This window comes from Myxocyprinus asiaticus, chromosome 1 (genome assembly GCF_019703515.2).
Source record: "Myxocyprinus asiaticus isolate MX2 ecotype Aquarium Trade chromosome 1, UBuf_Myxa_2, whole genome shotgun sequence".
Taxonomy (NCBI): domain Eukaryota; kingdom Metazoa; phylum Chordata; class Actinopteri; order Cypriniformes; family Catostomidae; genus Myxocyprinus; species Myxocyprinus asiaticus.
Genome location: NC_059344.1, coordinates 31,302,817 through 31,446,995, shown reverse-complemented (window position 1 = coordinate 31,446,995; position 144,179 = coordinate 31,302,817). Strand labels below are relative to the sequence as shown.

General features: G+C 38.6%; 2 protein-coding genes across 6 annotated transcripts; both read right to left on the bottom strand.

The window, feature by feature from the left end:
• Nucleotides 1-26,574: 26,574 nt before the first annotated feature.
• On the bottom strand, nucleotides 26,575-39,768 carry LOC127443864 (membrane progestin receptor gamma-B-like). 4 transcript variants are annotated; one of them, XM_051702867.1, is made up of 8 exons: nucleotides 39,615-39,768; nucleotides 39,118-39,245; nucleotides 33,695-33,900; nucleotides 33,122-33,248; nucleotides 32,536-32,580; nucleotides 28,658-28,754; nucleotides 28,187-28,331; nucleotides 26,575-27,672 (listed from the first exon to the last, which is right to left on the bottom strand). In XM_051702867.1, the coding sequence occupies exons 1-8, from the start codon at nucleotides 39,666-39,668 to the stop codon at nucleotides 27,401-27,403; spliced, it is 1,074 nt and encodes a 357-aa protein (XP_051558827.1). In that variant the 5' UTR covers nucleotides 39,669-39,768; the 3' UTR covers nucleotides 26,575-27,400. The 4 variants fall into 4 exon arrangements, with proteins under 4 accessions (XP_051558827.1, XP_051558836.1, XP_051558845.1 ...); XM_051702885.1 differs by lacking the exon at nucleotides 32,536-32,580 and having other exon boundaries at nucleotides 26,577-27,672; XM_051702858.1 differs by having other exon boundaries at nucleotides 26,578-27,672; nucleotides 39,118-39,738.
• Nucleotides 39,769-52,722: 12,954 nt separating this feature from the next.
• LOC127443782 (D-glucuronyl C5-epimerase B-like) lies at nucleotides 52,723-142,729 on the bottom strand. 2 transcript variants are annotated; one of them, XM_051702673.1, is made up of 5 exons: nucleotides 142,594-142,729; nucleotides 94,722-94,825; nucleotides 65,360-65,865; nucleotides 58,990-59,229; nucleotides 52,723-56,748 (listed from the first exon to the last, which is right to left on the bottom strand). In XM_051702673.1, the coding sequence occupies exons 3-5, from the start codon at nucleotides 65,853-65,855 to the stop codon at nucleotides 55,724-55,726; spliced, it is 1,761 nt and encodes a 586-aa protein (XP_051558633.1). In that variant the 5' UTR covers nucleotides 65,856-65,865; nucleotides 94,722-94,825; nucleotides 142,594-142,729; the 3' UTR covers nucleotides 52,723-55,723. The 2 variants fall into 2 exon arrangements, with proteins under 2 accessions (XP_051558633.1, XP_051558643.1); XM_051702683.1 differs by lacking the exon at nucleotides 65,360-65,865.
• Between the last annotated feature and the right edge of the window lie 1,450 nt (nucleotides 142,730-144,179).

Here is a 144,179-nt window from a genome sequence, read left to right as displayed (position 1 = left end):
GGATCTGCGGAATCGGGGCCAGGCAGTAAAAGGTGCTTCCCACGACTTCGTCAGCTCCTCGTGCACTTCCAGGAAGAATGGCACTGGAGCGGGGCGTGGCTGCTTTGAGCGGTGCTGCAAACCCAGGAACTAATCATCAACACGCGAGGGTTCAGGGGAAAGAAGAGGGTTCCATTCTAACCCGACGCTCGTGGCCGCCCGGGAAAGCATGTCTGTCGTTTCGGCATCGGCCTGTGACTGGGCAATCGTCCCCGAAGGGGGAAGCCCAGCTGAGGTTTTTGCGTCCGACTGGACAAGCCTGCTCTCCGATGCTGCGCTCGAGAGCTCATCATCTTCACGGGCTCTGAACAAGAAGCCAGACTCGCCGTGAGACTCGAACTCATCCGGAAGCCCGATTGGGGCAGATGAGTGTGCTGGGGAATGGGAGGTCTGCGGGGGGATACCCGGCGGAGACGATCCCATTGGGGTCCCCAAATTATAGACGGACCGAGGCAGGGAGCTGCTGGGGAATTTAATTAATAAGAAATTAATTAATTTCTTACGAAAGCAAGCCACGACCGCAACGTTGCCATGGTCATGTTCTCGCAGTGAGAGCATGAACCATCCACAAACGCTGCCTCCGTGTGGGTCGCGTCCAGACATGAAAGACAGCGATCATGACCATCCGAAGTTGAGAAATAACGACCACAACCAGGAATATCACACAACCGGAAAGGCATCTTTAAAAAGACGCATCTTTAAAAAGACGTTCCGTGTGTGCCGCTCTTTTAGAGAAATATATACTCTTTTAGAGGAGGAAAAGCTCTTTCAGAAAATATACTCTCTTGTTTTTCTGCCGAAGCGCCCAGGGGCGTTCTCTGCAGTGCACCAATGCAGAGGAGGAAGAAGCCGCTGAAATGCGCCGTCAGATCCAGCAGAGGTGAGTGAACAGTAGTATTCAGCTCAATGAGCATGACCGTTCGGCTCCGAAGAGAAAATCTGAATGAGTGGTTGCATACCAGCTCCTTTTATACCCGTATGTCCAGGGGAGTGGAATGCAAATACCACTTGCCAATTTTCATTGGCCTTTTATCAAAGACCAGAGGTGTCTCGGGCTCCCAAGAGTGACCCCTAGCGTCACTACATCGACACAACGTCGAGTGAGTGACAGATAGGGAACATGCTGTTATAGCAATGAATAGTATAATAAATGTTTTTGCTCGACAGCCTTGTATACAAAGAATAAAGCTTAACCAATTAGTCTCATTGCCAAAAAGCCTACCATATGAAATAACAGTCAGAAAATTATTATTTTTAAACCTGTTTAACCCTATTTTTCTATAAATTAAATACATTTTAAGCACATGTTGCTTGAATTCAATAAATACTAATTTTGAAATTTTAGTAACAATATAAACATTATTGTTCATTTTACTTTATCAAAATCAGCAAAGATTTCACATAAAAAAGATGTGTGCATCAAAACATAAAGGTATCTATTTTTGAAATTATATTACAAGGTCTTCTACTTGCAGTACAGCATGAAAACTTTCACCAGGAGACAGTAGACATCTCATACACATCATAATGATGTAGAGGCTTTAGGTAGTCATATCAAATATGATACGCGTGGCATTATAAGGTTAAAGAGTTGCTAAAAATAATTAATTAGAAATAGGAAGGCAAAAGAGTCCTATAAGAGGGCTGGGGGCCCTCATAGACACAGGGACCTGTTGAGGGGGGCTTGTAAGCTCTGGGGCCCACACATTTAAGCATATATAAACATTTGTTTTCAAAGTTGATGGGCTGCCATACCTTGCAGCCCTCGGCCCCTGGTGGTCAAGGGCCCCTGGTGGTCAAGGGCCCCTGGGCACTGGCCCCATTGGCCCGGTCTGTAATTCACCTATGTTTTGGGGTTGTTCATTCTCTTCTGACTGAGTTTAAAAAATGGTTGATTTCGAGGGGCTGCACGATGTTAGCCAATCAGAACAGTGATTCAGAAGTTTAAAGGAGCTCAGGAAAAAACCAAGTGTTTAGAAATAGCCAGAGACAGGGTGGAAAATGATAATATATTACTAAATTATGACTGTTTTGGTGAGAAAAAAAAACCCTCTACTATCATTATCAGTGGACCTCAGGGAAGACGATTTAAAGAGCCCTTTAAAATCAGCAAAAATGAAAAAGGCAGTACTAAAAGAGAACTAATACTTTATAATTTAAATAAAAAAAATTTTCACATTGCTAATATCAATATCATAATGAGTTTATGTGTTACAGTAATGAGAATTGGTGAGTAAAATGTGCATTACTGTCATGAAAATGTTAAAATTCTTAATAGCCCTAAAAATAGGCGTAAAGGAATATTCCAGGTTCAATACAAGTTAAGCTCAATCGACAGCATTTGCGACATTTTGATTAACACAAAAATTATAAAGAGCAAAAATTGAGGTTACAATGAGTCACTTACAATGGAAGTGAACGGGGCCAATTTTTTTTAGGGTTTAAAGGCAGAAATGTGAAGCTTATAATTTTACAAAAGCACTTACATTAATTGTTCTGTTACAACTCATGTATTATTTGAGCTGTAAAGTTGTTTAAATTGTAATTTTTATAGTCATTTTAGAGTTTTAGGGTTTGTTGACATTACATCGGCATGGCGACAAAGTTGTAAAATTGGCTATAACTTTACACAGAAAAGGTTAGTAAGTGATTTTATCACACTAAAATCATGTTAACATGCATATTGTTTATGTCTTGTGGCTATACATTTGAAACAGTATTTTAATATTTATGAATTGGCCCCCATTCACATCCATTGTAAGTGCCTCACTGAAACCTTGATTTTTGCTTTTTGAATCAAAATAAATTTTTGTAGTAATCAACATTATGCAACAAATGCTGTTGATTGAGCTTAACTTGTATTGAACCTGGAACATTCCTTTAATTTCCTCTATGCAAAATATTCTAATTTGGAGTTAAACAGGAGCAGGACATTTTCTAGTCTACTTTTTTGAGAATATCCCAGATGCAGTGACGAGCACAGAATGAGGGCAGCAGGGGCGCGAGTCCCTTTCATTCACAAATCTAAAAGTGCCCTTCTGGTCATCCAGAAAAATGGGATACATTTTAATAATTCAATAAAAATTGTTAAAACAACATTAAACAGTAATAACAGTAATAATGTGTTATTATGAGATTTCTTTGTAAATCACAGGTGTGTTAAAGAAAATTAAGTGAAGATGCCTTTAACAGCGCTAATCAGTCGATTATAATTGCAAGTGATCCTCCCTATGCCCTATTCACTCCGAGGTGCAGAGCCCTTGAAGTGGGTACTCTGAAGGGAACACGGCATTACTGTATGAATGTGCTCTTCGTCTCATAGAAGGGCCCATTCATTTTCTACTTTCGTTTGGAACTAGCTTTTGAGTGGTGTCCCCTCCTGCAGCTGTGCCCTTTAAGGGAGCGAATAGATATATGTTTACAGCCTATAAACTCTAAAAGCTTTTTTTTTTCTGTGCCATTACTTGATATTAATTGAAATGTGAGTGAAATAATTTGTGTTGTTTTCTACTCGTGAACTTTCCGATCGGCATGATAATTTGACTGTATGTTTGACAGTGTGAGTAGAATAATCATATTTCATTAGTTATGGAAATTAATTTGTCAGCAAATTAAAAAGTACCTATATGCCTATATGCATTGTAAAGTCTTTAAAATGACACCTATTTTGTGTTATTCAGGCACGTAGTAATTAATTAATTTTATGATTTCATTTTCAACACACTTTATTATCAAAGCAACTCAAGAACAAGCATACAGTAATTTCCTCATTATCTTTCTGCCTGCAATGCAGGCAACATGAATAATAAATAATATATAAATACATTTCAACATGTTCACTTACTTTGAACTCATTTCATAATACTTTTGAATAAAGAAATTACATTGCTTGCATTGCTTTTGTTTATTTATGAAACATAGTTGGCTGTGTACTCACAGAATGACACAGACAAACCAGTGCAGAACTATAAATGCAAACCAACACAGGTCTCTATTGCTACTGCATTTCTGACATCGCACACCTGCAGTGTAGACAGCTTTATTAATTATAATGGGAGCGGTTGCGTCGTTTTCAGTGATTGAAATGTAATACGTCTTTTATAGAATACTGCCATTAACTGAAGGAGCAGTCAGGTTCAGGCAAAGCCCGTTTGGTTTTTGCTTAATCTAATAGACTAATCACATTCAGAAAAATACCACGGTACTACTATTACCATTTTTGGACATGTAGGCTACCATGATAACCATTCAAAACCATGGTGATGAGGTTAGTGGAAATAGAGAATAGTGAAAAGAGTGATGTGGCAACAAAAAGATTAGAGCCCTAAAAAAAAAAAGACACTGTGCCGTTATCAGGGTAATACCACGGTACTGAATGATTCTATTTGTATTTCATGATACTGTCATGGAACTCCAAGGTACCTCAAAAAAGGCCATGGTTTTACTATGACACGTCAAAAACATGGGATTGTCACAGACCATGTCTGAAAAAAAAAAAGTGTAAAATATGCTTTTTGTTAGAAATATAACAGAATAGAACATTATTTGTCATAAATTATGTTTATAATACAAGAAAAATGCTTACTCAAATAGCAAAGAATTAGTTAAAGGTGAACTCAGTAGTTTTTTCATTCTAAAGAAATGAATAGTAATATTGAAATATATGTATAAAATCATGACCACTCATGAGAGATGAAGAGTTCAGTCATGTCAGTAACCTTATAAAAGCTCTTTTATTCTACATGGGGCGAGGGCGCCCTCATGGTGGCAGCCATGTTAGAATGGCATGACCAGCTGTATACTACTGGCTTAATCTCAGTAACTGCCCTGTCATTGGATACTTTCATTCATGGAGTAAATTAATCCTGGCTCACTGTCATAGTGAATTTCTACAATGGCACTGGTAACTGAAAACTATTGATTATGAATGATGCAGCATCCAGACCACTAGGTGTCTCTGTAAGTCAATGTAAGTCACTTCGACATACTTGAAAAATAACTGAGTGCACCTATAAATATATACAGTATAATAACTTATCTTAAAAAAAAACAAAAAAAAAAACAAAAACAATCTGTGCCCTTTTTTATCCTTTCGCCCCTGTCCATGCTGAGGTCTGTGCACACCACTGCCCAAATGTGTTTAAAATGCTTAGTAAAAAGCCCTGTCATGCTGGTCGAAAAGATGAAAAGGAATTTGGAGAACAATGACAGAATGAAACATTGCTGTTTGTCGATGAATCCATAACTAAATCTTACAAAATCAGAAATAATTTTTTTCCAATGTTAGACTTTACTTTTTTAAAAAGGGGACTTTAAGACATTATAGACATTACATTATAATTTCTGTAAAGCTGCTTTGAAACGATAAAAATAAAAATAATTTGACTTGAAAACATACTACATAAGACTCGCAGTCTTATGTCATTGCATGGTTTATAAGCAATAGCACATAATATAATAACAGATGGGAATTTAATTGTTCACAGTGATGACAGATTGAACCTTTCTTTCATTTACGAATAGGGATTAGTATTTTTTATTTATTATTACACAGTTATTATTATACAGATTATTGAAAATGATGGAAAATATCACTCAGATGGTGCATCACATACACATACTGTATTAGTACAGACAGTGAATCACTTCCATTCCATTTGCATGCAAAACAGATCATGCTGTGCACTGTTTTATTAGAAAACTCTATAGTTAATGTCAGTTTTTCTCTAGGAAAATCCAGTTCCTTCATGTTGCACGGAACCATCCCATAATACTCACTCACCTTCATCATAGATAAAGCAGTAATTCATTTTTTAAAAACCAAGATACTTGCTAATTATCATTGTGAATTCAAGCATAAAGGTGATGTTTCCCCAGCAAGTTTAATTGTATTGTGCACACTGTAATTTAATGGCTCCAAATGAAATGCCCAAATTTGTATGCTACTCAAAGACATGTGTTCATGTATTTAGTTCCGAGGAAGCAGGTTGAGCTTTACCTGAGTTCATTTAATCATTTAATAAGCTTGAATAGCTTTTGCTCCCGAGGCTAATTATGCTGCACAGAAGGCAATTATCTTATGTGTTGATTGCTTACTTTTTGAAATGTCTGCATTTGTCCAATTCAAGGCACCTAAACTGTGCCTTACCACAGAAGTAAGCAGTTACAAATCATGTACTAAATCAGCTGTCTACTACATATGAAAACATGTCAAGGAGGGAACCATAACATGTAAATACAAATATAAAATCTTGATTCACTCAGATTAATTACCGCTTACTTTGTACAAAGACTTGTTTTATTATGTGAGAACATGAGGTAAATACACTCTACTCATTGAGTGCAATGGACTGTACATAACCCACACAGGTGTGACCTTGTTCTGCAAATTTGTGCTCATTGATTTGAGAAAGGAAACTTAATGAGTCAAACACATTTTCCCCACAGTCACATGCATACTTATGCATGCATGTGCACATTCAACATGATCAGATCAGTCTGGCACATTCAGAAAAACAAGTTTAACCGTATGATCTTGGTTCACTAAGGAATAAATCTGAACATAAGCATTATCTTTTTTCAATGTGGTTATAACAAAGAGCAACTGTGTTACCAACAAAGAGACTGTGGTCACACAGAAGCAGAGAGTAGAAAAGGAGAGAGAAAGAAGGCCTGACAATAAGTCTGAAATGTCAGTTTTCAGTTTCTTAACATAATCTTTTTCCAAATTATATGGTCATGGAGAGCATTTCTGAAAATCTCTGTTTTCAAATAGAGGAGAACAGAGTTCCAGTGAGAGTGAGAGGCATAAACATAGCAAAATCAATGCATTTTCAAATGAATATGGATTAGTGTGCACATGGCCTAAGATAATGGTCCAATGTGCTGTTGCCGAAACGGAAGTTGTGAGGGGTTGAACAAAGAAGATCAAATTAGTGGTGTGGCTGAAATTTGAAATAGATGGAAGATGAAAAATATAAAAACATTTAAGTAGTTTTCCACTATACACGTACTATAACTTGCACACATATGCCACTGTATGTACAGTATTCAGGCACTCTCCTAATTTCAGCTATCTTGTCAGTCTTGCAATCTTGAAACTGTGAGAGGGAATTGTGATGGGCTGCACTTCACCTCTGTTGTGTGCATGCCAGAAAACTATTTTGTGTATTGCAAATTATATTAAAGCTGGCTTACTGCACAAGAACTTACGCACCTTATACACAGGACCACAATAATAGTCAGTGCACAAAGATTTTAAAACAAAGAGTGAGAGAGAGAGAATTTTAAGATTCATGAATCTGAAGAATCTTTAATATTGAGAGAGAGACGAATTTGATCAGTATTATTAACACACTGATTAATTGAGTTTTCCTTTTGTATAGTAATCTGTTTTTCAAATGCAACTTATTAGTGTTAATGAGTGAGCATGCAATCATGCACTCATAAAGGGATAGTTCTCCCAAAAAGGAACATTCTGTCATAATTTACCCATATAATAATAATAATAATTATAATAATTTTCTTTATTTATCACACATTATACATTTGCACATATACAGTGAAATTCTTCTTTTTCACATATCCCAGCTAGGCTGGGGTCAGAGTGCAGGGTCAGCCATGATACGGCGCCCCTGGAGCAGATAGGTTCAAGGGCCTTGCTCAAGGGCCCAACAGTGGCATCTTGGCGGTGATGGGGCTTGAACCCCGACCTTCTGATCAGTAACCCAGAGCCTTAACCGCTGAGCTACCACTGCCCATATAGGCTATTGTTTAAATCCTGTATGTCTTACTTAATTCTGTGGATCACAAAATGAGATGTTAGGTAGTTCTCTTAGTCACTGTTCACTTACATTGCATCTTTTTTCCATACAATGCAAGTGAATGATGAATGAGGCTATCATTTTGGCTAACATTTCCTTTTGCTTTTCACAGAACTAAGAAAGTCACGTGGCTTTGGAATTCTGCCTTTAACATCTCTATGATTACATGCATTCCTGAAAAAGGAACTCTGTTACTATATAAAATAAAACAGATCCTATAGTTGTCTGTTCTGTCCCACTGTCTGTAGACTCTATCTTATGTGGTAAAAGGATGCTGATATTATTTGTCATGTACAGAAGCTCAAAGAAAAATAAAAGATGATTGCAATTTAGATTTTCCATTGGCCACATTCACCAGGAAAAAAAGAGCATTAAAAAAAAACCTAAGAAACCATAAGTGCAGTTTTCTCCATTTTAATTCATGCCAACAAATGACTTGAAGTATTGAAGTTTTCTTTATTTAAAATGAGCAAAGAGATGAATTCAGATTTTTAGATTTTTAAAGACAGGCCTTCCCCTCGTTCTGTCTCTCTCTGCCTTGTCTTCTTCCACATGTCTGTAACTGTGGTTGGTCCCTGAGTCATGTGATCTCCTTCTCACTCACGGTGTGTGGTCCGCTTAAATGCCAGCTCCAAACCAGTGATGTGAATAACTGGATTCTGAGAGGGACTTTACTGAGACCTGCTAGAGAAGCTGACACAGTAACACCCACATCTCACCTACAACAACAGTTTTTTTTTTTTATTAAGACTGGATTTTTTTTTTTTTTTTTTGCTATCCAATAACTCTTGACCTAAATATTGGAATTTTTGAAAACACAGTAATGACATAACTGCAGTGCTCCTTGGAAATATATTGTCCAGACCTAGAGTTATACTGAAACTTTCTCATTCTGTTTTTCTCTCTCAGAGGTCCAATAAAGTTTTGACTCTCTGATACATTCTGTCTTGAGAGGAATCTTGTGTGTTCCTCACACTAAAACAGATCTGAAATCATTCTGGCCTTGCAGTTTTGCCAAGATGCAGATGTTAGGATGCTGTGTTGGAACACCACACTGACAAACATATTTTCAGCCTGTTTAAATATAAAACAGATGTAGAATATTTAACCTGGCAAGTTTGTTGTGGATTGTGGTGCTTGACTGTAAGATGTGATCTCCATGTGCTTTAGGAACCCCTGTGAGGTTTGAGTTGCATCAGTAAGATTTTTTTTAACACGTTCAGGTCCACTTTTAAAGAGGAGTGCAATGAGGGACAATATCCCTGTATGCTTTGCTGTTTCTCTACAAATAAACTGCACTTCAGACTGAGGGGGTTTATTTTCCCTGTGGTATTAGAGGTGAGCTCCTCAATCCTGAGGTAAATTTTGCTTGGTGACCAGGAAAAATAATGTATAAATATTTTGAAGAAAGCTGGCCCAGGTTAAAAAAAAAGTGTTAGCTCTCTATACCCCCACCCCAGGGGTAGACATGGAGCACACGTCCTCCACTGCTAAACTGACTGATTGAGCTAAACTGTTGACCCATTGGGGCCTAAAAATCTCACGCTGAATTAAGTGTTTATACTCTTGGCTAAATGAGGCTGAATTCCAGCACTGGATCAGTGAGTTGCAAACCCCAGTAATTGTGTCACTATGTACTTCCACAGCACAGAGCCTTTCTTTCCAGCAGTGCCATCGGTCCTGACCTATGGTGCATTCACGTCATGTAGAAATTACCGTAATTACGGGATTCCGACTTGCAAAATGGGCTCATGTCTTCGTAGAACTCGTAATTACAAGTTATAAACTCTGAATTCTTTGAAAGCTCTGACTTTGACAGTCCTGACGTCATGTAAAAAGAACCAATATGATCTCAACAGTTAAAGGTAGTGAATAAATATTTGTGTTTGATATACCATCGTATTATGCCATTGATGCCTCATTAATTTTTTTTGTTCATAGACAATTTGCAAGAACATATAGAGGTGAATTAATGAATGAATGTAGTGATAAACATATTGCTGTTATCAACAACAAAGTTGTTTTGCCATTATACGTGTTGGCATAGAAACAAAAAACTTACGAGGTGTAAGGACGTGAATAGCTCAGAGTAGAATCTACGAGTCTCCATCTCATAATTGCAGTAATTTCGACATGATGTGAATGTACCATTAGGCCACAGGCCCAGTGCAGGTTGTTTTCAGTCCAGAAAGCCATTTGGATGGCCTCGTCTCAATAGGCAGAACTAGTATGAGATCTCTCTCATTCTGTATGCCTAGTATATACCATTTATAAATTATAAGTGTTACTCCAGGGTCAGTGGCAAGAGAATTCTGTAATTTGAGGGGAAAGCATTTCTGTCTGCAGAGGTATGACCTTTACCATTTATCAGACAACACAAATCCATCACGGCTGCCACATGGCGTGTCAAGGTTTAGATTGATTCCAGTGGACCATCACATTTTGGAGACAATCTATGATTAATTTAGGAAGTAAATAAAATGCATTTCTTGAAACACCTGCCATATGCCCCTGATCTTTGATATGTCTTTATCCCAGACAAGAGTTGAGGTAGGGTCCATTGATAAGGAGGATACTTTTAAACTGTAGGTTCCCTAGCTACAAGCTACTTATATCTTAAAGTCGTTAAACTACTGTGAAGCTACTCTTTTAAGACGTAGTTAGCTATATTATAAGCTGCTAAAAAAAAAAAAAAAAGAATTGCTAGCTATACTGAAGCTATTTAAAGAAGAAAATATTTTTAGATATATACTGCAACAATCAGATGATATTATTTAATAATATCACCTAAAAGTTATATATTTAATGGGACTATCTTTTAACCATGGTATTTGTAGTAAAACCATAGAAAAGAAAAACAGACATCAAAGTCAGCACAGTGTTGCTTCCAATCAATTTAATGAGCTCACCAAGAGATAAATGAATGTGAGGTATCAAGCTACATGCTCTTCAACAGACTTAAATTACACTTACAAAAACACAGCCATATATACCCATGAGCACCAATCAAGGTCACATGACAGCATCACACGTTAGTTCGCATGATGAGACAGATACACCACTAAGAGAAATCTTAGGGTGTGTTCACACTTGTAGTTCGGTTCTCTTGGTTCTCTTGGTCCAGACCAAAAAAGAAAATGATACATTTAGTCCTGGTTTGCTTAGCGTTCACACTGGCATTTTTAACACCGAACCTAAAGATACAACACAAAAGGCATAAGGATAAGGTCACAACCTGATTGGACAGCTTTTATGATGTATATTTTGTGATGGAACTTGCCGAACATCCAAAACAATGCTGGCTGCTGGGCTAAATGCGCTCATTGGACCCACTTTCCCTTAACCTATCACTGAGCATTTTTATGCATTTTTTCCAGTATACTGGAAATATGCTCATCGGACTAAATGTTAATAAGGAACTTTACCTCCTCATTGTTCCATGTTTGCCCTCTGCTCATTTTGTTTTGTGTACACCGCTCTTACCACTCTTTCTATGTTATCAAATCACGTGATTTTTAGGGTCGCATCTTGTGACATCACATCCTGTTATTGGTCTGTTTAGACGTCTTTGGTCCATGCCGCGTTCATACATCAGTCGAACCGCACTGAGACCCACTGTTCAGGGGGTCTTGGTCCGCTTGTTTGGTGTGCAAGTATCACGGCTTGTGCTGTTTCTAACAAGTTATTGGATAAACAAGGATGGATGTGTGTGTGTGTGTGTGTGTGTGAGAAAGAGAGAGAGAGAGAGATGGAGCGTGTGCGATCACCTGTTGCCACTCCCAAGCAGAGATGTTGTTAGCTTTCTGATGATCAGCTTTCTCAGTGGAAAAGTAGCTGTCCAAGCGGGGGTATTTCTCCCTATTTCACGGTAGCCGGTGCACAAAAGTCTTTCACTATAGAAACCGCAATCTCCTCTGCCATTTTAAACAGCACGCCCTCTCCAGTGTGGAAAGTCCGGTAAGAGGTAGGTGCCTTGCGTTGTGTAATTAATCAGTCTGTTGTGTCTCTCAGCTGTGATGAGCCTTAATGCTGAAGTTGTTCATTTAAAGCAGTTTAAAGCTATTTCCTAGCTTTAGTAGTGTAGAAGTAATACAAGCGATTACAGAGTGCTGTTGTATGTAAACACTGGCTGACGCGGATTCACTTCACGTCACCTAACTGGCTCATATCACACACAAAAATGATCTTTTGCCACCACTTGCTGGCTAACATATAAAAAAGGGACATATATCAAAGGACACATTGAGGCCTTTTGTTGATAAATTATCATGAGTATGTATCCAAAATTTCCCTCTTTTGAGTAACTGGACATTCAAATCACCTTCTCTCCGATGATGTTTAATCACTTCAATGCCAATATATTTCAGAGGAGACTGGATGATGTGCTAGGTATAATGTACTGCCACAGAACTCTTTGGATCATGATTTTTAATAGAACTTCTATGTTCTGATATTCTAGTTTTGAGAGACCCACTTGTCTTGCCAATATATGATGAGCCACAGGGGCAATGAAGCATATAATTACATGAGATAACACTCTTAATAGTAAAGGACTTCCCTGTTTGTGGATGGTTAAAAGTTCTGGTGTTGTACATGAAGTTGCAATGTTGGCATCTACCGCAAGGATAGTTGCCAGGAGGCACATCACTGAAAAAATGAGAGGTGGATGGAGGTGGTGGCAGATCAGCCCTAACTAACATATCACTCAAGTTAGGAGGTAAAACCATAATAAGCACAAAATTAACCATGACTACTCCAGTGCTACTAGAATATTACTATAGTAAAACCATGGTAACTGTATGGATACTACAGTTTTACTGTAGTAAAACTATGGTTAATTGTTCCAAAATCATGGTTTCCACCAAAAATACATGGTTGCTAAAGTCATGGTTAATACAATATTAATGACCAAAGTTCAGCCATCCAACTCTGTGTGGCACAAGCTGATCGGTTCTTTGATTTGTTATTCTATTAGCCAATCGCTCGCTCACATGTGACATGTTAAGCCAACTGGCTTGCATGGTGTAAGCTGATTGATCCTTTGACTTGTTATCGGGTAACCAATCAGCTTGAGTCTCTGTCTTTGTCTAACATTTAAATGGCTCAGTTTTGCTGATAAGCTGGTTTTTCTCTGAAACCCACCTCCAACCCAGTTTCCACCTGCCTAGATCTACCACATGGAGGATTGTTTGTAATGTCTATTTGTGCAGCAGCATGTAATACATGCTCGATGCTGCATGTCTTGGGTTTTGTCTATATGTGCAGCAGCAGCATGTCAACATGCTTAACTCAGTATGTATGTGTATTTTCAATTTTTGTGATGTACTGTACATAGACCCTCCATTCATCAGTCAGCAGCTCTGAATGAGCTCTCTTGTGTTCTGCTACTCTGCACACTCATATGTGTTTCTGTAATAACTGTACTGCGCAAGTGCATGTTAGTTGAGAAAGTTTGAGATTTTAAATGAAAGAAATGAATAGAAAGGTTCACTTTCACATGTCACTTGTTTACAATTTATTGCTCCTTAAAAATGACTTGTTTGTGTTCTTAATGATATTGTGCTTATGTATTATAGGGTATAGGGTGTATCCCAAAAGCTGGATCACTGTTTGCATTCTTCTGCATTATTCTACCCCATTTTGTAGTGCAAGAAGTGTGTTCACAATGAAAAAAGCATATAATACACAGAGTACTACAAGTACCTTGATGATGCTCTCCTTCAGCTGAAAAAAACTGAGCATGGAATATTGGACATTTCATGTACTCACTTGTAATTAATGGTGAATGTGGCAACCTCCGAAACTTCTGTTAAGGCAACACCTACAAATGTGAGCTGAATGCGTTTCCATCACCCAACTTGTGTGAATATTTATGTTATTTGAGATATAAGTGTTAAGAGATATAATTGGACTGAGGTTGGCTAATACAATAAAGCTAGTGGCAACAGATTGGGAGCGTTTAACACATAACTACTTAAATAAGTGTTCCATTTGAGACAATAATACCATTTGAAAATTCATACACTAGATGGCCAAAAGCAAAGTGTAAGTGTGCAGTGTACAGTGTACAGTGTGCCATCTGAGACCCATTTAGACCTGGCACAAAAGTACCCTCTTTCCCTTTCAAGTTCATTAAAAAAATGAATCACATATAAGCAGGTTTAATTTTATTGGAACGTAAATGTTCACTTTAATTACAGAAAAATAAAACCAGTTTATTTTTAGATTCTAGGTGACCTTAATAAATCAGCTTAGTGACAGCCTAACAGCTTCATTCACCACAAATCTGACCTCCACAATAACATGCACCACTAAGCACAGATTAATTTAATAACACTTTAATACTCTCCACAAAGAAGAGAACCTCAGAGTCCATTGCATATGCATCCTTTCGATTAATAGAATACTACAGTGACCACGGTTTAAAAATTACATAATGCCATTTGTGTTCTGTTTGGTGGTTCCAGAGCTTAGTTTTATGGACAAAATCATTCCTCTGCCACTGAGATGACTGTTAAAACTTTCTTAGTTTTCAACACTGTCTATGAGCAGTCTCACAGTAACCTCTCAAGAGACATAACTCGCATTAATTTGTCTTCTGACTGTTATATTAGATATCACTGATATGTGTTTTATATTTCAAACATATTTCAGATTAATGTTTGTTTGTTTTTTTAATCTCATTTTGGGTTTCCACTTGAACATCCTGTAATGTTTTGCTTCTCTGTGTGGTCTGTGTCTAGTTTATGTGTCTTTTCTCTCACACCACCCTGTCCCCATGTCAGTCTAACAGTAGCATTGCTGGCTAATTGGTATACTTGGTGGTTTGTCCTACTTAGGTTAGCCTCGAAAACCCTAAAGTTTCCAAGCTTTTCCTTCTTTTTTATGAGCCACTCAAACCAAACCCTTTCAGAGGCAGTTAAAATAAGATTTGTGGTTTGCCTCAAATACAGGATAAATGACTATGGAAAGAAAGAGAGGCCTGTATGATATTACCTCAAGGATATTCAATATCCAGCAATCAGCACAGAGGACAGCACACAACGGGCCTTGGTCAACACATGCCAGCTAATGGGAGAGCCAGCATTGACTCACTCAACAAGAAAATAAAATGAGAACCAGAAGGTATAAATGGAGAATTATCTGCTTTTGGTGGTTTCCTGCCCACTAAATAGTCACAGCTGCCTGTGTTTGGGGTTAGGATACACAGTGGAGTTTAGAACAGGCGGTCAATGCTGCCATCTGTAGCACAGAGATTAACAAGAGTGATGGGGTTTGCTCATGGAGCAGAATTCATTATTAAAAATACTGCAAAAATAAAATCCTCTAAAACATATTCACACTTATTGACACACATACACAGCCTCTGGCATTAAAGGAATGTTCCATGTTCAACACGTTCAAAGTCAAGCTCCAGTGACAGCATTTTTGTGGCATATTGTGAATTACCACAGAAAATAAATTTGACATCCTTTTTTTTTTTTTTTTTTTTTGAAGGGGTAACACTTTAAAATAAGGTTCCATTTGTTAGCATTAGTAAATGCATTAGGTGTAATGAACAAACAATGAACAATATGTCTCTGTGGTAACGTGCTCAACAAGCCATGTGAAAAGATGCGCGGATTGACAGTCTCAGATGCGGAGGCAACTGAGATTCTTCCTCCGCCATCCGGATTTAGGCGAGTCACTACGCCACCACGAAGACTTAAAGCACATTGGGAATTGGGCATTCCAAATTGGGGGAAGAAAAAGGAGAGAAAAAAAAAACTGCTAATGTTGTTAATAAAAATTACATTGTTCATGATTAGTTCATTTTAGTGCACAGTGCATTAATAATAACATATACAACAGTTTAATTAAAACAGTTTATTTGTATATGGTGAAATTAACGTGAACCAAGTTAATAAATGCTGTAAAAGCATTGATCATCGTTTGTTCATGTTAACTAAAGTTGCAATAATAACAAATGGAATCTTATTGTAAAGTGTTACCAAAAAAGGAAAAATTGTGGTTACAGAAACGCACTTACAATTAAAGAAAATGAGTCCAGTCCATGAACATTAAAATACACACAGTTTCTAAAGTATAGCCAATATGCATGTTAACATGATAGTGTGATAAAATCAGCAATTTACTTGCGTTGCTGCATTTACCAGATTACAGGACTTACTAGCGTTATGTCGACATGACAACAAAGTGGTAATATAGGATTTAACAATATATTTATATTACACATAAGGTTAGTAAGCAATTTTATCACACTAAAATGTTAACACATTTAATGTTTACGTTTTGTGGCTATACTTTTAAAAACTGTGCATTTTAATGTTTATGGACTGGCCCTAATTACTTCCATTGCAAGTGCCTCACTGTAAACCTGATTTTTACTTTATTTTAAATCAATTAGGGATTAAGTCAAAATTATTATGATCCTAGAATCTGGAACATTACTTTAACAACCCAACTCTTGGCTGAAATGCCTCACATAACAATTCATGCACAACGTTTCTCTCTATACCTCAAGCATCTCCTTTGTTCTACATATTTATCGATTTACATATAGGCATTTCCTAAATTAATCTTTGCATTTAGAGTTAATTCTCCTTAAAAAACTGGTTCCCCTTCTGTCACTCACTCGACATTGTGTCAATGTAGTGACACTAGGGGTCGCCCTTGGGAGCCCCAGACACCTCAGATCTTTGAGAAAAGGCCAATGAGAATTGGCGAGTGGAATTTGTATGCCACTCCCCCAGACATATGGGTATAAAAGGAGCTGGCTCGCAACCACTCATTCAGATTTTTTCTTCAGAGCCGAGCGGTTGTACTATCAGCGAGCTGAATACTACTGCTGTTCCATTCACCTCTTAAGAAGTGTATGCTGTTGGATATACGGCGCATTTCCAGCGGCTTTCTCTCCTTCTGAACGACGAGTGCAGATTTCACCCCTGGGCGTTTCGACAGCGCTAAAAGTGTGTATATTCCTGCTAAAGAGTATATTTTCTCTATTAGATCACACACATTGACGTTGAACATCTTTTTAAAGACGCGTCTTTATAAAGATGCCTTTCCGTCTTTGTGTGATTCCTGGATGCAGTCGCTATCTCTCCTCTTCCGATGGCCACGGGTGCTGCCTCACATGTCTGGGCAGCGATCACACTGAGGCAGCATTCGCGGAGGGTTCATGTTCTTATTGCAAGAATATGACCATGGCAACGTTGCGGTCGCGGCTATCCTTCTTCCGGGCGAAAGCCACTCTAGTAGCCCCCCGCGCCTCACCTTTTACCTCCGGGTACGGGGCCGGCCCGGCTGGCGCTGGAGGTGATTTGAGGGCTTCAATGGGCGCGGCTCCGCCAGGTAAATCCCCGCAGACCTCTTATTCCCCAGCACGCTCGTTTGCCCCCAGCGAGTTCCGAGAGGAGACCAGCTCGCCCCAGGGCCAGCTTAGTGTCCCTTTCGGAGCTCCGGAGCAGGATGAGTGCTCGATCGCTGCATTGGAGAGCGTACTGGCGATGTCAGACGCCGAGGACTCGACTGGGCTGCCACCTGGCGGGATCGCCCGGCACTCCCTTCCAAGGCCTGTAGGACGACGTCGTCACTGACAGCCAAAGCCTACAGCGTCGCTGGTCAGGCCGCCTCTGCCCTGCATGACATGGCCCTCCTGCAAGTACATCAGGCCAAGGCACTAAAGGAACTGCATGTGGGTAGTCCTGATCCCGATGTGATGAAGGAGCTGCGCTCGGTGACTGACCTCGCCCTCCGGGTGATGAAGGTCACGGCATGAGCACTCGGGCAGACAATGTCCACCCTCGTGGTCCAGGAACGCCACCTGTGGCTGAATCTGGTCAAGATGAGGGACGCGGACAAGGTTCGTTTTCTCAAGCCCCCATCTCCCAGATTGGCCTATTCGGCGACACCGTCAAGGACTTTGCCCAGCAGTTCTCATCGGTGAGGAAGCAGATGAAGGCCCGTATCCCATATCCCGTCTGCTCGCCAAGGGCTTCCCCCTGCAACGGCGAAAGCCCAGGTGGCTCCACCTCAGCCCGAGCACAGTTCTCGGCCCCAGCGTAGAGCCCCCCGCAGGAAGCTGATGCCCCCCACCTCATGGCCCGGCACGAGGACCCGGAAGGCTCCTAAGTGCTCCTGAGATGGATGACCCAGGGAGCGAAATGTCTGCTGAAAACCCAGAGCTGGTATCCAGACCACTCCATCCCTCGGTGAGGGCCGGGAGGTAAATCCTTGGTTTCCTTTTCTTTTATGTTCGCCGCACATCAAACAGGCTGTGGTACCCACATTCTCAAAAGAGCAGTTTCCTCACTCCCTGGGTCACATAGCCAGTGTTTACGACTGCCGTTATCACGGCAACCGGGCACTGAGCACCTACGACTTGGACGCCGTGAACGCGGGCCCCCTGCCTTCGTGCGTCCGGTCGCACCACACTCACACCCATGGCCAGGTGGTTGTGACGGACTACGAGGACAGACAAAAAGTCCCTCCTCCCCCATCACCGACCCCCCCGATGCTGGGAACATGGAGCAAGGTAAGTGCTTCGAGGGTCCCCTCAGCGCAGCCACGAGTTCGAGATGAAGCGAGGCTCCTAGACGTGGCATCCCCTGCTCCCTCCCACCGCGAGGCCCCACCCAAAGGTATGTTAAATGCGATCGTCCCCTTAGTGCCCCTCGCCCGGAGCTTGGATGCGTGGCTATTGCTTTCCAACCCATCACGGTGGTTGGCCAGGACCTCCAACTCGGCTACGTGATTCAGTTTGCCAGGCGTCCGCTTCACTTTGGTGAGGGGCGAGAATGCCACCACCTTGCATGCGGAGATTGCGACCCTTCTGCGCAAGGGCGCGATAGAGCCTGTCCCTCCAGCCGAGATGAAGAAAGGGTTTTACAGCCCTTACTTCATCGTACTGAAGAAAGGTGGTGAGTTGCGGCCAATCTTGAACCTGCGAGTTCTGAACCGGGCCTTGCACAGACTCCCGTTCAAGATGCTGATGCCAAAGCACATTTTGCCATGTGTCCGGCATCAAGATTGGTTCGCAGTGGTAGACCTGAAGGACATGTACTTTCACATCTCGGTTTTCCTCGATACAGACCCTTCCTACAGTTTGCTTTCGACGGCCGGTCGTATCAGTGCAAGGTCCTCCCCTTCGGCCTGTCCTTGTCCCCTCGCATCTTCACAAAAGTTGCAGAGGTAGCTCTTGCCCCGTTAAGAGAAGTGGGTGTCCTCATACTCAACTACCTCGATGACTGACTGATTCTAGCTCACTCTCGAGAGTTACTATGCGCACACAGGGACCTCGTGCTCATGCACCTCAGCCGGCTAGGGCTTCGGGTCAACTGGGAAAAGAGCAAGCTCACCCTGGTTCAAAGCATCTCTTTTCTTGGCATGGAGTTATACTCAGTCTCGATGATAGTGCACCTCACGAGCGAGCGTGCGCGGTCGGTGCTGAACTGCCTAAATTCATTCAAGCAGAGAACAGCGGTTCCACTGAAACACTTTCAGAGGCTCCTGGGGCATATGGCATCCTCGGTGCTGGTCACTCCACTAGGGTTGATGCATATGAGACCGCTTCAGCACTGGCTTCAGACTCGAGTCCCTAGATGGGCATGGTGCCACGGCACACATCACATGGCCATCATGCTGATCTTCCACCACTTGTTCAGCCCTTGGACAGACATTGCATTTCTACGGGCAGGAGTTCCCCGATAGCAAGTGTCCAGGAGCATCGTCATTACAACAGATGCCTCCAAGCGAGGCTGGGGCACTGTGTGCAATGGGCACACAGCCGCTGGCTCCTGGACAGGACCACGACTGTGTTGGCACATCAACTGCCTCGAGTTGCTGGCAGTATTGCTCGCCCTGCGGAGGCTTTTGCCATTGATCCAGGGCAAGCATGTGTTTGTCCAGACGGACAACACAGCAACAGTAGCATATATAAATTGCCAAGGCGGCTTACGCTTACGTCGCATGTCACAACTGGCCCGCCGTCTCCTCCTATGGAGTCAGCAGCAACTGAGGACTCTGTGGGCCACTCACATCCCAGGCAACCTCAATGCCACAGCAGATGCACTGTCATGGCAGGTGATGCTCAGGGGAGAGTGGAGACTCCACCCCCAGGTGGTCCAGCTGATTTGGAGTCGGTTCGGCAAAGCACAAGTAGACCTATTTGCCTCCTGAGAAACCTCCCACTGCCCGCTCTGGTATTCTCCGTTGGGGGCCCCCTTCGGCCCAGATGCACTGGCACACAGCTGGCCCCGGGGGCTGCGCAAGTATGCGTTCCCCCCAGTGAGCCTACTTGCACAGACCCTGTGCAAGGTCAGGGAGGATGAGGAGCAGGTCACCCTTGTGGCCCTGTATTGGCCCACCCAGACTTGGTTCTCAGACCTCACGCTCCTCGTGACTCACCTGAGGAAGGACCTTCTTTCTCAGGGACGGGGTACCATCTGGCACCCACGCCCAGACCTCTGGAACCTCCACGCCTGGCCTTTGGATAGGACATGGAAGACCTAAGTGGCCTACCACCAGCAGAGGTAGACACGATCACTCAGGCCAGAGCTCCCTCCACGAGGCAGCTTTATACCCTGAAGTGGCGTCGGTTCATGAAATGGTGTTCTTCCCGAGCTAAAGACCTTCAGAGATGCGCAGTCGGGGCAGTGCTTTCCTTCCTGCTGGAGAGGCTGGAGGAACGGCTGTCCCCCTCCACCTTGAAGGTGTATGTGGCCTCCACAGTGGCACACCACGTTACAGTGGATGGTAAGTCCTTAGGGAAGCACAACCTGATCATCAGGTTCCTGAGAGGCGCCCGGAGGCTGAATCCTCCTAGGCCACACCTGTTCTCTCCGTGGTCCTCCTGGGCCTTCGTGGAACCCCCTTTGAGCCGCTAGAGTCAGTCGAGTTGAATGCCCTCTCCTTGAAGACAGCCCTCCTGATTGCGCTCACCTCAATCAAGAGGGTTGGGGACCTGCAAGCATTCTATGTCAGCAATACCTGCCTGCAGTTTGGTCCCGGTGGCTCTCACGTAATCCTGAGACCCCGGCCGGGCTATGTGCCCAAGGTTCCCACAACCCCCTTCAGGGATCAGGTGGTGAAACTTCAAGTGCTGCCTCAGGAGGAGGCAGACCCAGCCCTGTCGTTGCTGTGTCCAGTGCGTACTTTGCGCATCTACTTGGATCGCACACAGAGCTTTAGACGCTCTGAGCAGCTCTTTGCCTGCTTTGGCAGACAGTGGAAAGGGAGCACAAACAGAGGCTTGCCCACTGGATCGTGGATGCCATCGCTATCGCATACCAGCCCGCCCCTTCGGGAATACGAACACACTCCACAAGGAGCCTGGCATCCTCGTGGGCACTGGCCCATGGCACCTCTCTAGCAGACATCTGCAGGGCAGCGGGCTGGGCGACACCCAATACCTTCACGAGATTTTACAATCTCTGGGTTGAGCCGGTTTCGTCCCATGTTCTGTCAGGTATGAACAGGTAAGTTCGGGAATACGGACAGCTGGCCAGGTGTATCGCTTGCGTATAGTGCCTTTCCCCTCCAAGAGGCGAAGATGTGCGCTTCTTTTCCCATGCGAGTTCGCGAACCCATGAACCCTGGATGTCCTTCCTCCCTAGTCCTGTGGCTCGCAAATTCAGTGAAGAAATTCACAGCCGGGACCAGTACATGTGCTAAAATGCCCTTACTGAGGTAGGTGCTCCACAGGTGCCAGTTACTCCGGTAACCCCCTGTGATGTATTTTCCGCAGTATGGTCTCCCTGTTGGCAGACTTGTGTCTCCCTTCGACAGAGCCCTTTCTGTCCCGGTCACCATGTTTGTAGAGCTCCTCCATTTTCAGACAGGACCTACCACCGCGCCTCTTCCATGTACGGCTCTGAGCCCACATGACGTGTTTGCCACATGTTACCTCCCCTCAGGGCAGGATGTGGTCTCTGCAGGGTCTTTTCCCCCTGAAAGAATAGGATAGGAAAAGAACACCTTCCCCGGCGCATATATTGAGCGATAAAATGGCCCCAGCTGAATAACTGAATACTCTGTGGAGAGAAAACATTGAGAGAAAAGGCCAGCTGGCACAGCCTGCTTCCATACTAGATACGTCTCCACCAACACGCGGGATGTGGGGAACTATATGACGTTTTTTGGGGCGTTGGGGGAGGCTACGTGCAGACCGGTGCACCTGCTACTACGCACGCAGCAGCTTGCTTGCACCTGCACCGGCAGTCCACGTAACACAGTTCAGCTAGTTGTGGTGTTTCGTATAGGGACCCCTAGTGTCACTACATCGACACAACGTCGAGTGTGTGACAGAAGGGGAACGTCGTGACCTCTGTTCCCTGATGGAGAGAACGAGACATTGTGTCCCCCCTGCCACAATGCTGTACTACCTGCTGAAATGGCCGGGACCCTGTCTCGGCTCCTCAGAACAAAACCTGAATGAGTGGTTGCGACCCAGCTCCTTTTATACCCGTATGTCCGGGGGAGTGGCATGCAAATTCCACTCGCCAATTCTCATTGGCCTTTTCTCATAGATCTGAGGTGTTTGGGGCTCCCAAGTGTGACCCCTAGTGTCGCTACATCGACACAACGTCTCGTTCCCTCCATCAGGGAATGGAGGTTACGACAGTAACCAATACGTTTATTATGCTGAACAAGCTACATTATGGCAACACTGTCATAACTGTGGTTTACTCACACACATACACACACCTGTTCTCTTTCTTGTGCTGGCCCACAGCTGTGACAGTTTTTGTGATGCAGTCTGAGATTGAATCATTGTACTAATTACTCATGGGATGTGTTCCATTTAACAGGTGAATGCAGTCTGTGAGTGGGGAGACAGGAAACAAAGCAGGCCTACAAAAGCTTCAGAACCTGCTTGTGTACTTTGAAAACATCATGCCGGCTGTACAAACACACAGTGTTTAATTAGGAGAAACAGAAAGAGGGAAGTGATGGGGGTCCAGATAGGGCTCATGTATTTTCTATCATCGCTGAGTTGTAGGCTTTCATATGAGTAGTGAGCTAAGGGCTGAGCAAACATTTCCAAACTGAATCTATCAACGCTCACAAACACAGAGTGTCAGGACTAACAGCACAGTTCTGGAGAGCTTCCAGCATATAGTCTACTGGAATGCAAATGGGCCAAGGAACTCAGATTGCTACTGATCAGATAAAAGGAAATGGGTTACTTGTAGGCCAAAGAATTAAATAATTAGTCTCTAAATATTCCATAGAATTAAGCAATAAAAATGTATTGTTGGTGTATTGTTAGTAGTTTAACTACTACTGCTGTTTTGAAATCTCTTCCACCACATTATTAAGCATTTATGTGTTGTCTCAGAATTCAGTTCCTAAAACCTTAAAAACATGAGAAATGAAACACCCAGCTGGCAGAAACAGAAACACCAATCAGTCATATTTATCGCAATGCTTCGGTGGATGTGTAAGTGCCTAAATGTGTGTGCCATGCTCCAACACAAACAGGCAGCACAGGGAGATAAGAGGGTATTTAGGCAGCAATTAGCGAGTGTGAGAGTGAAATGGCGTTGCAGACAGCGGCAGGCCTGTGTGATATTTGCTGGTGCTGCGTTTAAAGGCAGGCTGAGTAAACAGTACAGGGAAGGTCAATATTATTACAAGGAGGTCTTGGAACAGTGGGACTTTGGAGCAGAGGAAGAACTGACAGCTGTTTCTCTGTTCACATTCGCCACAAACTGATGAAATGTGACAGGATGTCAGTTTATACATGTAATGAATAAGGTCTTTAAAGAAGAATAATAATGTATAATACCTTTTAAAAATATGAGAAAAGGAAATATATATGATCTAAAGAATCTTAAATCTTAAAGTAAAAGGGAAATATTTATCCGGCATTTTTTTATTAAAACACATTGTATACATGTCATTTAATTTTCACTTTTAATGTGAGAGAGTTTGTACAGTGCTTACATGTTGTAAAATATTGCCAAATTGTTCGAAATGATGGGGTTGTTCTTGGTAGGCTACATATAACAATAACAAATATAGTCCAATGCTGCTCCCTGCTGATGTGATTCCTAATTACAAAGCCCCTGATGTCCTTCAACTAGGAACTAGTTGTGCTGGTAAACAGCAATCCTGAAGTAAATTGCCTTTATTCAGTTATAAACTATCTATATTCCATTTTAGATCAAACTGGAATCATTTACAGTTTGTTGCCACTCAATGGATGTCTATGGAATCTCTGAACCGCAAGGTAAATTTTTTTTTTTTTAAATTGTGGTGTCACAACTGTCAAAGACGTCCATCTAGCGCATGTTTATATAGACCACCAATTTAAAAAAGTGCAATATCATCCCAGTGGTGAAGGTTATCAAACAGTCAGAAATAACTCATTTTGTTGCACTTGACAACAAATGTCATATGAAACACATGTAACCCAGACATTCTGTCACCTTGATAGCATAAGATTTCATGCTGATAGTGGCACCTGGTGGTCAAGGTTGGTACCACATGCTAAATGTTAGCTAGCAAGAAAATGTTTTCTTGTGTTGCCACTTCAGAAAAGAAAAAAAACATTTTTGTGGGGGGGAAAAAAGTGAGATTTTTATTTTTATTTTTATTTTTTGAAAGAGAGAGAGAGAGGCCAAAACAAATGCAGAGAGAAATGTAGTTTTCAGTGAATCAGTGAAAAAAAACTTTCCACCTTGCGGTTCAGGGCTTCGGAAGAGTTCCTATCACTATACACGCAAAACATCTCTTCATACCATTTTGTGTTTAAATGAAACAGTTACAAATACTGCTGTGAAATAATCTCAAGCTCTTATTTCTTTGTTTCTCTTTAGAGGAAAAGTGCAGTTAAATTGTCTCCACCAATGAGACTTCTCAGCAGAACACTAAAGTTTCCTGTCAAATGTGTGTGTGTGTGTGTGTGTGTGTGTGCGCGCGCGCTTTTGTCAGCTTTTGTTGCGTGTTTGAGATTTAAAATTTGCTTTGACATTTTTCATCTTCTGCCAACAAAACAGAGAATGCTGAGCAAACAGACACACAAGTACAGAGAGAGAGAGAGAGAGAGAGAGAGAGAGAGAGAGAGAGAGAGAGAGAGAGAGAGAGAGGAAGAACTGGAAGCTCCAGTTCACAGTTCATGAGGCTCTGGGTCAGTAGGTCAACGCAGCTGAAAATGCTTGAATCACACACTTGAATGCTAATTATTGATGCGTGTATTCAAGATGGGCACTGCTAATTATGACAGAGCTGCAGTGTAAGACCCTGCTGGAGCATCATGGATATATATTGACATATAGGGGTATAGATGCATCATGCAGCGTTATTCAAACAGTAGTTTTCAGTTAAATATGCCATTGTAGAAATTCACTATTCACAATCAGCCATGATTAATTTAATCAATGAGTGAAAGTGTCTGTTATCATGATGGTTACTGAGATTAAGCAAGTAGTATTGGGGTGGTCATGCAATCATAACATGAGGAGACCCTCTTTATCAAGTATTAAAAAAAAGCTTTTATAAGGTTTCTGATAACAGGAATCTTCATTTCATGTGTGTACATGATTTTATACATACTGTATGTTTGAAAATTAATATTAATTTCTTAAGGAGCAAAACATTTTTAGGAAGAAAAAATTACTGACTGCATCTTTAAAGGGTTAGTTCACCCAAAAAATGATCATTTACTCATTTACTCACCTTCATGCCATCCCAGATGTGTATGACTTTCTTTCTTCAGCAGAACACAAAGATGTTTAGAAGAATATCTCAGCTAATATCTCAACCAGAAAGGTTGCTTCTGTTAATGTTGGTTTATTATTCATGTTTATTGATAAAAAAAAAAATAAAATTAAATGAGAATATTAAATTACACAAATGAGGGCTTTAAACTATATTCAGGAAAAATTTTGGTAGCTGGTTTGCAAAGTTTGTTGACCTCATTAATAAAAAATCAACGAGCTTGTATTATTAGTGGCACTTGCATTAGCATGATGGCCAACATAACATTCAGTGACTTAACATTCTAGCAAGCAGTCATTCAGTAACATCCTGGCAACTACCTAGCCATTCCCTAGCAGCCATCCAGAGCACCCTAGCAACCGTATAACAACATGACCCAGCCATATCTTGTCACCAGGACATCGTAGAGAAATGGGGTGGACTCATTTGATCTGGGGCAGTGTACCGAGGCCCTTGGCGGGACATTGTGGCTGCGAGTTTTGCCTATCTAGTCTTTTCTTTTCTGTCCTGAGCAGAAATTATGACTTCTTTGGTGAAGTTGTGCCTCATTTCACTGACCTTTGAATGAGCAAAAATATTACTTCATTTTTATACAAGTTTTAAGCTCTATTTTGTAATCTATTCATGGAAAGAGCTATCTGTTAGAACCCAGTCGCTCTTGCTCTTCTTCTTTTATTCTTCTTTGTGGCTTTAGTACACTTCTTAATCAGTTGAACCTACTAGAATGATGCATGCCCTATTGACATACAGTATATAAGATTTAAATAATAACTACATGTATAGATTTTTCTGAAAGCTACCACCACAGTGACACACCTTAACTGCAGCAAAATGTTCTTTTCAGTCATTTACTATAATTTTTCATTTTAAAAATTAGGAACATTGTGCTGCATTAGGAACAATGCAGCACATATTTTGTTATCCAGTTCAAATATTAAATCACAATAACTGCATGGATTTTGTAACTTTTCTCAAATGTTTTGCTGCCACCAGGCTGTAAACGGCAGTATAACACACACTGACAACCTTCAATCAGGACCTCTCTTTTTATTACACGAAAATATTTAGGTCTTCATTAGAAATAAAAAAATAAAAAAAAAAATTTTTTTTAAAAAAAGATAATTTTTTAAAAATATATATATTTTTAATTATTATTATTACAGAAAGATAATAAAAAAAAATTGGTTGCTTGACCAATAGCTGTCAACGGATGTGTTGAAATTATAATACCTCCACATTAATTCTTGTGCTGTTTTACAGTCTTACAGAGGAAATGTGTAGTAGTATAAATCACGATTTTCACTGTGGATTTTGTCATCTGTGCACACAACAAATACTGTACAGATATTTACACAATGGTTTAATGTTGTTAGTGATTTGCTGAGGTCAGTGCTGTGAGCTTGTGTAGTGTTTGTCTAGACATCTAAACAGAAATGGAGCCGTATTTAACACCCACCCAATGACTTATAATGTCCAGAAATGAACAGTGCCTTTCCGTGCACTCCCCTGAGAAGTTGTAACGCATTTACTCACTCATTCCTCTTAGCAATCTCAGCATGCATAGCTTCAGTAAACTTACAACCCCCTCTTGGGGATTTGTATAACGTAATATCTAGTAAAAAAGAATGTCCTAGATACGGTGGGGGGGGGTTGTACTTGCTTGTTTTGATTATTGGGGACGGGGTTACCTCCCCCAAATCCCCCCTGGAAACAACGCCCCTGCCTAGATATATTTCCATAATAACTTTGGTAATTATAATAGTTGTGCAAGACTGCGATCTGTCTTTCTCAGACCCCCATGTCTCTGGGAGCTCTTAGTCCTTGCATTTCTTTCCATCAGTACAAGCATCTTTGTTAGCTGTGTTTCTGGGTGGGGTGCCGTAGAGCAGAGGTAGACTATAAATGCATATGATTCCTAGACTGATGCAGACACAGACCAGGGCAGCCCCCAGTGTGTTGTTAAAGGTGATAGCTGGAGCACTGACAAGCAGCTGTGATCTTCTCAGCACCATGTCAGTTTCTATGGCCTTCATCTGGAAGTGTGTCCCAATGATCCCACATACATGGAACAGCTGATGGCTGTGACCTGTAGGGGTCAGAACAGAGTCACTGACTTGAAGCAATGCAGAGGGATTGGCAATGGTGTGTCAAAACAGAGACAGTGGCCAGAGAGTTCGGAATGGCATACTACCCATGTTTTTCTCACTACTTCTGCCATATTTTGTAACACCCTGCTAATGAATAGTTCATACCAATAGGGTCAGGGCCATACTTGAACTGACTTCACCTATTCACTATAAAAAGTGTTAACCTGCTGCAATTGTTACCTTCTACCTTCTGTAATTGTTGCTCTGCCTGATCTAACCCTTAAAATTACTTTTGTTGGTACAACCTAATGTAGTCAGGTTAATTCAGTGATGTTAAATCATATTTATATATATTTACATATACTTGAATACAACCAGTTAATTTAGATGTTCCCACATGAAGCAAATTTTTAGGTTAGAAGACTCAATTATTTTATCAAATATCTCATATTATCTCATGTAATTCTGACTCTTTTAATGGAACAGCTGTTGGCTGCGTGAGTCATCACTTACCTATATAGTCGAATCGTCCAGGTGCCAGTCTCTCAGGTAGGTGTGCTGCAAACAAGAATCCGGTAAGAAATGCAAGCAGTGTGTGTTGAATATGAATGGAGTTTGCCTCATTAACAGTGCAACCCTCACCTACACACAGAAATAACTAGAGAGAGATGACAGAGCAATAATTAGGCTACAAGTCACATGAGAAAGTGTTACATTATTCATACACTCCATTAGTAATCTTTACTAAAATGCATAAACATTCTAGAACTCAGATTTTTGTGATTTGCAGGCTTATGGTTAATGCATCAGTTTATTACCATTTTTAATGTATTAAAAAAAATCACTGACAATAGAAGAGCTCTTTGTTGTCTGATGTGTCCGCGTGATAAACAAGTATATGATATGATAAACAAATAAAGATTAATTTAACCTCTTGGCTGTGCAACAACCTGGGTGTTTGGGTGGATGCACACAGAAACTTACCCTGTAGAAAAGAGGAATGTTATCAAACAAGTACGGGTAGACAAAGGCAAGAATTCGTAAAACCTTACTCAGCCTTGGGCTCTGTCTCTCAGAAAATCTGAAAAAGATAAAGACACACATTTTTATGTTCACTAGTGATAACATTGGTAAGACATTTCAGTGCAGGCCCACTGAGATGTGAAATGTTATGTCATTTTAAGTACTGGTATACAGAATGTTGTTTGTTCATAATCACAATAATGGATAATTGCCTGGGGCCAGTTGCACCAGTTATACGCACATTACAACTTAGCCTTGTTGTTGCGTAAATGGGCACTAAGTCACAATTTACGCACTACTAAATATTTGAGCGTTGCACCATTAAATTTAGGTAGGACGTAAACCTACGTATAAACTAAATATTTACGGAAGCCTCTGACCAGGAGTAATGGATGGAATAAAAAAGCAGACTGATATTTTACGACATCAATGAGCTCATGTTTTGCGTGACAGGCTTAAATCCTTTCGACATATATGATGATGTTGGCATTTACGAGAAAGAAAAATAAAACTTACTTTTAAGGGGCTCTTCAGCATGAAACTGATCTAATGGTGCAGTATTCAGGGTGCGTCGCCCAGTGTCACGTGTCAACATATACAAAATATATAAGATATTAAAATGAATGGCCACCCGAGCCATGGGCTGTTCTCACTGCTACCATCAGGTAGGCGGTATCGCAGCATCAGGACACGCACCAGCCGACTCCATGATAGCTTCTTCCCCCAAGCAATCAGACTTCTGAACTCTTGATCTCCCACGATCAAAATACATCATCCCTGCACTTTATTACTCTTTTATCTCACACCGGACTGTCATAAATTATATTACTGTCATTATATTATGTCTCTCTTAACAACTGACTATCAACCGACAGCCTGAATGTCAATACAGTACAATACTGTACATTCTATATATATACTTTTTTCATATATATTTTAATTTTTATTGAATAATGTGTATCTATATAGTATCTATATAGTAAAAAACAAAAAAAAAAAAACAAAAAACAAAAACAGCATATTGTATACTGTGCAATGTATGTTATTATTGTATATTGTTGAGTGTAATTGTGTATAACAGATGTTTAAATTGTGTTGTGTTAATTTGATGTTTTAAGTTGTGTAATTATGTATAACAGATGTTTAAATTGTGCTGTGTTAATTTGATGTTTTAAGTCGAGTTTAATTATGTATAACAGATGTTTAAATTGTGCTGTGTTAATTTGATGTTTTAAGTCGAGTTTAATTATGTATAACAGATGTTTAAATTGTGTTGTGTTAATTTGATGTTTATTGTAGATTGGCGTATGTCTCATCACTGTCACGACTGCTATGTTGATCGGAACTGCACCCAAGAATTTCACACACCATTGCACTTGTGTATATGGCTGTGTGACAATAAAGTGATTTGATTTGATTTGAATAAATGTCTATTTTTCCAGCCTGTTGTATTAGTACTATATATTGTTATTTACACAGGGCAAATATACTATTTATCAGATCTACTTTTATTACGTATCCTATTTTAATGGGGATATAATTTATTACAGCTGACAGTTACGTGAGTAAACAAGGTTTGAACATCAACCGTAAAGAGATAAAACTGAAATTCACGGCCTTTTAACACTTCTGTGTACAAATTTGAAGGCTGCTTATTGGATCAATACAGGTAAACGTTATATTATGCGACTACACATTACTTTACGGAGAGCTTACGACCTACTAGTTAAGTCTTGCCTTAAGAACAGGTGGTGTAACCAAATTAAGCACTGACTTAGTTACAAACTAACTAGTAGTTACTAAGCCCTTAGTGTGAACTTTACGTCCTAACTTACGTGAGTAAACTGGTGCAACCCTACCCAGATTAATATCATGAGATGGTTTTATGTTAAAGGGGTCATGACATGAGGAATTAAATTTACCTTGATATTTGACATGTCAGTGGTCATTGTACTATAAAAACACACTGTAAGTTTTAGAACGCAAAATGTCCTCTACAGCCCAAAAAGAGCATTTATTGTTTCTACCCTGCAAAAACAACTCATTTTGAAATTAACCCCATAGTGATGTAGAAAAGGGGCTAATCTGAATAGTTCCCGCCTCCACAGCATACATAATCATCACGGTGACAGAGAAAACTGGATCACTCTGAAAGTGGTACGACTGTAACTGTAGTTTGCTTTTAACCAGCAAAAAGTGTCAAGTAAGGTCCCCAGATATTGTTGTGTTCCTGGTTGTGGAAAAACTGCATATCTGCAAAGCCTTTTGAAGGATCCCAATGTAAGGAATGACTGGCTTATTCAAACAAAGTTCCTGAACACGTCAATGACCACGTTTACATACACTTAAGAGAACTGTTTATTCCAGGGTTCTAGCAGAAAGTGGTGTTCTGAAACATCATGTAAACAAGAACGCTGATTTCTTTACACATTTTAAGGGATTAAGAGAAAGCGGTTTAATACACCTAGATTTCTCTCAGAGAACACTGCTTAATGTGGCCATGTAAACGCATAATCAGCGTTCTGATGGGTGTTTGAAGAGTGCGCGTGTGTGGAAAAGACCGGATAACAAACGTTATAGGATGAAGCCTAACAACATGTCAACACAGAAAAGAATTCAACATTTCTGGGAGTCCAGTGGGAAAATCATATGCACTATAAACCACACCCATTTATATACACCAATGTAAAATATCGACTGTCCCTCACGTTTGTGTATATGCGCTCATTCATTGGGGGAATCCCGGAGTTTTATGCAAGAAGGAAACACCACTATTGCAGTGCAATTCCGCTACAGGTTGTTGATAGAAAGTGAAGGAAACAAACACAGCAACAACTCTGGAATATCTGGAAATAAATTGAAGCAACGGAGAATAAAATAGCAAACTCTTCCTCGTATCCCATGTTTGTTATTTACACAAGCGTCACAGAAAAATTACATTGCTGTGGAGAAAGCTGCTTACTGACCGAGCCGCACGTATACGGGAGTAAAAGAGTAAGCCACTCATACAGTGCATATTTTGGCAGAAATTAACATGGAGGGATGCACATAGCCTCATATATAATGGTCAAGGGAGACCCCCTTCCCTGGTCGACTGAAGCGATCTGGGAGGGGGAACTCCTTACCCAGCGAATATCCTGTATTTCCTGACACACAATGTGTACTGAAGTGGGGAGATGAGACTGGGAAACCATGGGCCAACCGTCCCTCATAACTCTCCCTACTGCTGGATACAGATTTATTAACCCTTCACATTCACAATGTGTCTGAGGCTGGACTGTTTGTACTGTTGTCAGCTTTAGGTAGCATTATTTTATCACCAAATCTTTTATGCCTAATAATACAAGTACTAGGGTGCAAAAATGTGCCGACTTTGTTCAGTTTTATATTGTTATTTCAGTCAAACAACTGTTGGAGTTTAACTGTGTACTTCACATAAACTAAGACATATAGCTATCAATGATTGCCTGGACTGAGTGCTTTTATGGGATTTTGTAAATCGCTTGGCTTGCATGTTTTCATTCTTTCATTCTTGAGAAAAAAACTGTTCCACAGGTGTAGTGGCAGGGGGCATTTGATTTGCAAAGAGGTTAGCCAATCATACCAATGGACATGTCTTAAAGCAGAGCTTTTCAGACAGAGGGCCAGAGACAGGGTGGACAAGTCATGTAATACTACATTATGACATTTACTAGCATTTTAAGTGGACCTCAAGTGAAATAATAAAATTCGAAAACAATGGATGACATGACCCCTTTAATACTTATTTGTGTTGTATAAAGAAAAAAGGAAAAGCAAGATTTAGAAAGTGTGCGAACAAATTGTCTTTAAACTGTTACCTTTCATCTATGTCAGGGTTATAGTGAAAGAATGGTAAGCCAAGCCTTAGCCAAAAAAAAAAAAAAAAAAAAAAAAACTTCATTTTTATACAAGTCATTTACTATAGTGTAAAAAAAAAAGAGGAAATGAAAAGCAATATTAAATTATAAAACTGTAATACAATATTATGTAATATAAAAAATGTTATACATTTAGCACAGTAATAAGCTATGGCAATTTATGACACTTTATTATTTGTTTATTTGTGCTATGGAAACATTTTATGAATTCAAGACAGTTTTCTTTCAGTAAGATAATTGCATCAGACTTCTAAGTTATTAATGTTTAAAATAAAATTCAGTTGAATGAATGATAGGAGGTATGTAATATATGTGAAAACAATATAGCTAGAATTCTCAGTATGTTTCTTTATTTCTTTCAGTTCTGTTCTGTGAGGTGCCAATTATGGACAGAGCTTTTTACGGATAATCACATACTTCTCACCAGTGTGACCAACATTCATGCAACGGGCATTTCCGTTATCAGTATGGTGGTGTGTCAATACAGCAAATACAGTGCATAGTTTAGTATGAACTGGAACATTACCTTGAGTAGCAGGCTAGGCTGGTTGAGAAGATGGTGTTAAATACAGCTACAGGAATGTAGCATGTGTGAAAAGTGCTGTTGATCCATGCATCAGGTATAATATATGCAGAATAGCTGATCCCTGAACCTGTATCAACATGCAAGCAGGCACATGAATACAAATGAATATGGTGTGGATAATTAGTTGATGATGCATGGAAATGTGTCAGGAAGTGGTGTAAGGCATAACTCATGTGTTGTTCATGTGTAATGCTTGTTAGTTTCTTGCTTTCTAAGAAGTGTGAAACACGGAAAAAACACTTTTAACTATATACATAAATAATATGGTTGTCCTACCAATTAGTTAACTTACATGCACCAATTATTTATAGACACATAAACTGACTTTTTTTCTATTTAGAATACAGTTTACAAATGCAGAGACTCTGGAACAGTCTCTTTCTGCAAAAATATAATTGTACCTGTTACATATAGCAATACAGAACCTTGATCCTTGAACATAGATTTTAAGGCAATATTTTCCATAATAAGCAAAGAAACTGATAGTGTTTGTGTGAGTCTCTCCCTCTTTACCGAGGCTGTACAGACTGAGTGCTCCATAGTCAAAGAAGTAGCAGATATGGTGAGCACGGGTAGACATGGTGCTGAAGGTATGGGCACAGCTGGAGGCCAGTGGGTACACACAGCAGGAGAACAGAAAGACCAGCAGAGGCCATGTATACTCATCATACCACACATCCTTCATCAACAACACAGTCATCAATTTCCATAGAAAGTACCTGAGAGAGAGAGAGAAAGATAGAGAGAGAGAGAGAGAGAGAGAGAGAGAGAGATGTGATGATGACAATAATGTTGACACAACACTGCAAGATTGGAACTCACAACAAACAATGTATATAATGAAATAATAATTCCATGAATACTATATATTCCACCAATATTCTGTTGGTGGAATAAACATTATACACAAGAATATAACAAGGAGAACAACTAACAGACCGAAATCCATTTCCTCTCAAAGGAGTATTATCAGAACTCAGCACTTTTCATCCTTTTTGACCAGTAGTGGAGTATTTATAAATGGGGTTCCCCTCTATTTTAAACAGAAAGGCTAGAGGACAGATAGCTTTTATGAAGAAGTGACTATGTAATAGATTTGTTATTTATGCAAATGCATTAAAAAATAGAAATAAATAAATAAATAAATAGAATGACAGAGCGTGGGGAAGTATATTCTATTCAAATGTTTAATCTGCCCTGACCTGCTTTGTTACTATGGATGCGTCAGACAAGAAAACACAGATACAAACAGAAGTACATGAATATACTGTACATACAGACTACACAAAGCAGCCTTATCAGTCTAGGTGTGTCTGCCTATATGGTTTAATCTTAATGAGCACTGGGCAGGCCAACGTGTCTATGCTGACATACAGTATGGTGGGGTCAAAAGTATGAGACCACATTGAAAATCCAGGATTTAAAATCTAATATAAACCTGGAAGTTTTCAGGTTTTGGACGTAAAATGAACAAAATAAATCTTAAATATTCTGCAGTATTTCTAGATCAGGGTCAAATAAGCAAATCTTTGACACTGACCATGTTAACTTCTATGTTTTATGTGTACTCCTATGTAGATCAGTTGCTTAATTTGAATCACACAAGATGCTTTTTGCAACATTCTCAAATCATGCTGGAATAACACGGATCATCAGGATTTGTACAAACTTGGCAAGCTCAAGTACAGACTGTCATTACACCAAAAGGGGGACAAACTAAACAGTAAGGCATTTTTAAATTCATGTAAATTTTTCAAATAATTGTTTTAACTTCAATTATTATGCTGATAATATAATTTATAATGAATTCTTTTTTCAAAATGTTGGAATCTTAGACTTTTGGACCCCACTGAATGTAACGTCAAGGCTAAGAACCTGGATTGTAATGTTTTTCGAGGGAAATCCTTTAAAACAAACAGAGAATGTGAAATGTAAAGATCTTGTCTTTAAATCCAGGGATTTTTCAGTGATGAATCACAAGGTTTGATTTACTATTGCTTGATTTGAAGGGATCAGTAAGTTAAACATGAGCAAACATTAACAAAAGGTCAAGTTACAGAAACAAAGTTTTGTCCTTCCATTGATTAACTGTCGAGACATTGTGTATTTAACCATTGTGTGAAATCAGATGGTGTGTTAGTCTGAAGATATGGCATGCTTTAAATAGATGAGTATTAAGACTTTGTTGAAAGCTGCGAATGGAAATGTAAAGGAAAATGAATGGAATTATGAGAGGATTTTGGAAGTAAGCCTCTACAAATATTGTCATGCTTGTTGTACTGTCTAATACGATGCTGGATTAATGCTGGGAGTTTTTTAACCCTTCGTGACATTTTTGTCTTTTTCATTTATTTTTTCGGTCATTATATTGGCTGTGTTAATGCCAATGGCATACATTTTGCCAAAAGTGTGTATTTTGGGGGGAATTTTGATATTTCAACCTCAGTTCCTATAATACATCTATAATACACTGTGTACACAAAATAGTTACACTCAGGACCTTCAGGACAAAAATGTCCCCATTGGAACCCATTAAATTTGATCCCAGTGCCATTAAAGCATAAAATCATGAATTCTATGATATTATGCTTTCATTCTGGAGCCCTGGCTTCAAAATTATTTTTTTTTTAAATATTTTACACCAGATGGCGCCATGTTTTTCATGTTTATCGTATGGAGCAAATACAAATACATGCTTTTTTCCTATTTTCTGTTTGTTGTATTATAGAGCACTGCAGGCCAATTGAATAAATGATGCAGCTAAAATTGTGTGGGTGTGCTGGAATAGATGTTAGAGTGTGTTTTTTTATGTGTGTATTGAGAAGAGTGTGTGTGTGTGTGTAAAAAACAACAGTGGCATTATGTAAACAAACTGGCATTTAAAGGGTTAAAATCCTGAAAATGAATGAATATTTGGTAGTTATAATCAGGACTGATGTTGGTTAAAAAAATTTAATCATTGAAAGTGGAAAACAATATTAATATATAATATTATTATGGCAGTTTTTGACGTGTACATTTTTGTCCTCAAAGGACCTCTGAGTAACTTTTTTTTATTTTTTATAAAGGTTAATTACTGAATGAGCTGATTACAGTATTTCAGTTCCATTTGCAGACCTGAGAGGAAAGTTCTTTGGAAAAATAAGGGATGACCTGAAAAAGAGCAGGCAATGCTGTGGATTTGTTATCAAAGGTCAGAATTAATTGGAGCGCCAGCAAGGCAGCGCTTTATTGATATTTCTCAGACATTCTAGTATCAGGGTTGTTCTGCCTCTAACCATATGCATGAAATGTCTGCAATTAATATAGTCCAAACTGCTTTATGTAGGACTCCACTAAAACTTTTTGTAGATAATTTCAACTGAAAATTTGAAAATTTGTGTGATATCTTATTTTGTTTCTTATAAACTTTATACTTTTGATAAAACTTTACAGTAAGGTTGTATTTGCTAACATTGCGAAATGTGTTAGGTAACAATGAACAGTATTTTTTCAGCGGTTTTTAATCTTGATTTTGAATATTGTTTATTATTATTATTATTATTATTATCGTTTATTATTATATTTATTATATTTGTATTTATTATAATTATAATCTATAATTATTACAGTTTATTATGCATTAACCAATGTTAACCTATACAACTGTTAATTTAAAAAAAATGTGTTGGTATATGTTGATATTAAAATGAATCACATTTAGTACATGCTATAAAAGTTTTTCATTGTTAGTTTATGTTAATTAATGTAGACAACTAATGCTTGAAGTGTTACCTTACTTTTTAAGATTCAAAATCTCAGACTTTCATTGATAGCATTCAAACTTATTGGGCTTCTTTCAAGTCAAGTCATTTTTATTTATATAGCCCTTTCACAATATGTTTCAAAGCAGCTTTACAGAAAAATCATGCCTTAAAAACTAATTTGTCTTTAGGCCCCCAGTAAGCAAGCCAAATGTGACTGTAGCAAGGAACCCATAACTCCAAAAGACAAAAAGAACCGTGGGAGAAAACAGGCTCAGCTGGGGGAGCCAATTCCCATATTGGCTGACATCTATTTGTCTATTGAATTGTGATTGGTCTTTTCTTTCTTGCATCTATGTATGTAGCTGCATTTACACTTTAAAGAAAGTGTTGTTATGTGTTGGTTCTTATGTGCAGGCAACAGAAACCAAGATGCTTACTGAGTATCATAACACCAGTAAAGCAGCTCTGATGCAGCATTTAATTTATGCTCAAATCAAAAGGTTAGTTCACACTGCCCCAACAAACTCAGTTGGCAGTTGGATTTAGATCAGGGGCCGGATTCACGAAACTCTCTTAAGAAAATTCTTCTTAAGAAAACTTAAGAAAAAAGTGAAGTATATTTTGTATTCCCGAAAAAACATTGAAAAAATCTTAAGAAGAATTCAAATTCTCAAAAAAATAAAAAAAATAAAAAAATAAAATAAAATAAATAAAAATCATTATAAATAACATTTTAAAGTTAGGATAACCTCACAGCTGTCCAAAACCCAAAAATGTAACGTATAATGAATTTTTTGGGTTGTTTCAAATGTGACACATTTTATCATGTTGAGAAGGAAGTTGAAGTGATCTGTTTATGAAAATTTTTATTTTAGACCAAAACACATTTTTGACTGTTTTGTCAATAACACTTTCCTTTGTTATTTTTATTTTCAGCGTTCAAACCATTTAAATGTTATCATGAAATTCAAACAATAAGTGTAATTTTGAAGTTTATGAATGTGGCGACCAATCATGCAAGTCAATTCAAACGGATGTGCTGCATAGCACACTCTCTCCATAATCTTTAGAGTTCTTAGAAACATGATAATGTTATTCTAATGATATAATTATAAAGCATTATAACTTTATAATACTAGCAATGTATATAGTATATGACGGTTATTGTCGTTAACCTAACACATCTCAAACTTAACGTTCAAAAAAATGATTTAGAGGTGCTTTGATACTTAAAAAGTAAGGTTTATAGATAAATAAAATTATTGTTACAATTTACCAGTGTTGAAGTATTTAATATTTTATATTAGACAAGCAACCAGATGAGCTGGCTAGTATGACTGTCATTTTATTTTTAAGAAGAAAAAAAGGACGTTCTTAAGAAAATATTTTAGAAATTCTTACGAATTTTTCAATGATTGCACACTAAGTTTTTGTTTAAAAATGCATTAATTTTGCTACGTTTATACCCCATCCACACTAGAACAGTATTTTTCTCCATCAAAAACAGAGAGTTGGGAAAATGCTCTCTACTACCGCATACTTTGAAAAACTATGACATTAGGAAACTGAAAACTGAGTTATCAAACGAAAATGGATTAGTGTGCACATGGCCTTAGAATATTCATAAGCATAAATGTCATTATCAGACATAAACCCCCACATAAACACCTGCATAAAAAAAATGACAGGAAAGTCAATTAGACAGGCGTTCAAAGACTATGGTTCACTATTTCCCAGAGAATCAAAGGTGACATAAACAGCTCTTCTACATGTTTGCGTCTTGTGAGTGCTCTGGTGAGAATAATGCTGGGAGCTCAATAACACTGACAGCAGACTCTCTGTGATCATCCAGTAAGGTTAAACTCTCCCAGGAGCTGCCCAGCTGGGCGAAACCACTGTGAGGGAAAAGACAATCCACTGAGGGGCTTCGGAGTCTCAAGCTGAGTCTCAGCACATGGTATACAGTCAATCTAACAACTGTTGCAATGGAACCCAGGGTTGAGTAATTATTGGTATGGTTGTGGGGTTGTGTATGCACAAGATAAAAAAATTTCATGCAAAAGACAAACAGAGGGCAAGTGGCAAGGAGAGAGAGAGTGAGAGCAAGCAATAGAGATATAGAGAAACAATGAGAGAGATTGTCTGCTTTGGACATCATGACTGTGCAAACGAACAACTGTTTCTCTGTACCAGGTTGATAGAAAATGTGTCCAGACATTGAGGGTTTCGTTGGTGAGCTGGAAGAGACTGAGGACACAGTCTGTGGCCGAACTACGAGGGTGTCGATAACCAAAGATGATACTGTCCTCCTGGAATGCCTGAAATGGGAAAAGAGTCCTCACAACATAGCATAGAAACCACTTTTCATTTAATAAGACAAAGATAACAATCAGTTGCACAAGCATATCTCCAAATGCAACAAAAATATCTCTGCAGGTAAAATGTTAAAGGCAAATCAACTAAATTATGTAGCATTATTTTGAAAATGTCAATATGTGTTTGGGTACACACCTTCAAACTGTTGAACATCAGGATGCACAGTAATTAGAGGGTAAACAAAGAATTCATTATTTATCTACTGCAAGAAAACACCCCAAACTAATAAAACCAAATAATGCAAATTAGTTGAAATCACACATATCTCTTTGCTGTGGTACTTTTTTTGTTTGTTTATTTGTTAAACTTACTTTGGGCACCTGGTGGACAGTGAAGACACGAGGTAGTTTGATCAGGCTGAACATGTTCCCCAGATGAACGGCCCCTAACTGCCTGACTCAGGAGAGAGAGGCAAATACATGAACACACAGACAGGTACAGAGAGAGAAGTGCATGTACACAGACTCTTCCTCTCTATCTGATGTGAGACTGGCTTGGTTAGCCCTGCCCTTTTCCTTGCATCAGCCTCTAACATAAACACACCCCCACACATACACACCTGACACACAAGCTACTGTAGGTAACAAAGCATGCACACTTGTTCAGCAGCACATTGTTTTACATGAGACAGTTCCACAATAAAGTGCAAACTAGTCATACTTTTTATGGATTATTTTCTTTGCAGGATTTCAGCAAGTTCAACAAGTTTCTCAGAAACTTCTGAACTCAAGTTTAATTCTGGTCTACTTATGCAAGCGTCACTAACAGAAATGAAAAGAGCCAGGTTTGTATCATAATTTCCCAAACCTGGTCATTTAAGGATTTTCACAGTCCACTTTTGTGGATACCTGAGCTTTTTGCGTTTTGTGAGACTTTCTCAGTCAGGGTGGGGTGTTCAGGCCAGTTTCAGTCAGTGCAGGTAAAGTTGTGCAATGAATGAATAGAGGGTGTGAAAGAAGGTAATTGAGAAGCAGTTCACACACACAATCTTAATCCATTACATATTAAATCAGAACTGAGTCACCATTCTCCTACTTCTTGGACTTTCCTTTACAATGCAAAAATGTGTTAAAACTCATTTGCATTCAAGAACACTTATCATAAGCAAACTGTAAATGTTCAAATTTATATCCTCTCAGCAGAAATGGGAAGTGTGTTGGTGTGGTCAACTAAATTGGAAAATGAGGGCAAACGAGGGTGGGGAGCGACTTCATTAACAGTGTCAGTATCGGAACACGTGACCCCATGCAAGAAGCAGACGTGTGAATCACGAGCTCTGCACACTTTGCTAGTTTTTAAATTATTTTCATGTTATAATCCAGTGAGATTCAATACATCCAATTACATATTTGCTCTTTGAGGTAAACATGGCAAAGAAGTCAAAATCCTCAGACTCTGGAGATATTAAAAGACACTTACGTGCTCAAGCTGACACCCCCGAGCAGGCCGCGAGCTGGGGACTCAATTTGGAAGGCACATCAGGAGAAGAAATTCAGCGTCAACTTTCCAACATCTCGGTGATGCTGACGAAGATTGTTGCTGACTTGGAGGATCTCGCTGTAATACGTCGATCGATTACGGCGATGGAAACAAAATTCTCTGAGTTGGTCACAAGACTGTCAGATGTTGAGAAATGGTACGATTATCTGGAGTCATCAGAAAGGGAATTATCCGCTAATCCGCCTGCGTCCAAAACAGACTTGGAACACATTTTGGAAAAACAGGAATATCTTGAAAATATGAGCCGAAAGAACAATACGGATTGTTGGAATTCCTGAGCATGAAGAGGGCAGAGATACGGTGAAATTCCTGGATGAGCTCTTCCCAAGTCTGCTCGACATAACAGGCCATAAACTGGAAATCGAGCGAGCTCACAGAGTCCCTGCTCGCAGATCTGCTGAGAGAGACAGGTCCCGATCAATTCTGGCCAAATTTCTGAGATCATCCGTTAAATATCTCATGTTGCGCCAGGTGAGGAGCAAAGGAAAGCTTTATTGGAAGAATCACAATATTTTCTTGTTCCCGGACTCTGCGAATTCAACAAGAGAGAAACGCGATCTGTTCAAGGAATGTAAGAAACTTTTACATCAACGGAAGATCACTTTTGCATTGATGTTTCCGGCCAAACTGAGAATAGAAACGAAGGATGGTTGCAAAGTATTTACATGTCCAAAACAGGCACTCTTCTTCATAAATACATTGGAGTAAGCCATTTGATGTTTCTTATATTAGTGGTTTGACTCGCTGAACATACACTCGATTGTCTGAGGAAGCTGGGTGCCATTTTTTGTTTCTTTTTGCATTGGCTCCGCCTAGCGGCTGGAGTTTGTTTTGTGGAATGACACTTCCTTCAACAAACTTTTGCATTGACGGAAGATCGTTTTTACACTGAAGTTCCCAGCCAGATTGAGAATGGTCACTATGTATAACCACAAAATATCTACATGCTCACATAAAGGACGGCTTTTATAAAGTTGACGAGCTGAGTATGTCATGGTGTATTTTTTTTTATTATTTTGTTTTTTTTTTGTGGGACCTCCGAGTGAGTTTGGATTTTGATCATCCGAGGAACCGGGATGCCTGTTTTGTTTTATTTTGTGCTGGTTCCGCTGGAGTTTTTTTTTTTGTGGAATATTTTTAAGGGACATTAGAATGATTACGTCATCTGGTGTACTCATAAACTGCCGGCTCACTGAACAACTGTTTGTCTGTCCGAGGAAACTGAACGGCTTTATATCAACTGGAGTTTGTTTTGCAGAGGAACACACCTTCGAGAAGTTCTGTGAATGAATCTACATGTTCTTTGTGTTTATTCTGCCTGTTGGCTGGGGTCTGTTTTACAAAGTATTTTCTGTTATGTAATTTTGCCTCACAAAATTTGTATAGAAACACCGGACTTGAGCAATCCGTTGGCAAAGTTGTCGCGGGGACTCTCGTAGGCGTACATGGACTCTTTGAATTTAGAGGGATGTCGTGCGCTGGGTTAATGCGCACTTTTTTATTTTTTCTGTTTTTTTGTTTGGGGGGAAGTTCGGGGTTTGATTGTTGTATTAATGGGAAATGTGGTCTGTATAATCTTGTTTTTGACACAATGTTTTTAATTTTTTTTTATTATATCAATATGTCAAATGTTAATATGAGTAGGTTATCTCTCTCCACATGGAATGTGAATGGGTTGGGGCACCCCATAAAAAGAAGGAAGGTTATTTCTTTTCTTAAACGAAAGAAATATGATATAGTGTTTCTTCAAGAAACACATCTTTCCCCGTAGGAGGCTGTAAAATTTGGGAAGATATGGGGTGGACATGTTTTCTTTAGTGCTGGCTCAAGTAAGAGCAGGGGAGTCATTGTACTGATAAATAAACATCTACAATTCAAATGTCTCAAACAGATTAAAGATCAATTAGGAAGAGTCATTATTGTTTTAGGAGAAATTCAGGGGCAAATGTAGATTTTGGCTAATATTTACGCACCTAACGCTGATGATCAGGGCTTTTTTATAGATCTTGAGGAGATGTTGCAAGCCGCTGGCACCCCTCATGATATAATATTGGGAGGAGACTTTAATCTTTTGATGGACTCAGTCCTTCATAGTGAAGCAAAAGTGTGTAAGCCCCTAGAGACTTTTGAACCCATCTGGTAGGGACTATAAATTTTTTTCATCAGTCTATAAGATTTATTCTAGAATATATATATATATATATATATATATATATATATATATATATATCTAAGCCCCTCATTTCATCTGTTGTTGATTGCTCAGTTGGAAATATCTTAGTCTCAGATCACGCCCTGGTGAGTTTAGAGGTGTTGCCACATATGGAGAAAAAGAAATCATATAGTTGGTGCCTTAATGTGTCCTTTTGCAAAATCCTTATTTCCAACAAATGTTAAAGACTGAAATCAGTGTTTATATGGAGACCAACTGGTCCTCAGTATCCTCTGTGGGCGTGGCTTGGGAGGCACTTAAGGCAGTTCTTAGGGGCCAGATCATACAATATGCCTCATTTACCAAAAAATCCAAAGCCCAAGAGCTTGTGGAGTTGGAAGAGAATATTAAAAGTGCCGAAGCAGAGCTGAAGCGCAGAATGTTGTCTGATGGCCTCAGAGAATTGACTCGATTAAAATACAGATATAATGATAGTTTGTAGCAGAAAGTGGAGTTTTGGTTGTTCAGGACAAGACAGTCATACTTTGACTTGGGGGACAAAGCAGGGAAGCTTTTGGCTAGATATATAAAGCAGAGAGAGTCTTTTTCTACCATTCCCTCAGTGAAATCTGCTGGGGGTGAAATTTTTACTTCTGCCATTGATACTAATAATGTCTTTAAAGAGTTCTATCTTGATCTCTATAGTTCCACATCTTCGTCTACTGATGAAGATATTAGAAAAGTTGTAGAACCATTAGAACTCACTAAACTGATGGCTGAGCAAAACAGTTATCTTGATTCTGAGATAACCTTGGAGGAACTTGAAGAGATAATTAAGGCCTTGCCTACAGGCAAGTCTCCGGGGCCAGATGGTTTTTCTGCTGATTTTTTTAGATCTTATGCTACCGAATTGGCTCCACTTTTGTTAGAAGTTTATACTGAATCATTAAAGAATGGAAAGCTTCCTCCAACCATGACACAAGCCCGGATCAGTCTGATTCTTAAAAAGGACAAAGATCCAAGCGAGTGTAAAAGTTACCATCCAATTTCTCTGATTCAGCTAGATGTTAAAATTGTCAAAAATTACCGGTTAAGTAAAGTTATGCTATCTCACTAGATGCCAAAAAAGCATTTGATATGGTAGAATGGGATTATCTTTTTAAGATTTTGGAAATGTATGGGTTCGGGAGTACATTTATTGGTTGGATTAAGTTACTTTATAGACACCCAGTAGCAGCGGTTCAAACGAATGGATTAATTTCAGATTATTTTACTCTGAATAGGGGCACTCGGCAGGGTTGCTCTCTTTCCGCCTTGGTTGTCTTGCCCTGGAACCATTAGCAGCCACGATAAGTAAGGAGGATGATTTTCCAGGGGTGGTGGCAGGAGGTGTGGCGCATAAACTTCTGCTTTACGCAGATGATATTTTATTATTCGTCTCCAACTCTACAAGATCTATGCCTTGCCTCCACAGAATTATGAATTCCTTCTCCAAGCTCTCAGGATACAAAGTCAATTGGTCTAAATCTGAAGCTTTGGCTCTGACGGCATATTGCCCGGTAACAGCTTTTCAGCCGGGCGCCTTCCAGTGGCCCAAACAGGGCATTAAGTATTTGGGTATTTTATTCCCAGCAAATTTGTCTGATTTAGTTAGAGTTAATTTTGACCCGTTAATAAAAAGGTTTTCGAGCGATGTGGACAGGTGGGCTTCATTACATTTATCGATGATTGGGAAGGTTAATGTTATTAAAATTAATTGTATTCCAAAATTCAACTACCTGCTACAGTCACTCCCTATAGATGTCCCTCTCTCTTATTTCAAGCAATTTGATAGCATAGCAAAGTCCTTTATTTGGAATGGTAAGCGTCCCAGACTACATTTCAACAAACTACATAGGCCGATTGACAAAGGTGGGCTAGGCCTACCCAAGATTTTGTTTTATTGTTATACGTTTGGTCTCAAGCATTTGGCTCATTGGTCGCTTCCACCTGAAAGAGCCCCTCCCTGGTTTTGTATTGAACTGGAAGATCTTGCCCCTATTTTGCCACTGCAAAGCCTTTCTATCAAACTAACCGGAGAAGTTAAATCACACCCCATTATTTCACATCTGCATGTGATTTGGACAAGAGTGGCCAGAGTATTTGATTCGGACATTTATTTAAATGTTGCCTCAAGCATATGGCTGAACCCCAAATTATGTATCAACAAGTCCCCTTTCTGCTGGTCAGAGTGGATTGTGAGGGGGGTTACTACACTCAGCGACCTGTATGAGAGTGGAGTGTTGAGATCTTTTGAGAATTTGGGTCATCATTTTGGGATTCCCAGTTCTCAGTTTTATAGGTATTTACAACTACGACACCAGCTCTGTATTGTTTTTGGGAGTAGCACACCCCCCCTCCTAAGGCGGCAGGTGCTTTGGGAGAGTTGATTGCTACTTTTGGAAAGGGTCATGAGGCATCAGTGTATTAATCCCTGCTAATTCAGAGTCTGGGGGATGGAGCTTTAACTTCGCTCAAGAGATTATGGGAGAAAGATTTGAATTTGGTATTGGAGGATGGAGTGTGGACTAAGATTCTGAAAAATGTCAAGTCTGTATCTAGAGATACAAGGGTTCGCCTTATGCAATTTAAGATTTTACAAAGATTTTATTGGACCCTCTCTACATTATATTGGCTTGGTCTTAAAGACACACCCACCTGCTGGCAATGCCAATCAGAAGTTGGAGGTACTACCCATGTCTTTTGGGGGTGTGTTAAGATCCAAGATTTTTGGTTTAAGGTTCAGAATAATTTGTGTGATTTTTTGAACGTAATTTTTCTTTGTCCCAGACTCTGTGTTTTGGGTGATGGGGCGGTCATGAATTTGGGGGATAATCACATTAAAAATTGGGTTCTGACCAGTCTCATGATCGGCATGCAAGTAATTTTAAGGGGTTGGAAGTCAAGTGGAGCACCCTCTTTTTCGGAGTGGTGTGTGGAAATGGGGAGGGTAGCTGCATTTGAGGATGTGGTAAGTAGAAGGCTGGGGTTTAGGGACTTATTTGTTAAAAAATGGGGCAAACTTTTTGGGGGACTCTCGGGGAGGGGATGTGGAGAGTGTAGTTTAGTTTAATCATGTTTGTTTATTATTATTTTATTTTTTTTTTTTTTTGGATTGTGTATGTGTTATTATGTGGGACCACAGGGGTGTTTGTTGGGGGTCAGGGTGGGATTGTATTAGTGGGGTTTAAATGTAAAATATTGATTCTCCGTATATATGTTGAGTTTTTCTCTGTCATGTGTATGTGAATCAATAAAAATTTTAATTACAAAAAAAAAAAAATAATAATGTCAGTATCATTAAGATCTTCGATATGTTTTCGTCATTTTCCGAGTATGACATTTCTGGTCACCTCCTAATAACTATAAGCTTCTAATTAGAAATTACAGCAAATTTTGTATGTAAATAAATGTAATGCATAATATACTAATTAAGTGTGATATAACACTATTAAATCACTTATAAGAGTGTGATTAACTAATTTATTTAACAGACATAGGCATCGGTCCACACAGAGTTCCTCTGGTTGTATTTGCCTCAATACATTGTGAAAGTAACTTAATGCAAACATTTAACATCATATTTGATAATAATAGACATAATGTGTGAATGTTTTTCCATTTATAAAATATATTATATTTGTAAATATTACAAATGTACATATTACAAATATAAAATATTCATTTCTCATGGTCATTATATACAGACATGCTGAAAGTGCTATCAAAAGAGATGTGTGGGGCCTTTGCTTAAAGGAATATTCCGGGTTCAGTACAAGTTAAGCTCAATCGATAGCATTTGTGGCATAATGTTGATAACCACAAAAATAAATTTTGACTTGCCCCTCCTTTTCATTAACAAAAGCAAAAATCTGTTTTACAGTGAGGCACTTAAAATGGAAGTGAATGGGGGCCAATTTTTGAACGTTTAAATACTCATTGTTTCAAAAGTATAACCACAAGATATAAACAATATGTGTGTAAACATGATCTTAATGTGATACAATGACTTACTAACCTTTTCTATATAAAGTTATAGCCAATTGATGTAATGTCAACAAACCCTAAAACGACTGTAAAACTGACAATTTAACCAATTAAACAATTAAACTTTACAGCTCAAATAATACACAAGTTTTAACAGAATAATCAATGCAAGTGTTTTTGTAAAATTTAAAGATTTACATTTCTGCCTTTAAACCCTCTAAAAATTGGCCACATTCACTTTCATTGAAAGTGCCTCACTGTAACCTCAATTTTTGCTTTTTTAAAGACGAATCGAAAATGTATTTTTGTGGTTATCAACGTTATGCCACAAATTCTGTCGATTGAGCTTAACTTGTATTGCACCCGGAACATTCCTTTAATAATTATACATAACATACATGTTAAATAGCATAAAATTATGATAAAAGACTGTAATTTTTGTTTACATTAAAAACGTACAAAATAAATAATAAATTTAGAATGGGAATGTGAAAAAAGTGCATAGCAGACATTACACAGCATGTTTCAACATTACATCACATTGCTGTTATTCAGTTGTGTGGGTAAAGGGGAAAGTACTGATATAACGTTAAAAAAAACACACAAAAAAAAAAAAAACGTAATGGCAAATAACACCACATGATGGCACCATTTTCTAATTTAAAATAATCTATTGTTTTTCAGCATGTTGTCTTTTAATGTCCTAAACTGTGCCAGAAGGCAGGAGTCAATTTTAACCTTTTATTGAAAATTGGCTTTTATTTTAAATTCTCATCCTCTTTGAAAGTCTACTTGAAATCTCCTTTCCCCTTAACAAACTTTAAAGAAAACCCGAGAGGCACATAAATTATAATCAATGATTACATTTGGAAATGGTATTCTTAACAGTGCTTGCTCATAAAATCAGAATACTGCCTTAATCCACATAAAGGGACCAATGTAGGGGTAGAATGGGCTTTGAAAAAAACAGAAATGCTTTATTAAATGTTATAAATCCTTTGCTATGACTCCATAATCCATCACTGAAAACATCCCTTCTCCTTTACGAGTGGATGTGAGCCATGTTTGAGCAGTATTAGCCTTGAGCTTGGGAGTGTTTACTGATATGAGGTAATTGAGCAATGCTATTCTGTCTTTTCCCTCTGTTGTAACCCTTTCAAGCACAGCTGTTCTTTTCGCATCTCTCATTTTGCGTTAGAATTTAGAGTAGGAAACTCCATTTTATGAAGAAGAAAAAAAAAACTGACTGTTGTTCAGGGCTGGGCAGAGGAGGTGATGTTATAGCTGCAGTTTCTCTCCAAAGATGGGTGCACACTTTCCGTTCGGAGCTTCTAAAACTGCTTACCAGCTGAAATACGTTGATTTTTGAGGATTTATAAAAAATTACGCTACATCTGTATTGCAATTTTATTAGGGAAACGAAGTGTTTTAATGCACAGAAGCCACTATGCATATAGGTCAAATGTATAGGCTACTGTGCATAAACAGGAAATGACCATGGCGTGTGACAACAAATGGTGGTCAGTATTCTATGTTTGGTGAAAATTAGGGATCTTTGTATATTAAACCATTCACAACCATGATGTGTATGCGACTCAAGTTTCTTCTACTCATGAACTTATTAAAGTGTTTATGCTAATCGATACAAAAAATAAATGTAAACTAAATGCTTTGCACCAACCAACCAAGAGCCACTTAATGTGCAGTGGTAACTTGGAGAAGCCTAGCCTGCATAATCACGCCCAACGTGGGATTTAGTTTGGATGGTTAGATGGTTTGTCAGACATTCATACCAATAAAATTGATTGGTTGAAATAAATTCTGTGTCTGAAATGGTTAATATTGTAAGATTGAGCAGACTGAACCTAAATCAGGAGTTTCTCTTATGTGAAGTGGGTTGCATATATGAATTATGGTGTAAAAAGCTATAAGGCACACATATCCACCATAACGTTCATAAAAGCACTGGCACACCACTGCAAAAATTTCATAAGGTGCGGAGTCAAAAAGTACTACCAAAAAATGGAGAAAAACTCACACACTTACTGCTACAAAAAATGTGCCATTAATAAATATATGGTTATGGTTTGGAGCAGTAAGTGTGTGAGTTTTTCCTCTGTTTTTGTTTTTTTACACATATCCACCATAACACTGGCATTTGTCCAGTTTTGTTTTAAGATGGCAGCACCTCTCATTATCTCCCTCTCTCCATTCAACTCAAACAGACTCTCTTCATCTGCTTCATTAAGTGTGTGTGTGCGCTTGTTTATGTGTGTATTGTCTGGAGGGCAGACATGAGAGAATGTGGGAGTAAGCAAGGCTGTGTGTGTGGCCTTGCTTAATGCATAATTAAGCAGCAGCAGTGTTGTGGAGGCCAGATGCAGACAGACAGAATTGAACAGTGTTGCAGAGGGCATGGCCTATCCAACCCTCCAGACTGGCACAATATGCCAACGTCAACTCCTGCCTCCACCTCTGTCTCTCTCCCTGCTGCCAGAGCAGCACTGATATCTCCTGCTGTTCTGGAGTGATATCTTACTTGCCCCTGTCAGAGTAATACTAGTGGTAAAATACATCATAACATCTCTGAGTGTGCCGAATGAGAAGAGGCTGAATTCTGCATAGTTGAGGTATTAGGCCATAAATAGGAAATGACACCAGTGCGTATGAATCTCTAACAAGAGCCGCAGCGCTCACCATGTCCTGTTGCAATGACAAAGTAGACAACTGAAATGGCTGCTACATTCATCAGGGATACAAACATAAGTTGAATGTAATGAAACAGAAATTTGACAGCTTTGTTACGGTCTCTGAGCTGTTTTGCAGGTATATGTGTCAAAGTATATCCCTGATCAAGTTAAGTGTAATAAATTCAGTTAGCACACAACATACATTTCAAAAGATGAAACGTAGCTGGTTAAAGCAGCGTTCACACATACAGTGCTTACAATCCTGGAGGTCCCTGTGCTGTTGGTTGCTAGTCCTACTTGATCACTGTAATCAACTGTATCAGGCTGTGGATCACTGAATGCATTTACAAGCACGCAAATATGCTAATAACGGCTATAAAATCGGTTTATTAAAAAAAAAATCTGGCAAACACAAGAAAACCATTTATATGAGATTAGAAATCATTGATATATTCTCTGCTTTGGACATCAAAACATAAACATCCATGCACACTATGGCAAGCACTTTTGACACTTATTCCTTAAAGCTTACTCGCTTTTATTTAGTTACTAGTAAGTATTTCAATAGTGATTAGGATCTTTTCCAATTTTGCTAGTACTTATTAGATACTAGTACTTACTCCTTTGCTACTAGTCACTGTTCCAGAAGTGGCAAGTAAATATTCCATACTACATTTTTCCATTGAATTCTATTAGAAAGCTTTAAAGAATAAATGTTAAAGCACTTTCCATATGTGCCCATTGAATAAGCCAGTGAGAAAACTGAAATCAGGGTAACATGCAAAACTCTTATGTGCTGATCTGTTTGTTTAAACCGTTTCTGACCTTCCCTGATAAAGGAAAACTGTTTAAATTTTACAGTTGTGTTAAAAAAAAGATAGCAGTACAACATCAGTAACCTGATGAACCACTGTTATTAGTAGTAGTGATATTTCTGCATTGCAAATAATTTACTTTTAGATGTAGTAGTGTAATGTTGCAATGAGAATTCATTCATTCTGTGAAAAAACAGGTGTCATTAATTGTCCTTTATCAAGGAAGGAGGAAGCAAATGTTTCACACATTGTTATAAAATATATTTCCTTCTGAATTGCTAAGTAAAATGGGCCATTCCAAACATTGTTCGGAGAAACAACGTAATTTGATTCAAAAGTTGACTGGAGAGGGGAAAACGTATAAAGAAGTGCAGCAAATTATAGGATGCTCAGCTAAAATGATCTCAAATGCTTTAAAATGGCAACAAAACCCAAAACACATGGAAGAAAACGAGCAACTACTGTTAAAATGGATCGAAGAATAGTCAGAATGGCAAAAATTCAGCCAATCATCACCTCCAGAAAGATCAAAGATGATCTAAAATTACCTGTAAGTACTGTTACAGTCAGAAGACATTTGATCGAAGCTAAGCTATCAGCATGAAGCCCCATAAAGCACCATTTTTGAAAAAACAGCATGTGCAGAATCAGTTAAAATTTGCCAAGGAACACATCGATTGGCCCAAAGAGAAATGGCGTAATATTCTGTGGACTGATGAGAGTACAATTTTTCTTTTCGGGTCTAGTGGTCATCGACAGTATGTCAGGTGACTCCCAGGTACTGAATTCAAGCCACAGTACACTGTGAATTCAGTGAAGCATGGTGGCGCAAAAATCATGGTATGGGGATGTTTTTCATACTACGGTGTTGGGCCTGTTTATCGTATACCAGGGATCATGGATCAGTTTGAATACATCAAAATACTTGAGATTATGTTGCCCTATGCCAAAGAGGAAATGTCCCTGAAATGGGTGTTTCAACAAGACATCGACCCCAAACACACGAGTAAGCGAGCAACATCTTGGTTCCAGACAAAAAGGATTGAGATAATGGAGTGGCCAGCTCAATCCCCTGACCTCAACCCCATTGAAAACTTGTGGGATGACATTAAAAATGCAGTTTCTGAAGCAAAACCCAAAAATTCACAGGAACTGTGGAATGTAGTTTGTTCATCCTGGGCTGAAATACCTGTTTCTAGGTGCCAGAAGCTGGTTGACTTGATGCAACGCAGATGCACAGCAGTTATCAAAAACAATGGTTATGCAACTAAATATTGAGTTTGAAGAGAAAAATGTCAACATTGCTATTTGTTTGAACAGATTAATATTCCTTTTCTTTGCTTCCTGTAAAAGAATAACGCAGACTTAAAATTTGTTAATGCTTTGATTTGGAATGAATTGAATGTGTAATGTTTCCACTACATTTGAAATATGGAAATAAAAGCTATTAAGAAATATTTGCAATATTTGAACACAACTATAAGCATTTACATGATCTTACACATTGTCCGCTTAAGCATAATCGGTGTAAGACCATGCACCATTGGTAGTTGTCGGGTTGCTCATTTACATAAAGTTGAGCTCTGCTGTTGCTCGTCGCAGAAATCACCAACTCATTAAATATGAATGACTTCCAGTTGCTCTGTCGCTGCAATTCACTGCACGCGTGAATGGCCCAAAAGTCTAGGTAAAAACTGTTAAAAAAAAAAAGTAAAAAAAAATTATAATCTGTTCAGACAGTCATTAGGATGAGCCGCATGGGGTGGCTTCACCCACCGTCTACCAGCACCATGTGCTCAGCTAATGATGTCTGCAATAAGATACAGACTAAGGAGACAGGCAGAGATAAGACAGAACAAGAACAATGTGAAATGCCAGAACAGACCCCAGGCTGTGGCTAATAATTAAACTATAGTGTCTGTGTGTGTGACTGAGACAGAGAACATGTTGTAGGAATAACAGTGAACGGGGGCATCTGAGTTGATAAATGCTTCTGGAGGGTAATGCAGTTGTCAGGCAGCCTTAGGCAATGCATAGCACTCTCTAACTGGTCATTTTTGCTTAGCTACTGAGGGAGTCTGAGTGACTGTGTGGGAACAGAAATGGAGAACAGTGGGACCTATGTTAAATTAATAAAAAAAATAGTTAAATGGCATTTATTTAAATTATGGTTAATTTCAGACCACACTCTCTCCATTCTCCAAAATAAAAAAAAAACACAGTGGACCAATTTATGTATAAAAAGAAATGCATTTATTTATAGATTTTAAAAAACAATTTAAAGCACAAAGACTTTAATAAACATTTGTCCTGCATACAAATGATCGCATGTGCACATTGTGCTTCCACTGTAAAGTCTGTACAAGCTCTGGGCGTGCAGCTGTTGCGATCGAGTTCAGCCATTTATTGCATACACATGAAACACAACTCATGTCAAAAACCCATTCATGGAAAAGAACATTGAAACAAAAAACAAAAAATTGGGAAGGGGTGATCATCCACAACTCTACAGTTTCACAATTCTAAACTGCAGCAGCTTTCAGAGGAAGGCTTTGCACATTGTCCAGAGGAGAAATATTATTGAAACAACAACAAAAGATGAGAATAAATTAACTAAAACTATAGTTGTGCTTTAATGTTGCTTACTCCAAGGAGTTCACTCAAAGCAAACAACAAGGTTTGTTAAAACCCAACTCTGCTTTGAAACAAGGCTTCCAAGAACAGATCTGCTGTTCCGAGTCTCACTTTTCCCTATCTAGCACCCTATCTATATCTAGCACTGAGCGCTTGCTCTATATAAAGAGTTGCACACATCCCCATTGATAGTGGCAATCAATAGTATTCCCTGTTCACTTCTCTACACGTTATATTATAGAAATCTTAGTCTGAAAAAATAACAGTATCAAAAGGCATTTCCTCGGAGGAAGGCATATATACTACCCAAAAACATTCTGTCAATCACCTTTTCCAAAAAGAAATACCAACACAAATACTCCATTGTCTTCCATATACAACAATACAGAAACAAAACTGGGGGGAAAAAATGACTTTAAAGACTTTGGTATAAACAAAATGTAGGCTTTCTACAGTGACTCATGGTAATGCCATTTTCCCTTGTAACATACTTTTGTCCACCTATTAAGTGACAAGTATGAAATGTGCATAGTATTATTTGTGAGATCAGTGTCAGTGAAAACTAGCAGCAACCTAGTTTTCATGGGAAAACAAAAGATTTTTAAACTGAAAATGGGTTAACACAGAGATATTCCTCAGGGCTAAAGCACTGAGAATAGCTGACAGTCTCTAAATGCTATCTCTACCAAACAAACATCAACCAACCAGTTGCTTTGAAGTCAAACATTTATAAATGTCAAATTTTTTCAACTCTGACTGCTTGCCATTTATTAATATCTAAAGCCAAAAGCCCACATTGGAACGTGAGCATCTGTTTAAGATGGTTCTGAATAGCAGGTTGTCAGATAATGAGAGTTTCTCTGCATCTTAGCCGCTGTGGTTAGGTGAGATTTGAACAGACAGGATTCAGCCAGGTGGAGGTTTTACTGCTGAGGTGAAGTAGCAGATCCCTCTGTGAAACGGCCAAAAACACTTCTAAACTCAAAATATGACAGTCTCTAGGCACTCAAAACACTTGGGTGCACTAGTCAGGGATGGGATTTTCAATGTGTGAAGACATTTTTGGAATACCAAATAGATATTCTTCTGTTAAATGCAGATCAAATGTCTTTTTAATGATAAATGTAGAGACTATTTTAGCTTTTAATACATGAAAACCACATTTCATTTTTTGAGACACTTTTGCTTGGCTGAGACACAAGACATTCAACTGAGTGTGAGAGTAAATCATCTCACTCTTTTGCTTGACAATCTACTCAGTTATGTAGGTTGAAATTCACCAAACTACCTTAATCAAATTATACAGTTGTCCAGTTGTCCTAAAATAATATGTATAAATCAAAACAGCTTGTTTAATAAAACATGTTGGTAAAGGGAGGAAATGGGTATAGCTACAATGTGCTTGGAATCAGAAAATTCCCTTAAAAATGGTTAATTGTCATCAAAGCACGAGATGCAGAAATGAAATAATGAATTGGTTAGAATTGAAATCGTAATTCAATTACAAATGGTTCTAAAAAAGGCATCTTCACCACACACATGCCACACAAGTAAAGTGCATGAATAGTTTATATGTGGTACAATTCAACTGAGGTTTGACATCTTGATTACAGGAACGAACACCATGGCTTACAAAACCATTTTGGGTTCCTTAAAATACTCAAAGCAACTGAACTGTGCTGATCTCACCTTTATTAGTCTAGTACAGTGGTGTCACGGTGTACTTCTTAAGAACTACATTTATGTTTCCTGAAATTTGCTGTAAGCATTAAGCAAGTGACCTATAACCTCACTAAAGCTTTAAGTGCATTATGGGCAGGCCTGGACCACATTAATAACAGCCCAATCTGATTGTGGTGAGGGTTTGACTGGGCAAAGGACCATGATATGCAGACTGAAGGCTGTACAATTAATCATAGTGTGTGGCCTTATCTAAAGGTGTCGTGTTTCATTCCAATGTCAAATTGACTAAGTAAACCTTAACTGTTCTTTGACATATAATTATGCTACACTTGTGGACATTTTCAGCATTTTTTTTCTATAGCTTGTATGTATTAGTATTCTGCTATTGGGCTATGAACTTAAATAACTTGAATCTACAGCAGCTTAAGCTTTTTCCTTGCTCTCTACAATCTTTTCAACTGCTTATTTTTGAACGATTTTGCCCATCTGGTGATTAATTATTTTCTGAGCTTTACTTTGGAAGAAGGTCCTGAAAGCTGTTTTGCGATCCATCTTTTTGACTGAAGTGTGCCCAAATGTGGCAAATCTCAGCAGACGCCTCTCTCACTCAAACCTGTAGATCTGGAGCTCTGATAATTAAATAACCAAAGCGTATCCCCCTCCTCATCCAGACACATGCTGCAAGCAGCTGCGTTTGTTCCTAATTAAAACCTCAGCACAGACACAAGAAGCACTGCAATTATGGTCTCAAACAGAAAATCAGAGGGCTACTAGAGAGTTCAGTCTTTTTTTTTTTTCTCCTTGCTAGAAACTGCAGCAGATTGCGGCTAGCAGCTTTACACTTGGCCTCTCTGGTCCTCAAGGCGGCAGTCATGAAGAGGATTTGAGAGCTTGAAGAGATTTTAGAGGCTTCCTGTGCTCTAGTTGTGCTTGGCCTTCCCTCCTTTCAGGTAACTTTTCCAGCGCTTGATGAACTCCCTGAAGATGGGAGAGTTGTCAATAGAGCCCAGCAGCTGGAGCTGGTTGATGTGCGTTGTATGGTAGTCCCAGCGAGCCAGATTGGGCGCTGTGCCCAGTATAAAGTGGCGCAGATCATAGATGGTTCCCGACCCTGTATCGTACAGGGGCAACATCACTTTAAGGGACTCCATCCCCTTGCTGTACAGCTGACCTGCGTCCCGACCAAGTTTCTCACCCGCTGTTTGTGCCAGGTCATACAGGCCTATGAGGGAATAGATGAACCCATTCAGTACGAAGGAGCTAGGGATTGTGGGATATTCCTCATACCAGTCATATTTATTCATGAACATAGCTTTGACTCCGTGCTGCTCTGAGGGCAGTTTGAAAGGTCCTGTGGCACGAAGGGCAGACTTCAGGTACGTGTCATCTTTTGTCATCAGATAGGCACGCACTAAAGTAGACATGGCCTGCCCTTGTGCCATGGCAGAATACCAACCGGGCTCCAGTGCACGAAAACCCTCACCAACTTTACGAGTCACCATGATTGGCCAACCACCACGCTCGTCCTGGTTGCGCACCAACCAATCACTGGCAGCAAAAAAGGCTGTCATATGTGAAGTGGTGGCGATTGTGATGTTGTCTATTGCTCCGTGGCCATGTAGCACTATCTTTACGACACGCCGAGGCATGGTCTTGGTGGCTTTCACCGCTTTGGTGTTGGAGAGGCCAATGCCTTTGCGGAGGTCAGTGAGAAGGTCACGGGTGACCATAGACCATGCAGTCCGAGGGCCAATGCCATAGGTGATGTCACGATCCTTGAACAAAATAAGCCGTGTAGTGGTGATATAGTGGATAATGAATGGAGGCCCTTTCTCTGTTGTCTCCAAGACAACAGAGATGCTACCATTAGATGCAAACTTCAGGTCAAAAGAGATGATGAAATCTTTCATGTTGCCAAGTGGAAGAGAGATACCCTCAGAGTTTTCTAGAAAACACAAGAGAGATGAGAGAACAGAAAAAGAAAGTGTTACAACAGGTTGTCTACACTGGCTTCCTCCTGTGCTGCATAGATACACAAACACACACAGATGCACACACTAATGAATAGTGCTTGTGAACATTGAAGGTTGGGTGTGGTCTTGAAGGAGGAAGGTTTCATGTGACACTTTCTCCTGGGGTTAATTAAACAGACAAGTTAGAGGTGGAGAGACAGCTGGGCTCCAACTGTGATATAACAACTGAAAAATAATCCATCTCACATTAGACAGATTGCTGAAACTTGTGATTTTGCAAAGCACTTTAGAGTGAGCAGATCAGAGTTTTTCAACTCTCGAAGTAATTCATCATCTTTTTTCACGCAACATTTCATCCTAAAGTCATCTCTCATTGTTAGCATCAAATCCCTCTACCTGCCTCTTTCTGTTGCATTCTGACAAGATTATGCAGGGAAAAAAGTAAAACTTCTCATGCCCTCTACCGAAAGGAGATGAAGGGAAAAGCAGCAGCATGAAAGAGCAAGAGAAAGGGAATAGCAGTTGAGTAAGTGAGCAAGAGAAAGCATGCAGGGTAATATTAAGAGCATTAAAGAAAGAGAAAATAGGCCAGAGGAGGGATGAAAAAGGAAAGCAAATAAAAGGAAAACGTAAAGAGAGACAGCAGAGGACATTCTGGCTCAAGCAGTCTCCTATCACTATTTAATGCACTCATAAATCCATTACTTAAAGGCAATGCAGAGACTAAGTAGATTTGTACTGTCCTGCTCTGATTACCCCCCCAATCAATACCAGTGATGTGGAGGACCGAGAGAGGAGGAAGGGAGCGCCAAGCTGGAGCCTTAGGCCCAGCGTGTCCTAGTTGGCCCCACTCTCAATGCTTTGGGTGATGACACCAATTACTGCCTGCCAGCACAACAGCCCAGCTATTTCTAATGGCTATTGAATAACTCTATGCTAAAAAGTAGCAGGGTGTGTCCAAAACCTTAAAAATGCTGCCTTAACATGCTGAGGGAAGGGGGCATCAAAGTGAAGGCATGTCTGAATCTAATGCTCACGTGACATCCTGTCTACTCAAATGGATCCAACTGGTCATTTACAGAATAGAGCATACCTGTAATGTATCCAAGGCTCACCATTAAGCTATTCAAGGTACTTGTCTTTCAAACAAGTAAAACTGATGTTACTTGTCTGAAAGCTTAAGTCACTTTTCCAAAAGCAAGTTTTCTTCAATACAGATTCAATATATTCAAATTATTAACAAAGTGGGAATATTAAATAAACTTTAGGCTCAAAACATACACTACGTAAGTACGAAAATGCAGATACTTCTACTGTAGCTATGCATGCTTGTTTTGTGCATTGTTTTGTGCATTGTTGTTCTGAAATTTGTCAGAGAGCAATTCATAAAACAATGCAAGTACAAGCAGCATTCTCAGCATTGCCACAAGGGGTGCTGTAGTTGAAAGTCAATTAATTTATTGTTGTACAATTTTTTCTTTTTCTACTTAAAATTCTATTTCTTCCCAGAAATAAGCATTGTTGTCAGATATTTAAACATTCACTTATCTTTAAACCTCACTTTAATTTGTTATATATCAGACGTAATATAATGGCCAGTCTGAAGCCAGTTCTAAGATACCTTCATCCCAAAAAGCTTTTTAAGACACTGACTCACTGGGCAGTATAGAAGCTGCCATCAGTTTTAAACATTCCCTCAGTGCAATGCTAACTAGAAAATACATGAGGCTGGTTCAAAGGAGCAGAGTATGTTTTGAAGTTTTGTTGGTGTTTATGTGCATGCTCAGTGAGGCAGGACTATAAGAGGCAGTGCAAAGATGCTGAAAATAGTTATAAAACAATAAAGAACAGATGGAGTGAGAAAGATTAAAGAAAAGCAGGATGCTTTTCTTTGAAGAGATAAGAACAGATATAAGCAATTGTAAGGAAGAATGCAAAAATTAGGGAAAAAAAAGAATAGTTTATGAGAATATAAGGCAAGAAAGGTGTGGAAAAACAGGTGAAAAAGTGATGAGAGTATGAGGGTAGGGGAGAGAGGATTGAAAAACAAACAAAAAAAAAACTTTAGAGCACATGAAAAACAAATAAAAGGGTGAACAAAAGAATACTAGATAAACTAAAAGCGGAAAAAGAATAAGATTAATGGTGTAAAGATGAAAAAGTAGTAAAAAAAAAATTATTTAATGCATGAAGCTTAATGTCTGCTGTGGTACCTGGAGCGCTGAACTGTCGCACTGATGTGGCTCTGGTCTTGTCATAGACTCTGGTGAGAGCGCAGCCCTTAGGGACAGTCCACACGCCAGACCTGCTGTCTCTCTCCTCCGCTGTGTCATACACCTCCACATGGGGCAGCCGCTCTGTCAGGTTCTTACTGTAATGACTCAGGCCATACTGAGCTATCTGAATAGCATAGAAATACCCTTGAGGACCCCACTGGGTGGACAACGGTACTCCTGTTGAGAGATGAGAAAACAGAACAAGAGGGGATTTGCTGTTAGGAAAGACAGATTGGTTAACTTTTAATTGGGTGCTACATTGAAGAGAAATGAAACAAATTTACGTAACAATCTCAAGCTAGGCGGCATGACAATACTTTATATACAGTACTGTGCAATGGTAGAATTGTCAACCAGACTCTGCTATATCATAATTTATACCTGGGTAGATATACCACTGCTAATTTATGTTTTTCATGATCTTCAGAACCTGGGGTCCTCTCTATTTTAGGTTTATTAATTAATTTATTTTTCAGTCACATGGCAACAAAATGTCTACCTACATGTTGGTTACACCACAAAACTTTGATTTGATGGACAAAGGTTTTTCACATTTTACACATTTTCAAATAAAATAGTTTCACTGCTTATTTAAAAAATATAATAAAAGATTATTCTGCACTGCTCATGCCAACATTTCTTTTTTTCAAGAATTTCAGCTTTTGAGATTTTTTTTTTTTTTTTTACTGTTTCCGAATGGTTACACCATATGACTTTTTTTACTTAAATAAAATTGACTAGAGGACATGCATTCAAATAACTGTTTTGTATGAATTTCATTTGTAATGTATTTTTGAATAATTTAATACATTTGGACAACAACAACAACAACAACAAAAAAAAGAGTGCGTCACATCATTGACCCTTATGTTAACAATGTAAATATAAGTATTTGACATTAAAGGATGACACCATATATTTTTTATTTGGTTAGAAAAAAAAAGGCACTATAGGGCTATAAAATGCCCCAGAAAATACCCTGGAAAAGTTAATTTCTGTCCATGGTTGCTTCATTGAATTCAGATTCTAACAGATCTACAAAAAGCAGTGAACACTGGGAGAAAAAAAGCCCCAAATTTTCTTTAGTTAGCACCAGTTCCCTTACGCTCTGGTACTAGTATAAGTAGTATGAGATTGTGCTGTTTATACTGACAAAAACAATAAGGGCTATAGGTCATCAGGCTTTTCATCCACCCTCACTCTCTCTCCCTCAACCACAACTTGTCTATTCTAAAGCCTGTCATGACATTATTAAGCCACAGACAAATCTTTGGGACCCAACTGCTAGTTTTAAAGCATCTATCCACAAACATACACATAAAAAACAAACATGCAGGGTTAAACAAAGACATAAGGCAATAGAATTGACAAACACTAATGAGTCTTCCTCTTTCCATGGCACAAGCACAGACATAAAGTGGGACCTGTATGAGGAGGCAGCTGGGCACTGCGGAGACGCTTTCCAGCCTAGATTCTATTCAGAGCACTCTGATCCTCTGCTGGAGAAGACATCATCCCTCAAACTGAAGGAGGAAAAAGGAGCTCTCTTTCACTGTCACCCACCGTACTCATCTCCTTTTCATTCCTTTTTATTCTCCCTCCCTCTCTTTCTCCTTCAGCTGTGGCATGGAGACTGATGAGTCTGTCTGCTGTCTCTAATAATTGGCTCTCTGCACTAACACACTGCCACAGGCTCATGTGGCTTATTACCTCTGAGCTTAACACACTGTTTTTCTGCCTCCAAACGCCTAGGATAAAAATGAAGGGAACAGAACCTTTAATTAATCTTTGTCTTCTGTGTTGGTGTGCGTGTAAACACTGCAAAGGTCTTCCCGACCTCTCAAACACATCTCACAAATGAATATACTTCCTAAAACTGCCGTGTTACTTAATCTTTAAAGGGATAGTTCACCCAAAAATTAAAACTGTCATGATTTTCATGATGAGGTGTTGAGTGTTAAGTTTCACCATCTACTTTCAGTGCATCTTTTTTCCATACAATGAAAGTGAACGGTGACCGCAGCTGTTGTTCCTCCTAACATCATCTTTCGTGTTTCACAGAAGACAGTCTGTCTTACAGATTAAGAACAACATGAGGTTCAGTAAATGATGACAATTCTCATTTTTGGGTGAACTACCACTGTTAAAAATGCCATGCACTAAATTAAAATACACGCTGAAAGACTATCCATGTTACCACAAAGATCCAACATTGACGCCCATAGGACAGACGAAGTTCAGACCAGTACTGTAATGTTCCTTGAACACTGCACTCAATTCTGTTTTTAAAAGTCACACTTGTGCATTGAGGCATCACTCTCTTTAATTTTCCATGGATACTGGGTGAGAATCAGAGGCAATGCTCCAAACCTTCGATGATTCCCTACAGGCTCCTTCATTCCAACATGGTCATAAATGCTACAGAGCTCCTTTGCAGCTCACAGAACAGAGAGCAGCACCATGTAAACAGTCTGAGTAAAGGACTGGCTCTTGGTTATGGAGGAGCGGAGACAAGAATGGAACAAAAGCAGGGGACTAGAATAAATTCCATCGCTTTTGTGCTGCCACATAAATTACGAATTTTATCTCAATTGATAGACAACCCAATTTTTCCACCTGCCATGAAGGATTATTGTACAAATGTGCCTCTTTGAGGTGTCACAGAAACATTGGGTATCTTTGAATACCGCTCTGAACGATATCTGAATAACACGTTTTTTTAAAGTTTTGGCCAGAAAAGAGTAGAAAGCGGTTTAATCCAGAATGCTGATCAATGAGCAGTGTTAATCTCATCAACGAAATCACTGACAAAAATGTTAGTTGATGAAGGTTTTTTTTTATTGTCAACGATAACAAAGATGAAACGAAAAAGGCACATATCATGATGACAATTAATAAAGCATACTGTTGACGAGATACAAATTATACTGCAAGATATGAATAGTGCAAGATATAAACAGAAGAAACATCTTGAGATTCTGTAAATAGAAGATATTAGATACGGATTCATCTAATCCATTAAATCGAGCATGTTAGGGATTTCTCCGCTTGAGCTGCGTGAGTTGAACATGTTGAACACCGATTAATTTGGCAATTTGCGTTGCGTAACTTGCAATGTGAATACACTGTTTCCGTAATAAACACGCTTCATACAATGTAATATCCTTTCACAGAAAATTTATAAATCTCTAAAACATGAAGAATTTAGAATACAGTAAGCAAACTTCTCAAAAGTAGCTAATACTGCAGTCTATTCATTATTATTTCAGGAGCTCAGGTTTTTTACAACAAGGACAGTATGTATATGTTAGATACATGTTTACATTAGAACATTTAATTTTTTTCTAAATGTTTGACTATTTTATTAAAGTTTGGTCTGTTACAGTTTGACACACTTTGTCCATTTTGCATGTTATCAACTAAAAGATATAATTTTTGTTGACAAAAATTTTCATTTTTGTCATAGTAAAACTGATTAAAATTAATAAATATAACATGACAAAATATTGACTAATTCAAGGACATTTGTCAAAAGACAAACTATGAAAAATTAACACCATCATGAGTTCGCAATAAGCGAAAGCTCTTCTGAGCATCATGCCTAGATGTGCCACATTTGTGCATTTTAATTCAGTGTTACAGAATATTTCCATTTCATAGGTGTGAAGTGTGCAACAGTTTGCGTATATGCCTGTCATTTGTTATACTGATGTACTGTACATTTACACAATAAACTGATTTGATCTGCTTTGAATTTTATTCATATTTAATTTTATAGATTCCAAAATGTTCAGATTTTATCCTTTTCATATTACACTTTGTTAGCAATCTGTATCCCATGAAGCATTCTTAACTGATTAAAGAGACCATCACCATCAGTGAATAGTTGTTTTGGTTTGGAAAGCATTCTTTATACTCCAGCACTGATCAAATGACCCCATTGTCAATCCTTCCATAACAACTGCTTACTTACCGAGTCCCTTTATAAAGAAATGAATATACAACTGCAGATGGGAACTGAGTGGATCTTTCTTCTCTTGAGGAAGTATAAAATACTTTTCAAAATGAAAATGTATCATTTATTCACCTTCATGTCATTCAAAACCCATATGACTGTCTTACAAAAGGAGATGTTAGGCAGAATGTTAGAGACTGACATTATCAATCACCATTCCCTTTAAAGGAATAGTTCACCCAAAAATGAAAATTTGCTGATAATTTACTCACCCTCAGGCCATCCAAGATGTATCTGAGTTTCTTTCTTCATCAAAACAGAATTTAAGATTTTTAGGATTTCATTTCAGGCCTCCTCCTCTAAACAGTGCAAGTGAATGTACTCCATTTATTTTTTGATGGTCCAAAATGCATATTTATGGTGCATCAAAATAATCTCGACTCCAGTCGACAAATAAAGTACTTCTGAATGCAAACGACTGATTATTTTGAGAAACAAAACAATACTTATATACTTTTTAACTACAAATGTTCGCTTCCGTACATCTCTGTGATGTGCGCTCATGAGAGGGATGACATAAGCTCATTGGTAAGGTCACGCGTCACGTGGAGGAGGAGTCAGGAAGTGCGTCATTGTTTACAAGAGAAACTTGTGCCGTTCACAAACCAAAACAGTCCAAAACAATTTCAAAACAACATAAACTAAAATAAAAAATAATTTCCAAATAATAATAATAAAAAAAAAACAATGTAAACAACGACACGCTTCCTGACTCCTCCTCCACGTGATGCGTGACCTTACCAACAAGCTTATGTCATCCCTCTCATGAGTGCGCCACAGATGTACTGAAGTGAACATTTGTAGTTAAAAAGTATATAAGTATTGTTTTGTTTCTAAAAATATTCAATCGTTTGCGTTCAGAAGACCTTTATTTGTCGACTGGAGTCGTGTGGATTATTTTGATGCATTTTAAATATGCATTTTGGACCGTCAAAAAAAAGTGAGGACATTCACTTGCATTGTTTAAAGGAGGAGGCCTGAAATGAAATCCTAAAAATCTTAAATTCTGTTTTGATGAAGAAAGAAACTCAGATACATCTTGGATGGTCTGAGGGTGAGTAAATTATCAGCAAATTTTCATTTTTGGGTGAACTATTCCTTTAACTGCTTTTTTTTTTTTTCAAATAATGAAAGTGAATAGTGACTGAGAATGACATTTTGCCCAACATCTCCTTTTGTGTTCTATGAAAAAAAGAAAGTAATACAGGTTTGCAATGACATGAGGGCGAGTAAATTACAGAATTTTCATTTTGGGGTGAACTACCACTTTAACAGCTCAGATATGATAGTAGTGGCATAATGGTGAGGGATCTGGGCTGTTAATCCATAGGTTGCAGGTTTAATCCCAAAGAGCTGATCCAAGAACTGGAGTGTTACTGGAATCAGAGTTCTGCTCTATCACCACAATGCTATGAGCAGAGCACTTAAACCTGTCTGCTGAACACTGTCCTTGAAATAGAGAGATAGTGAGAGTGAGCCAGCAGGAAATGGTTGAAAGTAATCTGTCAGGCCGGAGAGACAGTGATGGATCACTGACACAGCAGACAGTAACAGACAGAAAAATGTGCTATCTGGACAATGAAATGCCTTTGAAGGACACAACTGAGACCACCATAATCAGCCTTTTCTCTTCAAGTGTTGTCTGTTTCCTTTATAACAATGAAGGAAAATGAATCGTCTTTTCTTTTCACATTGGTTTACCTTTTTCTCATTTATATTCAAATGGAAGACACATGGGAGCGCATGTAAAATTTTCCTCCATTAAGTTTAAGGTCATCAAATCAGCACTTGTGATGTGGCTGAATCAATCCCACTTTCATTTGCTTAATGTATAGTCCATTGAGAGTGCATTACTCACTAAGAGGCAAACTTAGATCACTTGAGCAGGCTTACAGGAATCCTCTCTTGGACTGCACTAAATGACTATTAATGGCCACTAACAAGCTGCGTTAGAGATGAGGCAGGTAGCTTTGCCTCTCACTTCTCCCAACCTGCTATAATTATGTGCTGCTGTAATATGACATTAATTTATGTGAATCTTGATGATGAGAAGGGAGAGTAACCACCCCCTAACCTAATTCCAGGTTTAAACAGCAATCTATCTTGACTAATCACTTGTGATCGGATACCTGAGATGGATGCCAATGTCATGCTTATATAGAGTCATCACAAAAAGTGCAAAGAACAATTTAGCATAGCATTCTTAAGCAGTTAAGACCGGATAAGCTCGATCAGAAGGATACAGTGCAGCATAAAGTAAGGAAGAGTTGAAACCATCAACACATATCTCACCTTCCACTCCACTGATGCACTTGACTCTGTCACGCACCTCCACGTTATACCCCTCAAAGGACATGAAGACTCCTTTGGGGTGGTAAGGTTCTCTCTGGGCATATACTTTGGAGTAACTGTGAGAAAACTCAAATCGATCGTAGCCATCGTACTGTACCACCTTCCCGTATACCTCAAAGTACTTCTCCATCCAGCTGAAAGGCAGGTACACCTCACTACCCTCTCGACGGCCCTTAATGGTGGCATCCTCATTGATAAGGCAGTCGATCTCTTCATAGCGTACTCCACCGACCACAGGTGGTGGTTCGGGGGGCTGGGGTTGTTGTGGGCGGCTGTCTATTCTAGGGCTGGGAGGGGTCTGGGGTTGCCGGGGGAGGAAGCGGAGCACCTTCTCACTTGTGCACTTGTTCCACAGAACAACCGTGAGCAGAGAGAGAAGGGCACAGGTCACTATCAGGGTCTTGTAGTGAACCCGGGCTGCCAGACAACGCATCATCACTGCTTACCTAGAACATACACACACATATATTCTATGAAATATAATATATATATTATTTTACATGATATATATAATAAAATATATATATATATATTTTTATTGAACTGAAAGTCACAGGAAAATGTACAATCATAAAGTCCTTTTCCACCAAACAGCTGAGCAAGCTGAGTAACTGTTCCAGTAGTTTTCCACGTGCTAGCGGTTCAGTATGGTGCGATTACAAACCATTCCTGGCCCAGATTTCTCAGAGAGAAACGTGCTGGTGGAATGCCTTTAGTAACGTGGTGACTCACGATTAGTCACTTGCTCAGTCAGATTGATCAGTCCATTCTACTACTGATTCTGCAGCACTGCAATGGAAAAACAAACTGTAACAGTGCCAGCGAGCCTGGATAGGTATGGAACGGCACAGTTCTACAACGAGATCTGTTTGGCCTAATGGGGAAAAAGCACCTATAGACATTCTGTTCAAAATACACCAGTGACATTTTAGATTTAAGCTAGTTTTGGCAAAGTAATCAGTAATTCAGTTAGAGGAAATATTATGCATATCTACAAGGAATTAATCAGAGTTTAAAATGTCTGATCAATATTTTTCCCTCTGCATGGATAATAAAATGCAGCATAACAGAAATTCAATATCTGTCTGGACAACTGTGTACAATGTTTAGGCATATGTACAATGCATACAGCTCACAAACTTCATAGCAGCAACAAAAACAAAGTAGATCAATGCAACCACACCACATAGATGTGAAAAAAAAAAAAAACAACATGAATTTATATATTTGTCACTGAGGGTTTAAGTCTTTTACCTAAAAATATGCACAGTGGTATTAGGCATTCTGGATTTATACATATAATTGAATTATGATTTATACTTAATAGTTCATGTCTCAGAGGCAGTGCTCCACACTGAACAAAAGTTGCTCCTGTATTTGGCCGGAGTTTCTTGCTGTCTATGTAGTGATACCGCTCTTACAGTTTATGAGTAACAAACAGAGTATGAAAAAAGTATTAAATTTTCTCTACACATCTTCTTTTACAAATAGCATTCTGTTCATGCAGTTTCAATGCGATGAAGACAATCACATTAATTTTGTAAATGCAGCTCATAGCACAAATTAGCAGCCTCTCCATATCATAACATCTCTCTTTAGCATTCTATCATCCTTGCAAAGAATAAAAATCAATAAGCAGAAACACACTGCCTTCCACTACAGCTAATTACTGCACTGGGCTTGGCATTGAAAACAAGGCAATACCATCATTAGCAGTCCACACCACTCTGAAGCTGAAGTGAAGACTAAGGTCAGGGGAGAGTGAAAACGCATCAATTTCACAATGGATTCGATCCATCAACCCAAACTATTATGCTCTATATTTAACGAACTGGCCTAAGAGGAGCAAAAATATGATGAATGGTTGCCATACAACACATTTGAACTGGCCTCCATATATTAGTTGGAAACCTGAATTCATATAGTTCAAGCCTGAAGATCTGAAATTCTTGCTGCTGAAAGATCAGGACAACTGAATCATTCTTGCTTCTACCCTCTGTTTAATCTTCTTTGCAGAGCCAACACTTGTTTCACATATCTGTGCTCCATCGCTTTCTAGTCTCTCTCCCGTTCATTCACTTTACTCTTCCAACCCCATGTTGACGCCGCACCCTCTGTTCAGAGCACAGAGAGTAGACCAGCGTCTGCCTGCTCTGTAAAAGATAAGATGCTCATCTTGTTTGCTGAGGATATAAATAATTAGATCTTTTTGGCTTTTGCAGGGAGGGAAATAAGAGTTCAAATGGGCAAACTCAGAAAGTGCCACCTGAATCCTAACACAGAGCACCTGAGTCAAGCCTCCCTGATGGAGCATTTGGATCAGGCGGCCCACCGCAATTATCCTTGTATCTGTGTACAAGGATAATTTGTATTCAGATCCACTAATATGCAGGAGATATGGCTGAGGTCTGTATAATCCAGAGATCAAACCAAAAACAGGAGGAACACAGATGTAATCCTTTCTCTGTAGTGGCACAGCGGACTTAAAGGGAGAGTACACCATGTCCTAGGGAGCAACAAACCATGATAGATTTAAGAAAATGGCTTTTATAAGAGTGGGCTTAGGGATGGTCAGGGATGAAAAAGTTTTTACAACACACCATCCCCATAGCTAAAGCTGTGGCAGATCTGTAAGAGCCGCTCCTTTGAGGAAAGCAGTGTTAACCGTGCATCTGCAAACTGCTGTTGGCGTGACTGGAGACACCATAACCATCGCATTTTTAAAACACCGTGTTAAGTTGAAAATAGTTTTTGAAGACCCTGAGATCGGTTACATTCAGCTGTGCTTCATTAAGATGTTTGAAAGAAAGAGTTTGCTTCTCCAGAGTGTAGAGCGCTGTTTTTGCCCCAGACAGAAAGTCACGCTGTGCTCTGTTGGAGTTTGTTGTGGTGATGATTCACGCTTCCTCCCATTTAACTCTGAATTTTAAACTTCATACTGGGAAAATTGCAATTGAACGCTACTTTATTTTGGACTTACAACTTGGAAACGTGTGCGGAAATCTTCAGCTCTGATTTCGCTGAGATGTAGGTGTGTGACGTCACACAAACATGTCGGCACCCAGGGAGATTTTGAGTCAGTGATAAACACTCACTTTTGTTAAATTTTATACACCAAGTTTATGTTTCTACATTGTGACAATAAAACTTGTTTAGCAAACATTTGCAGACAGGTGTTCAAAAAACACAGTGAATTAAATGTTCTTTTGATTATTGTAAACCTGTAGAACAACCGCTAGCATTGCAGCATTGTTTATCAGTTTGGCTGCAATGAGACATCTCTGTTGACAATCAAGGTACTGCTGAAAATCCCAATATAATAAATCTCAAAATTCAAAACAAGGCCCCTCTTTGACACGTTTGTGTAAGGTAGTTGTCACTGAATTTCAAATTCAGTGAAAAGTCACATCACACATTTTCATTATTGATCATCGTTTTTATGATCGATCATTACTGTCAGTTCTGAGTAGGGGTGTAATGGTATGACATTTTCACGGTATGATAACCATCATAAAAATTACCATGGTATTATGGTATCATGTTATTGAGGTGCACTGATGATATTATTAGCAGTTTAATATTTGGTTATGAAATATGTCTGATAAACACAGAAATATTTCAGTTATAGCCATTTCTTGAAAAAATAAAAATAAATAAAAAAAAAAATATATATATATATATATATATATATCTCAAACAGATAAAACAACAACAATAATAATAATAGCAAGGTACAGTAGTCAGATGATTATAACGAAAAAAATATTTTGTTATTGTTATTTTATGATTTATGAAAGTGATCTGTAATAATTTGTAATGATTATTGCCCAGGTTAACACTTCAGATTTGCATTTGTATGCATTCAGTAATTTGTTGCATTTGTGATTTAGTTAAATTCTAAACAATATCTACTGAATATATATATATATATATATATATATATATATATATATATTTTCATTGGCAGTTTATTTATTGCCATTTGTCCAATACTATTTCCCGCCACAGTTTCACTGTCAATTTCCTGCATGCATATTATCAATGTCAATTTCCTGCACAAAAGCCATGCACTTTGTGAACCCTATTTAGAACAAGTAAAACATCAAAGTAGTATCAAACACAATGTTGGCCTACTGTTGTGCTTCACTTGAAATGAACAAACAGTTGGCACATCGTAATGTTGAACGAGTGCTTAAAACCGTTTGCTGCATTTGTGAATGTGACAGAAGGTATAAACAAAGGTTTAGCCTACCTAGTCATTACATATGTAAAACTACAATGAATCTGGTGTTTTTATGAAACAGGGGCTATAATTTATTATCCTGTATACTGGATTTCCACTTACATCATCTCCGCAAATTCCGTGGAATTGTGATCACGGAGAAGGTGCTTTAGGTTTGAGGTGTTTCCCCCCTGAGCCAATCCTTTTTTGCGACAAACTTTACAGACTGTCTCAATCAGCTACCTAGTTCAGTAGTCAGGGCACTTATCAGGGAGTCAGCCATTTTTAGGGCTGTCTCAATCGCAAAATCGTTCCAGTGCACCGAAAAGTTCGCTTCCTAAAAAAATCCCACAATGCACCGTAAAAACCAGGAAGCATCATTGCTCACTACGTTCCCTTACTGGAAACGTCGTCATGTCTTCTGAAGTCTCTCAAGCCATTCGATGATGAGCACAAGTGTAAAAATATGAAGTCCAAGCCTTATTTTCTCTTTAAAGGAGATGTTGTTTGTAATGTCTTTCATTCATAATTACCATGAAAGTGAAACAATGTTTTAAATATTTGAGTTGTTAAATGAAGGTTTAAAATACACTCCTATAAATTTTTATTTCTTTATTTATGCCATTTATCGGTTATAATAACACTGTACATTTGAATATCTTCAAGGAAAATGAATGATAGCGTCATTTATACAGGGATGGTGCTGATTAATAACAGCTGCACTTCTATGTGCAAGCTTGTTATTGTGCCGCAGGTGATTGTGTCATAAGTGTCCCAATGTTCAGTGGATCAGTACCCTTACCAGTGCCCGAATTCATGTTCACGATATACTGATTCACGTCATAAGGAGCTAGGGAGCTGATTGAGACTCAGAGTGGGTAACCATCAACATTGATGGTGCCTCATGGGTCTTTAATATAGCGAAAGTAATCTCAGACAGCGGACTTCAACCGCTTTGGCGAAAGGTTCAGGCTCGGACATGTCTGTATGATGCGCTCGTGTTGCACTCATGCTGCGCTCATGCTGCACTTCTGATGTGCTCGTGATGCGGTGCGCTCGCGACACCTGCATGTCACCTTTAAAATTGAGTGACAGTCGAATGTAACATGAGGAAGGCGCAATTTAAAGATTTATTTTATCTCGGCAAGTTTATATGATGCTGTAAATGTTGCCGATTCTGTCTTAAACCGATTTGGATTTTAGAAAAGTTCTGAAAAAAATCTGTCTATATATTCATCCAGTACTGTCAATAAGAAGATTTCAACGGTATGATAACTGTCCATTTTAAAACAGAGGTATATATTTTGAAACCTTGAAACAGTTACATCCCTACTTCCGAGTACTCGGGTACTCTTGCCCATCCCTAAATTAAATACTTTACAAATGAAAGGTACTTTATCTCGTTTGAATATTTTTTCTTTCTATTTAGAACTTCATGGACACAAACCAAAAGAGAAGATTGTCACTGCATGTAAAAGATTATTGCAGAAACATCAAATTAATTCTATATTAATGCATTAAGTTGTGATGTTGCTTGGCAACCCTAAATAACTCAACTCTGCCTTATGTTGTACAACCCTTAATAACACTCGTCATAATTTGTTTGGGACAAGTACCCTCTCTGTAAGTTCACATTACTCCATGTTTCTTCATCACTCTTACAACTTAAAGCAGTCCTGCCCACTAATAGCAGCAAAAATATATCTACCATGATATAAACAGTAAAGCAGACACTCTACCGGTTGACACATTTCTACCATCACACTGTACCGTCATACCACCCAGCCCCAGGCTACGGTCCTCTTCTGCCACCATGGGCTTTGGGAACAGTTGGAGGCATTGTTGACACATGTTATGCTGTCAGTGAAGGAAGGACAGGGCTGGCACAGGAGTACAATGAATACCAAGCTTTCAGCTCATTTGTCACCACAACCCACACAGACCTGCTCCCGAGACTACACATCTGTCCTCCCTACTCAGGCTTGCCACCGGCTCTTCATGCAATTCAGACAAAGCTGAGAGGAGCTGGTGCCCCACTGATGAATGCAAGCATCTTTTTTTTTTTTTGCAACAGTATCACCGTTTCATTATGGTATAGTTTATAATAAGCAAGTCATGGTAATCCCAATCAATTATGCTAATGAGAATGAAAGCTTTAAATATTGGCTTTGGATTTAAGAAAATTTTAGAACTGCAAACAAACTGACAATTCAGCCACCGGGTAATTTATAATGTGTTTGTTTTATCCATTATGAAATTTTGTCAAAACTAAACAGTTTGGTGACAAGGGTTTGGTAATGAAAACAACAGCCAGAGAATCAGAGGCCTATTTAAAGAAAAGTTAATAAGGGCTTAATGGCATCAATCTGCATTGAGAAATGCCACAGGGGAATATTATTTCCAGGTCTATTACAACACATATTAAATCACTGAAGACCTTAAATATGACTTGTGTTGCCTTGTACATCTCAAGCCAAACAGAGGAAGGAAATAAGCTATCGAAATAACCTGTGGTGAGATTTGGATCAGACAAAATCTGGGTTCAGGAAAAAAGAGAGCAAGACTCAGAAGTCCATTAATGACTAGTGTACATTACAGGACTTAAGATCATTTCCTTTGATGTTTTGAGTTGGCGATCGGTCTGCGATGAAATGTCTCAGATCTCACGACGGATGGTCTTGTTGTGTGCACACTGCTGCGACACGCCCCGAGTCATCCCAGATGCCAAGATGGATTTCAAATCCAGACGTCTTGTCGTCATGTGTGAGCACTGTCCCGACGAGCAAGAGACCACATAAATCGCACAAACGATTGCCAGTTCTTGCTCCATGTTTGCGTTGCTATGCGAGTTTGCATGACAACTTCCAGATTTTAAAGCTACAGTCTGCGACGAATGGTTGTGTAGCTGACACACCCAGTCATGTGGAGCGTGCACCAACACAACCAAAGACAAAAGACTGTGAGTCATGTAGTGTTTGCAGGGTGCTGACTGTGAGTCCTGTAGTGTACACTGTGCATAACATGTTGTAGTCCATGTTGCAGTTTTTCACTCCTAACTTGAGCCGCAAGCTGATGCATTTAATTGTTAGAATAACAGAAATTGCTAGACTAGCAATGATCAGAATGTAACCCTGGGCAACCCAACTCGAGGTGAGCATTGAGAATCTGACTGAAGTCCACTTTAGTCGTTATGAGTGAGAACCCGAAAAAGATCAGACTGTGCTGTATCCCTCCTATAGCTGCAGTAACATTTAAAATGCACAAACCATCTCCATGTTCTCCATCCCCTTAAAGATTACATAAAATACCATTTGCCATGTATTTAAGATAATTTTACGCATTTCAGAGTGAAATAATATCTATTTGGAAATAATGCACTGATTTTGTTAGAGCTGTGGTGCAGTGGGCTGTGCAGATGCTCAAGATGGACATATAAATGAGCTGTTGGTTCACGGGGACCGTGGGCAATGTCCCAGTCCCATTCTTCCTTTCTCACCCATTTCCTGTCAACACTCTACTTTCCTCTAAAATAACAGCAAAAAGATAAAAAATAAATTACATCAAAAATATATATATAATGTGCTGATTTTATCTGTCAGGGTTTGGTGGACAGTGGATGTTTTGCTATGCTATAATGGCTTAATCCCCCCCCCAGCCACCCTCATCAGCAGTGGCTTGCGTACATCAGCAGAAAAGTTTTGATCTTTTAACCTCACAATACGCATCACAATAAATACTTTTCAATATATCGTGAGAAATCACGATACCATCATTGGGTTGCAATTGAAACAGTGGCAAACATGAGAGAGACTTGCCGTGATCACGAGAGAAAGAGTGAATGTTTACTCAATGCTTTGGCAACATTGTGCTGCTCTACACATTCATGCCAATAAAGCCTATTTGAATTTAATTGAATCATGCAGGCTCTGATTCAATCGCTCTCATGTCACATAGAAGCAGCTCTGACAACAATGGGAAACTCTGGTCTGAAAGTTTGCACTTTAGACAAACTGATTCTCGTTTATTGAAATGTTGACCAATATGTTACGTTACATGTTACAAATATGAGTGTAATGATTCAACAATGGCAAAGGAGGAAGCTGTGGCCCACTTGACAAAACACAGACATTTATTGTTGCACTTTTCAGTCGCACGCAATAAGGCCGCTTTTCAGCAGTACACAAAAAGTTTGCTTTTCAGCAACACCACACTGACACGCAGACACACACAGACAGGTTCGTGCATTTCTCTCCCTCCTCTGCTGCTGTCTTCTCTACTCAAATACTCCTGCCGCCCCTCACTGGAACACGAGACCGGTGGGGCACACAGGTGGAGCTCATTCACCACTTATCTTCCCGGCCTTGCTCTGCCCAGATGCAGCTCATCCCTGCCTTGCTCGCCACATACCCCCATCGCCAAACTCAGGTCGGGAAATTCTCCAGCCTGTGACATACACTGTCCCTTTCGGTTGCCGGCTGAAGCAGAGCTCCAGTGCCACCAGACTGTACACTCCCTCGGCGTCACGATCCTCAGTCAGCGGCGAGGACTCCTTGACGGCGCATCCTTCCTCCTTCCCGGGATTCGGCACCAGTGTAACAATTAAAAGGACGAAGGTAGCTGGGGCCGGCTTGACAAAACACGCAGACATTTATTGTTGCACTTTTCAGCAGTACACAAAATGCACCCCACTGATATGCAGACACACACAAACAGCTTTGTGCATCTCTCTCCCTCCTCTACTCAAATACTCCCGCCGCACCTCACTGGAACGTGAGACCGGTGTGGCACACAGGTGGAGCTCATTCACCACTTATCTTCCTGGTCTCGCTCTGCCCAGACGCTGCTCGGCCCCGCTCTGCTTGCCACAATGATTGTATCGGCACAGCCCTATTGTTTACGTTGTACTGTAAAATGAGAATACTCTGCAATATTCTTGAATATTTCACAAGAAAACTCCTTGGAAAATGGTCAGGATCATGTCTTGGCCTTTCTACTCGAGGACAAAGTCTGACCTGCCAACAGAAGCAGAAAAAGTACAAGCCAAATGCAAGAGATATGTTGGGTAGGACCAAGAATCAAGTCATGTGTTTGAGCTTAGGTGTGTCAGCTCTAACTAAACTCCTGACATTTCCACTCCAGTGACTTGCTGATCAGGCAGGGTGTGAATCAAGGGCAAGCAGCCACTTCACGTAGAGCTTACAGACTGATCACTAATACCAGACCTGGTAAATTAATGAATGTGATGAAATGAAATTACAGTGAGTTCTTGTATGAAACAACTACATTATTATGCTCATTAGAGAAAAGAAATTGCCAGATGTGCCTTCTACAGCTCATCAGAGGGGTTCCCCCTGTGGAAAAGATGCAGCCCATAATAAACACTGTTGACAGGCTAATAATTCTACACTGTATGTAATTTAGTCTAATTCTCATTAGAAATAGAGCACAGGAGAACTCCCCCTTCAACAAAACAGCAGTAACAGTACACACACACACACACACACACACACACACACACACACAGGACTGTAAGTTGGAAGTAAACCAGTAAGTTGCATCAACTCCCTTATGGCACTTTTCCACTGCACGTTACGGTTCGACTCGACACTGCTCGCTTTACTTCTCTGAGCTTGCTTTTCCACTGCAGTTTAATGTCGCCTCAATGCAGGTGGGATTATAGGCTGATCGTCATAGTTGCGCTGCCTCTACTGCCGTGACATCATCTTAAACGCGACAAACATTACTGACCATAAACAATAACATGACCGCTAGCTGTTAGCTACTAGCTCATTGTGATGCATAAAGCAGTTGTTGCATGGTGATTTTACACATGTGTAACAGGTAAATTGACCTGGTTGTTTTAGAAGTAAGCTTTCCAGTAGCTGGTCAACTGAATAAAGTGAAGCTTTCAAGCAGACTACAGAGTTAACATAACAAAACGTACCATCCTCCGTCATGGACTCCAACAACGCCGTGGCCGAGTCCAGGGCACTCTCCCTCCCATTGCTCGGTCTATTGCCATAGATAGCGTCCATTTGGTCGAACCACTTCCACTTTCTTCTGTTTGAACCACTCCAGCTGTTGTGGTCCTTGATGGTTCTGTAGTCACTTAAGTTTTTTTAACTTCTCCCTACACTGTTGGTAGGTCTAGTGTTAGCCGTTTGTGGCCAACAGCTGAGACACTTCCTGAAAGACTTTCATTTCACGTCGTTTCGTTCGCGCTAACGAGAGGAATGTCTGCACCTCGTTTATTGACCATGGCATTGTTTTGCACACAGCCATTTCTTTTTACAATACAGAAAGTTGTGTGAACAAATGATATTGCTGTTGCTAACTTTAAAACTTGCGGGTTGATGTCCCATGTCGCAAATCCAGTGACGCTGGTAGTGACGATTCTCTCTGACCAATCAGTGATCTGCAAGGTTTTGACATCACATTTAGTATTGGCTCAGCTCGCTTGGAACTAGAGGTGGTACTAAAAAAAGTACCAGGTACCAGGTACTATCCACAGTGGAAAACCCCCAAAAAGCGAGCAGAGTCGAGCTGTACCGTGCAGTGGAAAAGCCCCATTAGTATCATCATGTGGACATTGTACTAAAGTAACCAGTATTACAGGGTGTCTGTAAGCATAGCATTATGTTGTCAGTTAAAACATTGGACAGAACTTTACATAGATTTTATCACATTAGAGTCATCCTAGCACATGTTTAAGTTATACTTACACCGATCAGCCACAACATTAAAACCACCTGCCTAATATCGTGTTGGTCCTCCTCGTGCCGCCAAAACAGCTCTGACCCATCGAAGCATGGACTCCACAAGACCTCTGAAAGTATCCTGTGGTATCTTGCACCAAGACATTAGCAGCAGATCCTTTAAGTCCTATAAGTTGTGAGGTGGGGTCTCCATGGATCAGACTTTTTGGTCCAGCACATCCCATAGATGCTCAATCGGACTGAGATCTGGGGAATTTGGAGGTCAAGTCAACACCTTGAACTCTTTGTCATGTTCCTCAAACCATTCCTGAACATTTTTTGCACTGTGGCAGGGCGTATTATCCTGCTGAAAGGCCACTGCCATCAGGGAATACCATTGCCATGAAGGGGTGAACGTGGTCTGCAACAATCTTTAGGTAGGTGGTACGTGTCAAAGTAACATCCACATGAAAGCCAGGACCCAAGGTTTCCCAGCAGAACGTTGCCCAAAGCATCATACAGCCTCCGCCGGCCTGCCTTCTTCACATAGTGCATTCTGCTGCCACCTCTTCCCCTGGTAAATGACACACCAGAGCCGTCCACATGATCTAAAAGAAAACGTGATTCATCGGACCAGGCCACCTTCTTCCATTGTTCCATGGTCCAGTTCTGACTATCACTGCCCATTGTAGGCGCTTTTGGCAGAGGACAGGGGTCAGCATGGGCACTCTGACTGGTCTGCGGCTACGCAGCAAGCTGCGATGCACTGCGTGTTCTGACACCTTTCTATCATGGCCAGCATTACGTTTTTCAGCAATTTGTGCTACAGTAGCTCTTCTGTGGGATCGGACCAGACGGGCTAGCCTTCACTCCCCACATGCATCAATGAGACGTGGGCGCCCATGACCCTGACGCCAGTTCACCGGTTGTCCTTCCTTGGACCACTTTTAATAGGTACTAACCACTGCATACCGGGAACACCCCACAATACCTGCCATTTTGGAGATGCTCTGACCCAGCTGTCTAGCCATCACAATTTGGGCCTTGTCAAAGTCACTCAGTTCCTTACGCTTGCCCATTTTTCCTGCTTCCAACAAATTAAATTCAAGAACTGACTGTTCACTTGCTGCCTAATATATCCCACCCCTTGACAGGTGCCATTGTAATGAGCTAATCAATGTTATTCACTTCACCTGTGTTGGGCCTCATGTGTTCAGATAGAAGACAAAGGCAGGCCTAACAGTCATGAAAACATAACTCAAGCCCCCACCAAGTCGTAAATTTTACTGATAAAAATCGCGCCAAAATTAAACAAAGGGAGTCCAAAACAGACTACAGATCCATGAAGCCTTGCCCTCTAAAGGATCGAGCTCTCAACTCTTATTGGATGAGGCACACAACAGAACATCCCTCAAACATGACATCATCAGGACTTCAAATAATTCTGAAATGCTAAAAGAATTAGCTACCAGCGACTTCGTTCACCGAATAAAGACGTAGCTTTTTGCTGCTCTCCGGTGCAGCCCCGTGGCATAAGGAAGTAATGTCCGACTTGAAACTGTAGCCATACAATCTCCATCTCGCTGGACGAGTTGAGATTACTCTGTGTTCAGCCGAACACTCTAACGGATCCGAAGGAGACTGCCGAGCAATTTGCATCTTCATCCGTTGGCCTACAGAAGTGAAGAGATTAAAGATTTCTCTTCCATCTTCAATCAAGTCGACATTTCTGAGTTCTCCGCCAGCCCGCCGAGAATCAACAGCCGTACCGCCCTCTGAGAATCAACAGCCGTACTGCCCGCCGACAGCGCGAGGAAACGGCCTCCCGTCATCACCCGAGCCTCAAGGAGCCGGGTCAAAGTTAAAGGACGGAGGAAAACACATTCTACCTGTGTCCTCATGCGATTCAAGTAAGAGGTTATGTCTGGGCAGAGATAGAATATTATAGCGTGTTATTCTTGTGTTTCAAGGTTTTTTTGCTTATACAGTTTACAGATCTCCATGTCCGCTCATTATTAATACACAGGGTATTAATTATCACAAATTTGTTTGCTGTATTGTGGTCCAACCAAATTGGATTGTTGTGCATTTTTGCCATCGCGGGTGAGACAGAAACTGAGTTCATCCATTAGAGTCAAATAACGCAGGATTTTTACGAGCCCCGCTCGTAAAACTGCGTCTCTGAGTGATGAACACGGCTGCTTTATCTCCAGTTATTGCGAACTCAGCTTTCGGGCTGTCACTGAATAATCTCTCTCTCTCTCTCTCTCTCTCTCTCTCTCTCTCTCTCTCTCTCTCTCTCTCACTAACCACACTGACACACACACACACACACACACACACACAGTCACACACACCCCTTATATGTTTTAGGATTATTTTTATTTCCATATCTAATCATGTCACTGTTTAGTTTGTAGTTGTAAGTCAGAAGTTTATTGACTGCATTGTATTAATTATTAATTGATATTACTGCATAAATAAACTTTTGTTTATATTACAAAGAGAAGTGTTTTGGTTTGTTTTGCATACGCCTGTGTCATGCTGACGGGATGTCAGTACTCGGATTCAAACCTTCATTCATTGTTTTTTTTCCCGAAAATCGATATTCTTCGGATGTCGATTTTCCTAAGAAAACAATCTAATATTGAGACTGTTTTAATATTCGGTTATTAGTCCCTGATTCCAGGGTGGTGCCCCGTCAATTTTAATCCTTATTAATATTCTATTGATTTTTGATAATTGATAATTATCTTTGATTGAATTTGAATGATCAATAAGCTAGTGTTAATTTTAATGTTTCATCGATGTTAACAATTAACGATTATCTTTGATGTGTTGATTTTAAAGGATTAAAAAAAGCTAACATTGATTCTCATCAATGTTCTATTGATTTTTATAATTAATAATTATCTTTGATAATTATTAATTATTGCTAATAACCAAACTTGCTCCTAAACGTAGCACACTACATTTACTGGAGTCCCATATGAGGTTTTAATGAGTTAGATCCAATTAATTAATTAAAATATTGATTAATAACTACAGAAATAATTAATTATTTCTGATAGTAACACTGATCTAAACAACCAGTAAAGCCCTACACCTGTCAGTGGTTTTCATGTTGTGGCTGATCAGTGTATACTGTGTATCAAAACGTTTTGTGGACTGGTCTCATTTATTTCCATTGTAAATGTGTTACTGCACATGCGATTTTTGCATTTGTTTAAAAAAAAAAAAAAATGGCTCATGTGCATCAGATCAAATGACAACCTCTGTACAGGTTTGATCTGATATTAGAATGAGGCATGGTGCTATTTTCTCTCCTTCAATGGTTCAGATCCAGAGTTTATAGTTGAATAACAAAAAAACATTTGCAACATACAGTGGTCAGATGATAATGAAAAAAATATTTTATTGTTATTTTATGATTTATGAAATTATCCTGGTTGTGACTTACTGTCTAAATCAACACACGTTCCATCAACAGCTCCTTGGAAGCCCAAGGAAAACTTACATTGTCTACAACATTAATGCAATTCACCACATACCACAACAAATCCAAGAGCAGCTGGCAAGAGCAGAGGTGTGTGATCAATAAAGGACTGATAATAGAGAAACTTACTAAAAAGCTGCAAAGAAGACTGTTTAGTCCTAGTACACAATATAGCCATTAAAGGGATAGTTCACCCAAAAATGAAAGTTCTCTCATCATTTACTAACCCTCATGCCACCCCAGATGTGTATGACGTTCTTTCTTCTGCAGAACACAAAATATGATTTTTAGAAGAGTATCACTGCTCTGTAGGTCCATATAATGCAAGTGAATGGGTGCCAAAATATTGATGCTCCAAAAAGCACATAAAGGTATCATAAAAGTATGTATGTAAAAGTATATGACTCCAGTGTTTTAATCTATATTTTCAGAAGCGATATGACAGGTGTGGGTGAGAAACAGATCAATATTTAAGTCCTATTTGCTTGAAATTTGTCTCCCTGCCCAGTAGGGGGCGGTATGCATGAAGAATGTGAATCACCAAAAACACAAGAATTTAAAAGTGATCTGTTCCTCACCCACACCGATCATATCACTTCTAATGATATACATTTAAAAACTGGAGTCTTATGGATTACTTTAATGCTGACTTGTGTGATTTTTGGAGCTTCAAAATTTTGGCACCCATTCACTTGCATTGTATGGACCAAATGAGCAGAGAAATTCTTCTAAAAACCTTCATTTGAGTTCAGCAGATGAAAGAAAGTCATGCACATCTGGGATGGCATAAGGGTGAGTAAATGAGAGAATTTTCGTTTTTTGTGGAACTATTCCTTTAAAAGTTAGTGTCGTATAGCCAGGTGCAAACGATCTGGTCCATACTGCGGTGTACGGTTGAAGTCAGAAGTTTACATACATCTTAGCCAAATACATTTAAACTTAGTTTTTCACAATTCCTGACATTTAATCGTAGAAACATTCCCTGTCTTAGGTCAGTTATGATCACTACTTTAAGTATTTGAAATGTCGGGAGTCACGTGATGCCATGCGAGGATCAGACGTGTGAACGGCGAGCTCTGCGCACTTTGCTAATTTTAACACTTAATTATGTAAAATGGTGAGATTCGATACACTGTTCCATAACTGTTCTAGGAGGACAATATGTCAAAGAATTCAAAATCCTCGGGCTCTGGAGACATTAAAAGATGTTAAGGATGGCTGTAAAACATTCACATGCCCACAGCAAGCGATGTCCTTCATAAAGTCAATGGAGTAAATCATCTTGTGGTACTCATGCTGCAGCCAAGTGGAACGGCTCACTGAACATTCACTTGACTGTTCGAGGAAACTGAGCGCTTTTTTTTTGTGCTGGTTCTGTCTATCGGCTGGAGTTTATTTTGTAGAGTAAGACACCTTCAGGACAGTTCTATGGATGAATCTACGTGCTCTTTGTACTTACTCCTCATTTTGCCTGCAGTTTGTTTTGTGAAGTATTTCTTGCAAAGTCATTGGAGTGATTAAGTCATTTGTTTGCACTCATGTTGCAGCCGAGTGGACTGGCTCACTGAACATTTCTTTGACTGTTTAACGAATTTGCATGCTTTTTTGTGCTGGTTCTGCCTAGCGGCTGGAGTTTATTTTGTAGAGTAACACACCCTACGGACAGTTTTATGGATGAATCTACATGCTCTTTGTGTTTATCCTGCCTAAACACCAGACTTGAATAATCCAATGGCAAAGTTGTCACAGGGGTTCTCGTAGGCTCGTAGAGTTCGGAGGGACGTGCGCAGGATTAATGTGCATGTTTTTCTTTTTTCTGTTTGTTTTGTTCTGGGGAATGTTCAGGTTTTGATGGGTGCACTAATGTTGGAATGTGGTCTTTATAATCTTGTTTTTAACCACAATCTATTTTTTCTTATGTCAAAATGTCAAATGTTAATATGAGTGGATTGTCTCTCTCCACGTGGAATGTGAATGGGTTGAGGCACCCCATAAAAAGGAAGGAAGGTTATTTCTCTTCTTAAGTGTAAGAAATATGATATAGTGTTTCTTCAAGAAATGCACCCTTCTCCGCAGGAAGCTGAAACATTTGGAAAGATATGGGGTGGGCATTTTTTCATAGTGCTGGCTCAAGTAAGAGCAGGGGAATCATTAAACTAATAAGTAAACATCTACAATTAAAATGTCTCAAAGAGAGTAAAGATAAATTAGGAAGAGTCCTTATTGTTTTAGCTGAAATTCAGGGACAAAGTCTTATTTTGGCTAATATATATGCACCTAACGTTGATGATCAGGGCTTTTTTATAGGTCTTGAAGGGATGTTGCAAGCCACTGGCACCCTTCATGATATAATATTGGGAGGGGACTTTAATCTTTTGATGGACTCGGTCCTTGATCACAGTGAAGCAAAAGTGTGCAAGCCCCCTAGAGCAACACTGACTCTTCACAGGATGTGTAAAAATCTTGGTCTTACAGATATTTGGAGACTTTTGAACTCATCTGGTAGGAACTATACATTTTTTTCCATTAGTCCAAAAGTTTTATTCTAGAATAGATTTTATTTATATATCCAAGTCCCTCATTTCATCTGTTGCTGATTGCTCAACTGGAAACATTTTAGTCTCTGATCATGTCGTGGTGTGTTGAGGTGTTGCCACATATGGAGAAAAATAGATCATACAGTTGGCACTTTAATGCATCCCTTTTGCAAAATCCTGAATTCCAACACATGCTAAAGGCTGAAATCAATGTCTATATGGATACCAACTGGTCCTCAATATCCTCTGTGGGCGTAGCTTGGGAGGCACTTAAGGCGGTTCTTAGGGGCCGGATCATACAGTATGCCTCATTCACCAAAAAATCCAAAAGCACAAGAACTCGTGGAATTGGAAAGGAATATTAAAAGTGAGAGCTGAAGCGCCAAATGTCGTCTAATGGCCTCAGAATTGACCTGATTGAAATAAAGAAATAATACTATTTTGTCGCAGAAGGTGGAGTTTTGGCTATTCAGGGCAAGACAGTCATACTTTGAGTTGGAGGACAAGGCAGGGAAACTTCTGACTAGATATACAAAACAGAGTCTTTCTATCATTCCCACAGTGAAATCTGCTGGTGGTGAAATATTTACCTCAGCCATAGATATTAATAATGCTTTTAAAGAATTCTATCTTGATCTCTATAGTTCACGTCAGTCTACTGATAAGGATATTAGAAACTTTATGGAACCATTAGAACTTCCTAAACTGACAACTGAGCAAAAAAATTCTCTTGATTCTGAGATAAACTTGGAGGAGCTTGGCGAGGTAATTAAGGCCTTGCCTACAGGCAAGGCTCCGGGGCCAGATGGCACTGCCACTATATTTTTTAGATCTTATGCTACAGAACTGGTTCCATTTTGCTAGAAGTTTATACAGAATCATTAAAGAATGGAAAACTTTCGCCAACCATGACACAAGCCCGGATCAGTTTGATTCTTAAAAAGGACAAAGATCCAAGTGAGTGTAAGAGTTACCATCCAATTTCCCTGATCCAGCTAGACGTTAAAATACTGTCAAAAATTTTAGCTGATTAAGAAATGTTATGACATCTCTTATACAAATAGATCAGGTGGAGTTTATTCGGGGCAGTAGCTCTTCTGATAACATTAGGCGTTTCATCAATATCATGTGGTCAGTGGTGAATGATCAGACTCCGGTTGCTGCCATCTCACTTGATGCTGAAAAGGCGTTTTGTATGGTAGAATGGGATTATCTTTTTAAGATTTTGGAAATTTATGGGTTCGGGAATACTTTTATTGGATGGATTAAGTTACTTTATAGATACCCGGTAGCGGTGGTACAAACAAATGGATTAATTTCAGATTATTTTACTCTGGAACCGGCAGGGTTGCTCTCTTTCCCCATTATTGTTCTGTCTTGCCCTGGAACCATTAGCAGCTGCGATAAGAAAGGAGGATGACTTTCCAGGGGTGATTGTGGGAGGTGTGGTGCATAAGCTTTTGCTTTACGCAGATTATATTTTATTATTTGTCTCCAACCCTACTAGATCTATGCCTTGCCTCCACAGAATTATTAATTCCTTTTCTACGTTCTCAGGATACAGAGTTAATTGGTCTAAATCCGAAGCTTTGGCTCAAACAGGGCATTAAGTATTTGGGTATTTTATTCCCAACAAATCTGTGTAATTTATTTAGTACATTTTGACCCTTTAATAAAAAGGTTTGAGCGCGATGTGGGCAGGTGGGCTTCATTACATTTATCTATGATTGGGAAGGTTAATTTTATTAAAATGAATTCCAAAATTCAACTACCTTCTACAATCTCTCCCTATAGATGTCCCCCTCTCTTATTTCAAACAATTTGATAGCATAGAGAAGTCCTTCATTTGGAATGGTAAATGTCCCAGATTACACTTCAGTAAGTTACATAGGTCGATTGACAAAGGTGGGCTAGGCCTACCCAAGATTTGTTTTATTATTATGCATTCGGTCTCAGACATTTGGCTCATAGGTCGCTTCCACCTAAGAGAGCCCCTCCTTGGTTCTGTATAGAACAGGAAGTTCTTGCCCCTATTTTGCCATTGCATAGCCTTTCTATCAAACTAACCGGAGAAGTTAAGTTACACCCCGTTATCTTGCATTTGCACGTGGTATGGACAAAAGTGTCCAGAGTTTTATTCATTTTTTTATTTTTATTTTTTATTCTCATGTTTGACCACAGGGACATTTGTTGAGGGTCAGGGAATAATGGGGGTTAAAAGTTGATTTGGTGTATATACAGTTGTGCTCAAAAGTTTGCATACCCTGGCAGAAATTGTGAAATTTTGGCATTGATTTTGAAAATATGACTGATCATGCAAAAAAAGCTGTCTTTTAAGGATAGTGATCATAAGAAGCCATTGATTATCACATAGTTGTTTGGCTCATTTTTAAATCATAATGATAACAGAAATCACCCAAATGGCCCTGATCAAAAGTTTACATACCCTTGAATGTTTGGCCTCGTTACAGACACACAAGGTGACACACACAGGTTTAAATTGCAATTAGTGTCTGTGTATAAATAGTCAATGAGTTTGTTAGCTCTCACGTGGATGCACTGAGCAGGCTAGATACTGAGCCATGGGGAGCAGAAAAGAACTGTCAAAAGACCGCGTAACAAGGTAATGGAACTTTATAAAGATGGAAAAGAATATACAAAGATATCCAAAGCCTTGAAAATGTCAGTCAGTACTGTTCAATCACTTATTAAGAAGTGGAAAATTCAGGGATTTCAGCCACAACTGGCAGAAGAATTGTTTGGGATACAAAGAAAAACCCACAGGTAACCTCAGGAGAAATACAGGCTGCTTTGGAAAAAGATGGTGTGGTTGTTTTAAGGAGCACAATACTTGTTGACCCCTCTCCAAACATAGCACTTATGGTTGTGACCATAAAGCTCTATTTTGGTCTCGTCACTCCAAATTACAGTGTGCCAGAAGCTGTGAGGCATGTCAAGGTGTTGTTGGGCATATTGTAACCGGGCTTTTTTGTGGCATTGGCTTCTTTCTGGCAACTCGACCATGCAGCTCATTTTCGTTCAAGTATCGTCATATTGTGCTCCTTGAAACAACCACACCATCTTTTTCCAGAGCAGCCTGTATTTCTCCTGAGATTAGCTGTGGGTTTTTCTTTGCATCCCGAACAATTCTTCTGGCAGTTGTGGCTGAAATCTTTCTTGGTCTACCTGACCTTGGCTTGGTATCAAGAGATCCCAGAATTTTCCACTTCTTAATAAGTGATTGAACAGTACTGACTGGCATTTTCAAGGCTTCTTTTTATATCCTTTTCCATCTTTATAAAGTTTGCAAGATTGAGGAAGTGCTTTAAAAGTCTGTCTGCAGTATGCATCAGACTGGCTGTCTGTGGGTGTACAGTCTGAGAATGAAACAAAACATTTTCTGTGGATTAAAAAAAATAATCATTCAAAAGGCAATCCAAAATAAATAAATAAATAAATACAGTGCTGTGAAAAAGTATTTGCCCCATCCTGATTTCTTCTGTTTTTGTGTATTCTGTATCTCATATTAAATTGTGTAAAAAAAAATCAAACAAAATCTAACATAAATCAAAGGCAAACTGAGTAAACACAAAATACAGTTTTTAAATGATAATGCTATTTATTGAAGCAAGAAAGTTATCCAATAACAACTGGGCCTGTGTGAAAAAGTATTTGCCCTTTAGTCACTAAATCCCCACATCTATGAAACTGCATTCATAATGGGGTTCAGCTGGACTAGACACACCCAGGCCTCATTACTGCCAGCCCTGTTCAATAAAATCAACACCTAAATAGAACTTTTTCAGCAGAATGAGGTTGGCTAAAATGTCTCACCCAGTAGCACAATAAGCCAAGGTTAAAAGAAATTCCAGAAATGAGGAAAAAGGTGACTGAAATACATCAGTCTGGGAAGGGTTACAAAGCTATTTCAAAGGCTATGGGACTCCAAAGAACCACAGTGAAAGCCATTAAATCCAAATGGAGAAAACTTGGCACAGTAGTGAACCTTCCCAGAATTGGCTGACCTTCCAAAATTCCTCCAAGAGCACAGTGACGACTAATCCAGGAAGTCACAAAAAAGCCAAGAACAATATCCAAGGAACTGCAAGCCTCTCTTGCATCAATAAAGGTCACTGTTCATGACTCCACTATCAGAAAGACACTGGCCAAATTGCCATCCATGGAAGTGTGGCGAGGCGAAAACCACTGCTAACCCAGAAGAACATTAAGGCTAGTCTGAATTTTGCCAAAACACACCTTGATGATATTCAAACCTTCTGGGAGAATGTTCTGTGGACTGATGAGTCGAAAGTGGAACTGGTTGGAAGACAGGGGTCTCGTTACATCTAGCATAAATCAAACACAGAATTCTGCAAAAAGAACATCATACCTACGGTCAAGCATGGTGGTGGTAGTGTGATGGTGTGGGGATACTTTGCTGCTTCAGGGCAGGGCGACTTGCAATAATTGAGGGAAACATGAATTCTGCACTCTACCAGAAAATCCTAACAGAGAAAGTCCGGTCATCAGTATGTAGGGCTTTATTGGTTGTTTAGATTAGTGTTACTATCAGAAATAATTAATAATTATTTCTTTAGTTATTAATTAATAAATTAATTAATTGAATCTAACTCATTAAAACCTCATATGGGGCTCCAGTAAATGTAGTGTGCTACGTTTAGGAGCAAGTTTGGTTATTAGCAATAATTAATAATTACCAAAGACAATTATTAATTATTAAAATCAATAGAACATTGATGAGAATCAATGTTAGCTTTTTTAATCCTTTAAATCAACAGTTATCAAAGATAATCGTTAATTGTTAACATTGATGAAACATTAATTAAAATTAACACTAGCTTATTGATCAAATTCAACAATCATCGAAGACAATTATCAATTATCAAAAATCAACAGAATATCAATAAGAATTAACATTGACGGGGCACCACCCTGGAATCAGGGACTAATAACCAGATAGTAAAACAGTCTCAATATTAGATTGTTTTCTTAGGAAAATCGACATCCAAAGAATATCGATTTTCAGGAAAAAAAAACAATGAATGTAGGTTTGAATCCGAGCAATGACATCCCGTCAGCATGACACAGGTGTATGCAAAACAAACCAAAACACTTCTCTTTGTAACATAAATAAAGTTTATTTATGCAGTAATATCAATTAATAATTAATACAATGCAGTCAATAAACTTCCAACTTACAACTACAAACTAAACAGTGATATGATTAGATATAGGAATAAAAATAATCCTATAACACATAAAGTGTGTGTGTGTGTGTGTGTAAGGAGGGAAACGCACAAAATGGCGGACGTGACTCTCGTGGAGAGTATGTCACGCGAGACTTCCGGCCAGGGAATATGACCGCGAAAGGGGGCGGAGAGAAACCAGTCAATGGCGTCTACCAGTTACCGCGTGTATCCACTTGTACAATAGTTTAGGGGCAAAGCTGGGCTTTAGCATTAAGCAATCTACGAGCCAAAAATGTGTGCCAGAATGTTTGTGAGGGGTCACGTGCATATGTGTGTGTGTGGTTAGTACGAGAGAGAGAGAAGTGACGGCCCTAAAGCCGATTTCGTGATCGTGGGAGAGAAAGCAGCTGTTAGTTTATCACTCAGAGACGCGGTGGATGGCTCGTAAACAGTCCCGCGTTATTTGACTCTTTAATGGATGAACTCAGTTTACCTGTCTCACCCGCGATGGCGAAATTGCACAACAGTCCAATTTGGTTGGACCACAATACAGCAAAACAAATTCATGATAATTAATACCCTGAGTATTAATAATGAGCGGACATGGCGGTCCGTAAACTGTACAAGCAAAAAACCTTGAAACACAAGAATAACACACTATAATATTCTATCTCTGCCCAGACGTAAACCTCTTACTTGAATTGCATGAGGACAGAATGTGTGTTCATCTGTCCTTTAATTCCGACCCAGTTCCTTGAGGCTCGGATGATGACGGGAGGCCGTTTCCTCGCTCTGTTGGCAGGCACGGCTGTTGATTCTCGGTGGGCTGGCGGAGAACTCAGAAATGCCAACTTGATTGAAGATGGAAGAGAAATCTTTAATCTCTTCACTTCTGCAGGTAAACGGATGAAGACGTGGTTTGCTCGGCGGTCTCCTTCGGATCCGTTAGAGTGTTCGGTTGAACACAGAGTAATCTCAACTCGTCCAGCGAGATGGAGATTATATGGCCACAGTTTCAAGTCGGACGTTACTTCCTTGTGCCACGAAGTTGCACCTGAGAGCAGCGATGAGCTGTGTCTATACTCGGTGAACAAAGTTGCTGGAAGCAAATCCCAGAAGCATTTCAGAGGTATTTCAACTCCTGATGAAGTCATGTTTGAGGGACGTTCTGTTGTGTGCCTCATCCAATAGGAGTTAAGAGTTCGATCCTTTAGTGAGCAAGGCTTCATGGGATTTGTAGTCTGTTTTGGACTCCCTTTGTTTGATTTTGGCGCGATTTTTATCAGTCTAATTTACGACTTGGAATGTGGGGGCTTGAGTTAGGTTTTTACGACTGTGTTAGGCCTGCCTTTGTCTTCTATCTGAATACATGAGGCCCAACAAGTCCATGAGTTGAAGCTCAAGCACAACTGGATTATGCAGCAAGACAATGATCCAAAGCATAGGAGTAAGTCCACCTCTGAATGGCTCAAAAGAAGCTAAATTAACATTTTGGAGTGGCCTAGTCAAAGACCTGACTTGAACCCGAGATGCTGTGGCAGGACCTTAAATGGGCAGTTCATGCTCGAAAACCCTCCAATGTGGCTGAACTAAACAGTTCTGCAAAGAGGAATGGGCCAAAATTCCACCATAGTGTTGTGAAAGACTGATCTCCATTTATCAGATGCGTTTTGTTGCAGTGTTGCTGCTAAAGGTGGCAAAACCAGCTATTAAGTTTAAGGGGGCAGTTATTTTCGTGCGACCCCATGTCCTACAGCGTGGACTGTGTGTTTTGTCTATACGCTATGCATAATTTAATTTAAACTGAGTGACTCCAGCCAGGTCTCCTAAGCAACCAAATTGGCCCAGTTGCTAGGGAAGGTAGAGTCGCATGGGGTAACCTCCTCGTGGTCACGATTAGTGGTTCTCACTCTCAATGGGGCGCGTGGCAAGTTGTGCGTGGATCGCAAAGAGTAGCATGTGCCTCCACATGCTGGGAGTGTCATGCACAACGAGTCACGTGATAAGATGCGAAGATTGACTGTCTAAGAAGCGAAGGCAACTGAGACTTGTGCTCTGCCACCCGGATTGAGGTAACCGTGCCACCACGAGGACCTACTAATAAGTGAGGATTGGGCACTTCAAATTGGGGAGAAAAGGGGATACATTTTTTTTTTTTTTCTCCAAAAGACTGATCTCAGTTCAGGACCTCAGTTAACATAGTTGGCACTGATTGGATGATGCTGGCCATTACTTTGAATCAGAATTATTTATGCTAATTTCTGATTGGTTAAATGCTTGAGCACTGGCTATCACTTGTTTGTTTGACAGTGCAAAAAGAGAACATTGAGATTTTGTTGTCAAAGTAGCAAAAAAAAAAAACATTGTAACATAAGTCAAATCAAGTCAAATAATTTTTATTTATTGTATTACAAACAATATAGTTTTTTTAATTGTGCTTTTCCCAATACACATTGTTCCAAATCAGCTTTACAAAATAGCAGCTGTAATGTCTGTAATGTCTGAAAAACATGAATAACTAACACTACTGAAAACATAATTTTATGAGACTTTCTATGGCTTGGTTAGTGAGGACATTCTTTTTTAGGAAGACTATTTTCTGTTATAAAAAAAAAGAAAAAAAAAAGTCATGTTTATTGGGGGCTACTCTTACAACTTAAAAAAAAAAAAAAAAAAAAAGGGAAATGGAACTGCACACAGCAGTCACGCTCGGGTCTCTGGAGGATATACTGTATATATAGTTGTGACATCTTCATGGGGATGTACTGTATGTCATGTCATTGAAGAGTAATTAATATTCATGAGTAAAAGGGTTTTGATGATTTTAAATTTTAAAATTTTAAAAAGAGATTTAAACTGATTTGATGATTCAGTAATATTCATCAGGAAAGTGTTACCTGATTGGTCAGAGAAACTATAACCCAACCCCTAAACCTAAACCTAACAAATCAGGTAGAGCTTTCGTCATATGAATGAGTATTCCCTTATACTTCGTCATATGTTAGTCATCTTGCAAAAATGTACTGGTGGAGCACTAACAGTACCTCTAACATGACCTGCTTTACTTCTAATTGGTGTTGTGACGTCTTTTTTTGTTTAGTTTTTTCCAACATTATGTAAAGGCAATCCAACAACATGGGGAGCTGTGCAGTTAAATGATATATACACTACAAATAACAGACTACTGATATTATTAAATAACAGGGGCCTCATGTATAAAACTCTGCTTAGATTCCTTCCTAAAAGTGTGTGTAAGCACAAGTCAGATTTTGCGTACAAACCAAAACAATTCTGATTTATAAAACTGTACGTATGCCAGAACCTGCGCATAGTTCCCTTAATAAATCCCAACTAGCGGAAGATTGTGCGTACATGCACGTGATTCAATCCCCACCCCGTCTCCTCCCCAAAATAACCATATATGGAGTGTACAATGCCTGTTTTTACTATGCAATGTAATCTGCATACAATTACCATATGCATTTCACCATCCAGACACATGATTACTGCATTTAACGGTACAAGAAACTGTATTATAAGAGATAAGACTGTAAATGCCACATATAAGGTTAGATACTGCAGCGTGTAGAACCATAATTTTTATGATATGAACTTGTTTTCAAAGAATACATCTTGAATATCCCTTGGCAAAATGTTTTTATCTTTGCAGACATAAATCTAACCTAAGCAATTTTGCTTCTCAGAAAACCTTTTTAAGGGTGTTTTTATTGAGAAGTTAAATATTTAGTACTGGAAACAAAACCAAAATTATTAAAATTCTTTGTGCAGCATTGTCTGATATCATCGGATTACAAAGATTTTATATTTGACTGGTATTTTGTATTCAAAAAACAGCTGAACGGCAAATGTACTTTTCATAATGTTTTAATTAGACTAGAACGGGTGTTTCACTGCGATGAAGTGGAGCAGGCAGCACATTTGATTCGCATTTTGTGTGCATTGCTGTACCTGTGTGCAGCTGTACAATACAGTTTCTGATGAGACATGTCTCTCCAATGGTCCGTTCGACTACTGAATGTGGCCAGCAGTGCCGGTCTTATAGCTACTGTCCATTTTACCAAGCCATTTCACGTCAGTCAGAGTCAAGTGCGCATCGCATTACAGATAATCTTTATTCAAATGCTGTACTTATCTCATTACATGATTGTAATAGACCAGAAAATATCTCAAACTAAGAAATCTTCACTGTCATTTGTAGTTACTGTATGTTCCTTCTCTATGATGACATAGGAAAGTTCTCCAAATGCAGCACATCCCAAACCAATATTTCCCTTTTACAGCTTATATTTGAATGCCTTTTCAATTAGTTACATAATAATAATAATATAGCCTACTATTGGCTTGATAATGATTACTTCTGTTTCAAGTGCTTAACTACATACTTTTTTATTCTATATGTGAATTAAATGAAAATCAGAGTTTATAATCAGTCTGTTTAGTTCATTATTTGTCCAACTGGAGTCGCCAATTCACACACACCAGTAAAAGAGTGCGTACGCACAGTCAAGTGTGTCCGGACGGTGCGCACATATTTATGGCAAGTTTATTTTTTTTTATAAATCATGATATGTTCGTGGAAAATTGCTTACGCACATTTCAATGCCCACTTTGTGCGTACGCAACATTTATACATCAGGCCCGTTTATTACAAATTTGATTGCAAATTTGCTGGTCAATGGCCTATTTAAATTGGTGCTGCTCCATTAAACAGTGTTTCTAGGCATATATCTTCTTGCAGTGGGTTAACAAAGAAATTGCTTCAAAGTTAATGCCCACTCATCAAATTCATCAGCAGTCAGGGGATTAGAGTTGTTATATTACCAAAAACAATTACAATTACTTACAATCTTATTGTCAACAGGGGATTAAACACTTCTCATCAAACCATCTGACAGAGCCATTATGACCCACATACAAACAGTTCACAAACTGCACTAGCAAACACACAGCATTCACTCTTAAGAGCCTTTCATACTGACAGTAATGTGAAAGAGCGACTAATGAGTGTTTACAATTTCCGGCAACATAAGCGACTTTGATGTTGGTGATGCAGTGCTCCATGTTAATTATTTTATTTATTTATTTATTGATTGATTTTTTTTTTTTGTTGTTCATTTTTTAAAAATATATTTCTTTAAAATGAATTTCTTATTAAGTTTGAGTGTACAAATGAATATGCTTCTGTTTTGCCCTCTTTCAAATTTTAATACAAAGGTTTTCATTACAATCAGCATAGTTTCAGTAAAAGGTAGAAAAAAGTACATGAATTTCAGAATTTCTTAGTATTTGGTATGTCCTTTTTGCTTTAATGACATCATGCATTGGAGGTTGCATGGACTGCAAAAATTGTAAAAAGTTGTCAAAACCTGCTGATCCAAGTAATCGAGTACGTTAACATACATTCATTTTCTTCAATCCAAATAAATTTAATCCGATTGATATACTGTTTATATGTTCCTTAAACTTTGCAATCACATACAAATATTCATTTACATGTGCATTACATGTATTCCAAACAAAACTTCAGCATATGCAAAGAGAGTCAGTCTTTGCATTCTGAAGCAGAGGAAGCCACCGCAAGCATGGCACCAAAGTCGGTAATTGCCATTTTTGCTTTGTTGACATATCTAAAATAAATATGCCAAAAAGATTTCTTATGTTACTAACTTTACTCGCAAAACAAAGAGAATTAGCAGCGACCCAACATCCTGTCTGGCTTAACTATATTAGCCTTATGCCCATTCCTCCTCCAATAACCAGGCATCTCTGGACAGTACGAAGATTGCAGGAGAGAGTTGTTTATAGATATGGAAATGGTAATTTTTTTTAGAACAATGTTCTTTTTTTGCTTTAAGGGATTGTCATAAAAGGACATAATGAGCCCAGCAGAATATACAGTGCGAGCCCCAATACCCTTAAAAATGTGTGTTGCCAATGCCATTGTTTTGTATAAATTATGTTCCAGCAGCAAGCAGAATCAGAATGTGCTTTATTGCCAAATGTTCTCACGTACACAAGGAATGTTTTTTGGTGATAGGAGACACAAGTGCACACAGAACATTACAGTGAGACACGGGATATAAAACAAGGTAAGAGTATAAATAGACATAAAAATAATAGGACATATAACAGAATGGCGTATGTACATGTACAAATGGTAATGTATGTGCAAATTAGGGGTATGTTCAGTTATTTAATTAAATATGTGAATATGTGAAGCATAGTGTCATTTCTAATCCATTTGGAATTCATAAAAAGCACTGTTCACTGCACATGTGCGCAAGGTATTTTTGAATCCAATTGAGAAAAGTCAGATTCAAAGTTTTACATGGCTTATATTCTTCTATTTAATAGATTATTTTTAGGTCTATAACATCACTTTCAATCTGATGGATCAAGCTCAGTTGGATCGACTGTGGTGTTTACAAGGTTTTTCAGTCCTATTGAGCCATCTAGGTAGGTTACATGGGACGTAGGAAATGTTTAAAAAAAACAACAACAAAAAAAACATCTAGTGTGCTTCAATGTAAGCAATGAAATCTAATCTTTTGAACATTGGTCAATGTCACAAACTTGCTTACACTTAATTAGTAACCCAGAAATAGTAGATTTTGAAAAAAAAACTAAAAATAATTATGACGTAAAATGAAGAAATGCACAACATGCCATTTCTTGGTCACAAATTTAATAAGCCAAAAAAAACAAAAAAAAAACAGGGTTTTATGGCTAAAAATAGGCTAACGATAAGTTCTCTTTGAATAACAGATTCGTAGGTTTCTTGCATTTCACAGGGCTTAAACTAAATCAGACCACACAATTACATTTACACCTTCCTAGAAGTCTAACTGTTGCACTGATTGACTAATGTAGAGTTATAAGTCCTTTTAAGTAAATTTAGTTTAGTCAGTGATGGAGCTATTTAGTATCTGGGCTCTGATTATAGTTACAAAGAACTTCAAATCACCATGATCAGCAAAGATCCAAGAGAATGCTTTTAACATAAATCAACTGTGGAGCCATTATTACATTTCGAACAAGATTGCATGAACAACACATTGAGGTTAGCTGGTTGCTAGCTTTATAGCTAGGTGTAAATAACACCACTCAATCATATTTCTTACCCAGCTCCATTCACCAGAGAAACTCTGACTGCGCTGTATGCCACAGTTTTGCTCCCCTGCAACAGCTCATTTAGGGATCTGCTTCACAGAGTAGTCTGTCATACCTGAAACAAAGGAAAAAGAAACCGTACAAGGAATTACTCCAGTTAAGCGGTCGGGATAGTGCACAAATTGTAACAACTTAAAAACACTGAAATTTCTTTGTTTTCAAGAAACTTGACTGCCCTGAAAAAACACGGTTTTAGGGGTTATATCTGCAAACTGAGGACTAATGTTAACACTGAGACCATCTCTTCTGAAGTAGTGGTCCAATTTAAGATACAGTTGAAGTCAGAAGTTTACATACACCTTAGCCAAATACATTTAAACTCAGTTTCGTAGAAAGCATTGCCTGTCTTAGGTCAGTTAGGATCACTACTTTACTTTGTGAAATGTCAGGATAATTGTAGAGAGAATGATTTATTTCAGCTTTTATCACATTCTCTGTGGGTCAGAAGTTTACATACACTTTGTTAGTATTTGGTAGCATTGCCTTTAAATTGTTTAACTTGGGTAAAACATTTTGGATTGCCTTCTACAAGCTTCTCACAATAAGTTGCTGGAATTTTGGCCCATTCCTCCAGACAGAACTGGTGTAACCGAGTCAGGTTTTTAGGCCTCCTTGCTCACACACACTTTTTCAGTTCTGCCCACAAATGTTCTATCAGATGAGGTCAGGGCTTTGTGATGGCCACTCCAATACCTTGACTTTGTTGTCCTTAAGCCATTTTGCCACAACTTTGGAGGTATGCTTGAGGTCATTGTCCATTTGGAAGACCCATTTGTGACCAAGCTTTAACTTCCTGGCTGATGTCTTGAGATGTTGCTTCAATATAATCAACATAATTTTCCTTCCTCATGATGCCATCTATTTTGTGAAGTGCACCAGTCCCTCCTGCAGCAAAGCACCCCCAAAACATAATGCTACCACCCCCATGCTTCACGGTTGGGATGGTGTAATTCGGCTTGCAAGCCTCACCCTTTTTCCTCCAAACATAACGATGGTCATTATGGCCAAACAGTTCCATTTTTGTTTCATCAGACCAGGAGGAAATTTCTCCAAAAAGTAAGAAATTTGTCCCCATGTGCACTTGCAAACTGTAATCTGGCTTTTATATGGCAGTTTTGAAGCACTGGCTTCTTCCTTGCTGAGCAGCCTTTCAGGTTATGTCGATATAGGACTCGTTTTACTGTGGATATAGATACATGTCTACCTGTTTCCTCCAGCATCTTCACAAGGTCCTTTGTTGTTGTTCTGGGATTGATTTGCACTTTTTGCACAAAACTACGTTCATCTCTAGGAGACCGAATGAATCTCCTTCCTGAGCGGTAGGATGGCTGCGTGGACATGGTGTTTATACTTGCGTACTACTGTTTATACAGATAAATGTGGTACCTTCAGTCCTTTGGAAATTGCTCCCAAGGATGAACCAGACTTGTGGAGGTCCACAGTTTTTGGACTGATTTCTTTTGATTTTCCCATGATGTCAAGCAAAGAGGCACTGAGACTGAAGGTAGGCCTTCAAATACATCCACAGGTACACTTCCAATTTACTACAATCAGAATCAGAAGATAATTGGCTAATTGCCTAAAGGAAAAACGTCCTACAGGTTTAGAGCAAAATCAGGATGAGTGAATAATAGAATTTTCATTTTTGAGACAACTGTCCCTTTAAAGTTACCATCATATATCATCAGATTGTTTTGGCAGATTTGATTGTTTGCACAAATTCATAACATTTAGTTGAAGTTAAGGGAGATCAAAGCAAAGCTAATTGGGCAGTTATCCATAAATGAAATTTGTTGCGAGAGGAAATGAAATTGGCAAAGCGCATTTGTCCTAGGCATTAAGTACACGTCCACGTCAAGGCACACTGACTTACAAGCCCTAAATAGACCATAAACGATGGAGGGGAAACAAATACATATTTGTAATTGCATTCATGATGAATTTACAGGCTTGTCAACAACCCGGTCATTAATGTAATGATGATCCATCAGCTGCAGTGTGTAGAGAGTGACAGCAGCTCCTCACCCCACAATTCATCTCCACCATAACAGTCTTCCAGGACCCAAGGAAAGGTTTGTTAAATTAAAAACTCAACTAAAATCACACCGTATATAGTGTATTGATCTTTTTATAAAATGGCTGTATTGATGAAGCACTTGCTAGATTTTAGCAAGTTTATAACAATTTGTTGGATATAGGCCTCATTGACAAGGTGCCCATTTGTCACAATGTCACAATATTATGGGGTATAAGAAGAACTGAACACCAAGAATGATTAGACAAATGTCCATAATTTATGATGATTCAGCCAAGCAGGGCTATAAAAAGTTAACACAAGCAACACAAACTCAACATGTGAGAAATGTAAACCTCCGAAATGAAAAATCACCAAGCAAATGATTGAAAGAATTTGATTTATGGCTGTAGTCAAAAACAAAACAGGACAAAAAGTGCTTACTATAAATGAAACTTGCTTTACAGCTGACAAACTAATTTTTTATTTAAATTTTTTCAGAAAAGTCAACAGAGATACACAGCACTGATAGTACAGCAACTGTAAAGCATTTTATTATTCTTGTTGGTGCAATTTATTTAATGCTTTCCATTGCATCATGTCTATTTAAAGGGATAGTTCATATAAAACTGAAAATTCAGTCATGACAAAAGGAGATGTTAGGAAGAATGTCTACATTAGTCAACATTCACTTTCATCTATTTTTCCATACAATGAAAGTGAACGTTGACTGAGGCCAACATTTTGCCCGACATCTCCTTTTGTGTTCCATGGAGGAAAGAATGTCATATGGGTATAGAACAACATTAAGGTACGTAAATTACAGAATTTTCATTTTTATGTTATCTATCTCTTTAAGAGAAAGGCACACAAACTGATTCTCAGGTTGCCTGTCTGAGAGTCACAGCATCTCATTGCTAGTTATCACCTCATTTAGGTACGGCTGTCTGCGGGGCATTGTCAGCAGTTACTATTAAAAGCCCTGTCTTTCATGCCTGCTTCCCCACCAAAATTTACAGCAGCTAAAATATGAGATCCCAGCAATTTTGCAATTCCTTCAGGTCATACTCTGATGGACTAGAAAGCAAGGAGGGCTTCAGACTCAAGAAGTGTGACATTAAATAGGCTTTTCAATAGCCCCAGCAGCCATCAGATGATCAACGAAAATTTGAGCAAAGCTCATTGTGCCATTGCACCATGTAGAGACCAGCTTCCTCCAGCTACTGTGTCATGAGACAGGGCCTTAAAGGGGTCATGACTTGAGGACTCAATCTTTCTCTGATCTTTTGACATATAAGAATTCATTGTACTATAACAACATACGGCAAGTTTCAGAACTCAAAACTTTGTCCTCAATGCAAAACATTTTTATTTTATTTTTTTATTGAAACAAAGAAGGGCTGGACGATATGGCTTCAAAAATTATATCTCTACATTTTTCAGCCAATTGATGACATTCATCATAACATACAGTATATCACGATAATTATTTATTTGCTCAGAGATGGCTCAAGTTTTTTATTTATTTATTTTATCAGAGGAACCATTATTTCATCCAAACAGCCATTTTATTATGTATTAAATACAAATCTGTTTAAAAATAATGAAGACATGTTTCCTACAGTTTTTCACTAATTAAACAAGGGAGAATGAGATTTAAGATCATTTTCACTGAAAACAAACATTTATATTTATATTTTACATTCCATTTACAATGAATAAATAGTAGCTTAATGAAAATGAAAATCTTTATTTACCTTTACTAAATATATTTTTACTAAAAAAAAAATTGTGAATGAACAAGGTGTGCAAAAACTATTTTTGGAACCAAGTTGAATTTTGGATAATACTAAATTATTACTGTGGGACCAAGTCATGTTTATTATTATAATATAATACAGAATTATTATTTTTTTGAGGATTACATTTGTGTTATACAAAAGTAATATATTTGTGTCCATTCTGTGTCCTTCACCTTGGGCTTTTATTCTGACACTGAAATAATATGTGTATTTGACAGTTAACAATGTTCTGCATCTGATGAAACGCTGTCATCTTTTCATTAATAATGTGCTGCATACTGCATGTAGACTTGTATAATAACTTGTTACTAATGTATGGAATTACACGAGTGCTTGAACCTGCAGTAATTTGATTTCAAATTGCATGCGAACTGCTCAGAGCGCTGCCCCGTGCATGCACACAGATCAGCGCGTCAACCGTTTATTCTGAAGCAAACACAAACATGTTTATCTGTTTTAAGTCGCAGCCCACTCACTGATGCTCACTCATAAAGGTGAAGAGGAGAGAGTAGGACAGATAGGCCTACTATTGCTCACCAAAAGGCACTTACATAGGTCACCTTCTTGTGCCCATCTGGATTTTGTTTAATTATTTTTGTATTTAAACACACACTAGACAGATGTCTTTAACGGTTGTCATGCATCTTGCGCCACTTTTAAAAGACACCGTGTCAACTCTTAAAAGGAGATCCCCATTCTGCTGCGTCTCGCTGTTTTGAGTATATCAAATATATTTGTTATCAAATATATTTGGCTGTATTCAATGTTAAACAATCAAAACTTTATAAGTGGACCTCAGAGAAAATAGTAATAAAAAAATAATAAAATAAAATGTGAGTATGAATATGAAAAAAGTATGAAAAAAGAAAGAGTAGCAGAAGAGGTGATATGTTATGCAAGACATCATTGCAAAATTATGATTTATTTTTTTCCAAATTCTTTATTTTATATTATTTTTTTATTTTTGCCAAAATTCTCTGTTTTCTGTTTTATTTTCTCTGAATTCCGTATGACACTTTTTCATTTTATCAGCAAAGGGGTGTCATTAAATTGTAATTAAAACATTTATCAAATGAAAATAGAACAATTAATTTTCAACATAACTGCATTATTTTTGTCATATGAAGTACTTTCATACAGATTCTCACAGCACAATTCAAAATACATCATTGGAGTTATTTTTGTCAAATAAAATGCTGCACAACACAGCATCACAAATGAGAGGTATTGCTTAAATATAATAAAATTATTACGTATTTATTAGTAGTAGTATTAATATTACTACAGTGAATATTACATTAATATAGGGGTGTGAATCTTTGGGTTGAAAGTAGGGATGCACCGATCATACTGAAGCTTTTAGACGGATCGGGTATCGGTCCGAAGAGCCCGATCCAAATCCGGTACTGTCAAGCTCCAAAAATGACATAAAAGAATCATAAAAACACCATTATAGTAGTTCATATGACTCGTGCATTTTAATCAAAGCCACTTGAAGATGTGCGATAGCTCTGTGAATCACAAAAGGCTGTGTTTAATAAGTAAATATATAGTATGTGCAGCGCCAGCGTGTTAGTGAATGGTGCTGTTCTGTTGACTCAAACTCACGCACAGGCTGGCTATTTTTAGCCTTCACAGCGGTGCGCAATATTTCAGGGCTACTCAAGAACAGCATCTCCGATGTAGATGCTCAATAGTTCGGTTCAATTATAATATGCATTTAGAACGGCACCGGAGGAGCATTTTACCAGAATTTGAATAAGAAGCTAATTAAACTACTGTGAACTTACCTACAAACAGACACATACAGGACTTCCTGGAGCATTCAGAATGTCAAAATAAAAGTGTGAGGATTTAAAAAGTGCATGATTTATATATATTACTGTTGTATTTAAAATTAAAAGTCAATAATAATAATATTAATAATTATTATTATTGACATATTAACATGTCATATCATAATTTGCGATCTACATCACCTGAAGCTGTTTGGAAAGTTTAGAGTGCATCTGGACTGTGAGCTGTTTTCTTCCTCTCCTCAGTCAGGTGCGAGCTGCAATACTGCTCTCGTGTAGAGCCTGACCGATATGGGATTTTTGAGACCGCTACTGATTTTATATGATTACCGATATGGTGGCCGATATATATAATTTTTGAGCTGGAATGAAAACAGACCTTTTCTATGTGGATTTTTCACCGATTTAGCACTGATATGACTATGCAAAGGTAATCAGTAGGCTGCTTTCTTAAATATTTTTATCAAAGAATATTTGACAATTATTATTATACATCGTCAACAAATTCTAGAAATGAACAGAGAAAATAAAGAATAAACAAAAATACAATAAATACCTAAATAAACATCAGTATTGTATGTTTAGTACAAGTCAATTGCGATCCATTTAAATAAAGAATAAAAATACAATAAATAGCTAAATAAACATCTGTACTGTTTAGTAACAGTCAAATGCTGACCATTAAAATAAAGAATAAATAAAAAATAAAATAAATAGCTAAATAAACATCAGTACTGTTTAGTATCAGTCAAATGCTGACTATTTGAATACTGCCAGTCAATCAGGGGCAGATTGTAAAACAAGAAGCATTTACACCTGCCGAATCAAGAGATAAACAGCGGCAGCGATGTTACACCGTATTCTGCTATACAAGTTCAGGGGAAACTTTCAACAGTGGAAAACCAGACTGTTAAATATTACATTTTATAAATGCAATGACTGGAATTGTTCAGTTGAAGGGGGTACCAAACTGTGAATCCTGAACAAAACAGTTTGGTGAATACATGTTTACTCATTAGCTTCCAATCAGCTGACAACAATGAAAGTAGCTATGTGATTGGCTAGTTAGCTATAAGCTCGTTGTCATGGAGAGTAAAAGATGGATATTGTTTATTTTACTTTCCAGCATTGTGTCTCACCAACTATGTAACAGCATAGCATGAAATCAACACTCATCAGACACAATCCACCACCGCACCATTGTCTGCTGAGCTGCAAAAAGATGCTCTGATGTTTACCTTTCAATCTGCTACATTACTGACTGCACTGACAAACTATAGCTGGCTAACAGCAAACAGACATGAGTGACATGGTTGTCAGGGACAAGGTTAACGTTATATTAGTTATATTGAAAAGGGAAAATTATGGGATCATTGTTTATTAAGTTTCCAGTATGTATTTAACAAACTAGTTAACTTACTGTGATGACACCGCTGAACTCCTCCCTGTCTGCAGAGCCACCATCAATTCAGCCCTGTAAACAATGGAGTTGCACTCTGCTGGACAAACTACGCTATGACACCAATACTAAAGCATTGTTTTCTGCATTATATGTTCTGAAAAAAGTTAATATCGCCGCATATCGGTAAAATATATATAAAGATATATCAGTCGGGCACTACTCTCGCGTCATCATTAGAGTTTAATGTGATCTCGTTACGTTAAATGACATCAAACAACTATTCAACGTTGTCGATAATGTTGACTAATCATTTCAGCCCTACATGAAATGCAATAATAGTAAAACAGTACAATGTGCCAATAAAATATTTAAGAGCTAAACATAGCTAGAAAAGTATTCCACTACAAAGTATTTTTATTAATTTGCATTACTTTTCCAGGTCTTGAAATCACAATTTAAAAATTTCCTGATATTTCCAGATGACCATGGGGTCCCCTGACTCCGTAAACTAATCAAAATATTACAATAATAAAGTAACATCATCTGACTACATTCAGTTTCAAAGAAAAGAGAAAAGCAATCATATTGATGACACCAAGTCCGCAACTAAACCATGATATCAGTAAAATGGCACTACTTTATCTTATAGAAAAAAAACGGCTTAAGTTTCCTCACAATTAAATCACTTTATTTCAGTAGTGACCCAGTGTCAAAAATTTACTTTTACATTTATGGTAAATATTTGCCCCCTGTATTTGATATTCAGGGGCATTTTTTACCTTTGAGGCATGCTTTTTTTCTAACAATTTAAAACAAATTGTGTCATCAGATTCTGTCAAAATGTCAATTTAATCAATTAATTAATACAAATTCTTAGGTTTGAGAATGTATTACGTCTTACCCTAAAAATTACATCAACATCAACTATATCAGAGGTTACAAATAAAATAAAAAAATGAATTAATTACGAGGTCATTTTTTTGCTTCCACATTATACATTTCGGGAGCATTTTTATGATTTTTTAATGCCATTTTTGCCTCAAGCTCCCCTTAATTTTAGACCATGTACCATGGCCACGCAGCAAGTTGGCAGCTGAATCAAATGGATTGAGCGTGACTTGCGACAAGAGCAAGATTGCAAGCTGTCATTTGCTCATGAGTTAGTGGCCATCCGGAGAAGATATCAGACATGAGGTGCTTGAAAGACTCGGAAAGCTGCTCAGAAAAAGTTTCAGTGAGTTACAGATGGAACGGAGAGCAGGAGCGATCCTGTGAAGGGTGATGGAAGAGTGCAGTGCATCTGTGAGGGTGCGCACTCCGGGATGCCCTAGAGAATGAAGCCGCAAATATCTAATTTAAAATCGCACATGTAAATATTTTAATATTTATATATTCTAAAATATTGTACACTGATTTGCTGAATCGTGAATTATTTGATTTTTATCAGTTTAAATCGATTATTGACCAACACTAACGATTCTCAATTCAAAAAATCATATTTTAAGATCGATGCATATGAATCGGCAGGATTACTAATCGATGCATCAAGAAAACGAGTAAATCATTACACCCCAACATGACTATAAGTGACATATTTCTGTTGTATTTTATTCCATTTAAATTAAGCTTTTATTCTGGCAGAAAACCAAGCAAAACACTTTCAGTTTGTATATTTTTGGCGACAGCTTTACACCTTCGGAAAAGCAGGATGCTACATAACCCAGTGTGATTAAACTGCCAAAGGTTGTGATTTAATTAGACAAATATGTTTTCTGTATGTGATGCATGCTGTAGAGAGAATCCGCATTCAGCTATCTGTTATCTACAACACAAGAGTGCGTGCGTGAGGCTCCTAAAGGGGTGTTTTCAGTCTATAAGCAGCCGGCTTCACACATTCACTTTGAAGCGTGCAGCATATGCAGTCTGTATATTTAATTAAATTGCAGCCTTTGCAGTTTAAAAATACATAAGATTTTAATTTGTGCGCTGAATGTTTACGCAATGACATTCGTACATAAGACAGTATCAGTTTTTGGAATCTGAGCATTTTTATGAGGTTGAGTACAAGTAGGTAAGTGCAGTATCGAACCCAATTTTGATACAGGTATCGGGACATCTTTTAAAAAGCGAAAACAATAAATCGGTCAACCTCTATCAAGGACTTACAGACGCCCACACACTAGCACAATATAATTGATTCTTTGGAATTACACAATGGTGCAGTATGTTTTTAACAATTCACATTTTATTTTACAGAAACAATAAACAAAAGCAATAAATAGCATGCATATAAGATAATTGCATACTGAAGCACAAGTTTAAGACCATCTTAGACTTAACATGTCATATACAAATTAATGTCCCACACGGTCAAGCTCTACAATGATTTCTGTGAGTCTCCGATGTTCCTGTGAACAAGGACATATCCAGAGACTAAAGTCCTTGGCGAGTGAGTTTAAAATGTGCAGGAGTGTGTGGAGTCCATTTAGAGAGAGAAGAAAGCTCAGACACATTCACAGGAAATCATCTCACACTTCATCTCCCTGGCTCTGCGTTCAAGAATAATGTTGGTGTTTCAGCTTCAGATGAAAGAAAGAAAGCAGGGAAGGAGGGAGGAGTAACAGAAAGACCCTGACAGAGGAGCATCCAATAAAATATGATCAGTTATCAGAGGTGCACTTGAAAGGGTCCCATTCTTTATACAGAGAAGTCTGCCAGACTCAGTGCCTGTGAGGACGGATTGGACAGGAACATCTTAATATCTCATTTGGACGAGTCTAGAAGCACTCAGAAACTGAGAACATAGTTAAAAACATTCATAAACCGACTCTCCTTGAAGATGCCGCAGCACTGCTTCATTCCTTTAAGCACCATGTCCACCACAAACAATTTAAAAAACACCGAGTGGGCCAAACAACTGCAACAAAAGCAACATCAAGTGTCTCAAAAAGGAGAAAGACCTCTTTGTTTGATCCTATGGACACATCCAGGGCCCCAGCACTTTTTTGTGGCCCTATAAATGGCCCGTGTGATCTGGCAGCACCTCCTCCTTTCAGGCACTCTCACAGTGGAAAAGCGACCCTCACCGTCACAGTGGATTACAGAAACAAAGACAAGCTGGGAGTTTGAGTGTCGCAGTAGGGGAGATGTGTGGAGCCTGTTATAGTCTCTCAGGGATATGGCACTCATCTGTAAAATTCCGATAGCTCTCGAAGCGGCTGTGCATACATTCTCCCACTATTTCCGCCTCCCTGGGACTCTCCGTCTCTTCTCACAGTCTTACTCTTACTTTGGATCGAAGTCCTATGACACCTTAGGAGCTGCTTTATGACTGCTCACCTGTCGAGTGTCTCTACCTAAAAATATCTCATGCAGGGCAGGACAGTGTGAGCATTTGCGAGTAAAAATTACATGGGCACACCAGTACGAGTGACATCTGGCACCCAATCAAAATTCGTAAACTACACATTAAATCAGAATAAAAACAATAATCTAACCATATATTACATTTAACAGTAGCCTTGGCATCTTTTCGTTGATTTCAAAGTAAACAAAAAATGTGTTCTTAAGTTTTTTCAGCTGTTGGTCTTCTCCGTTGCATTTAGTATTTTTAGTGCTGGTGCTTTTAAAGGGGTGAATGCAGAGACACATCTGACAGCGCGCTGTGCTTTTTGTGCTGTTGTATTGACACTGAATGCTGCAGTCAGACCAATAATGCTTTAATAAGTACTTGCAGAAGAAAAAGGCTCAACAAAACGTTGAATGATGCGACGACATTACTCTAAACAGGCATATACACTTTTAAATGCAGACTCGGAGTGAGGATTGCCTAGTAAATCAAAGCACATTCTGCGTTCGGGCTGCACATAAGTGGTTCCATGCCACTCTGTATTGGAGCATGTCTTACATGTAGAGCTGGGAAATAGGACGATGTAATTGGATATTGATGATGTCTTACAAAGATCCCAATGCTGGTTCGAAACAGACATGTTTGACAATATCAGGAAATGGCAAAACCATGGATCTGGGAAGTCACCAAATATATTAAACAGTGACCAGGGTGTGAAATTAGCACCCGCCACCCGCCAAATGCATCCAGTTTGTGAGCTCCTCCAAATGTTTTTCATGCGTGGGTTATTTTGCTCATCTACCCGCAACAGGCCGGTGACCTGCTGCAAGACATCTCAGAGTGATACATGACAAGAAATGCTGTTAGTCACAAAGACATGCGCTTGAAAAAACACACTTCATTATATTTTTAAGAACAGGTAAAGAAAAGCCGTCAATAGCTATGTTTCCATCCACGCTTTTTTTATGCGCATTTTAGGATATCGCATAAAATCTGCGAATGCGCATGGAAAACTTTATAAGCTCGCTTGATGTGGATAAATTTTTTTATTCGATAAGAAGAAATGCGCAAAAACTGTGATGGAAATACATTTACTGAACAAACTCCTATTGAAATTAACAGGAATACAAGATGCATATAAAAAAAAAAAGATAATGTGACTGAATACTTCATTCAGAACTGGACGAACCAGCAGACCAATCATCGCAACTGAATTACTGCCCTGGTCATTCTGAAATATTGGTGTCCTAAAAAATGAATAGAATTTGCAGAGCAAATAAGTTAAACACAAACTTGCACTTTTTCCTGAAGAGTAGGTTTATTGAATCTATTAAAGGATATCTCATAGATCCAGACCACAAAGCCATGTGGAGGAATGCGCACACAGTGCTCCCAGGACGCGCCGTCATTTCCAGTCATGAAACGAGTTATTAAAGTGTTCTGTCTGCGCGTCTTAAACCGCGAGTATTTTATTAATAAAACAGTCACACAGTCGCTACAATTTCCCCGGAAGTGATGATTTTGTTCTTTTGAACGCAAGGGATGGAAACGCGGCTTTATCCACACATTGTTTTTGCGATATTCAGATTTGTTTGCATTAATTAAATTAACAACTTGGATGGAAACATAGCCACTGCTTGTGCCTGATTCGCTGTTTGTTCAGAGGCGTGCAGCACGAGCTGGAACAGGTCTCGTGTCTCGAGGAACAAGCGCATGTAAAGAGTTTTCACTATTTTTTCTCTGTTCATTCATCTGAAAACTGTTTGCAAGAATACGGTCATCTATGAGAATGCTGCAAATGATCTCTGATCATCTCAGGAGGTGCTGTGACTTCAGTTCACTTTATTTCCACACGGTTAACATGCCTTGTGAACATAACTCTGTAGGTTCAGTAACAAATATCTTTGTATTAAAGAAACAAAGACGAAAGTGATTAAATAATAAAATAACACAAGACACGTTCACCTTGAACCTAAAAGTATTTAATTTTTTTTAATTATTTTCTTTACTTTTGGCAGCATTAACTATATTACCAAAATGCAATACAAACACACTTCAATAAGAACACACATTTGGCAGCATTATTTTGGGAACACAAGGGAATTTATTAGGCTTATTTATTTTGATTATCATTGTCTTTACATTTATAATTGTCTTTAGTTCTTAATCTGTATGCTATTAGTAATTTTCCATCTGGTGTCGTTGCTTGCGTGATGGTAAATTAAGCCATTGGAGACGGTAAATATTTGGATTTGGGGAGGTGGTTAAATGAGAGTTTTTGATCATTTCATTATTTTAATGCTTTCTTCGTTAAAGTGCAATTTGAATTTAGAAATGACTTAAGTTTGTGTGTTTCAATAAATGAATTACATTTTTAAACAAAATCCTCGGCAGGGGGGGTTGACGATGTAATCCGATATCGGATAATATTTTTTAAGGCAATTAAGGCAAAATATTTTTTTTACATATCGCCCAGCCCTACTTACATGTGGACTCCACATGTTGATGTAGGCTAATTATTTAGCCTATTTGTTGAATAGCTATCAGTTATTTTATAGGAAGCTTGAGCTTAGTAGCCATACAGACCGGTGTCTCTTCTACCCTTCCTGTCTAAAACTCTTGAGAGGGTCGTATTCATCCATTTGTCTGCTTTTCTCTAATAGAACAGCCTACTCAACAGACATCAGTCTGGCTTCAAAAAAGGACACTCAACAGAGACTGCCCCCTTGTCAGTAGCTGAAACCCTGCGACTGGCAAGAGCTTACCCCAAATCATCTGTCCTCATCCTCAACTTGTCTGCTGCCTTTGACACCGTGAACCACAAGATACTCCTGACCACCCTCTCTGACCTGGGCATCACAACAACTGCGCTTGGATGGTTTGAGTCATATCTCACTGGCAGACCATTAAGGGTCACCTGGAGAGGTGTCCAAGACACACCAGCTGACCACTGGGGTTCCTCAAGGACCAGTGCTTGGCTTCTTCCTCTTCTCGATGTACACAACATCACTGGGACCGGTCATTGAGGCTCGTGGCTTTTCCTACCACTGCTACGCAGATGATACGCAGCTCTACCTGTCGTTCCAGCCTGATAACCCTATGGTCTCAGCTCGTATCTTTGCCTGCCTCTTGGACATTTCGGCCTGGATGAAGGAACGACACCTTCAGCTCAACCTTGCCATCGTGATTCCAGCCAACCCATCTGTTGACCACAACCTCACTTTTCATCTTGGTTTCAACTACACTACCACCAACCAGAACAGCCCAGAACCTGGGAGTGGTGGTAGATGACCAGCTTAATTTCACTGCACACATCTCATCAACCGCCCGGTCTTGCAGATTCGCACTTTACAACATCAGGAAAATCAGATCTTTGCTACATGAATATGCTGCACAGCTCCTGGTCCAAGCTCTGGTCATTTCAAGAGTGGACTACTGCAATGGCTCGCCTTCCAGCTAATACAATTAAGCCACTGCAGATGGTCCAGAACGCAACACTGCGTCTGGTCTTCAATCAGCCAAAAAGGGCTCACGTCACCCCACTCTTGATTTCACTTTACTGGCTACCTGTAGCTGCCCGCATCAAATTCAAGGCTTTGACTCTGGCTTTCAGGACAGCCAATGGAACCACACCCTCTTTCTTCAATTCACTTCTTCAGGTCTATGCTCCAACTTGCTCTCTACGGTCTATGACCGAGCGACGCCTGGTGGTCCCATCACAAAGAGGCTCAAAGTCTATTTCACGACTGTTCACTTTCTCTGTGATGGAATGAACTTCCAAACTCCACACGAACTGCTGTTACCTTCTCAACATTCAAAAACCAGCTGAAAACACATCTGTTCCACGAGCACTTATCCAACCCACACTAACTGTACTTACCACTGCACTAAACATGCACTTAATGTACATATATAAAAGAATTCCTTGTCTGTATCTTCCTTCTGTGCTAGCATCTTTACTACTCCAGCCACTGTGAGAACTTGACAGTCCTACACTGCAGATGCTGATTAGGGTTGTGCGAGACTAGTCGACTAAACGGTTCTGATGCTGCTAGTCGACACTGGAATTACTAGTCGGTTAATATTTCCCCCCATTAAACTGATTTTTACACATTTACGTTTGGCTTTATATTTCTACAGAGGCTGCACTTAAATTACTGTCATATTAATGTTACATATTTTAAATAGAATTAATAATACAAATATTATTTAAAAAAAAAGAGGATATCTGGAGCAGATACAGAGTTTAATTTCACCTCAGGCTGCTTCTTCCCTCTCTCACTCGTGGCACGCGCAGGAAAATGTCCTCTCGCTAGACAATCAAAATCAGCAAAGTAGTTATGAATTCACTTTGGTGGTGTGGGAATCGGCTTTCCAAATGTTTGAAAGTCCCTATGGATGTTTTCACATTTGAGTCTTCTTTACATCTGTGCATGCTTGTACGTTATTTTTCCGCTGAGTGGGCTTTTTCAAATGCAGGATAGCCGCCTCAGGTGAGTCAAGTGCTGTCTTTCACCAGACCATGTCGACGGGTTAATTTTACTCATCCAAAAATGTATGCTTTTGAGTAAGTAGCCTAGAAAATAACTGTTTTAGACTAGGTATGCAATTTTTTTTATCTGTTGATTAAGAAGGCTATTTTCAACGAGGTTCTGACTGCTTAACGGGTTAAACTCTCTTTGATTCTGTGTGCACGTCATGTTTAGAGTACATTAGGTTTATTACAGGCTACATCACAGGCCTATTTTTCTATCCTATAGCTACTTTTTTTTTTTTTTACATCGTAACTGTTATTGGTTAACGTTCTTTACCGAACAGCTGTCATATTAGATCAATGGTTAATGCACAACTACACGGCGTGAAATCCGTTTGACTTTTCAGTGCATCTTTTTTCTCTCTCATAGATTTGGCTTAGTCTACCTGTTAATTATTTTCAACAATGTCCTGACTGTTTAAAATGTTAAGTAACTTTTACTTGATTTACATTTAGAACAGGCTTTTAGGGTTGTTCCACTGATCCTGCACTATTCATTCAACTGTTTTCAATAAATATGTCTGTTAAATATTCGCTAACTTCGATTCAGTGAATGCGTGTCATGTTCTATATTTAATGTACAACAATCATAATTCAAGGCGAGCAAGTCACAGATAAATGCCCCTTTTCAGTGGAATTTAGCACAAGATTTGGAATAGATTAAGTATTTTAAATGGGTCGCATAAAAACATTTTTTTTTTTTTTCTTTTTTTTACTGTTTTCTGAAGGTTGGTTTCTCTTTAGACTAGTCAACTAGTCGGTCACAAAACTTCTGTTTAAACGACAGTCAAATTAGTCGTAGCGCACATCCCTAATGTTGATAAACTTTGTATGACAGATTGCTTGCTGTGTGTCTCATTTGTAAGTCGCTCTGGATAAAAATGTCTGCTAAATTACTAAATGTAAATGTACATATACTGTACCTGTGAAACACGCCTGATTGGGCTATAGTGTACATGCAACCTAATTATACAGGGCTGCCTAAACCGACTAGATTTTGAACTATGAAGTTTTGCACCTCCATACTTTTAAGATAATAAAACATTAAGCCTACTGAGTGAATATCATATAACAATTAGTTAATTTAGTTCTAAGTGAAGTTGAAGGTTTGCTCATGAATATCATATAACAATTAATATTCATGAGCAAACCTTCAACTTCACTTAGAACTAAATTACAGCATAGACAACTCAAATAAAATTAGGTAGTTTATGTGCACCTCAAAGGCAAAGCCTTAATAATTTTAACATGCATTATTCCTTTTTATATAATGCTTAACAGATTATATGTTCAAATCAGCCTGGTCTCATAAACCTTACGTGACCACGGCAAAATTTTTTCCAAAAACAAAATTGCATGCTTCATTACACGTTTGGCTGCAGTTTCCCCAAATGTTCAGCGGGGAGTGCCAAAAGCCAGTGAAATGGTGTCGTAATCAGATGAGGTTTTAAAGTGAATATTAGATGGAGGTTTAAATTAGTAAAACGCACCTCCCCAACCTAAAATTTTAACCTAAACCTAACCAATAGTGATCTTAAAATGAGTTACACAAAACAGACATTCTTACCTTAAACCAACACCTAAACCAAATAGCATGAAAGTAAAATAGTCAAATTTGTGAAAGCGTAAATCAAATTGCAAGCGTAAAAATAAATTGCATGCGCACAGAAAGTTTTGTAAAGGTGTAAATCAAGTTGCAAGCATAAGAAAAAAATATTAGCAATACTTTAATGCTTTGCATAAGTGTAAATCATGTGTTGTGAACCTGTAATTGCGCATTCTTCTGACTTCCTTTTTTTCGCGCTTACACTTTTGGCACAGTTTTTGCGCCTAAACATGGCCAAAACATTGCAAACCTGCAATCAGCAATATGCAAACAAAGAAAGGGTGTCATGAACAGCAAAATGGATGGACGGCACAGAATCAGTCTGTATGTGTAATATATACTACTGCAAACATGTAAATGACTTGTGTTTGTGTCATAAATATTTCCAGAAATAATCCAATATACACTATTCCATCTTCCCTTTGTTGCACTCACACTTTTGGAACAAATTTCTCACTGAAAAGAGTTTTGCAAGTGCAAGGGAGAGGCGGGTCTACCTGCTTCTAGTAACCAATCAAATTAGGTTTTCTTGACCAGTTTACTCTGACCTGATTGGTTTCATAACGTGACAGACAGCTTGTTCTTCATATGGCTCAGCATCGTTCCTCTGGGTATCTCTCATCTCTTTAATATTAAAACATACACATTCTTTTATTGCGAGTGTAAAGTTAAGCTGACACCATTTATTGATATAAATCTCAATCGAATGGACGGACGGATGGATGGAATCATTGAACTCATTCTAAAAAACGAAATTATATGTAAACTATCTATCTGTTCACAGAGTTCTGTTTTATGTGGATTACTTTATTTGTTTTCTAGCATGAGTTCTGTGATACCAGCTAATTCTATTCACTAAAATCCCTTGCCAATGATAATTAATAGTTTATATAATTAAATTGTGTATGTATTAATATTTCAGTTTAATATTAAAGAGAGGAGAGACACCCAGAGGAACGACGCTGAGCCTTATGAAGAAGCTGTCTGTCATGTTATTAAACCAATCAGGTCAGAGTAAACTGGTCAAAAAAAAAACCTCATTTGATTGGTTACTAGAAGCAGGTAGACCCACCTCTCCCATCACGCTTGCAAAACTCTCTTCAGTGAGAAATATGTGAGCTGATTGCAGGTTTGCATTGTTTTTGGCCATGTTTAGGCGCAAAAACAGTGCCAAAAATGTAAGCGTGAAAAAGTCAGAAGAATACACACCAAATTTACTTTGTTTTAATATGCAATTACAGATTCACAAGGCACAAATTGCACTTGTGCAAAGCATTAAAGTATTGCTAATATTTCTTGTTTAACACCTTTACAAAACAATATGTGCACATGCAATTTATTTTTACACTTGCAATTCGATTTACAATTTCACAAATCTTACTCTGCACATGCAAATAATTCAGGCACTATTTTACCTTCATATAACCGATAGTGTCCAAAAACAAAATAAGAAATAAAAATCTAATTTTCTGAAGCAACCACGTCATTTCATGTCACTTCTATGACACTTTCTGTTCATGAAAATTTTCCCCCAAAAAGCATAGTTTGTTGAAGTTATATTACTTTGAAACAGTTCTTGGTTACGTTTGTGAATAAAAAATAAAAAAAATCAATTTCATGTATGTGTCATGATTTTTATCTTTAACGTGCATTTTCATTTACGAGTAATTGGGTACTTGTTTTTTGTAGGACTACAAAATTACTAAAAAATGGCCAACCCACTGGTATCAAGAACCATGAAATTTCACTGGTATCAGTACCGACTACTGAAAGTTTGCTATCGTGACAACACTATGCTGAAAAAAAACAGGCTGTACATGTGCTCTGCACGTGTCGGCCACAAGGAACTGAAATCAAGCTTCAAATCACTAGCATTTCTGGGTGAACTACAGGTGCATCTCAATAAATTAGAATGTCGTGGAAAAGTTCATTTCAGTAATTCAACTCAAATTGTGAAACTCGTGTATTAAATAAATTCAATGCACACAGACTGAAGTAGTTTAAGTCTTTGGTTCTTTTAATTGTGATGATTTTGGCTCACATTTAACAAACCCACCAATTCACTATCTCAAAAAATTAGAATATGGTGACATGCCAATCAGCTAATCAACTCAAAACACCTGCAAAGGTTTCCTGAGCCTTCAAAATGGTCTCTCAGGTTCACTAGGCTACACAATCATGGGGAAGACTGCTGATCTGACAGTTGTCCAGAAGACAATCATTGACACCCTTCACAAGGAGGGTAAGCCACAAACATTCATTGCCAAAGAAGCTGGCTGTTCACAGAGTGCTGTATCCAAGCATGTTAACAGAAAGTTGAGTGGAAGGAAAAAGTGTGGAAGAAAAAAAGATGCACCACCAACCGAGAGAACCGCAGCCTTATGAGGATTGTCAAGCAAAATCGATTCAAGAATTTGGGTGAACTTCACAAGGAATGGACTGAGGCTGGGGTCAAGGCATCAAGAGCCACCACACACAGACGTGTCAAGGAATTTGGCTACAGTTGTCGTATTCCTCTTGTTAAGCCACTCCTAAACCACAGACAATGTCAGAGGTGTCTTACCTGGGCTAAGGAGAAGAAGAACTGGACTGTTGCCCAGTGGTCCAAAGTCCTCTTTTCAGATGAGAGCAAGTTTTGTATTTCATTTGGAAACCAAGGTCCTAGAGTCTGGAGGAAGGGTGGAGAAGCTCATAGCCCAAGTTGCTTGAAGTCCAGTGTTAAGTTTCCACAGTCTGTGATGATTTGGGGTGCAATGTCATCTGCTGGTGTTGGTCCATTGTGTTTTTTGAAAACCAAAGTCACTGCACCCGTTTACCAAGAAATTTTGGAGCACTTCATGCTTCCTTCTGCTGACCAGCTTTTTAAAGATGCTGATTTCATTTTTCAGCAGGATTTGGCACCTGCCCACACTGCCAAAAGCACCAAAAGTTGGTTAAATGACCATGGTGTTGGTGTGCTTGACTGGCCAGCAAACTCACCAGACCTGAACCCCATAGAGAATCTATGGGGTATTGTCAAGAGGAAAATGAGAAACAAGAGACCAAAAAATGCAGATGAGCTGAAGGCCACTGTCAAAGAAACCTGGGCTTCCATACCACCTCAGCAGTGCCACAAACTGATCACCTCCATGCCACGCCGAATTGAGGCAGTAATTAAAGCAAAAGGAGCCCCTACCAAGTATTGAGTACATATACAGTAAATGAACATACTTTCCAGAAGGCCAACAATTCACTAAAAATGTTTTTTTATTGGTCTTATGATGTATTCTAATTTGTTGAGATAGTGAATTGGTGGGTTTTTGTTAAATGTGAGCAAAATCATCACAATTAAAAGAACCAAAGACTTAAACTACTTCAGTCTGTGTGCATTGAATTTATTTAATACACGAGTTTCACAATTTGAGTTGAATTACTGAAATAAATGAACTTTTCCATGACATTCTAATTTATTGAGATGCACCTGTATTCCTTAATGGTTGAATAAAAAATAAAAAAATGCTGTGAAGGCCTGGAAGGACTCTCTGGGAGACACGGTCTCCCTTGGAGTCACTCCAGCTAAGCTGCAAAACAAGCACAAATGCCCTGGAGCTCTGCAAATTAAAAAGGAAGAGAGTTGTTTTTTAAAGCTGAGGTTGGATGCGCTGCATCTCTCCTAATGCATAAACAACCTCGATCCCTGACACATAAAACAGCCAAAGTATGGCTGAGATTTCAAAGTTCTGCCTCAGGAGGATGAAGCAGCCTTCCCTCAAGTGAAGACGTGGCATCGCACAAACAAAATTAACAGACGTTCGGTCAGACGGCCGTGGGCTCGTGCCTGACTGCTGGGGTATGTGTGCGATTATTCACTGATGATGAGCTCAAGAGTTCAGATGGGCTAATGCTTCAGTGACGCCACTGAGAGGCCCACACTCAACCCACCAGCCAGGGCAGATTGTTACTCATATCAGCCTTCTGCCGATTACAGAGATACAAACCCCAAAAACACAAAGGCACAGGAGCATCTAATAACCTCTGACCCTCATGTCAGTCTTAAGAGCAGGAGTGTATCTTCCAGCTGTCAGCGGTAAGATAAGTATCACATCCTCTGCACCTTGTCTGCTTATGAAAGAAACTCGCATTGAATATTTAACATCTGATGCTTGAAATCTAAAGCCTTTTGAGTGAAGAGTGCTTCAAAAAGCCTTGGCGATAACACAGCATCTCTGTAAGGGTGATATGAGGGAAAGGACAAAATGGATTGCAGTTGGAAAAAGCTTCCTGGGAGCAGACAGGAAGAGAGGAGGATAAAAGAGGGGGGAGGATTATTCATTCATATCTGAACTTTGCATAAGTGCAAGACATTTACTAATCAAAGGCTTTGCTTTCATATCAAGATTTATAATTCATAATCCATGAGAAGAAACTGTCACAGTAGAGGGAGAAATCAAAGAAAGCGAGAACGAGAGAACGAGAGAGAGACAAGGGGATGGAGGAAGCAGTTCCGTTTCTTGTGCAGATGTAAGCCTGGTTGATGGTGATCTTGTGTGCAACTGGAATAAAGTCTTTCCTGCCTATGTAGCAAATGCGTGTTGCTAAGCCTGGGGCAGAAACCACATGAATCAAATGCTTGAAACAAAACCCCACAAGCACAGAAGAACTGCCTAAAAATTTAACTCTCGTCATAGTGAAAAGGCATCTCTACACAGAGACTGCAAAAACGACAGCTGGGAATGTTCTAGCATGTCTGTACTGTTGGCTTGTTTTTTTTAAATCCTGTTTTAATGCACAAGGCAGCACATACAGTTGAACTCCGAGCATCACTGAGCCGCACCGCAGGTGTCAACCGGCAGCTCCTGCCCGGAAGAGCGTGTGAACTGCTTCTCAAACGCTCCAGTGCGTGTCATCAGCATAGGCTCGTGCCAAACTGCCGCGAAATTAAAAAACAAACAAATATAAACGCTGATAGTGAAAGCAAAGCACTCCGGCTTCACTTTAAACGATCGTGTAATAGCAAATGTTTCTGGTCATTATGAGTCCATATTCAGCGTTAATGACACGCAGTGAGTAACACAGAGGAGATGACGCACACTTTATTTCTGTGGAGTGATAAAATTCCTGACATTTAATTGTAGAAAAAATTCTGTCTTAGGTCAGTTAGGATCACTACTTTATTATAAGAATGTGAAATGTCAGAATATTAGTAGAGAGAATGATTTATTTCAGCTTTTATTTCTTTCATCACATTCCCAGTGGGTCAGAAGTTTATATAAACTTTGCTAGTATTTGGTAGCATTGCCTGTAAAATGTTTAACTTGGGTCAAACGTTCTGGGTAGCCTTCTACAAGCTTCTCACTATAAGCTGCCGGAATTTTGGCCCATTCCTCCAGACAGAACTGGTGTAACTGAGTCAGGTTTGTAGGTCTCCTTGCTTGCACATGCTTTTTCAGTTCTGCCCACAAATTTTCTATTGGATTGATCTCAGGGCTTTGTGATGGCCACTGCAATACCTTGACTTTGTTGTCCTTAAGCCATTTTGCACAAATTTGGAGGTATGTTTGGGGTCATTGTCCATTTGTAAGACCCATTTGCAACCAAGGTTTAACTTCATGGCTGATGTCTTGAGATGTTGCTTCAATATATCAACATAATTTTCCTTACTCATGATGCCATCTATTTTGTGAAGTGCACCAGTCCCTCCTGCAGCAAAGCACCCCCAAAACATGATGCTGCCACCCCCATGCTTCACAGTTGGGATGGTGTTCTTCGGCTTGCAAGCCTCACCCTTTTTCCTCCAAACATAACGATGGACATTATGGCCAAACAGTTCAATTTTTGTTTCATTAGACCAGAGGATATTTCTCCAAAAAGTAAGATCTTTGTCCCCATGTGCACTTGCAAACTGTAGTCTGGCTTTTTTATGGCGGTTTTACAGCACTGGTTTCTTACTTGCTGAGCAGCCTTTCAGGTTATGTCGATACAGGACTTGTTTTACTGTGGATATAGATACTTGTCTACCCATTTCTTCCAACATCTTCACAAGGTCCTTTGTTGTTGTTCTGGGATTGATTTGCACTTTTCACACAAAACTATGTTCAACTCTAGGAGACAGAATGCGTCCCCTTTCCGAGCGGTATGATGGCTGCGTGGTCCCATGGTGTTCATACTTGCGTACTATTGTTTGTACAGATGAACGTGGTACCTTGAGGCATTTGGAAAAGGCTCCCAAGGATGAACCAGACTTGTGGAGGTCCACAATTTTTTTTTTCTGAGGTCTTGGCTGATTTATTTTTATTTTCCAATTAAGTCAAGCAAAGAGGCACTGAGTTTGAAGGTAGTCCTTAAAATACATCCACAGGTACATCACCAATTCAGTACACCTCCTATCAGAAGCTAATTGGCTAATTGCCTAAAGGCTTGACATCATTTTCTGGAATTTTCCAAGCTGCTTAAAGGCACAGTTAGCTTAGTGTATGTAAACTTCTGACCCACCGGAATTGTGATATAGTCAATTAAAAGTGAAACAATCTGTCTGTAAACAATTGATGGAAAAATTACTCATGTCATGCGAAAGTAGATGTCCTATACAACTTGCCAAAACTATTGTTTGCTAATATGAAAAATTTAATTTTAATGACTTCAACCTAAGTGTACACTACCGTTCAAAAGTTTAGGGTCACTTACTCATTCTTTATTTTTTTCACATTTTAGAATAATAGTAAAGTCATCACAACTATGGAATAATAGAAATGGAAATATGGGAATTATATTGTGACTAAAAAAAAATCCAAAATAAATAAAAACTGTGTTATATTTTAGCATCTTCAAAGTGGCCACACTTTGCCTAGATTTTGCAGAAATGTACTCTTGACATTTTCTCAAACAACTTCTTGAGGTATCACCCTGGGATGCTTTTTAAACAGTATTGAAGGAGTTCCCATCTATATGCTGGGCACTTGTTGGGCAGCTTTTCTTAATTATTCGGTCCAAGTCATCCATTTCCCCCCAAAATTTTTTTTTTTTTTTACATAAAATTTGTTTTGTAATTAAATCAATTAATATTTTGGCACAATTATATTTTTGTCTACAAAACTAATTTCAAAAATTATCATACACCTTCAGATCAAAAGGTTTTTAAGATCATGAGAAACATTTCAGGCAAGTGACCCCAAATTTTGAAAGGTAGTGTATGTAAACTTCTGACTTCAACTGTGTGTATGTGTGTGTGTGTGTGTGTATATATATATATATATATATATATATATATAAAATTATTTTATTTTTTTATAAAAAATATAAAACACAGGAGTTTCAAAACAGTGTAAATGTAAAACTGACTAAAATTAAAGCTGACCATTTAGTATTTAGAAATATTTTGATTTTTAAAACATTATTTTTTATGTCATTCATAAGTTTTAAAGCCTTAAAAGGAAATCACATATCCCTTTTTTTATTTGATTTATATCTTTGATGTTAAATATGAAATGACAAATTATATTTTAAGCTCTAAAAGAGACATTTAATCATCATAGCCCTAAAACATAAAATTAATAGTCATAATCCCAATTATTTGTTTGACAATTAATCGTCAGCCAAATAAAAAAATGTCGGTCAGAATGTCAGTCTTTCTATAATATTGGCTCTACATAGTGCATACTCAATTTGGTACCCAAGCGATGGCTGATTTACTAGCGGCTCTTTTCTAACCTGTACATGTATTTGTGTGTGCATGCTCTGCGATGATTGCTGCGACAACTTGGGTTAACTGGCTAGATAACTTTAATACGTTTAATAAGCAGTCTACAATCGAACATGCAGACAAAGTTGAGCCTAAAGGAAAAAAAGAAAATGCCATGTCTATTAGCTCTAAGGTCATCTACTGTACTTCTAAATGTTATTTATCCGGAATGTAATGGAATTTGCCATATTTGGGATCAAATTAATGTATAAATGCACAAGTAAACAAATTAAAATTGTGATACGTTCTAGTGTGATGAATAAACCACAAAAGGCTGAGATTTAATTAAACAAATATACGGTTTGCATGAGCTGTGCACTTCAACAGTAAGTGAACGTGAGAAGCCACTGCTTAAACACCAACTGCATCATTAACATCACGAGTGCTCTGTGAGTATATTAATGACAAAGAGCAGAGCACTTTATTTACTGTGAAGCACTTAGCACATGCAGACTACATAAGGCGAAAAGTGAAGTCAACAAAAACATCTCCAATAAAAGCTCCATTTAACTAGACGGGTGAAATTGAAAAATTGCAACAAATATATTACTTCTGTATAGTAAAATTTAATATTACTACTACCATTACTACATTGAATAATGATATTAATAATATATAAATAATAATAATAATAATAATAATATAATTGCATTATATTTAAGCAATATCTCACAAGCAAGAGTTTAATCACTGCTTTCGTTAATACTGTGATACTGTATTGTGAAGCACTATATTTGACCAGAAAAAATATTGGGTTTCGATTGAGGATCGGTATAGAAGCACTTCCTTTGATAAAAATAAAGCAATGGTATTTTGAAAAGTGTTGTTCTATTTTTATTTGATTAAAATTCTATGAGTTTATTTGATTTGACAGGTTTTTTAAATGACAAAATGTAATTCAGAAAAAAATAAAACGGAAAACACGGAATGTTTTTATAGGGCCCTGCTCCACCTACATCTGCCTGAACATGAACATGTGCACTAATCAGCACAGGTGATGCCTACGCAGAGCACTCTGGTGAGCCATTCAATTTGTCCTGCCCCAACTTCCTGTTTCAGTAGGTAATACATCAACACATCGAAGAAAACAGTGCTCGTTATAAAAGTTCACAAAGACTTTAAATCAGTATTATGGCATTATCATGTAATAAACACTATGCCAATAAATATAGTATAAAACTATTTTTTTTTTTTGAATATTTTTTTTTTCTTGAATGTTTACTTGAATACTTTATGCTGCTGTTAGATACTGAAAAAAAGGGCTTTTTAAAATAAAGGAGTGTGCTTACTAGCAGTGATATCAAAATTGGTTCGTGAAATTTTACTGGTCTTGATATCGACAACTGAAATTTTGGTTGTGTGACAAATTGACTCTCCAGTTACAATGCATTTTAGAATGAAATAAGAGGCAGATAAAAGAAGGTGGAAAGAGGAGCCCCATGGCGATATTAAATATAACTGCACATTAATATGAAGCATGGCAAGAATTCACATATTCATTGACAACATTTCTTGTTAAACATTTTATAATACCTTCAAGGTGGTTTTACTATAATCTTTCTCTTAATTTATAGATTTAGACATCAGCTTAAATCAATCAAGGAAAGATGGATGTGTCACAAAAATCATCCATAATTCTCATCTTGTATATAAAGCGTGCAGCTAAAAAAAAAAAAAAGACAAGGACATTAAAACCAGAGGAAAATTAAATGTCAATGACAGCTCGCAAACGTTTCTTAACAGATGGAGACTTGGTGTGTTCACAGACAGACATTAAGAAGATCTCCACAGCTTGATAAGCTTGTATAATCAAACAATGAAAAAACTCAAAGGGAAGTCCATCCTTATGGACAAGATGGAGCATGTGACAGAGGGTGACATTTAGGAATTAACTTTAATCCTGATTTTTCTGTTAAGAGCTAGCTCAAATGACCATTATGACAAGTTAGAAGCACTCAGTGACATTAATTAGAGAGGACAAACTAGCAAACAAAACAGAGTTAAACAGTGCTGGCACATCAGAGAGCGTGTCTATATAAAGCCTTCAGTATGCATTCAGACAAGAGCATATGGCAAGTTCTCACAGGCCAAACATGAGTGACTGTGACAGAAACCACCAGCACAAGCGCAAATACATCGACATATGAGGCTATATCTGCACCATACACTAGTGCCTTTGAATCACCAAAAACTCTTTTCAACAATTACGGATTATACAGAAATAATAATGAGGGATGCATCAAAACACCTCTTTCATGAATATTTAGAAAATGTACATCAACTATCAATGGCATGTATGCTTCTTTCCATTTGTCTCTGGAACAGTGCTGTGCTAAATGACAATAAAAGGAGATCTGAGGAAGCTTCTTTTCCACCACACTAGTCTTCTAAACCTTCTTAGAAAAAGCACCCACCCCCCATTCCTGAATTCCCTACCCTTGCATCATGGCAGTCAACAGGGTGAAAAAATCCTCTTACGGGGCTTGTAAACAACTCTGTTCCCCAGTAAGAGAGCCTCACGATGGACATGCCACCCCCAGCCCTCCAAACAAACTGGAATATTCCACACAGGCCTGCGAGGAGAGAGCTCTAGCTAGGTGCAATGGGTTTCTGTGAGCGTGTGTGTGCCTGCTGTACAGCACGACGAGAAGCACAGTGCAGAATTGCAGAGCGTGACTGAAATACCACACTAACGCAGGTCATTTTGAGGTGAAAATGTGCTTAAACCCCTCTCAGTCTGGAATAAACAGGCAGAGCAAAACTATGGAAATAAATTAGTGCCTTAAAAATTTGCATGTGAAGAGTAAGATTTGTAAAAGTGTAAATGAAGCTAAAAGTGTGATAGAAAGATTTTGACTGCACAGAGTAAGATTTGTAAAAGTGTAAATGAAGCTAAAAGTGTGATAGAAAGATTTTGACTGCACAGAGTAAGATTTGTGAAAGTAAATTTGGCAAAAAACATTGCAAACCTGCAAACAGCGATATGCAAGTAAAGAAAGGGTGTCATTAACAGCTAAATGGATTGACCGCACAGAATCCATCTGTATGTGTAAAAATAAAACTACTGCAAAAGTGTAAATTACTTGTGTTAGTGGTGAAAATATTTTCCAGAAATAATCAGAATACATTGTTCTGTCTTCCCTTTTCTTTGCACTCACACTTTTGGCACGACTTTCTCACTCAAGAGTTTTGCAAATGCGAGGAGGAAGGCAGGTCTGCATGCTTCTTGTTACCAACCAAATTAGGTTTTCATTGACCAGTTTACTCTGACTTGATACACTCTGACTGATTCACACTTTTACAAATCTTACTCTACATATGCAAATCTTTAAGGCACTAATTTACCTTCATACAAAAGTCCAAAACTTACCCTGCTCTTGACATATTTAACTGTTAATAAAACAGTCAATATATGCTCTTTGAAAACTCGATTTCAGTCAGACTAAAACAATCATTTGTCTTTTTAAAAGCCCCAAAACCGTACCAGTCTAATGTTTGCGATGTCGGACTAACAGACCTAGGTGATGCCATTGTAGCTTGGCTTCATCCAGCATGAATGAACGTTAATCGGACTACAATTTGATTAGGCGTTGTGCATATGCTCCGAAAGACAGAGGTGATGCGCAACATTTATTTAACCTGGAAGTTGAACGCAAACAAACAAGGTAAAGGTATTATTGCAAATGCGTGGAAAGTACATTTTTGGATGGATCAGGAGATGGAAATGTCTGCACCTCTTTTCTGCTGACATCCTTACTTCAAATATTTGGAACAGATATATGAAGACAGTCTTGACTAAGCAAAAACCCACTGTAGCACGATTTTAACTGCACACGTAAATGAATAGGGTTGGGAATCGTAAGGAATTTTACGATTCCGGTTCCAGTAATGATTCCAGTAATTCTTTTAGTACCCCTTATTAAAAAAATGGTCTGGACATGAGAAATGCAATTCTTATTGCATTTACTCCATTGCAACTCTATTGTGTTTACTACCCTCTGCTGTCTGTTACCAAATAATGAGATCGCTTCAGATTTCCACAGAGCAGATATAACCAATCTGAAATAAATGTAATACAGTTCTTTTAAAAGGTGTGTTTTCAGACATTTTAGATACATAAATACAATAAATCCAATAACAGATCCTAACTATATTTTAAATAAATCTAAACCAACAAGAAATGTGATGGCATATTTCATTAATTCATTTATTATTTTATAAAATTCCACTTATTACAACAAAACTTGTGTATATTTAATTATACATTGTCATATGAACAACCAGTCAGTAACTGTCCTGCTTGATTTAATAGAGACACAGGTCATCACTGTGTCATGTAGCCTAATGTTGTACTTTAGGCTTGTGAGACTTCAACAGTTCTTATTTAATTTTGAGTTGGACATTCATAACTTGCACATCAGTATGAGATTACTTGTATACCAGACTATAAATGGAAGCTCTGTTTGTTTCAAGCTGTAGATTCAAAAGAACTGGCCCATTAGAATGGCTCTTTCAAGACCGTACTATATCGGAAGCACCATCTGTATTTAGTGCTGTAGATTCAAAAGAACTGGCTCCTTGAATAATTATTTCGGGAATCGAACTATACCGGAAGCATGTATGTTTCGCCCTGTAGATTCAAAAGAGCCGGCACTGCTAGAGCTGTGTGTTTTACGCAGTAGAGGGCAGCGCTGCTGCAGTGATGTGCAGCTGGAAGCACTGTCAGAGTATTTCAGGACGCTGTTCCAGGCGCATCGCCGGAAAATTGCACGCTGGAGAACGGTTAACGGAACCGAAAGTCACAAAGATCGTTCGATTCCAGTATTTAAAGAATGGAACTGGTTCTGAACAAGAAACAGTTCTCGGTTACCAACCCTAGTAATGAAAAACAACAATATAAAGCTTTTGTTTTTAAAAAAAGAATCTGATATGATTCAATCACAGCTGGATTTTTAAAGGCACTTACCAAGAGAGCACAAACACGGCAGACCAAACTAAACATCAACCGACATGAGTCATATCATCGTGGCACCACAGAGACCTTTGTTCAGATTTCTGAGCGTTCTTTAATATCAACTACTGTAGCTGAAGGGAAATCTAACTTTCTGTCTTCTGTGAAAATGACATGTTTCAGTCAGAGGGTTTTCAGGGCAGCCACTGTCTTAACAGATATTCAAGCTGTTGCTCCCCTTCAAAAGGAAGGTAGAAAATGTAAGTATTAGGTCTTCCACACCTGTGTATGTGAGCATTGCAATTTTCTGTGTGTGCACGTCAATGAAAAATCTGAAGACAAGATGCACAGCAGGGTTCATTTCAAGCCTCTCTACTTTGAAAACACTTCCTGTCGAATATCCACAATTTTCTCAGCAACTGGCTTTTTTTTTTTTTTTTAAAGTAAACATCAGAATGAAATGACAACACCATTTCCTTTCATTATAGCTGCTGGTTTTCTGAGAAAGTCTGGTTCTTTTACAAGGACGTCATAGTTGCAAAGTATTTTCCAGAAGGAAATAGGTAGTATCTTTCCTCTGACCACCCATTCATGGCTATCTCACACTCCTGCTCCAGAAAGCTTTTTTTAATTAGGCCGTCTCAACAACTTAGAGGCATGCATTTAAGCATAGCTCTGAATGTTGGCTAAATGAGCATTTCAAGTACTCTCTTAGGTAGAAGGCCTGCTAAAAAGTGGTTCTCTTGACCTCAAAGCACTCCATCAGCCCAAGGAGCAAAAGAAGCACAAAGGATGCTTAAAGACCAGCTATTATGCATGCAGAGAGATGGGAAAATAAGTACAGATGACTGAGCAGCACACTTTGAATTTTTTTTTTTTTTCAGACTGCCCTTGTGAAACACCCCTGTGGAACGAACTTGTGTACAAAAAGACAGATATAAAAGGATTCAATTCACATGAACACAATCATTAGAGGTTCTTATTGCTGACATTGAACAACTCATTACCAAATAAGATATAATAGCTATTCAACCAATTAGGTGGACGAATATCTGGGAGAATCTCAGGCCAATGATCTGTATGATGGAGGGCTCCAGACTGTGATTAAATGGTCGCAAATGCACCAAAAATAAATGATTGCTACAATAATTTAAAATCTAGACGCCAATGCCGACAGTTGGGTTGTGAGCGTTCATATGCGGTTTCGTCAGATATCATCTTGTAAGTTATTGAATAGATATTTAGAGCACGCACCAGTGTGTCTCGGCCCACTTTTCATCCTTTCTGTTGAGAAGAACTCGCTACACACAACAACAAACACAGCATGAGCCACAATGTCCGATTCGTGAACAAATGACTCTTTTGAACCAGGTCTTTTTAATGAATCACCTGAAAAGGACTCTGGAGCTCAGGTTGGCAGACTGAATTAGAGTCACTTTCTCAGCAAATTAGCCATCAGTGAGGTCACAACTGGGAGTGCATACGTTTCTAAATAATAATAATCTTTATAATTAAAATTGCATTATGTACCAAACCTTATTTTTTTTATAGTTATTATTGTTTGGGATTGGAGTAGCACAATAAACTGCATCTGGGATTTCGTTCAATTTAAACTCTAGTAGTCTCTGTGTCTCGGCCATCCAGTAAAGACACAGTAAAGACATTTTTTAAAAACATTTTATATTAGGGGTGTAACGGTTCTCGGTTTAAAAAAAAAAAAAAACCTGTACGGTTTACTGCCCACGGTTCAGTAAGAATTTGTACCATGGTTCATCTCAAGTTAATGACACAACTTGAGCATACAGTTCGGTGAAGAAAGCGTCAAACAGGCACAGTTCAAAACTCCGCTTGCACCTGTATGGCTCAATTTTCTAGCTGTCCAGTTAACTTATGTTACACAGATGAAATGATGTAAGATGTAATGATAAATAATTAGTGTGTAGTTGAAAATGGTATGCAGAGAAAACAAGCTGCAGATAGAGACACCCCCTGCGCCATTCAAGTCTCCTGTCTGGGAACATTTTCTTCTGGGATGTTCCATTTTCAGTCAGGGACTGACAGTAAGCCCTTGTGTCATTGTCCACATAGGGCTTCAGCCACCCCTTGAATTCAGGGATTAACTCCCATTCTTTTCTGTGATATGTTAGCTATTTTTTTAATGTGTGTGTAATGTCCAAGGATGTGTGTATTTCTATTTGTATTTTCACAAAATATAAAGTCTTAATATCTTATATGTTGCTTTTCACGTAAATGTATCTTGTTTTAAGGATTTTTAGATATTTAAAAAAAAATTAAATATGTTAAATATTATATTCAAGTGAAAAAATACACTTCTATACGAGGGCGTAGATTCCGGGGGGGATGAGGTAAGTACAACAGGAGAACTAGTCTTGTCAATACACAAAACAATGATGTTTTGGCATGTCTCCAAGATTAGGCCATCAGTTTAGCAATCTCACTGTTAAATACATAAAAATAAAAAAAATGGCTCATCAGTCACAGGGCTTTTGCAGATCATGAGACTTGGGACACAGAACCTCTCATGTGACAAGCTTTTGATGGATTTTAAAGTTCAAGATTATCAACAGCACAATATTTGCTGAAGATCTTGGAAAAGCTCTGCTGTGCTGTATTGATGTGCGGCAAAGCTAAGGGAGGTGGGTGCTCTGGCACTGCAATTTCCGCGTCTTCTCTTGCAACAAATATTATCCATAACGAGCAAATAAAATGTAATCACAATTGTCACTAGTGGATGAAAGGCAACAGCCGTTTCCAGAGGTTGGAGATAATAAAAAAGGGCGGCAGTATCGGCTGTCAGTCACTGAGACCATATGGTGATTTGAGAAAACCAATATGATCATTTGAACACTTCCGGTGGCTTCACCTCTTGCTAGCAGTTTACTGTTGCAATCAGCGTTCAAGTTCTAGATTATAGATCAGTGCTCTTGCCCCATTCTATGCATAATGAGTGCCTAAAATGACGATCACATAAACATAAGAATCTACAAAATTGTAACAAGGACCATAAACAGACAGCATTTAACAGTAAGATTGAACACCAGTTCAAAAAAGTGTCCATATAAAAAAAACTTCACTTGCTCACAGAATGCCAGTTAAGCTTGCATTCTCATGTCACTGCTTCTCTACTGCATCTTTGAGGGGTTTCACTAATATTTACCTTGATTTAGTATGTGAGAGTAACTCACATTCAACACAGTCAACAATAAGTGATGCCTTGATTAAGCATTCGGTTTTAAAATCTGAATGGAGCACTAAAGAGTCTGAAAAATCAGGGGTTTGGGAAGCGTGCAGGGCCTTCCAGACCTGATCTCAGCTGGGTGGCAGAGCAGAGCAGGTGGGGTTTGACATGTCCAACAGTCATGTCAATAGCTTGACAGCTTATTGGACAGCAGGACACATAGCAGGCCAAAGAGAACTCCTCTCCATCAGAACCAAGTGTGTGTAGTCTGATCACAACCATAACTGTAAGAACCTCACAAAACTGGCAAGCATTTATGAAGTCTGGCTGGTGGATACTTTGCCAAATAATAAAAGCTAGACTGCCCCACCCTCTTTGTTCATTCAGTACCAAAGACAATAAACGTAAAGTGTATTGTTATTATGATGTTGTTATTGTGTTATTATGTTATTTAGACTACTGCGTTTAGGACAGTCAGGCATTACTGATTACATGAATGGGTGTGTTTTTGAAACGGACCTCAGCTGGAAGATCCCGCCAGTGACACAGCAAGGGACTCAACTGCCAGGATAAACAATGATACCTTTATTACCTCCAAGGACCATGACACTGACACAGACACAAATTCCCCATTTGTTTTTGTTTTTTTTAATTTAAAAATTGAGATTTCTAGTCTCACTGCAAGTTCAACTCATAACATTTTGTTTTTATTTATTGTGGTTACAAAGCCGAAATGCTGAGGAGAAAACTTGCAGGAACATGTTCATAAAAAAGAAGAAGAATGAAGGACCTTTTTCAAATTTTCAAAACTTGAGTGGCAATTTAGCCAGAAATCTTACTACCAATTTGTGGTCTACAGTTGACAGCATTGCAAAGAGAACCAACAAAAAAACAGACCTGAATGGTAAGAACAAGGCAGCACCACACTAAAATGCCTTAATTAAATGTATCTGACATACAGACCAACCATATGATATTAAACTTAACAAATAGCCAGACATTTTCCAGCAGTGGCTGCTAGCCTGAAAGGTAATACTGTTCTGAGGCTGAGAGCCAAACACCATGTCCTAACCAGACGTAACGCAACGATACACGATAAAAGGTATCTTTTCCATGTTAATCAGAGTATTTGCCCTAATCAGCTGTGACACACCAGGAGTGACAGCAACAGGGCTTTCTATTTTTGGAATGGTTTCTATTTCTGTGATGTGGCACCGGCCAGCGCAATCACCAAATGGGTCTAAAATTATTCTGATTGCAGTATGTTAAAGTCAGCAAAGTCAGTGAGAAAATTAGTTGCGTTCAATAAACAGACTGCTTCATCTGTGATTGCTCCGTTTCTACATTTTGTCAATTATCCTCATTTTATTGAATGAATATCGTGGTGTTGTCACACCTGGTGTGGACAGACCAATTGCGTGTCACTAGAATCTTATCATGTCATGTCTGGTTAGGACTTTTCTTTAGCTAAAATCGGTCTGTGCTTACCGAAATTTAAAACATTGCCCCCAGTGGCCAAAATGGTAAGTGTTGTTGGGCAAGTGTGAGCTACATTTTCCAGGGGTAATGCCCATGGAGAGGTGCCAAAAGTGAGTTGTCACTAGAAAGACTGTCCGTAACAGTAACGGTAAAAAAAAAATTGAAAATGCTATAATAAAAAAAACAGCATTAATCTGTTAACAGGTAGTTACCTTAACATGTACGGTAAAAATAATATATTTACAAGACAATACATGTAATTTTATGGTACAATAATGTAAAAATTATAATAGATTTTTTTTTTTAGGTGTAAAAGTAAAATTTTACTGTATAAAAGGTAAAAATGTATATTATGTTTAACAGGTTAAGAATTAAGAATACATATACTTTTTACAGTAAATTATTGTTAAAATTACGGTGAAAAACAATAATCAGGTGTTCCTAGAAGTTCCTGTGTGACCAATCACATTTCATTATATTTTATGGAAATAGTTGTTACTTCTTATTTTTAATATCAGTTATGTACACTGGGGTGTTCCGTGATATATTTTATGTAGTTAAGTCACTGTTTATTGCATTATTTTAGTGTCATGTGTTACCCTAACTTTGTTTTGTGCTTATGTGAGTGACTGTGCACTGTGCACTGTCTCTACATGTGTAAAAATGATTGCTCCTGGAAGGGTCACTCTTGATTAACTTAAAAGTCATCATGTGGACTTTTGTTGTTACTACGGCGATTAAAACATTTTAAAGTGAAAAGCAGACTTTTATAGCTCCAGAAGGTTAGTATATCAAGTTTATAACAATTCATAATATAAGCTACCGTAAAACTACTGTGAAGAGTTAAATATACAGGCATAAAAATTACATCCTGTAAAGCATGAAACAAGGTCACTTTATTTATTTTTTTATGGTGATTTTCTGGCAACAAAAGCTGCCAATCTGTAAATTTAACAGATTTTTTTATTTTTTCAGTGTGAAGAGACCTATTTTTTTTTTTTTTTTTTAGCTGTACAAAGTTTAAATAGAGTGAAGAGGAATGCATATTTTATCAACTGTACCCCCAAAACCAAACCCAACCAGTGTTAAAATGTAATGTTAGAGGGAAAAATGCAACCTCTGAAATAGTGCTCGCCACTGATAACCTAGGGTACTGAAACACTCTGAAGAAACATGCCGACTTCCTGTGTGATGTTGTTGAAAGGGGATATGGAACTGAGATCAAGACTCAAGACAACGGTTATTGACATTGCTCACTAGAGTAAGAGAAAGAAAGACATGAAGTTTCTCCATTAAAATTGGTGCAAATCTGTAGGTATCCTCAGTATGTACAAGGGCTGCACAATATGGAGAAAATATGAGATCAGCGATAAGTAGTAATAATGCAATATTCAATATGCAATGTGATAATCCTGTAATAATCCTATGTTGACATCAAAGCAAGCGGAACATTGGAATCCTCACCACCCAAATATACTGAAGAAAAAAAAAGGACTTGTATCCCAGAGATCATAATCATAGTGGTCTTTTGTTCCAAATTGCTCATAGACTGCATATAATATAGTGTTAAATGTCAAATCTAATCAAACCACTTTTATTTTTACAGAACCATATACACAAGTGCAATAGTGTGTGAAATTTTTGGGTGCAGTTGATGAAACACGTTACGCTATCAGCGTAAACCTTGATGTCGTCATCGGAGGCGGACCGGAACATCTCCCAGTCCGCGTGATCAAAACAGTCTTGTAGCGTAGTGTCTGACTGGTCCGACCGACACTGGATCGTTCTGAGGGTGGGTGCTTCCTGCTTCAGTTTCTGCCTGTAAGCGGGCAGAAGCAGAATGGAGGAGTGGTCCGATTTGCCAAATGGTGGGCGGGGGAGGGATTTGTAGCCATCCCGGAAGGGAGAGAAGCAATGGTCCAAAACCCGGTCCCCTCGTGTGTTAAAACTGATGTGTTGGTGGTATTTTGGTGCAACTGATTTAAAATTGGCTTTGTTAAAAGTCCCGGGTCACAATGAACGCGGCCTCAGGGTGCGCGGTTTCCTGCTTGCTTATAATCCCATACAGTTCCTTGATTGCCCGGTCTGTGTCGGCTTGTGGCGGGATGTACACAGCTGTGATAATGACCACTGTGAATTCCATCGGTAGCCAGAATGGTCGACACAGAAGCATGTGACACGCTTCCATCATTTAAGTCAGACTCGGAAGCACTATTTTAGTCCCAGCTCTCAAGTTATTGAAACTTTGTCACAAAATTCAATGTTGTTTTGATGCTATTCAATGCTATGTGTGATGGATTGCGGTACCTACCCATTCAAAAGGAGCAGGGTGCAACTCACTCTCTCCAACTTATAGCACGAAAAAATTTCAGAAGGTATGTTGAAAGATAAAACACAACTTACTAAAATGTGTCAACTCTCATGTAATCGCTAAATCTTTTCATGTTGAAATAACATGAAGAAAATGAATGGGTAATATCTCATGCTCTTCTCCTGCTTTGGATCTGCGCCTATGCACACTGCGCACACACACCAAGTGAGTCGCGCGGCCAGTCTATTCTCAGCAATCTGCACTGCCATAAACAGTGCTTTTTAAAGTATTATCATAAGCCCTTGCGATATGCATATCACTGTATGTAAATTTGTGATATTTCGATAAATATAATATATCGTGAAGCCCTAGTATGAACAAACATCGCACAACATGTAAATACTGCATATGAGGAAAAAACACTTTTTAGCTTGGCAACTGTAAAACAGTAACATTTAATTAAGTTAAAACTATTCTTAATGTTTAAAGTTAACATTTAAACTAAAAGAAGCTGTAGAAATAGCAGACATCCTTCATGGGAAACAAACTGCCTAAAAGAGCATAAACAAGTGCAGCCTCCTCAACAGGAAAAAAGTATGTACATTTCAAAGCCAGCAACACAGTTATCGTATTGATTACAAGAAAGCCATAAACCTTTTCGGTCTCCAGGTTTTATTGATCTTGAATGCCCGAAACCCATTAGCGTCCTTTATATGCATTGCGTTTACTGTCCCTGTTCAGAACAGCAAGCCTTTACTCAAGTTTTCTTTAAACCTCACAGTGTAGGGCGAGAGTGCAGCAGCGGTGGATTAGTGATGTTGGCAAAGGGCCTGCCAGCACTGCTTCTTGGCCGTCTCTGCAGTAATCAAGAGCATCCAAGTGATCCAAATGACCAGAGTGTCCCCTGTGGCACAGGGCTCTAGGAAATATCCAGCCAAGGGCCAAGCGGGACTGACTTTCCACATTTTACTGTAATTAGTCCCCCTAGGAGGCCATGGCTATTAGTTTACAAGAAGTGGGAGAAAAAAATGGATTGACCACCGCATCAATTATCAAATATTCAGAATCGATTCTGAGTTCAGGTTACACTGCAGTAGCGCTAATGCACACGCCAGAATCAGAGTGAGATGTGCGCATATACTAAAGCCAAACACACACTTCACAACTGATCGCAGACTGTGTGCATCAACCACACAACCATTCGTCCCCGACTGAAACTACCGTCCCAAAATTCATTCACAAACTCAAGTACATAGCAACGAGAGAGTTTATTTGTGATAACGTCAACAAAACAACATGAAAGACACTCACGCGCATTATTGCAACTATTTGCATAGAACAGGGAAAAAAACAGCTGAAAATAATCATGAGACAGTGGTTCAGGAAACGTGGGTGATGTTTTTATTTATTCTTTTATTATTTTTGTCTCCTGCTTAATGCATTTCTCTTGCGCTCTCTCTATATTTCACTGTATTTCTTGTCGCCGATTGTGACATTCATTGACAGACGATGAACGACAATATCGAAAAATTACAAAACCATGGAGCTGAGAAGAGGCCAAATATATTAAATATCAGCACAGGGTATGAAATTAGCAACCGCCAATTGTGGGTAGCGTATATCATGCGCATGGCGGGTAATTTTGTACATTTACCCGCCACTGTAGCGGACTACCTAGACAAAAACCTTGGTGCGAAAATGGTAAGCAAGCGCTGCTTTGTATACGGTTTGTATATCCGCAGTCCTAGCTCTTCTGCTTTCTCCTTTTGAATAGGGAATACAGACTACTGCCACCTGCTGGTATGGTTAGTTATTTCCTCTCAAGCAGGCGCAGAACGTGCGTGCTAGTTGGCTGTAGTCTTTGTGGTGTGTTCAAGTGCAACTTTTACGCCCAGAAACCGCTAGTTTGGGGCCTTTAGAAACACGATTTTGGTCAAAATGTGAAGTTACTGTGCCTTTGCACAGCAGAATAATCTATAAGAATTTTTTTTTTTAGATGTATCAGGAATTGGATCGAATCGTGAGGTGCCTAAAGATTCCCACCTCTAGTGCTTACAACAGAATCACATTAGTACTGGACTCAGTCAGCTCAACACAATGCATTGCGCGCGCACACACGCACGCACGCACGCACGCACACACACACACACACAAAGACCTACTGAATCTACATAAATACTTTTAGATCACTACAAGTGAGGTGGATACTGGCTTCATGTTGAAGAGCAGGAGCCTGAATGCAATGTGCAGTGACTTTATGTAGACACTTACCCACATGATGACTATGACAGTGTTTTATTGTTGTGAACAGCTGAAGGCCTCCTTCCTCCACCCACTTTACAATGCTGCCACAAAAGCTGATCACAGACCTATTCTCACAGGCCTTTTGAAAACCAGGCCTCATATTAAGTCTGAGCTCTTGTCAATTAAAAACCAGGCCTCATATTAAGTCAAAGCTATTGTCAATTTACTTGCCTATTTTAATCTTTTGTGCTCCAAATTTCCCCTCGGCCAAAATCAAAAATGAAATTCCCAATGCACCTTTTTTCTTTTGTTATCGGGAGAGACCAACTTTTTAGATTTAGATTGTTTTAATTTGCTTCTATGCAAATGTGTTCCACATTATAAATCTGATCAAAGACAGTGAAACGTGACAATGCCATAGAGACTAGTTCAAATAAGTAGCCTATTATAAGGCAGATCATTTTGGGGTGTACTAACCCTTTAACCTGTGGCACCTAAGTGGTGACTCCAGAGGAGACAAAAATCTCTATCTGAAGAAGAGCAGTACAGAATAGCCATTTGTTTCTTTCTGGAGACAGCAGAGCTGGCAAAACCAGGACTAGAAAATTGCTCCATAAATTATACTGGACTGGACTTAGCCTACTATTTTTGCATATATGGCTGTCAGTTGGAAAGTTTTCAGTGAACCGATTCCATGCCGCTCAAATATGAGGACTCCGCTCCATCCTACACTTGACTCCTGAAACTATACCCGATTCTTGTAACCATTTCAGATAGCACTTAACTAATAAAGCCCATAACACTGCAAATTTGTTACTGGTCAAGGTATATCAGTGCAAAAATTAAACTGTTAGTTAGGGGTGGGCGATATGAGCAAAATCTTATACAAGGTTTTTCCTGCATAGAGAATTATGAGGTGGCCGCCTCCATCAAATTTCGACTGTCAACGAATCTCAGGCAGGCAGTCACGTGCACAGATAGACCCCAAGTGGTGCTCAAGCACCCGCCCTCTTTCACTAGATAAGTGCCCTTTTTGCAAGTCATTTCTTATTTTTTAATGTATATTTTAGTTTTTATTTAAATTTGGCCCTTGGCATCAATCACAATTAAACGTATGCCCGACATCTGCATTTAAGTTGTAATTCTGCGAGACCACACGAGCCCCTGCCCCTTTGACATTCTTTGTCACAGCCTCCACACAACATCAAGGTCTACCTGACCAGCCTTCATTTGTGACAGCCAGGTAAGGATAATGTTTGCCCTAAACTTCGACATTGTTTGCCACTCCTGTGAAATTAAACCACTATAAAAAAAATCTCCATAGAGCCAGCAGAAGTTAGGCAATAGCCCTCCATTAAGCTTAACAACAAGCAAGCTAATCAGGCGTTGGCTCAAAATAGCATTGTGCATGGTTGGAAATGCCCCCAAAATTCAGTATTTGAATTGCTCCTGTTTGAGTTGTTTTTTATATTGACAGCATAAAATAGTCAATCCGCTGTGGTCACCAGAGGCGCCGGCGTGATCACTTGACATTTTCCCAGATAACAGCAGAAAGAAATCCTCCGTCATTTTTGGTCATACAGATAAGAGTAAGACATCATTTGAAACTATAAAGGGTTTACTTTTATTTGTGTACACTCACAATAACAGCAAAATGTTGTGGTTTTGTAAAATAAGGAAATCATACAGGATGCGCGTTCTGCCGTCTCGGTCTCCGTGAACTTCTGTCTGGAGCGTGTCACGTAAATGAACCGAAACTCAGCGTATACTTGCCTCGCAGATATGAGAAATATGTCTATAGAAAGCTTGAATTGTCTACTTTTAAATGAACTAATTTAAATAGAAAACAAATATTCTCTGATTGTGTAATCCGTATGAAACCAATGAGAGGTACAGTCTTTCCCGTTTGAACTCATTATCATTTTTGGAAGAAGAGATGCTGTGAATTTACCTCAGAAGAAGAGCGTGATCCGATACGGCCTAACACAAAAAGTGTCTCACAAAAGTTAATTTTGTGAGCGAAAACTGGAGTTTCTATTATGTGTTTTCATGGCCTTATTTCAGTGACTTAAAAATTACTAACCATGCATAATCTTGATTTTCTCAAAAATGCAAACATGTACATCTCGTTCACATATTATTGTTGCACAGTTTGTGAAAGATTTTATAAAATGAAAAATAGGAGGCTGAAATGTTCTGCCTCTGGTTGTGCACTGTGTAGATGACTCTGTAAACTGTAAATAAAAAAAACTTTGATTTGAACTCCTTACACCCTGAAGGCATTTTTTAATAATTTCACATCTAAGTGGCATACATAAAAGTAAGGGCTTATAACTCTACAAAAAGCAAGGTAGGATCAATTGCATGGTATTATTTGACAGAATACCTTTCAAAATTTGAAGAAAATAGATTTTGCTCATGTTTGGAGGCTCTTATGTTACAACATTGCTAAGAAAGTGATGCAGTTTATTAATTTTGTTAATTATTCATGCTTGATAACTATAATCATGTCAACTGTATCTGGGCAAAATGTTTTATTGTTATCTCAAAGCAAGTTATGGCATTTGGAACCAAGGTAGCCTTTTTGATCAAAAGTCCAAAAAACTCCCCAAACAAGTGATCTGAGGGTTTTACTGAACCTAAGAGCTACTTACATTTGTAAATGCCACAATAAACCAGAAACATAATTACACAGAATAAGTAACAAGTAATAAGATCCAGCACTGTTTCAGTTGTGCGAATGGTAAATCAAGACCTGTCAATCTAAGCAATCAGTCCAATTCAAGCTGTAAAACAGTGGCCAATTGGTCTCTACACATCATCCCTTCCCACCATACCACCCACATACCTGAGATCAGAGATGATCTTATTATCGGTTTAAGAGGTTAATCAAGTTTGCTGCTTGTTAACTATAAATGAACACATTAGCTGTTATGTTGTATTTAATTTAATGTTGAACAGGTTAGCTTTTTTAATTAAATATGCTATAAGTTGATAATTGTCATTTTCTTCAATCATCTTAATTATTAGAACACCTAAAATATGTTGCTTATAAGTGTTTGCTTCAGCCAGTGGAAGGCATGGTACAAGTGTGTGTGTGCACATGATCAGGATGGTCCCACCTCTGCCTCACTTTGAGCCAGGAAAAACCCTGTTTTATCACAATATCATTAATCTTATATCAAGATAACGATATACATCATGATATAGTTTACATTTTCAACCAAAAAAATTAAAAAAAAAAATTGGTTTATATATTAAATAACCATATTGTAATGCCTATTTTTGGAAAAATCCAGTCATTGAATTAAACACTTTATAAATGAAAACTACTTCCTCTTATATAACAGGAATCCAGACTATGACAAAAATGGTCACAAATGTGACCAAAAATAACTGATTGCAAAAATAATTTAAAATCTAGTTGTGTCTTGTGTGCGACTGTGCGTTCATATGCTGTTCTGTCAGATAACATCTTGTGAGTTACTGAATACATTTTTAGAGCACGCACCAGGTGTCTCACGCCACTTTTCACCCATTCTGTTGTGATGATGAGCTCGCTGCACCACACGCAACAACAAACCCAGCGCGAGAGTGTCGTGAACAAATGACTCTTTTGAACCGGATCTCTTTCATGAATCACCCAAAAAGAACTGAGGGTTTGAACTCAGGAGCTCAGGTTAGCAGTTTGAATCAGATTCACTTTCTCTGAATCAGCCGTCAGTGAGCTCACAACAGGGAGCACAAACATTTCACTTCTTTATAATTAAAAGTCCTGTATTGTGTACCACTTTATTTTTTTCTTCTGGTAATTATTGATTGGTATTGGAGTAGCACAATAAACTGCATCTGGGATTTCATTCAATTTGCACTCTTGTAGTCTCTGTGTCTGGGCCATCCGGGGACTTGAGGGACTTGTACACAACTATTACACAAGGTGCAAACATTCATTGATGCTCAAGAAGACAACACACTACTATATGCATACTATACTTTATGTAATTATCTGTAATGTAGATTCTAAAAAGCAGTACAAAAAAAAATTTTATTTTATCTCTTATAATTTTATAAATTATGAAAGTGTGAACACTGAGACAAAAGGGAACGCTAACTTATCTTCTTAACTATATATATACACTGTTTATTAAACCTCTGATTAATGGATTATCTAAATCGAGCAATTCTGTGATTTGGAGACTAAAAACAGCCATTTGACTCCATGTTCAATGGCTCCAAAGTCATTTTTTTAGTCTGGAGCCCTGTATAATTTTCTCTTTATTTGGACATTTGACATATCTCTGACATAGAGAAAAAAAATATGGTGGTATTCAAAAAGTGGTAATCAACCTTACCACAATGCTAAATTCCAAATTTCAGTCTGATGTTGTTGACTAGTATTATTATTATTAAACACTTCATTAGGCTCTTAATGGTTTAATTCATCTCTGTAGACAATATCTGAATATCTGAAAGCAAAGCCAATTTGTTTTCTAATATCTAAAATCATTCGAACTTAATTTTAAGTGAATTACGGGTGATGTGTAGATATAAAAAATCTGCATGACAGATGACATATAATTGTTGGCACATGACACATTGTTTTAGCTGTTTATCTTGTCAGTGTTGGTTACAATGTCAGGCTCTCTCACCGTTTGAGATGTTTGACTTCCTCCATAGCGTTTTAAGGTAAAAGGCTCAACTCAGTAGAATAAAAATGGGTCACGCAAGTTTTGATGTTTGTGCCGCAATAGAGAGAAACCAGATAGATTAGCGCAAGCGTCTATGGAGCCCAATATGGAAGCATGTTGGACTCGCACGCACTTTCATGCTTCAGAGATCACTTGAAACACAGCTGCGTTTCTGATGATAAGCATGTTCAGAACGCGAGATTAAATGTAATTGAATTTGCTTCGGTGGCCCAAAATTTTGCTTGGGTGGTAAATGGTCAGTACCTGAAAAACCCTGTTTCTTCAATTCTCTCAGTCTCACATAAAGTCGTTCCACCTTCCTCCTCCATTTCTCCGACAGAATGTGTATCGCGTACATGTTACATGAATAGAATGATGTGCACATATCTTGAATGCGGTGGCGGTTTTGCGTAACCACCAGGGTTGGGGAGTAAAGGAATACATGTAAAGGGATTACGTATTTAAAATACAAAATATAAGTAACTGTATTCCACTACAGATACAATTTAATTCTTTTGTAATTAGAATACAGTTACATTCAAAAAGTATTTTGATTACTGAAGAGATTACTTTGCATTTTATTGTCATTTGTTTCATTTTATATTTAGTCCTTTCAGATGGAAAACATATATACATATAAATGATGCGATACAAAGTGCATTTCAACAGCGGTGAAACACTTTCTTATGATGTGTTACATTCATAGGCAGACAGAGAATTAAGTTTTAAGTAAGTTTGGAGCAGAAGAAATAGAAATAAACCTTGTGTAAATTGTCAGCTTTACGCTGAACTAAAATGCTATTTCTAGACATTTTACATGCACGTTACCAGGCACGATCATATTAAAGGATGTGACATTTATGCGTGCTCCCGAGAAACATGCCTCAGTAATAGCTTCTCTTCCGCTATTCAACAGCGGCAACAAACTGCAACACTAGGTAATGTTATCTTAGAGATCCAGCAAGCAGCCGGCTCCCAGCACAACACCGACTCCTACAAAAACTCAGTAAGCAAAAAAAAAAAAAAAAAAACATTTATCTACTGAATCCAGTCTGGCTAAGTGGGAACGTGATCGTAGTAGAGCAAAAACTAGAGTGAACATTGTCAGGGCATTTGATTCCTGGAGGGACCTTCGTTCGGTTTTGGCGATCAAAACCGACCCTGAATTGGTGTTCTTCTTATTGGACAGGTAAACTTATATAACTGCTAAGCATGTGAAATATAGTGCCATAGGGACTGATCTGTGTAATTTTAGTTAACTTGATCTTGCCTGCTAACGCTGATGAATTGCAAGCTACCTTGCTTCATAACTTTCAAATAATTTCAACGATCTTCTCTTTACACTAAAAGTCAGGTATACACGATAAATTTAAGCAAATACGCTGGTTTCTTGATCGTAGTACAACATATGACATACAAAACATACAATAGTGCAACATAACAGTGCAGTGCAACAGTAAACTGTCTGGTATAGTTCGGTAGTATGTAGCTGTGTGTGTGTATCAGTATGCTATGTTAGCTGATAAGTAGATTTATTTTAGTCTCAAAGTTTGTAGTAAAACAATCATAACTGTGTAATTTTAATTATGCTACCTCATCTGTCAGCATGACGCCGGTGGATCATGTTCAGTCTCTTTGTACGTTATGTCATTGTTTTGGCCGATGCTCACTCGCTCTCGTCCCTATGGAGTGTGTGCACGAGCGTGAGCACGAGCAACAGGTAGCTGGCTGCAGTTCACTTAACGGCCACAAGTGTCATTAAAAACAAGGGTTTCTGAATCTTACATACTGCACCTTTAAACTATGATAGAAACACATTTACCAAATAAACTCCTATTGACTTTATTAGGAATGCAAGATGCACATCAAAAAAGTAATATGACTGAATATTTAATTCATAACTGGACTAACCAGCGGACCAATCGTCGCAACTGAAATGTTGCTCTGGTCATCCTGAAATAACATTGTCCTGAAAATCCAAAGCCTGCAAAGAGTTCGCAGAGCAACTAAGTCAAATACATATTTGAACTGTGCTGAAGAGCAGGTTTATTGACACTTTTGAAAAATATCTTATAGACCTGCACAGTAAAGACATAAGGATGGAGGAACACACACACATGGTGCTCCCAGACATGAGACAAGTTCTTTAGAGTGTTTTGTGTGCGTGCTCTAAACCGAGAGTATTTTATTAATAAGAGAATCACAGAAGCTACAATTTATCCTGAATTGATGATTTTGTTCTTTTGAACACATGGGATGGAAGTGCGGCTTTATTTGCGATATTGTTTTTTTTTTTTGTTGCATAAATTAAATTCACAACTTGGATGGAAACATAGCTATAGAAGGCTACTGAAACACTAGTTAAGATACAAGTTACTTATTTAGGCCTAGTTGTAATACTCTGTCACTATTCTGAAGGTTAATTTCATGATGTATATGTAAATGTAAACCCCAAAACATATCAAAGACCTTTATATTTAAGTGGTGGATAAAACCGACATGTCCAGTAACACTTTACAATAAGACTGTATTTGTAAACATTCGTTAACTAAATTAACTACATTAGTTACATGAATTTACAATAAAAAAATAATTTTACAGCACTTATTAATCCTGGTTAATGTTGATTACAACATATACAATTTTAACAATAATGCATTATGAACATTAACTAAAATTTGCAATTTATTACTTAACATTAAACAAAATTAATAAATGCTGTAAATAACGATTGCCCATTGTCAGTTCATGATACCTAATGAATTTACTAATGTAACCAAATCGAACCTTTTTGCAAAGTGTTACCAAATACAGTGCTGTGAAAAATATTTGCCTTATCCTGATTTCTTCCATTTCTGTGTATTTTTCATACTAAACTCTTTTAGATCTTCAAACAAGATATAACATAAAACAAAGGCAACCTGAGTAAACACAAAATACAGTTTTCAAATATATAATTTTCTTTATTGAAGCAAAAACGCTATCAAACACCTATTTCACCCATGTGAAAATCTAACTGCCCCCTTTAACTTAATAGCTGGTTGTGCCACCTTTAGCAGCAAAAACGGCAAGCAAACGCTTCCGATAACAGGAGATCAATCTTTCACAACACTGTGGTGGAATTTTGGCCCATTCTTCTTTGCAGAACTGTTTAGTTCAGCCACATTGGAGGGTTTGAGCATGAACTGCCCATTTAAGGTCCTGCCACAGCATCTTAATCAGGTTCAAGTCAGGACTTTGACTAGGCCACTCCAAAACTTTAATTTAGCTTCTTTTAAGCCATTCAGAGGTGGCTTTATTCCTATGCTTTGGATCATAGTCTTGCTGCATAATCCAGTTGCTTGAGCTTCAACTCATGGACTGATGACCTAACGCTCTCCTTGAGGATTTTCTGGTAGAGAGCAGAATTCATATTTCCCTAAATTACTGCAAGTCACCCTGGCCCTAAAGCAGCAAAGCATGCCCACACCATCACACTTCCACCACCATGCTTGACCGTAGGTATGATGTTCTTTTTGCTGAATTCTGTGTTTGATTTACAGCAGATGTAACAGGACCCATGTCTTCCAAACAGTTCTACTTTCGACTCATCAGTCCACAGAACATTCTCCCAAAAGCTTTGAGGATCATCAAGGAGTGTTTTGGCAAAATTCAGATGAGCCTTAATGTTCTTCTGGGTCAGCAGTGGTTTTCATCTCGCCACACTTCCATGGATGGCATTTTTGGCCAGTGTCTTTCTAATAGTGTAGTCATGAACAGTGACACTTTTTGGATGCGAGAGACGCTTGCAGTTCCTTGGATGCTGTCCTTGGCTTTTTTGTGACTTCATGGATGAGTCGTCGCTGTGCTCTTGGAGGAATTTTGGAAGGTCGGCCACTTCTGGGAAGGTTCACTACTGTGCCAAGTTTTCTCCATTTGGAGATAATGGCTCTCACTGTGGTTCATTGGAGACTTTTTTCACACAGGCCCAGTTGGTATTGGATAACTTTTTTTTTTTGTTTCAATAAATAACATTATCATTTAAAAACTGTACTTTGTGTTTACTCAAATTGCCTTTGTTTTGTGTTAGATTTTGTATGAATTTAACAATTTAGTATGAGATTTAAACAAAAACAGAAGAAATCAGGATGGGGGCAAATACTTTTTCACAGCGCTGTATACTCTGCCAAATAGTCCATCCATACTGCTATATCCTCGGTGAAAAGCATGTGTGCCATGATCTCGGCAATGAATCTTGTGAACAATTCCTTATATACCCAAAAATAAGCATGTCCCAGCAGGAGGAAATCCTGCAAAGATTCATTATCAATGGGCGCTCTGCTGTCCGAACACGCCACGTCCACGCACGACACTGAGAAATATATACAGGCAGTGCACAAAGTCATTTCTGTTGTTCTGTAATATTACTGAACTGCTATCACGCAAATCTGAGCTTTAACTCTGAGTTTTACACATGCACACGCAGTTTACTCATTACTAGCAAGGGTAAAGGAACTTCTTTAAATCCCCTACTGCCGCAATGACATGCTGACAAACATGTCAACACAGTGGTGTTGCTAAGGACACGGGAGTTAATCGTTTATTTATTTTTAGTAATGAAGAGTTAAAAGAGCTAGAACGACTGAGACTAGCTGCTAGCAGTCCCGATGCTCAACTCGTCGACATGTTAGCACTGCAGAAATGATCAAAAACACTCGCAAAGGCAGGCACAGAGAAACAGTCTTCACTCACCATTGAAACATTTAAGTACGCTGTTCCTCGGGCCTTTAAAAGTTCAAAGGTAACGTAAACAGCCTCAAGAACACAGGTTGCACTTCGCTTGAGAGAGACGTTGACTCCAGACTCCCATCAGTCGCGCACCCTTTCTCGTCTCAGCTCGTTCCAGCGCTGCAGCGAGAGCACATATGCTTCAAATATCGCGAGACCACAAGACTAGTGACGACACAGAGCTGACCAATCATAGTCAAAGTATGTTGTCCAATGAAAATACAGAAGACAAGACGTCCTCGATATTATTGGTCAGTTCACTTTGATTGGCGTCTGAGAGAGCCGTTCACAAAGCCCAATCAACCAATTTGTTTACAAATGTGAGAGGGTACTCGAGTATGGCTGTCAAATGCCGAAAAGTTTCTGCCAAACCAAACAGAAGAATACCCGAATGAAAATGTTCCGTCATTTCTATGATTGCAGAATTTGCAATCATGTATGCCAGACCAGAGTGCATAATCTTGCCTGAACAATGGGACAGATTGTGCAGGCTTCAATGATTTGAGATCTCCTTTGTTAGGTCTCTTACCCTCATTTTGTTTCAAACCTGTATAACTTTCTTTTCTTCTTGGAACACAAAGGAAAATGTGCTTGCATGAAAAGGCTGTTTGTTAGCCTGCCTATTATGGAATTTTTTTTTGGGGGGGGGGGGGGGGGGGGGGGTTGGGTCAAGTTAGTTTGGCTCTGGCACAACTAAGCCTTGCAGCATATCATACCTTAAAGGGATAGTTCACCCAAAAATGAAAAATTCTCTCATTATTTACTCCAGGCAGGGTTGCCAACTTTGGCTTCCTTGTTGGAGTGAAATTTTCGATGACAAGGGCTGATTAAACAACACGCATTATTTGTATTTTTAGGCATCTTAAATGTGCAAACACGACCTAATCTAACCCTACAATGAAAATAATTATCAGTTTTTGTGCACACTTACATCAATTAACATGGCATTGACAATTTCAAAAGGCACACATACTTGCACAACAAAGGTTTTTCCTGACTTTAAACCTCTTCTTTAATTGTACTTGCCCTAGTCAAAGTTTACCATAGTTCTTCCATGTTTTACCAGTGGCATTTAAGGCCATGGTTTATTTGCAACTTGGTGTTCCCATCTAGCAGTTTTTAAGCCTCATTAATATGCTTAAGCCAGCTAGTCAATCTAAAAAATTAACTATTATTTGTTATTAGAACATTAATAGTCTACACGGATAATACAGTTGTAGTTAAACACATTTAACTAGACCTACACATTTCACAGTTGTAAAAAAGACTTATATTGCCCTTTATAGATTTCATATGAAACTATACGATTTCTGTTACAATACCAGCTATTGTTACTACAGAGAAAACATGATGTGTTTTAGTAATTGTGATGTGTAGTTTGAAAAGCCTTGTAATTTATGTTGATGCATGGCACATTGTTGTGTCCTCTTTTCATCATCAGTAGGCATTCTGATATGTCAGTGCAGCTGTCTAGCTGTTTGAGAGATCTGACTTCCTCTATAGCACTTTAAAGTAGAATATTCTCTGTAGGTTTCAAATTGATCACATCT

Excerpts from the sequence above, each read along its gene's own strand:
- LOC127443864 (XM_051702858.1), bottom strand. The coding sequence starts at position 39,332 with ATGCTTGTGCAACTGATTGTTATCTTTGTCTTATTAAATGAAAAGTGG. Across the intron at positions 33,249-33,694 it reads ACTCAGTCTGTACAGCCTCG|GTTCAGGGATCAGCTATTCT; the intron begins GTAAAGAGGGAG and ends ATGTTGATACAG. Across the intron at positions 28,755-32,535 it reads AACCCTGACATAGATGAAAG|ATTTTCTGAGAGACAGAGCC; the intron begins GTAACAGTTTAA and ends TATCTTTTTCAG.
- LOC127443782 (XM_051702673.1), bottom strand. The coding sequence starts at position 65,855 with ATGATGCGTTGTCTGGCAGCCCGGGTTCACTACAAGACCCTGATAGTG. Across the intron at positions 59,230-65,359 it reads GTGCATCAGTGGAGTGGAAG|GAGTACCGTTGTCCACCCAG; the intron begins GTGAGATATGTG and ends ATCTCTCAACAG. Across the intron at positions 56,749-58,989 it reads GCGACAGTTCAGCGCTCCAG|AAAACTCTGAGGGTATCTCT; the intron begins GTACCACAGCAG and ends TGTGTTTTCTAG.